Below are 109,829 nucleotides of genomic sequence, written 5' to 3' on the forward strand. Positions count from 1 at the left end.
TAATTTTTAAAATGATCACTACCATGGTTTATTGTGCGCTTAAAGGCATGGTCAAATTTCCGACATACACTGAAGGCAGCATAAGTCACACCCTAGACCATGCGCCGACTGGGCAAGTTACGTCACCTTCGCTAAAGTCTGATATGTTAATGTTTGTATTTTCCAGCATCCTCTGACTGAATATGATTTTACTATGTACTGCTGTTGTTTTATTTACTTGTCCTAAATGTCCTTAATATTCTCATTTTATGTTCATATTTGTTTTGCTAAGAATATTTCTGATCTACATGTTATTGTTTACCTGAATTTTTGTATATTTTGTCAATAACAACAATAATAAAAATGTTTGTAGTCTCCTACTATTATTATACTATAAGTCCATGAAATGAGTCCAAGACATTTAACATTTTCATCAGAAGTTTAATTCCATATGTACAACTAATCATATTAAAGCACTGCAATTCACATTTACCACAATGAGATATTACTCCTGTCCACTTGTTTATTAAAATCAAATAGTTAAGAATACCCCACTTCATTTACAGATACAGGATTAACCATATATCTGGCTTGGTCAATAAACCCACTATGGATATCTACAATCTGACCATTTAAAAAAAACCATTAATCTCATTTAGAGCACACAATCACCCGTTGGCATTAATTGCTTGATAGAGGGATATGTCAAACCAGTCAGTGTACAGCAGGTTGTAGATAATGATTAGTTCTGCAGAAACATTTTCTAATCATTTGAATCATCTTATCACACTCTCCACAGCTGGAGGAGCCAGAAGCGTCATGATGTTAAAGTTAGAAAAGAATCTGGAGATGTGGTCAGTTTAACAGAGGAGACACAAACAGGGAACCTTTGAACCGGTCCTGAATATAAAGCTAGAGTCTGACTGTGGCCCTACAACTCAGCCCTCTGTCTTTGACAATCACCTATATATTGTCTATTTCAGAACACTGATTTGTAAATAGCATGCTCCTCTTTGTAAACTGACCATCACCTGTAACATTTAAAGAAGCTTATCCAATTCATATTGATAGTGAACTATGAGCTCTGGAACAGTGTTTTTGTTGTGAGATACTCTAGGCAGTCACTTTTCTTTGATTTGTTATCAATGCTAGTGCAACAGGGCTGACATTTTCAGACCCTGTGACCAGCACTTGAAGTGCTAAATGTTTGATCTCTTCCAAGTATCGCAACTCATCATAAAAAAATAAGACACAGCTCTTAAAATCTGACCCTTTAAAAGATAGAGACAGTGAAGAGGAGGGGCATGTCAAATTGTATTTTGTCTACACAAAGCACATTAATGGATCAGTAACACAGTACACAGTAACAGATATAGTTTTGATGATAGCCATTTTAACCTCATCATCTGAAATAAGACATTCTAGGCCCACACAGAAAAGTGGAGTAAAGAAAGAAAGAAGAAAAAGAAAACAAAAACTGAAACATGTTGATGTTATGCAGATTTCCCCGGCAGTGCACTCTGATGGTTGGTTACACTCTCCACAGATGTGTAGTGCAACAGTTGCAGTGTCTGTTGAGGGGTTCCCCCGGTGGTTATGGTTACATCAAGGGCGAATTTTTCATGGGAATCATTATTCTAGATTCCACGTGCTGAATAAGAGGGACTGTGGGGTGGGGAAGAAACAAAGGTTTTAGAAACAGATTTCTGTGTCATGCAGTAATTGATTGTATGCACACGCACACAAAAAAATCCAAACAAGAAAAAACGGGTTACTGGGAGGGATCAGGTACAGATTTCCGACCGTGGTCAGAAAGCACAGGGGAGACACTTTGTTTCTCCGTCTACGCCTGCAGAGTCGGTACTCGCTCCGAAGCTATTCCCCATCACTCTCTCACTCACTCTACCACACGCTAGGTTGCATGACTTCAGATTTTTTAAATTCGATTCTTATGTGATGAAAGTCAAGTAGACGTTGGTCTATATCCTTGACGTTCTACTTCCAGGATTGCTCCAGTGCCGCAGGAAATTCCACCGGATGCATGTATTTTCGCTGATGTTCGTTTCCTTCTGCTTTCTTTGTGTTGGAATTTTAAACTGATTTATGAGGACTACTTTTTTAAGTCCTCTAAAAGGGAAAATTAAGACTTTACCACGACAAAAAAAAGGATAAAGTTCAAATTATGGGTAAATGTGGCTGCCAAAAAGCCTTGAGGGGGGTTTGGGGGGTTCTCCCCCCAAAAAAATGCAACGCACTCATCAATCACCTACTAATCAATCACCTACTCGTCAGTCACCTATGGAATAATGCAGGTTGCACCCACATAGATCGAAGTGCTGCCCCCAGATGGTGCGCTGGTCAAATTGCGGTTGAAAAAAATAAATAAAACGGATGACAAGTCGGACTCTGTCCCACATTTAAGACCTCGTTATCGTAAATTCCAGATTTCAAGACATTTTCAGACCTTAAAAATCAAATTCTTTTATTTAAGATGTTTCAAGACTTTTTAAGGACCCGCGGGGACCCTACAGTACCAGTAATTATGTCCGACGCTGCGTCGCACATCTCTGTGATAGTCAATCAAAACTTTGCTGTAAACAAACGCATACACACATGCCGGTTCTGCTATTCTCTCAAAGAGATACGCTAGAATGACAGACTCCAGCGCACAAGTATGAACCTCAGGCCTCTGCCTAGAGCCCCCGCAGAACCATAAATCCTGCATTAGTCGTAAAAATAAGGAAATAATGGTTGAAAACTGTCAAGCTGTGCTCTAAGACTCTTGGTGCTCCCCTTAATGACCCTCAGCACCAGTATGGCTCAACTTAAAAAGGCACAGACTACTGCTTTGGACCAGATACTTTTATCAGGGCAGAGGTTGTCTCCCCAAAGGTAGCACTAATAGATACAGATTATCCTTTGGTCCATCTGCTGTTTTCTTTTTAAACAAACTATAACCAGGGATGTCATGTCATTGCGTCTTCTTCTTTTTCTATGACTCGTGGTGGCAGTGTAGGAGATGAGGATCCTGTGCTGTGTTATGTATTTGTGTTGGACTACTGTTTGTAAAGCAAATTGCCCCTCTGGGATATTTAAGTTTTTTTTTTTTTTTTTTTTAAATGTTGAATGAATCATATTAAAATCCTAAGTTTAGTAAAGCCTGAAGACCACCTAAATGCCAAGATTGTGAAACGTTTTATTAATGTCAGCGAGAATAATGACCTGAAGTGCACAGTTTATCCTAACAATGTAAATGTGTCTGAAATATTTTGAATAAAAGGATGCATCACTATGTCTACTGAATTTCTCTTTTATTCAGCCTACTGAAATACTTTCCCTGTCCCCGTCTTCCTTTCCTTCCCTTTTAATGCATGCACATATGTTAATAGCCAATTAGAAACCTGGTTTATCTAATAGCCTACCCTGATTACATAAATCATGTTTCTCGTATACATGGTTTTCAAGAAATCAGATTTCTGCAAAACTGTCTAACTGTCACCAGGTCATTTAAATGCTCGGATATGAACAGAGCCTGTTAGGTAGGTAGAAAGTGAAGTAAAAAAAGTAGCACTGCCCAATATGGAATATGAAATGAATAACATAATATCAATAAAAATATATTTCGGATCATGTTCTATATCAACACATGGCATATACATGCAAGATTACATTTAAAAACAAAACATCATCCAATGAGTTGTCCGTGACATACAAACTCCAGTAATATATTTTGTTAGTTTGCTCAAAATCATTCATTTGGACAACAGAATTAAAAAAAAATAATAACATGTTATGATTGTATCATCATCATGATACGATTCCTCTAAAGGGAGGAGATATAAGACAGCAAACTTACCTGTGTAATAAACAACCTCATCCCAGCCTTCACGCTGCCAGGCTGCATTTCTGGTGTTTTCTCTGGACTGAAGATCTTTGTAAGCTGAAAGAGAGAAAAAAAAAAAGATATTGCTTGGTTTATCAGTATTATTGATTGGAGTTTAGAAAAGTGCGGAATTCTGAAACTGTAATAAAAAAAGTAGTAATACTGATCAATTTCATGACCTAAAACATATGTAATATACAGTATTTCCTGAATAGTAACACAGATACTTGGTGGAGAAAATGTCAATGGGACATCAAAGATGTGCCCAGGTAATATATTATAAACACATTTGTGCAGTTATTTGCAATACAGTGAAGCATCTATGAATGTATAATCCCTAATATGTAAACTTGGAACTTAAAACTTGGAAACATTGCTTACCCCATAAATGGTGAACCGTGTACAGACTTCCAATCTGTGAAAAAAAGCCTCCCACTGCCTCTTGGTTCTCCTGGCGAAACGCAATCGCACGCGCCCTGCAGAGCACCAAAGAGTTATGTTACATAAAAAAAAAAGACTAACAGCTTGTAGTTGCAGGGTTGTGTCGATTAAACCATCACCCCAAATGTGTAGGTTTTAAAGTTCAAATGAAACTGACATTTGCAAATATCCCAATAATTTCATTGAAATCAAAACATCAAATGTTGATGTTACAACGTCAGAAAAGTTTTAAAGCAGGTTTGGTTTTATTACAGTAACAGGCAAATTTCCCAGTCATCATAATCAATTTAAATCACATACATATATTAAATACAAGGGGAGAAATTGGTAAATTATGCTTGAGATTTACAAATTATGTCCGATATAACTTTCGTCATGCTTAGGATTCATTCTCAGCTCGTGTAGCCAAAAGATACCTGTGACCCATATTCATCTGCTACAATCTGTGAAACCAATGAAATAGTAGTGAGGAAATTTTAAATGGTACCTAATACTGGTAGCTCTACAATTACCGCAACATTGAGAGAAAGTTTAAGAGCTTATCAGGCTAAATATCAGAAGAAATCCAATTGTATGTATTCTACTACATGTAAAAAAAAAAAAAAAAAAAAGATTAAGAAAGTTATGCCTCACCAGTAATTTCCCCACTCGATCATCGTTCCTGGCTGAAATAAGAATGTGAAGAGTGGAATGGAAAATAAGTTGTCAGTTGTCATCACATCAAAAGTGAAAAACATATTTATGCATAATGGAAGGAAGCTGGTAAATTTTCTATGGAGTTACCCTGAGTTGGTATGATCGGAGCTCATAGATGTTGGGTCCTGGACGAGGGACAGGTTCATTCCAGAAACTGAACTCCAGCAGCAGCTGGTTCCTACGAGACAGCAACATCTTCCCCCTCTCTTTCCTGTAGTCTGTAAACTCCTACAACAACAAACAAACAAACAAACAAACAACAGAAGCGCATTACTCAGTTAATCACCTCTTCTTATGTCGAGGTATAATAATAGCTGTGGCAACATTGAAAAGAGATACAGAACACTTGGTGGTTGCACGAGACAAAATCTCTGTCATCTGTTTTGGGAGGATAGCATCCAGTACCAACACAACATTCCCCCCTTGTATTATCTAATTTGGTCAGTTTTGCTGGAATACATAAACTCTTCCATACGATCTTGAGTAATTTGAGTTACTATGTGTTAATTGCCTAAAATGTATGTGGGAATGTGCAATTGTTCAGGCTGTTTTAAAAAGCCTTAGATTGGGGCGACCTCTAGCTCACCCAGTAGAGTGTGCGCCCCATGTAGGTTGAGTCCTTGGCAAGGGCTGGGGTTCGAATCCGACCCGCAGCCCTTTGCTGCATGTCGTCCCTCCTCTCTCTCCCCTTTCCTGTCTTCAAGCTATCCTGTCGATTAAAGGCCATAAAAAGCCCCCCCCAAAAAAAAGCCTTAGATTAGCTCACTATTTACCTGACTAATTGGCCTTTGTTTAAATATGTAGTGCCAACTTTAATGAGTAACATCAATGTAGGCAAGACACCTGAATTTACAATTTACGATTATTGTACTTATTTTCATTCTGAACATGTTCTAAAAGTTGTTGTTTGGTTAAAACTTCGGAGAAACTGACTAAAATAAACTAACAACAAAACTCTAGAGCTATTGCACAAAACCAGGATAAGGGATTAAGCTGGGATATTCCAGTTATCCTGGATGAATTTAGCCTTGACTTGGTTGCTCAAAAGCAGAGGCACCTAAGTTACCATGGAGATTTATTCTGTGTAGCTAGCCTGGTCCTGACCAGGCTAAGAGCCAGGATTTATTAATCCTGGAGCCTTTTCTGTTCACTCAGCAGTGGTTTTACCTTATTTTTATTAATACTTGTATTAAAATACAACAGGTGCATGTTACTGTTTAGTTAAGCACTGTTATTTTTTTAAAGTTGTGACCATTATTTTTATAATTATTCATGTGACGTCATTGTTAGTGTTATATTGCTGTATGAAAGCTGTTCATATTGTTGTTAGACGTTTGGTCAATATATTATGGCAGTTGTTGAGATAATTCATGAAACAAGAGGGAGAGGACACCTCAATGGTTTTTGACCTTATATTTTGCTGGGGGGAAATAACTGATGAATACACTGTGTTACAGTCATGTTTAAAGTGTGCATTATATTTATCACTAAATTATCTTTATAGTTTCTAGATTTTAGAGTCCATTTTCTTCAGTGTCTTTCTTTTCAATGTCCATATATATATGCCTATGAGAAAGCAAAGCATATAATATGTAAAGAAGGGAACTCTGCCTCTGTGAAGAAAAAAAAAAAAAACAGTGAGAAAAAGCGTGGCAGATAACAGCGGACCGACTGAATGATATATCTAAAAATATACATTTACGAAATACTGCTCTTAAATGAAACCATTCAAGAAGTAAGGCTAATTATTTCCACAAAGGAACTGTTGTACACTTTGCCTGAAAAAAACAGTGGAGTTAATATGTTACTTAAGTAATTTATATTTTAGCCCATCGGAGAGAGAGGAATATGTATGCATCACATTCTAGCATTGGAGATTAGTGGTTGTAATTGATCTCCATGGTAAATTTCCTGCGTAAGATTAGGCTGTCTTCTGCTCAATTTTAAGGCAAAGAGTACAACTGCTCATTTGTGCAAATATTAAGCCCAACTCCTTGAATGGTTTCAATTAAGAGCAGTGGTCAGTTAATGTATATATTTAGGCTACTTACGCATTCAGAAGTCACAGTCTGTGATCGTCTGTCACGCTTTCTCTCGCCGTTTCATTATAGCGGCCGTGTTTCTTTTTTACAAATAATGTTTCACGTTGTCATAATTCCATATGAAGCTGCTGCTCACTCTGTGTAAAGAATACACAATGCGTATTCTCCATTTTAGCATCACTAAATCTGTGATCGACCTCGCGGTCTGTTAAAGAAAGCCATGAACCCGCATCTATCTGAATTACTTCAGCCTGGCTCGACCTAGTCGGTCCTCCTCAGCCTGGCTTGGCCTTCGTGAAACGCAGCAAGCCAGGATGCACAGATTAGACTAGGTCAAGCCTCGCTTTATCAGTTATCCTGGAGTGCAATACCCCCTAGGACTGGGTCCATTAACTGCACTTACCTTATTTACAGTATACAACTGCATTTCTGTAAATAAGTTTTAAAAATAATTGCACCAAATTTACAATCCGGTGAAATAGACCATAAAGATGGGGAAACATATGGGTAGAAAAAATGGTCTGTGGATCTAATTTGAGGGGTGCACTGCCAGAAACGGTGGTCTACAGGTCACCAACTGCCAGTAAACTCAACTAATCCGAGCACCCATTACCTTATTCTGCCTGAGTTTGTTCATGACTTCGGTGAGAGCCGGGTATCCTCCCCGATATCTCCACAGGTGAACTAGAATAGAAGGAGCAGAGGAGCCAAAAATAATGCAGCTCTCGGATATACCTTGATGTGTCTGTTCTTTGGGCAAGATATTCTTTTACATTAACAAATGTAGTTTAATTATTTATCTCTCTAGACCACCTGTGATCGAAGCTGGCATTATGAGAATGAGTGTATCATCTATGAATCTCTTGTAAATTTCCATGAGAAAACACAACAGGAAATCCTCTTACTACTACGATTACCTTTTAAATTATCTGGTAAAATGTGGGATTCTGACTGAAAAATGTTGTGTTTAAAACAAGAGGAAGAGGGGCTGCTATAATATATTCACATTTAGTAATTTTGTAGTAGTAGTTTCCATCATGTAGAAAAGCATTTACTCTGCTACTGCACATGAGATAGTATCAGCTAAACCTGATCAGTACCAAAACCCCCACCACAGTACAGGGTAATAATATACTGAATCCAGTGATCAAAATGAAAATTTTTTTTTACAAATGAATAAAGAAGTTAATTACGAGAACTGCTAATTTTACAGGACTAAACATGAAAAAAATGAGATGGTTATCTCTCAGAGAGTAAGGACACCGGGTTTCCTACAGTATGAAACAAAATCTCTCAGAGCATTGTACTGGATATCATTTTCCAGAGCACCTGTTGTCATCACGTTTCATTTATGCAGCCTTTAACATTATCTTTACTGAGGTTGCTATTACTTTAATATTACTGTGCTGTAACATTAGAGGTAGATTACAACTGACAAACGTCACCACAAGCACAAAACGGACAGCAGCCAGGAAAAGTACAATACAGTCATGGCTATAAATTTACTAAAATTCAAAAGCTGTCAAAGTTCTGGTTTGTGTCACTGGGGGAGAGAGACTCCAGTGTTCTTAGGAAATGTCTTCTTTTGAGTGAAACATGGAGAAGAAATAAGCACAGTTCTCACTTTATAGCACATCAGCAGCAGCAAACAGCAGCAAACTGAAAGAAGAACTATCCTTTGCAGGTCTACGAGATAATGAGATACATTTTCAAGGAAACTTATTTCTGACTAATTCCCATAAGTGTTTCAATGCAGGGTAACTTTAAAACTTCTTTTAATATAAAATTAATTTAATATTGGAAATGTTTATCAGTTTCCCTGAGCCCAAGGGTTCATCTCTAAACTGCTTGAGTTGTTCAGAAATATTTAATTGGCAATAATGCAGAAAGCAACAACAAATCCTCACATTTAAGAAGCTGGAAATGTGAAGCGGTTTTTGCTTAAAAATGTGTGATAGATTATTGTTGTCAATTTATTATCTGTTGATTAATTAATCAACTTATCATTTGAGCACTACTATCTTGTCTGTTTTCTTAAATTCACATTTTCGCTCTTGAAAAGGAGGCTTGTGTTTTATTTAGACTACCTGATTCAACAGGATATCAAATCAGTCAAATGCCATTCACAAGCATGTTTATCACTGGCACACGTGGAGCGTGATGTGTGCTCTTACCTGCCTGATCCTGCTCTCCGTACCATGTGTTCCAGGTGCCCACAAGCTCGCAAGAATATTCAGGGTCAGCGTGAATGGAAGGCAAAACAGCCGCACTAAGGATACACACACACACACACACACACACACACACACACACACACACACACACACACACACACACACACACACACACACACACACACACACACACAAATGTATTTAAAATCTCTGCTGTTTACCAGCGTCTTGACAAGGCATCTGAATGAAGTCAATTAAGGGACAGGGGCTTTTTACCAAAGTTCATTGTAAGCATCAAGGCACTCAGGCTTGACATTGTGAACTGCAAGGAAACAACAAAACATAAGTGGATAAAACACCAACTAATAGATTTCATAAGATTATTCTAGGAGAAATAATAATCCATCTTAAAACAATAAAAAAAATTGAAAAAAATGCAATCAGGACAATCTTTTTCAATGGACCACCAGAACATCCACAGCTAGTCACAAACAATACATACACTGTATTTTGTACAGATTGTTGTCTTCCTTCTTGGCAAGCAAATGAGAGTGAGCGTCCTTTCGGGGGTCAACCTTTCTAACAAACAGGGACTTGAACCAGCTGTCTTCACGGAAAGCTGAAAGGCTCCTGAGGTGAAACAAAACACAAACGTTTGATACAACCAGCACCTCTTCTGCTACACAATGAAGAAATAATTGACAACAACCAAAAACCATCTTGTGCAGCATATAATTGTGTTGCCTGTACTCTACTGTAATTCTACAAGTCTCTAAAGCACTTTATGTTTTTTAATGGTGATGGTTTTCGAGCTGTACCTGCACTGGTCAGAGTGCTTTCAGTTAGTCCTGTTCTCTGGAACAAACTGACCTAAGATCTAAGAAGCAAACCTAAAACATTACTTACTTTCTCAGGGTTATGATTAGTTACTATATATACACTGGCTGTGGTTTGTAAGATAGATCAACATATATAGTAATAATAGGTTTGTTAATGCTTTAGGTTTATGTTAAAAATCTTACATTTGGCAAAATATTGTTGAGGATTTTTAAACCTTTATAATGTCTTATCAATATCAGCCTAAAAAACAATCGGTCGGGCTATACTTGTATTACTGGTATGTATTTAATGTAAACCACACATGTTTACTTGTGATGAAATATGCAATGTAAATAAGACAGCCTTGCCTTGTGTCTCTTAACAATGTGGTATTTTATACAAGTCTAAGAGGGCTGCAGCAAAGTAATAAAATATTTTTAAACTATCCAGCTGATTCATTCCAATTCAGCTCCACCTCAAAGGCCAGTAACAGAGACATATATAAGCTGTAGGTTAAATACTGCACATAACCAGAGGAAAGTCTAGCTACATGGACTCCAGCAGCCTTCCCACATGAGTAGTATTTCGTTTTTTGATAATAAACTTACTTAAAAAGTGCCAACAAGCACGCCTTGTAATACTGCTGTTTATCAGAAAGCACTCCAGCTGACGCAAACAAAACTAACGTAAACGTTATTACTTTACACAGTGCATTCAAAGCGGTCAGATTTGAGCTAAATTCTTTATCATAGCAGCATTTCAGTTGTAAACATGTTCTAGACAGCTTGGTTTATGACACACACCTACGTACCGCAGCCAGAAACGGGGTTACTCACTAATCAAAACAAGTAGTGCTGTGCAGCAATTCATTGCATTATGACCTTGAAGTTTGGGACTGACAGTTGTGATTTTTGTGTTCTTATTTTTGCATATGGCAACTGTAACTATACGCACAAAATTATGAAGTACTCAACGATAAGTGCAAACACAAGTTGTTTCACAACTTTGTAATGCGGCAGGGTAATCATTAGCAAGTTTAGAGCTAGTGGGCTAGCTACGTTACATAGAGATCTAAACGTCGCCAACGTCCCTACGTTAGCACTAACTTTAGCGTTAGCTTAGCTACCTAGCCTACCGGACTTTGTCAAACTATACGGAAGCCCAACACATTAAGTAGCATTTATACATAAGCGATGACAAACAACATTTGCAAAAGTCTAACCTTACGACAACCGTGACCTTCCCGTTCGTCTGAAGCCCATTTTTCGTCTGTTTGAGGCCTTTGCCCACTCTTTGAAGGACTCTGGTCGCCATCTTTCCCTTGAAAGCTGCTACTAGTTGGAGGTTGTTTGACACGGCTGCAGCTGCAGTCCGGGCTGTCCCCGTGGAGCTAACGTTAGTTAGCTACATTAACGTAACCTCAAATTGACTTAATGTACCGGAATCACTTAACGTAACCAGGGGACCTGATGCTAGTGTAAACAGAGTAGTTTAAATTACATCAGTTGATTAAGCGTAGCCGTATCCATAATTTTGATTCCCGTCACTTAATTAACGTACCGACTTGCTAACTCTTGTTTTGATTCGTTTATCGAAGGTTTTAGGCTTTAAACCATTAAACCTGACTAAAACATAGCTCTGTTGTTGACTTCTATTTTCCTTCGACTCCAAAAATAACTTTTTGCGTTATAAATAACGTATTGCTATCTATAACTTGTGTTCTAAATATGACTTACACATGCCTCAAAATAAAAGCCTACCAACCAAACTGACCCAACGGCTGTTACATTTTAATCCATTGGCTATTTGTGTATCATTATACACACGTGCATTTCAATTAATGAATAACTATATCACTGGTTACATTTATGAAAGAGTATCCTGTGGTTACACAGTAAATTAGAGCAAACGTGCTAAATACATATTCATAATACTAATGCCAGGTAATGAATGCACAAATTACTGATATTGACTTAAAATATTTCTGCATATTTGGACTATAAATGGCAATATTTCATTTGATTGTAATGTCTTTCAACATAGATCATTGGTCTCTGACAGTAAACAGATATGAGCACCATGCATATGTTTGTGAATGACACCATGCTTCTTATTGTCATTTTATTGTTAATTCCTTGGAAATGTGTCTTAAATTCAAAACTACCTAGGCAGGTAGCAAAGAAAATGTATGTGACATTTACTGATATATATTGATGAATGGTTTATACATTTATATTTACATAAACACCCGAAACAGAAATGCAATTGCAGAGACACTTAGGCTAACACTACTGCATAAAAGAATGTAGTTTTCTATTATGAAGTGGGAGTTTGTGCTGGTGGGGAGTCAGCTCCAGTGGATGCGGCAGAGATGTTGAGTTCCTGCAGTTTTTCTGATAACTTTGTGTCCTCTCCCAGGCTGAGTGGAAGGTCAGTCAGAGGCTCTACAAACTCATTTCCTTCAACGCTCTTTCCCGTCAGTGGGTCGACAACCCTTCCGACTTTATACACTATGTCAGACAGTTCATGCTTCACATGTTTGGACCTGGCCTCAGTTAGAGCCTTGAGAAGGACGACATCTCCCACAGTGCACTGTTGCAAAGGATCATGGGCAAAGTAGGTTTTCCTCTTGTTGTAGTACTATGGGGAAGAAAAGACAACATTTGACTTATTTTAAAACACAGTCATTGTACAGCAATCAGTCATCGATCTAAAAGTGAGTAACATTTGGTTGTACACAATGAAGTTGATCATGTACTAAATGAGGCTACATTAAGTGGATTTTAATTACTTGCTATATTAGATTATTTATCAGAACTTTAACAACTGATTGGTGTGACTAATTATTATTTATCAAATTATGGCAAATGCAAATCCCAAATTACAATAGCTCAACAGCTAACTTAGTCAGACAGCAAGCCAAATAACCCAACACATTTAATTTATAAATATGCAAGAGAAAAATGTTTAAGTTTAAATTTTTCTAGTGTTAGTTGTGTTGGGTCTGAAAACTATGAGATGAGACACAGTAATAGTAGTAGTCTTATTAACAGTAATGGTAGCTGTAGCTGCCATGGTGGTAGTTGTGTGAAACTAAAAGCAGCTATAAATATCTCCTCTTACAACTAAACATAGTCATACCATTTCCCAATATTAAAGCGTAACTCTCGCCAAAATGCAACCTAGGGTCTTTTTGTGAATGTACCCGAGTCAAACTTTCATTTAAAAGCATATTTAGGACGGAAGCGCCACTTTTAAGATTTACCGTATTTTTGTTTTTCGGTCAAATGGCCTTTTGAATGGGAGTGCTAGGGGCACTTTTATGCTAGCCTCAAAATAGCTATTTTTAAAACAGTAAGAAGGCTCGACACAACATGAAACTTTGCTCGAAGTATCACGGGGGGGCTCTACACCTTAACAACACCGGTGCACAAGGGATATACTAAATCTGTGGCTACTTGTTTTGATATTGACTCGTTTTGACTGCCGAGGTGGTAGCGGCCGGAAACAACAAGACCTACGGTGAGTTGTTCAAAACCTTTCTTTTTAGTAAACTCTGGGTACACAAACAATGTTGTCAATGCTTTCGTTAAGGTGTAGAGCCCCTGGTGATACTTCCAGCAAAGTCTCATGTTGTGTCGAGACTTCGTACTGTTTTAAAAATAGCTATTTTGAGGCTAGCATAAAAGTGCCCCTAGCACTCCCATTCTAAAGGCCATTTGAACGAAAACCGAAAATACGGTAAATCTTAAAAGTGGCGCTTCCGTCCTAAATATGCTTTTAAACGAAAGTTTGACTCTATTTATTTTTGCAAAGTTCTTGCAAAGTTGCTTGCATTACAATAACATCTTGTTGGAAAACATACCTCAACTTCTCAAAATAAAGCACAGAAAAAAGGATTGTTTTGCATCGATCCTCATGTCATACTGGCACTACTATCATAAATCTGCCCAAACCTCCTGTGGACAATTTATGTGTTTTAAATGTAACAATAACAGGTAGACATGATGAGAAATAACCAGATTGACAATTTGTTTGGTATTCCCTTGTTTATAAAGTAGGCTGTACAACATCTATGCCACGAATCCTTCCTATATGCATCAACAGCAGTGAATCAACAGTTAAAAGGTTCACCTTGAGCAGGTAAGGGTCCAGCACCAGCCTTGTGACTCTCACTTTGGCAGTTTTGTACATCTTGGTCCCTATTACTCTGCCGATGATCCATTTGGCATGGACTGATGCATGTTTGACCGACATTATGGAAAGCTGTATTCAACCCTGTAGTACAGAAGACCCAAAAAAAGTCGACATTTGTTCAAAGTCATTATCTGACACATGATCAGCTAAATGTTCTACATAATAACTGGCCTCTATCACACGTTTATGTACTGTGTAAGTAACATTCATCCAGCTAGCATAGCTCCAGTTTGTGCCAACCACAGAACAACCTATACAATTTTAACTTTTGCGCTGACTGTTGCATCATCGGTATTCACGTCACTGTAAAACTGAGACTTTTAACGTTACATAACGTAAGTTATATTTCCGTTATGTCAAATTTAGATTGCAAGAGAATGACAAACGGGGTCTAACGTTACATAGGTAGCCTTGCTGCAGCTAACGTTAGCTTTAACTTCACAACCGCATTCATTCAAAAGCAGGAATCACAAACATCGACTTTATTTGACATTAATACAGATTTATACTTAAGTAAAGATGTAAACATCCAACTCACCGAAACTACTTGATAGGATATTTTTAGAAGGTCAAAAATGCTTCAGAGAGAATTCTTCCATGCTGCTCAGGTCGGCTTGTTTTGATGACGTAAACTACGGCTATTAAAGAGGGACAAAGCGCGCGGAGCTGATAGATTCTTGTTCTCGTAAATTATGGCATTTTAGACGCTAAATTTTCACATAACCCTGTCTCATGTAAAACCTGTAGAACTACTTTTGTGATCAAGTGTTGATTTTCATTTTTGCCTAATAAAGATTTCATTGAAAATGAAGGAACTCCAATGTCTGACAATCTCCTTTCTGTATTTATATATAATTGTTTACATTCTAGCAAAACATGCTTAACAGTTTCAGAAGTCCCATACTCACAAAGCCCATTTGGATGTTTTTTTGGGGGATTTTGCCTAATGTCTAAGGACTGATTCAGCCCATAGTGGCCGAGCCTCAGCCTACAGATTTCAATACCATACCTATGATATAAAGCCTACAGTATAGTTTAAATATTTTAAATATTTTTCATTTTCTTCTAGTGTTTATTGTACAGCGAGATGTTGTTGTGGAGATAGGTCTGGCAATGTGACCTTAGTTTATTGTTTATTGTTGTTGTGTCTGTACTGAATATATATTATGTTCTTTATTACCTGTACTGTTTTATAGTATACAGTTGATGGTTTGCATTCACATAGTTTATTCTTCCATAAAAAAAGAAGAGTGTCCGGAGCTGAACAATTCTCATGTAGAAAAATGTATACCATCAAGGGGTGTTTGACCCATGGAATTGAAGCTAGACAATATACTGAAAGTTAACCTATATATATATGTAAATATATTGGGTTGTGTGGTCGCTGTGAAAATGTTTTTGTCTCTCAGCAACTGAAGTTCCAGTTGTCTGTTTAATGAAACGTTCCTTTTGGCCACAAGATGGTAGTAACATCCCTTCCTAAACATAGAGGTTAAACCACTGAAAGAAGAAAAAATAGGAAACTTTAATGTTCCTAGTTAAGAAATTGGGTGGCAAAACTACAAGGTAAGCCTGAAGACAAAATAATCTAAATATGTATTAGCACAACAGGATGTGTGTAATGTATGTGTAATGTATTCTTACCATGTTGCAGCCTGTGTGATGATTCTGAGCTGCTGATGGTTCTCCTCAAACTACCTGATGACACAAAAGTTTAACTGATGTAACCAGGAGATGAGACATGAGGGGCTTTGAAAACATGTCATCCTAAAAGAGAAACAACAGAAAATCAAAACTCACAATGGCGCAAAAAAGTAAATACATGAGTAAAATAAGTTGGTAGTAGAAGCTGAACCTGTTATCTCAAGATCATGAGTCCATTTTCTCACTATCTCGAGATAACAATCTTGTTTTCTCAAGATAACATACAGGTATTTTGTTATCTTGAGATAATGATATATTGTTTTGTGATGTTATTATGCATAGATGCTGTGGGTTGACGGACACAGCATCTGATTTGATCTGGTAATATCAGATCCAGGAGATCCAATCATTTACCCATCAGGTATTTGCTCATAAACCAAAGTATTGGACAAATTGAAATTTTAATCTGATATTGTAGATGAAAAGTCTGGGGATCAGAAGGATTCATCATCTGGTGAACATTAATGTCTGTACAAAATTTCATGGCAATCCACCCAATACTCGTTGAGATATCTCAGTCTGGATTAAAGTGGTGGACCAACTGACATTGCCATCGCTATAGCCAAAAGCATCAGTAGAATCCCTGAAATACATTTTCCTGTGAGAATTTTCTCCTTGAATGAGGAAGACTGATTTGAATTAAATTATTACATTTTCTTGTTATCTTAATAAAAAAAATGTTCATAATGAGATAATTATCTTGGAAAAAGTACCTTTAGTTTTTTTATCCAATTATTATGAGAGAATAACTCTTGATTATTGGAGATAACACAATAGAGACAAAATCCGTATGGTGGAATATTGACAATCCTCTATTCATTCTTGTAGAGTTTTTTATATTGATTTCTTTATGCTAGACAGGGGCGATTCTAGGATCAAACCTATAGGGGGGCTCAGCCCCTAATGAGAATGTTACACGGATCCAGTGCCTTGCAAAAGTGTTAACCCCCCCCTCAGTAATTTCATTAGCCGATAATCGCTGAGCTAGCTACTGAACAACAACGTCAGCTAACGTTTTTTGACACTATTAACACAATGATGGAACTAAACCTGACACTTTATAAGTCACAGTAATAACGACCACTTTGACACAATGTTCTAACATTCAGCAATTTAAGTTGCTTACGTTTCAGTTTGGGTTCTAATCTGCGCATGAAAATGACCAACTTCTTCTCTGGGGACTATCAACGTTAAATTTTACAACCGTAATCCTGCTCTCCCTCTGACAGATTAGATAGAGACTCAGCCAAAGGCAGGAGTCTGGCACAACCACTTCCGATTGGCCAAAACTTGCTTGAGCCCCCCTAAAAAGGGTCTAAAATTGCCAATGATGCTAGATTTCTGTAAAAGAAGCACACAATTGCCAATACCCTATCCAGCCATTTGGCAATGACAGGAGCTCTTCTGGATCTTCACTAAAGCAGATATATGTGGCTGAAAGGGGGGAGAGTGTAGCATTGATGCACTCATACCACAGTGTTAACAGTCTTGTCCCTGAGTAGGAATTGGCTGTGGCTCAGAACCAACCACAGTCAGACCAATCTGGTTTTAATCAGAGCCATATTGTAGTAAAGCACAGGTCTGGGTCTCTGTTTCCCATTTAAGGCAGTGCAGCATTGGTATACCTCTGCCAGAATTACAGCATTAGCCAACTTTAGTCGCCTTCATGCAAGAACACTGAGACAATTCACATTATACCAACTGTTTTGATACTTGAAATACTCATGTTGTCTCACAAATAACATAAGGCTAAACTGATATTGGGCAGCGTTCCACAGAATAGATATGCTGCATACATTGGCTGCCACCATCATATAACATATACAGTATTCATAGCACTGAATAGAAAGTCAGCTTTATTGCACTCTAATGATGTACAAAAGCACAGAAACAGCTCCACTTTGAGGTCTACCTCTTATCAAACCTGTGGGTGAGTGCAAATCACATAGTATAAATGGCCATATTACAACATTTACCCTAAAATAATCCCATACCTTATTGCAAATGCAGCCAATGTGTTTATACATTAGAGTGCTGACATAGTCAGTTATCAGCTCTGAATCATGTGAAACCACGACTGCCCTGACATAAGACAGAGGCCTGATAGCACATAGACTGTGTGATTACACACACATGTTTTCTAGGATAACATAGTGACCTCTTAATCAGCAAGTTTTATATTTTCATGCTTGATTAACATGCTACAATAATGTTGGCCTACATCCCCTTGTGTAAATTATTAGTCTCCAGATATGATTTTTTTCAACAGATTAGACTGTTTAACTGGAGTGTTTGTGTATGAATTTGACCTAGTATATCACTGAATTAAAATCAGCCCTTAGGACCTGTGCATGGGGTCGTTTTAAAGCTGGGAAAGTTGAGCAATTGTATTGTTGAAATACTGGGAAGATTTGGTTAAGAAAGAATGTGTTGTTGTTTTCAGAGTTTAAAAAAGGTCACAATATCCCACAGACTGAAGATGGCACATTTTTTTCTTGAAATGATTCTCAAACAGCACTTCTACCCAGGCCGTGCACTACTCCTACCAAACTCTACTAATAAAGTGCTTTATAGATAGGTATGGTTAAGGTGAGGGCCATGGTTGGGATTAAGTTTATAATGTGTGCTTTGACCACTGAAGGCAAAAGTTTTAAGACCTGTACCAACTGGCATTAACTGAAGGTGGGGTAAAAAGCCTGTCACCATACCCTCCACCTGGCTGTATCCCACAGCCTCCCTGATCTCTCTCTGGGTCTTTTGCATATCTTTATAGTCTCAACACTCGAATCGCACAACTTGGTGTTGCACTCATTTTTACACATGAAAAGTGCAGAGTAGTAGAGTCGTTTACTGTCACACCTCTGCACACCTTGCAGAACTCCCTTTTCTGCAGTCGGAAAGTGGGCTTGACGAACTGACAAGCACTTTATTTGTTAAAGATAATGAGGCCTTTAGTATTGGCTTATTCTGGTGCTAAGGCGAGATTCGCATACAGCCTGAATGGTAGTTCTACCTGCAACTAAGGACAGAAAACCCTCAACATTCAGAAAAAAACCTGACTGTACAGTAGGTTAGGGTAATCAATCACACATGATTAACACTGAGAAGATCCTAAAATACATTAATATATATACTATCAATTATATAGATGTTATTATTGTTTATATGATATATATAGACATATCTAGATATTGCTGAGGTTGAATTGATACAATCAGATGATCTGGTTGATTTACCTTTCCACAAAGACTAATCAGTTGGCCTAATTTGCCTCATTATTTTGTGTTGGAGAAAGGATTGCTTTGAGACTCAATAATCTGAGTTATTTTGTAAAAAAATCACGGGCTACGTTTGGGATATAAGCAACCAGCTGGACTGAGGCCTCATCATCCTGAAAAATAAGCACAAAAACATGTTTAATAGATATGATAAAGTCTGGCTGATAATTATATTCACTCCAACCCCTTGTGCAGTCTGTGAACATGATAAGGTCAGTCAGTCTCTGCTTCATCCAGCACTGAAAGTGAGACAGCACGGTGATGGCAGAAATAAACGAGTAAGGGAGAGGCATGGCGGACAGGAAAATGCTTGGCAGCGCTAACATTCGTGGTCGATGTGAAAGGGCGGTGAGTCATGGAATGGCAGGCTAATGTGTTTGTTTTCACGGTGGATTGACAGTAGGGTTAATAAAAGTGTTCCCCTTTTGAGCTGCAGCCAAAATTTAAACTGAGTTTGTGATGATTAGACTGAGATGGTTATCCTCGAGGCCTGTCTGTCTGTGCAATTTCTCTCATCTTTTGTTCTCCTCATTGTTGTTACAGTTTAAGTGTTGGTTTAACCTCAGTTACTGATGACTTGTCTTTGAGACAACAAGCGGCGGCACGAGGCAGATTAGTCATGTTATCTGAACAGAGTTCACAAAGCCGCACAGCTAAAGCAACATGTTTGTTGAGCTTGTATAATTTTGTTTTGTGGTTCGGGTGTGATTATATTGTTCTGCACCCTTTAGGCTTTCTACGGAATGCAGTACATGGACTGCATTCAGTTATATGGCCTGAATGTATGACTTATTTTTCTCAAAAATTAGGTGTCAAAAGTAGGTGTTTTGCAAATTGCCTGTTGTGACATATTGATAAAACAACTATGGTAACAGGACTATGTAGTGAAAAGTGTAAATACAATAATCAAAACAGAGGCAGAGCATAAGATGTTAAAACACAAAATAAAGGGTCTGTCGCAAAACGTGTTGTCTTAAGCACTGAAGTGTACATTCATGCACCACCAGTAGACAAGTGTGTCCCACTTCTGAAAGACTCCAACATGCAATACTCAACTTTACTCGCACTTGATGCACACTTCCCCTTATACCACTACGAAGTGGTATACAGTGGTATACAAAGTGTCCATCACAATTCATTATGGTCTGCACCACACCAGTCTATTTGTTAATGGTGATGCACCCATAGACTTGGTTTATGTGAGACAATAATCAACAGAATGAAGAAATTGAAGTTTATAAGATCTGAGCTGGACTGAGCCATGTATCTGCATGAGCCACAAGAAGGACTCATTAAGCAAGTCCCAGTGAGCTCTGATAAATCTTTACACGCTTGCAGGCATAACGGACAGAGCACTGTTGGCAGTTACTGGAAAGTATGCACTTGATTACTCGCAAATACCTTGAGGGGTCTAATGTTGGAACAGACCCAAAATACTGTGGAGTGAGAATGGAAGCTAGACTATTTAAGCTGTTGATTGCACTGGGAATAAAAGACTTTAAAAAAAGTATTGGCGGTTGCCAAAGGAACCCTATAGCATCCTCCAGAGTTCTGAGGGAACTAAGAATGCTCATGACTTTTTCTGGCCACGCCAGGTACAGTATTGTAACAAGCTGAGTCACAGGCCTGAAGTCATGACAAACTATGATGTCAAGTGGAATATTAGCACACTCTCAATCAGAATTTTGTAAACTAAGACTGACTGACTCAGTCTAAAGCTGTTCAGTCTCCTAAGACGATGAAGCCGTTGTGTACATTCTTTTTAAAATATAATAATTTTCGACAGTTTTAACAAGTTGGCAGCCTAGCTCAACTCAAATTTCTTTATCTGGTCTTGTTGATTTTAATCTCGAGCAGACAGATTGTCAGAGTCCAGGCCCTACACTAACTCTTTGAAATGACTATTGGGGGTCACTGGGAACATATAGAAAAGTTAAATGTTACATGTATTTCCATCACTCACACAACTAAGCATGATATATATCCCCATAGTTACCTCCCCACATTCAGTACAGGCAGGTATTAAGTTGTATACCTAACAAGAGCAAAAATCTCCTCTCTCATCTGCTCATGTATTTAAGGATCCTTAACATATAAAGGTTTAACATGTATGGTGACTCCTACCTCAGCTAGTATTTGATTGAGTCAGAGGTGAGAGAGTTTTAACTGTCACTAAGCTCCTTGACAGTGTGACACAGTCACAACACATGACATTCTGTCTTTTCCTTGGCCTTCACACCACACTTCGGTCATACAGAGCATTACAAAGCGCAGTTGTAGTATATTCTCACTCTCCTGCCTCTATAAACATTTGTTGCCACGGCTAATGACAATATATAAAAGAATGTTTATGTCATATTTTGCATGCGAGTGAATGTGAGTTGAATGTGTCACCATGATCTGTTTATGCTGGTGTGCACAGGCCTCTGTTTGTGCGCTGACGGATTTGAAGCTATAACATCAACATGGAGCTCTGGGTCCTTAGGGAGATGGGGCATTAGTCATGTAGTATTTGCCAAAATAATCTCTAACTTTTCTGGATCAGATGCTGAGAAATGATTCATGCTCTCTGTCTTTCTCAATCTGTCTATTTTATTCTATATTCTCTCTATGAGAAAGGCACTGATAGAGCATGCATGTTTAATTTTCTAGAAACACTGTGACATCTCTGAATACTTGAACATGGAGTATAATATATACAGTGGATGTAGTGGGCATTTGAATGTACTTGTGTTGACTACCAGCACTGTGGATTTTTGTAAATTGACTGCATTTATAGAGCGCTTTTCTAGTCTTAGCAACCACTCAAAGCACTTTACACACTACAGGCACCTGTGTTAGTCTTCACTAGTTTGCTGTCCTCTATGAAATAAAGGGCAAAAACATTCATTTTTTAAATATTAAAGTTATGTAATTTTTGCTGTCTCAAGCCTTATGTTTGCCTCCTTTGCAAATATGTATTTGGGTAATGCAGGAAAAATAGTGTATGTAGAGCATGTACTATATATATATATATATGCCTACAGTTTGTTGCCAATGCTAACAATTTAGCGTTGAGTGGAAAGTGACACTGACGCAGCTGAGTTATGTCACCCTGCATGTAGCAGTCATGTTCAGTGCCATATGTTCTACCACAAACACACATTAAACATTAAAGTAGGTCATAGGTAACAATATGGTATCATTTTGAATAATATGCTGTAAATTAAACATCCAAGTCGGGAGGGATTCAGAGATATTCCCCGGGCAGTGACATCATCTCTTCCTGTCTCCACTACCAGCCCCCTGACCTTGTACAGTACATTGCTCCATTTAGAGGGAGTATTCACTTACAACACGTAAGTGAATACTCCCTCTAAATGGAGCGTCAAACATTCATAATGGGTTTGATGTAGGTGATATCTTTGTCAATACCTGTTGCAGAAACGGTGTCATACTTCCAAGGAGGGCAGAAGGTGTGAAGAAGGCATGTTATCGTAAATCCCTCTGCTATAAGATGTTGTGCCTGCAATGTGGTTCGTATTTAAAATTCATAACTCATGGTGGAACAATTTGGTTAGGTTTCTGGAGTCTAACTCCCCAGCAATCTAGGCTAAGTCTTTGCATAATACAAACAGTGTGATCTCACAAACATTGACAGACAAAATATAAGTAAAGGCAGGTGGAAAGAATAACATTTTGTCTTCCCATACAGGCAGTTAGGAACAAAATAACACTACAACCACATACATCTATCAACCTCTCTCTGATTCACTGTAACCTTGTCCTGTACCTTTCACAGAGGCTAAGTTTCAGTTGCACCTCATCAGTCCCAGGCCTTTATCAAATGCCCAAATGGAGGTGTAACTATGTGATAATTTCACCATATTCGCATCCTGGACAACTCAGGAAACGTAAATGTTATTAAATAAAAAGAAGGTTTAATGGTTTGATATTAGTATTTGTTGAAAAAAACAAACAATAAATGAGCAGAAGTTTAATTCAATCAATTGATTTTTGTCTTCCTGCTTGTTTTTTGCATTTCTGTTGTCTCCTTCTGTTTGATCATAAACTCTAGATAGCTCTCTTCTGATGTGGAAGAATCTAGCTACTGTCATTTTGCTCAATGTGTGCAACATGTCTCTGTTTGGAGTCAAAGTGGCATGCATTCTTAATAATTCAAGAAGCTGAGGAGTCTATAGGCTAAAGAGCAAGATGTTTTTTGCCACCTCCGTAGCTTGCTTATTGTAGCAAGGTTTCGCAAATTTTGTGGACAAGGATCCCAAACAGGCCAGTGTAGCCTAGGACAGATGCTAGCTGGAACAGTGAAAAAATGGTGGATAGTGATGCAATATTGGGCAAGAGTATGAAACAATGAAGTAATGAATCCATGGAGAATCATTTTTAATAGCTACTGTGTTCAGATGTTAAGTGTTGTTCCCAAGGTGCTTTAATTAATAAAATAAAAAATGATAAAGAGTTTGAGAAGTTTCTTTGGATGTTTTGGTAAATATGTTGCTGTAAATCTGGGCCTTTGGAATCCAGCTGTGAATCCAAACTGATCAAAGCTTCGTCCTCTGTGAAAAAGCAACATACAAACATTTCAGAGCCACTTTTAAGTCTACCAGGATTGGGTATTTGATATTCAAAAGAGTTTTCAGAAGGGTGTTCCTTTAAGAGTCACTGTGAATCCTAGCCACATCCATGTGAATCCTTATCATTACACCAACAAAGAGAAAACATGATTAAATTAAACAGTGATGGAGGTAGAATACCATGGACATTCCCCACAGTGCAGTGAGGTCATGGTTTTGGCTTGAGTCTGCTGGGACATCTACAGATAATAGAGCTCTATCTCTGAGCACATGATGAAAAGACAACTTCAAGTCTCTACTAGCTTTTCTGTTCTGCCAAAAAAAGAACACATGGAGCATAGAGGCAAAAAAGCAATGACTGCTACAGAAAAGTTCAAATGTAATGAAGTGTCAACAGCTTATAATCTTATTTAGCTGTGTAGAAATTTTCATCCTGTGTGGTTAAACATTATAAAATCTAGAGTGATCTACTGTCCAGGTTGAACTGAACTTTTGTGTTGATAATCATTAATAATGTTGTAAAGATTGCATAAATCTCTAGTTTAGTTTTGGCCAGTATTGCAAAATGTGATGTGAAAATCTGTCTCTGATTATGTCATATGAGGCAAATATTCACATGGTTTCGATTACTCTTATGAAGAAAAAAGTCAAATATTTTAAATATATACATTTATTTCATTTATTTATTTATGTTGTGTATATATAGATATAACACAACAAACACTGAAACTAGAGAATATTTTGCCTGTAAATAGTAATCGTATATATTTAACCTGGATATTTGAATAGTTTTTTTTCCCCCACCGATTTTAAATTGTGTGTTATATAAATATTAGGGCTGTCAATCGATTAAAACATTTAATCTAATTAATGACATACTCTGTGATTAATTAATCGAAATGAATCACATACATAATTAACGGTGCCTGAACCAATACTTTTTAAGAAAGTAAAAAAAAAAAAGAAGGGTACTAAACAACAGTCAGCGACATTAAAGAAGGCTTGTTTATTGCTAAGGCCATATGGTCAAAATGAAATGATTTAATAATAATGTAATAACTATAACAATAACGTATTTCACTAGTAAATTGCTGTTGAACGACAAAAACAACCACCAGATGGGAAAAGGACATTTAACAATAACTTTGAATGCACCACGAGGCTGTAGTTTACCAGTTTCATTGAACGCACCGTCTGTGTTGTTTTTCCGACAACGGCAGCTGCAGATTGTTACATCCCGGTGTTGAATCCTATACAGTAAAACATAGTCAAACTTTACACCGTTTAGCGTTAGCTGTCAGCATTGTAACCGTTTTTAATCCAGCTACTAGCTAGCAGTAGGCTAACGTTAGCTGCTGTCAAGTATAGTGTTAACTAGCGTCACGTGCAGCGGTGTTTGTGTTGCCTGTATCGTCTTCAGAGCATCAGAGAGAAGAGCAGACATATCAGTGGCACCAGATTTCGGTAGCCAACCCTATTCAGGAAGATTTGTATAAGTAAATGTTCCAATCAATGATCCATTCTTGAGTCCCTCCTTCATTTTACAGTCGAATGGTGGCTAGAACGGCTCCGGGTCAAACGTCAATATTGGAACGCCAATATGGAATGTGCGTTATTTTTTTTAACGCGTTATTTTTTCTCAGATTAATTAATCGAAATGAACGCGTTATTTTGACAGCCCTAATAAATATTCAAAGTAAATATTGACATCTTCCATTTTTGGTTTAGGACTCAAAAAAAGAGCCAAAGCCATAAGGCAAAATAAAATCTGTAATGTCCAGATTAAATCCAATAGCAGCTCAATATCATTATTTGCAGATGATATTATGTTGTACATCTCTGATCTTGAGGACTCTATTCCAAAAATTCTTAAGACCTTCAACGAATTTGGCTCAATCTCCGGCTATAAAATTAACTGGAACAAATCTAATCTTCTTTTATTGAACAACAAGCATGTGCCATCAGCCATTACTGTTACAATACCAACCCAAAGCAAAATTACATATTTGGGCATCACCATACACGCATCGCTACAGCGAGTTGTCCAGGACAACTATGAAACTATATTAAGTAGTGTTCAAAGGGATCTGGCCAATTGGTCTGTGCTGCCGGCATCACTATGGTCCAGGATTGCTGTTGTTAAAATGAACATAGTTCCTCATGTGAATTTCTTAAGTACAATGATCCCCTTACCCCCACCAATACATTTCTGGAAGAAACTTGATACCTTAATTCGGTAGTATATTTGAAATAATAAACAACCTAGGCTAAAATACTCTACCCTGCAACATACCACAAACACAGGAGGCTTGGCCCTCTCCAACCTTAAAGTGTATCACAGAGCCTTTCAGCTACGGGCCCTCAGAGTGTGGATGGACCCCTCATCTATAGTCCCATAGAGAGAAATAGAGCAAAACCTCAGTGGAAGTCTAAGACTGCAAGACCTTGCCTTTGCAGATGTGTGTCCAAAAAAGTGTATGCTAACCTATGGCCCTATTATCACCAACACATTGACCAACTTTAAACAGGTGGAGGAGCAACTACGCTACACCAATAAGTGGCATTTGAATACCTCAATATGGCACAATGCACACATGTCTGGTAACAAACCCTTTGCTTATAAGCAGTGGAGTGACAGAGGTATTTATACTTTAGACCAGCTATTCAATGAAAAAGGTATGTTGAGTTTTGAAGACCTGAGAGCTAGTTTTGAGGTCCCCAGGACATCCTTCTACTTTTATTTGCACTTAAGATCAGCCCTAAAATGTTATGGAGTGCCATGGGGAAACAGTCTTGAGGCGCACCCAGGCATTAAATGGTTTGTTGATTTTCCTGTGAGAGGATTAGTGTCCAAAATGTATGCTAAACTGATGCAAGTATCCATAGGAGAACTCCCAATAGTAAAGAAATGGGAACGAGAGCTGAGCCCTGAGGGGAACGCAATTAATTGGGAGACAGTTTGGGACAATATTTTCCACTTCAACATATGTCATAGGACATATTGGACTCCTCAGAAGAGATACGTCTCTAAAGTCATTCCCACTCCCTATTGTACTTTCTGTCAACCTGAACAAACTGGAACATTCCTGCATATGGTCTGGGAGTGTGAACAGGTGCATGAATTTTGGAATAAAACAACATCAATAATATCTGATGTGATAGGATGTAGGGCTGCAACAACAAATCGATAAAATTTGATTATTAAAAAAGTTGTCAACGAATTTCATTATCGATTCGTTGTGTCGCGCGAGATGCCACTCAGTCGCGGAGATAAAGGCAAGTTGAGTGCCGTGCGGAGCGGCACGGAGTGAAAGAAAAAAAAAAAAAAAAGAGCAGAGCGGGGGTAGAGGAAATACGGCGAGAGAAACGTGTTAATTGCAAGATAAGCAAAAGCGACATGGCATGGCACAGGCGCACCACGGTGATGATTCAGCACCTAAAACGTAAACATGTTGGAGTCCTTGATGAGGAGGAAGGAGTTCAACAGCAGGGTAAAGTCACTACAGAATCCTGCTTTTGTTCCGTTTTGAAGTGAGGAACGTAATGTCCCTCTTCTGGTGCTGGTGTGGTATTTACTCGTTATCCAGCTTGACAAGCATGACAAGCTAGCGTTAGCTCGTTAATAACAGTAGTAAAGCAGGACTAAAGACACGTTTTTATTCACTCGCCTTTTTTGGCCCATTCATTTTTCAATCTATTGTCATGTATATATTCTGTGCTTTGTCCCATATCAGTTATTGTTGACAAATATATGTGTGAGTGTTGTACTTTTTAATTTCATTTTAAAATTCTTTTATAGCACTTGGTCATCTTAAGCTGTGTTTAAATGTGGTCTACAAATGAACTTAACTTGCACTTACTACAATGATGGTAATAATTTAATAAGCTTCAAGTGAATGTGTGTGTGTGTGTGTGTGTGTGTGTGTTGTCTGTATCTGCTCTTTGGGTTACTTACCTTTACACAATATATTAACTAAAACAACAAGTATGTAAGTATGTATTGAGTTGATGTAAATTAATGCTTTTGTTTTTTTATCTGATTCATCGATTAATCGAAAAAATAATCGACAGATTAATCGATTATTAAAATAATCGTTAGTTGCAGCCCTAATAGGATGTTGAGTTCCTACTGACCTGATTGTTTTGTTACTTAATGATGACTCTAAATTACACCTGCTCAACTGCAACCAAGAAAATGATAGCTCAGTGCTGGCTCCCCCCTCACTCGCTTTGTATAAAACATTGGTTGGCGTATTTTCTGGACATAGTTATAATGGGAGCTCTCTACAGCAAAGATTAACCAACCCGGTCTCACGCCAGTTCGTGAAATAGTCACGTTATTTAGATTTATTGATTCGTGTACAGGTCACGATTTTCTCGATTATTTCGTGTACAGGTCACGATTTAGAACGTTATCATTTCACGAACTGCCATGACACTGGGCTGCTCTGGGGGATGCAACAATGGGGAAATTAAACACCACAACGGGGAAAATAAATGCCACACGCCGGCGACAACAACAGGACAGACCGCCACATGCGGCCACAACGGGGAAATTCAACGCCACACGCCGGCGACAACAACGGGACAGACCGCCACACGGGTACGCGATCCCCGGGCGCAGGGACACGATCCGCGGTCTCTGTGGCACGCAACAACGGGGACATGAAACGCCACAACAACGGGACAGTTGAGGTTAGGAAAAGAAGATACTGGGAAAGGAACCGTCACACACAGGACACGCCGAAAACAACAGGACGGTTGTGGTTAGGAAGAGAATAACGCGGAAAGGAACTGCAACACACTGGACGCGATCCCCGCTCTCCAGGGTGAAAGTCCTGTATTGTTGTTTGAGCCATCCACCACCCCGACCAACCTCCCTACGCAGATTTTCTGCTTTTCATACTACTCCCTACCGTTGTCGTGCTGTGATCACGAAATATGCTTCCCATTTAAAAGGTACAATATGTAACTTTTCTGCATTAAAATGTCTAAAAACGACCATACCTATGTTATATATTTTTTTGAGTTGTGTAGTTACACTATCCCAAATGTTTCCACCAAATGGCAAACCCAGAGAAATCTGTTATTTTATTTTCAGACACATCACGTTTCATTTAGTCGCCCGTCAGTGGCGTCATATAACCTTTCACCATCTAGTTACTCGTAACTTCCGTCAAAACACGGGCACCCAGATGCTACGTTCGAGAGTAATTGTAAATCATACAATGTCACAGAAAAAAATACTTGTAACACTGCTTTTTCTGCCAAAAGGCATAATTTTGTGATTAATTACATGCCACTTTGCTATATTGATACATATCAATATTAATCCATCTTAATGTTACTACAATGTATGTGCTGGTTGACAAGTAGCTAACATTAAGGCTAGCTAATTCGGGATGATAGCTGACAACACAGCCGGGACATGTAGCAATAGCTAGTTACCGTTAGACCCAGCCGGTGCCGTGTGCTTATGACGCTAACGGCAGTTTAATGAAGAGTCGGGAAACAGAGAATAGCAGACCCAGGCATCCTAGTCACAACATCGGCGATCCATAATGTTAGCTGGCTACGTCTCCATTAGCGTTACCGGTGTTTGTACCGTAAATCTCCTCCCTGCCGAATTTCTCCCCCCTTCGCGTTTAGCTGTCTTTACAGTTAGCTAGCTAAATTAACCCGACAAAAGGTGGGTTAAGCAACAAAACTAATAGTTAAGATTATAGAAAAGTAAACGGGGAGATCTGGCAGCTGTGAGATGTTCTCATGCTGCTGACAACAGCAATCGAACATCATCGCCGTCGCGGAGAGTACCCCTGCAATCCCTACCCACACCCGTCTCTCAGCCTCGTTGAGTAGCTAGCTAGCGTTACAAAAAACCACGTCCGCCCGGTAAAATCAAAAAGGTGACATTGGCATGTGAAATATACTGTAATAGTGTGGTTTTAGCTGCTGGCTAATGATTAGAAACCTGCTAACGTTAGCCACTAATGTTAGCTTGCTGGCTCACTAGCTAACTGGTCAGCTAGCTAGCTGCCAATACAGATTGAATCAAGAAAAACTTAATTATGTTGGGGAAACTGCAGCTATTTTATTAGCATGACATGAATAAACGTAACGTGAATAAACTTGAATCACAAATATCAGACTTAATGACCTCAGCCCCACAAGAACTATGCTACGTTTACACGTGGCTGGCTATTTTCATAAACGGACATTTCAACCTTTTCAAAAATAACATCGTGCACAGCTGTCAGTTTTCAGAAAAGTGTTCGTTTACACGTACCCGTGTATGCCGTCAAGAGCATACCAAACCTGTAGGTGCTAGTGTAAAGAGAAGCTCAAGCCCACGTTAGCCAATCAGAATCCCAAAAATAGCAACAACAGCCACAAATCACTTCCTCTCTCTTCTCTTCCTCGGCTGCTTAAACCTCCTTTTGTCTCAGTTTACATGCAAACGTGCAAACAAAGTTTTTCAAAATCTCCACTCTGGCCGGAGTTTTTAGAAAAAATCGTTTTCAGAGGCATATTCTCCATTTGCGTGTAAACAAAGGGCGCAAACGAAGGGAAATGAGAGGAGAGTGATTAGGCAAGGTGTGGTTTCTGTTTGCTTGTTTGTTTTGTTTTCCTTGAGACCGCAGAGAGTGGGGGGTGGGAGAGGGTCTTTGTTCTTGTTCAATTTGTGTTTCTTTGTTCTGTGAGCCATCTGACATTACCTGTCACACATTGTGGAATTTGTTTCTGTTGTTTGAAGGTGCTAATAAAAAATTGATCGCAAAAAAAACAACTTTGTAAGTACAGCTATTAGCTCAGTGTGTGTCTCCATATTTCAATACTGTGCATTGATATCTTAAGTAAGCCACTAATGCCAACTAATCCTATACCATCTTTTTTTTTTCTATCCATACTTTAGCCGGTTGTAAAGCAGAAATTAACATATTGCATTGTTTTGTATAAAAAGTAAACAAAACAAGACATTATGTCAAGTAATCTAAATTGACCTCCCATTAAAAAAACATACATAATACTACATTCAATTATTTTTTACAATAAGTCAAAAGCAACTTGTGTTTATAATAACTGCTGTTGGATCAGTGTTCATCATGTTTTCTCTTTTTCACAGCTTTTTTTAAGCATAGTTTTTAGTATTTAGATAAGGGCAGGCGGAATACCTGTCAGTATAAGATAATGCAGTTCAACAGCACCACGAACTACAGCCTCTAAAATGACCAGGAGGTTGAATCCACACTTCTCTAAAACTGAACATTATGACCTTCATGAAGATAAGATTTATTGCACGATTGTTTTTAGCTCAGTGCACCTAATAAAATGGCAACAGAGTGTATTTTTCCAGTATGTAGTAACAACATACTCAAAATAGGATTGTAGTTTAGTTTAATGAATGCAGTTGGGACACAGCTTAAGTCCTGGTCCAGTATGTTTGAACCGTGACTGTTGCTGTTTGTAAATGAGACTTTCTCTCCAAAATGTGAACAGATCATCAGAACTCATTTTTGAATTCATCCAACAGAGTCAAAAAACTACTCTGTGTTTCCTGGAAACCAAACGATAAAAGCAATAACAGCAAAGCATCTCCATGGCCACTGGTGCCCATCAGAATCACCCCAAAACAACTTCACTGAGTATATATGTAGATGTTCATCAAACTAAAGTTTCCTGCCAGTGAAGGCATTCACCATCTATGATTAATGGCACAGCCGACCAGACTGCTCAGATAGTCTATAAAAAGATTACATTTGTTTTATTTTCTCTCTTGCCTCTAAGAAACACCCATCAGCACTGCTCATAGTTTTAGCATTTAGGTCACAGTTTTACCTGCCAAAATGTCTCAACTCAATATTTATATCATGGCTGTCTGATTGTGCCTGATTCTATGTATGGTCAGGAGGAGAGGACGTCTTGCAGATATGCGCCACAAGCAGAGCTCATAAATTTAGCTGCCAAAGGCTTGAGTGGCAGCTCAGTCCAATTGTCTCATGTCTTTCCCTCCACATCTCTCTCGCTTTCCTTTTCTTTCTCTGCAGAGTGATTACATTCTCCTGTTGCATTTTGGATGGGATTCAAAGATCAGACAATTTACAGTCATAGTTGTGGCATGCGCTGGCAACACAAAACACAAAACACACACACACACACACCGCACAGCACAGAAATCTATGTGCAGAAGACAAGTGAGTTTCATGTTTGTGCTTTTCATGTAGTCCAAGACTCTTACTATCAGACTGGAAAGAGATAATTGTAATTGCTGCATTAAGTCATCTGACAAGCTAAGAATCTAGTCTGGTGAGCACAAATTCTACACAGTTTTGTAATGACATCATTAGTTGAATGACTGCCTTTGCTCATTTGTCTTCTGGGGAAAAGACGAAACTTTCTCAACTCGACAAATACAGCATAATCATCTCTCTTCATTCACGTCATGATCACTAGTTCACTCGATTCTTTCTCTAATATTTTTGAAGCCAATTTCGCTCTTTTTCAATCTTTCCTTTTAACATTGTTGGCAGATGCTTTAGAAAACCCAACATTTTGAAGACAACACATCCCTCTCTGCTCTGCATAGCCACAGTAAGGACTGTGATTACTGTGTTTGCAGTAGTGTAGTCATTGCACAGGTCAGTGGTGTTGTTCTCTCACACACACAAACACAGCACATCCTTTCTGTGTAACGCTATCTGGCTGTTACGCACACATGCTAATGGTGTGAGTAATGTTGTGAGGCCTGTAAGAGGGGCATCCCCCCAAAAGCAAAAGTCAGGGGTTGGAGCTGAGACCCTTAAAAACATTTCCATTTAAGTCACTCTTATTGTAATTTAGTTAGTCTATTAGGCCTTTATGTAAAGCTATACTTATCTATTTCACTACATTAACCAAATCTACTTATACTGCAGCAAAAATTGTGCAAACCCCTTCAAAAACACATTGTATATGGCCAGGGGAATACATTTGAAAGACATGATAACACATGTCAAACAAGCTGCATCAAAAAAGAGCAACAGTAGTCGGGAGCCAAGCTTTAAAAGGCTACTAAGGAAGATAAAGTACACCTTAACAGGACAGTAACTTAATGCCACAAAAATAATGACCACAATATGTTGTAAGCTTCACACAGCTGTTATGTATGGTGGGGTTCAAAATTAAATGAGGCACCGCTTTTGCTAACAGTGGGCTATAGCTTTTGAGATTTCCAACACACATATCAGCAGTCTAAGCAATCTAAATAAAAAGAGTTTACCATTCTGACACCAGCTGATCCTGTTGAACTTGCAGAAACCTTGGAGCAATGAAAAAGCTAGCTGGCCTGATGGTGTTTCTTTCAGCCCTTCTCCATCATCTACACAAGTTGACATTTGAATAAAACCAAAGAAAACCAGCAATATATTCAATATTCTATATTTAACTTTTCAGGCTAATGTACAGGAGCCAGTGAGGCTCATGGTGTCAACACTGTTCTTTTACAATGTTCCCATATTACAAGATGATAATGCCAATGCATGCTGTACAGTTAATTTCAAGATTAATTCCACACACATCAGGAATGAAGTCAAACAGCTTCAATTACTTATTTATTAAGTCCGACTTATTCATGTCGGTGTCATTTTGTGTGCTGCTCCTGTGCATAAATAAATGTAGTTAGTATATGTACGTATAACCAGGGATTAAATTAGGCCTATGTTCTTCTGTCATCAGGGGACGCTTATATAAGCAACAACAATGTATATATTTTTTCTCTGTCTTAATAATTCAAACGATGCAAGCTTTCTTCGTAGCTGTAGAGAACTTTGTTCTAAATGAGGTGATGTAGAACTTGTGAACATCAGAACTTTCAATGGGGTTCCTTTTTTCTGTCAATTGTTTTTCCTTAAAGCAACACCAAAGCACTTTTTCTCTTCGGCCCCCCTACAGGTTGGAAGTGGAATTATGTCTCATTTGAACTACAGATCCGCTACCTGATCTGGCAAACTTGCATAGTGCAGTTATTGTTATGATTGTGAGTTTCTGTTATGTTCTGTTTCTTGTTTTATTTTGTAGTCTCTTTTCTCCCTTGTCTTGTCTTGTTTTACTTCTTGTCTTGTGTTTTCCCACCTTTTTTGATTGTTCTCCCAGCCCTAATGTGTTTCACCTGTTCCCCAGCCTAGTGTCACCTGTTGCTTGTTTCCTCATTTACTCTGTGTATTTAGTCTCTGTGTTTTCCTTTGCGTGTGTGGGAGCATTACTTCTGTTCGGTGTTGAGAGTCGTGTCGTGTCGTGTCGTGTCGTGTCGTGTCGTGTCGTGTCGTGTCGTGTCGTGTCGTGTCGTGTCGTGTCGTGTCGTGTCGTGTCGTGTGCTGTCGTCGTGGCTAGTCTCTTGACACTCTTAGTTGTAAGTTTTTGTTCAATAAACTCCTTTTTACCTGCATTTGGGTCCAAGCTCTGTCTATCCCTCAGCAAATCGTAACAGAATGCTCCCACCAAGTATGGACCCAGCAGTTTTTGATTTTGAACCACATTTTCACCCCCTGGACTCTGATGGGGAATATATGATTAATTTCTTTCGTGGGTTGCATGAGAAGAACCCCATTTTTGCCAAGTACCTCATGGAGGTTCGCTGGCAGGTGATGGCCAGAGAGTTTGGCCTTCCATACTCCGAGCCTGTCAATCCGCTAGAGCCTGAGCCGACCAGTGTTCCTGAGCATGAGCTGACCAGTGTTCCAGAGCCTCAGCTTTCTAGTGTCGCCGAGCCCTCTAGTGTCCCTGAGCTTTCTAGTGTCCCCAAGCTTTCTAGTGTCCCCGAGCTTTCTAGTGTCCCCGAGCTTTCTAGTGTCCCCGAGCTTTCTAGTGTCCCCGAGCTATCTAGTGTCCCCGAGCTATCTAGTGTCCCCGAGCTATCTAGTGTCCCTGAGCCTTCTAATGTCCCCGAGCTTTCTAGTGTCCCCAAGCTTTCTAGTGTCCCCAGGCTGTCCTGTGTCCCCGAGCTATCCAGTGCCCCAGAGTCCCGGCTGGCTAGCAGCCCCCCAGAGTCTGAGCTGACGCGCAGCTTCCCAGAGTCCGAGCTGACACACAGCTTCCCAGAGGCTCGGCTGACGTCAAGCCGCCCAGAGTCTTCAATGACCGCTCTTCTAGAGTCTTCCAGTCGTCCAGAGTCTTCGATGACCGCTCTTCTAGAGTCTTCCAGTCGTCCAGAGTCTTCGATGACTGACCTCCCAGAGTCTACGTCGCCTGTCTTCAGCCTGGCTGACATGTCGCCTGCCCGGCCCTCAGAGGGGTTCAGCCTTTGCCACCGGCCTTCAGAAGGATTCTGCCTTTGCCGCCGGCCTCCTGAAGAATTCTGCCTTCGCCGCCGGCCCCCAGAAGGATTCTGCCTTCACCGCCGGCCTCCTGAAGAATTCTGCCTTCGCCGCCGGCCTTCATAAGGATTCTGCCTTCGCCGCCGGCCCCCAGAAGGATTCTGCCTTCACCGCTGGCCTCCGGAAGGATTCTGCCTTCGCCGCCGGCCTCCGGAAGGATTCTGCCTTTGCCGCCGGCCTCTGGAAGGATTCTCCCTTCGCCGCCGGCCCCCAGAAGGATTCTGCCTTCGCCGCAGAAAAAAAGTTTAATTACAACTAAATCTGGGTTTACAGTGTGTAGGTTTGTCACTCTGTTGTTAACATAAGTCAAGCAGTAGGTCATCATTCACTCTGGAATTGGTGAGAGCTCCAAGTGGGGTCTTCATCAGACTGGCCAGCGTCCATCTGTGTCCCTCTGCTAATCTATTCCTGCTGGGAACTCAGACACCATTTTTCATCTTGTCTTTTTCAGTTTGTCAAATGATAAATTTGATTTTAAAGTCTATGTGCACACATGTGCACCCATGGCAACCCAAAAACCTTTTTGCAAAAATAATGCACTGATATGTTATGAGCTTTAACAATCAACTGAAAATGTTAAACTTAACAGCAGTGATGTGTCAGTACTGTATAATGTATGCAGCAGTAACTAAACCTATTTACTCATGACAGAATAAAAGATCACTGTAAAGGTTAAGGACACAAATGTTACCCAAATTTATGTTTCATGACGTTATCCTTTTCTATGTCATTAATTAATCACACTCAACTCATGTAGAAGAAAGTGTGCATGGGGGCACACATATTCCCATAGCACATTTTTTAAAATAAGTGACGCATACATTCCTTTCGTGCGAAGACATTTCAGCTGCCTCCTGTCTGCCAAGATGGCAGGTAGGACGAAGCTTTGGTGGTCCTGCTTCATATTAGCTACATGACATTCATTTGTTATCAGTTAAGAGTTTGTTAAGAGTGTTAAGAAGTGTTTCTCACTTCAGTCACATTTAACTTGTTTGCTCAAGCCTCTTTCTTTAATATGTCCTTATCAAAAGTAAAGTCTTAATGTATCTTTCTCACAGTAGTTAAGGCAACAATAAAACAGGAATTGAAACAGGTTTCAGTGCCAACTAAAATGTGTCAGCTGTTGTGTATGAATGATGCATGTGCTGTATGTGAGTCATGTGTTCAATCTCGGCTCTTTGGATACAATATGGTGAGAGACGGTGCAACTGTGAAACGTCACGAGTGACGGAGCAACGGTCCCACGGGCCCTGCCACCTGTCCACTGCAGCGGTGGCATTTAGATGACATTAATCATGGTGATAAGAAGCTGACACTTGCAGGCCACTTGGTTAATGTACAAATCCAGAGTCGGCAGTTACAGTCATATGAAGATAAACAATCTGCAACACAGCAGTCAGTGTGAACATGTAGGATTTGGTCAAGTTACTGTTTAAAGTACATTAGTACTGTTTCAGGTATTGTTATGCAATCTCTGAGGTCTGGTTTAAACCAGTTACACACAGGCTTCTGGGTATTTACTGTACATGCTAATAACAAAGACCTGATATATTCAAGTGATTTCGCTTCTGATGGTGTGTTAGCTACATGCTGTTTTAAATTACGATGTGTAGCATCTCTTCTAGCGACAAACTGATCCGTATGCACTGTTTTATTTTAGTTATCACGAAATTGTGTTGTTATACAATCCACTATGCACCTGTATGTACTATATTATGCATTATGATTGGTTATTGATTGTTGACATATACAGTATGAGGTTCATGAGGTCTATGATTTGATGATTGTTGATCTTATAACCTCAATAAAGTAATAAAACAATGCTTGCTGAATATTACCCTAAATATTACCTAAATGCTTGAGGCTGAAGTTAAAATTAAAGATTGAAGAATATTTCTACTTTGTCTTCTCAATAAAAAAAAAGGTTATTGCAGTTTTAACTTGACTTTAGATAGTGTAACTGTTATCTGTACTATAATATAATTACATCCATTATCCCAGGTGTGTTTGTTATTAATTCTCTAAATGTTCTTGCATTGTTATCCCGAATTACCGGTTCTTGACTTTACTAGAAATGTGCGTGGATACGTGTTGCCTTAAACCGTCTAAGTTTTTACACAAGGTGAAACTTCACAGGTCAAGTTGTATTAACACAGAGCGGTAAGTTGATGCAGTAGACCAGTGGTTCCCAACCTGGGGTCCGGGGACCCCTCAGGGGGGCGGCAAAGATCACAGGGGGTGCGCAAGTCTTTATCTGGTTTGAGGTTGAGGTAAAAAAAAAAAAAATTTGCACGTTAAACAAATTATGATAATACACTACAATATATAATGTATACAAAAGTCGGTATAAAAACTATATATTTTTGTTCTCGCTTAAAATTGTAGGCAGGCTACTTAGTAGACCAAACCTCTGGGACCTCTTAACCTGGGACCCTTGCTGTCATCAGGTCAGCTGCTAGCTGCTATCATCCTCGTTTTTCCTGCCGCCACAGCATCACTATTTTATGAATGAAACATGGCGGAGAAACGTAAAAGTGCTGATAACTCCTCTGTATCAAAAAAAAAGTAATGCTCTATCTCGAGAGTTACCTCAACTTCGGTTTCGGAGGGGGGGCTCAGCTTTTCTTAGACATAAGTAGGGGGGGCGTCAAGGAAAAAAGGTTGGGAACCACTGCAGTAGACAAATCAAGTTTACATTAGTAGTCATTACTAAAAATCATTAGTGAACATAAAATGCTTTTTTCTGGAGTCATGTCTAAAATAAGCATGTTAAGTTAAAGCTTTAGTGCCTAACTTTTTTATATTAATGAACTAATTTGGAAATGGCTTGAATGTAACGGATTTACATTCAAGCCATTTCCAAATTAGTTGATACAAAGCTAATCAAGACTATCAGCTCCACACAACTCTCTCTCTGTATTTCTCAGTATGGCTATGTTCAGAAACTGCTGTCGTCCAGCGACTTTTGCGCACAGAAAATCGAGTGAAGATAATGAACTCTTCTGAAGAGTCCATGTTTTTTTAAATCCTCCGTGTCCTCCTTGGCTACTAGCAACTGCGTGGAGGACGAGTGGGGGTGGTGAGCGATCAAAGAAGGCTTGTATCATCTGGATGCGCCGTTATGTTGTCATTACTTAGAATTTTTCATGGGGGGAGACAGAAACTACACACTATAGCTTTAAACATGCAAAGAAACATGACAAATATAAAACGTTAGGCTACTTATCACTACTAAAACATGATTTGTTCGTATAATTATTTTTTTCCTTTATGACAGAATGATTTTAAGAATTGTGTATTCAATAAATGTTACCAAAAACCTGAGAAGACAACAATACACATAAATATAGTAATTTCCAAAGTATTGTATTGCGTGGAAAGTTACATTCGGGAGGCAGAGGTACTTGTTTCCAACCTGTGTATGTAACACTAACCACTTTCACTGCCCCCCCATGAGCCTTTGCATCTCTTCAGCAACAGTTCAAATGACCCCGCCCCTCCCATACAGAAACTTAACATCCTTAGTAATCTCTGCTTAATATGATCTGTGCACTGCATACTAAAGCTGATTATTACAAACAACTAATGTGATTGAGTAATGAATATGTTTTTTAACAAAAAAAAGAATAAGTAGTGATCGCTAAAAAGTTTAATTACAACTAAATCTGGGTTTACAGTGTGTAGGTTTGTCACTCTGTTGTTAACATAAGTCAAGCAGTAGGTCATCATTCACTCTGGAATTGGTGAGAGCTCCAAGTGGGGTCTTCATCAGACTGGCCAGCGTCCATCTGTGTCCCTCTGCTAATCTATTCCTGCTGGGAACTCAGACACCATTTTTCATCTTGTCTTTTTCATAAAGTGTACTCACACCTATAGTTTGTTTTCTTTCTTTCTCAAAACTGCATGGGAACCCTACTTGTTTTCTTTTTTTGCATAGAGTGAAAGTCCTCATTGTCCAAGTCGTTGTTGCAAACAAAACTGGATTTACATGTTCATTTTCTGGACTGCGTGTTTGTAACCTGTTATCTTGCAGCATGATGGACCTCTCTGACCTCTTCATGGTATTTTACCTTCCTTGGTGTTCATACCCTGTAAAAACATGTGGCAAAAAAGATTAATATGAGCATCATGAATCATTTTTACACTTCCAGAGTGAGTAATAACTGGCTATCAGATGTCGGAGTCGGCCTGTAAAATGGTGTGTTTGAGGGCAATTTCCTGTAGCTGGTACAATTATGTTCTCACTGCTCATGAGTTGCACCACAGTTCACTTGGAAAAGGACCATGTGCTATGTTTTCAGGTGGTGTGGATACAGATTGATTGGCATTTTGAGCACCTGACCAAATGAAGAGAGCCAAGGGAGAAACTAATATAATTTCAAACATGCATGGTGTGAACATGACCTTAGACACAGACTGTATGTTCATACAACACACACACACACACACACACACACGCACACACGCACGCACGCACACACACGCACACACACGCACACACACACACACACACACACACACACACACACACACACACACACACACATACACACACACACACACACACACATACACACACACACACACACACACACACACACACACACTGAACGCTGTCAGCACAGACCTAAACAAAACCATGGAACTACACTCGTCCTCATCGTCACATCACCAAACTCATCATCACCTCTTAGACTGTGACCAATCACAGAGCAATTGGAGAAAACTCCATAAGACACTTAATGGATATGAACTGCATCAGCGAGGTTGCATCTGGTTTTCAGAGTACACATTCATAAGTGTAAAACGCTATCTGATCAGGCAAGAAGATAGATGAGCCTGCTGTCTAATTGGCCCCCTCTGATGATGTCAGCAGGAGAATGAGATGATTTCTGTGTCCAAATTGCCTCCATCTGGTTTCCTCGGTCCTGATGTTGTGGTGATGACAGAGATGGACTCATCATCGGGGTCCTCTGCTGGGTGATCCTCTCTAAACAGGGAGCTGCTGAATGACCTCAGATTACATGTACATTTCAACCAGTTGAGACTTCATGCCTGCTTTATAGGCCTGACCCATGCATGGGTCTAGATGGATTACAGTCCTGGCACTGGCTGCATCTCTGATATATAAATGTCTGCCACCAAATGTGGTGAAACAAGGAAAAGGGCAGGAGGTGAAAAAGTGAAAGCTTAGAAAGAAAAGTAAAGCAATATGTGACAGGCTGTTTGTGTTGCGCATTTGAAGAGACTACAAATATGATTAAATGATTTTGATTAGACATAATTAAGGTGTCTCAACATTAAATTCAAAATATTTTCAAGAAGGAATAATGAAGTTCTAATTCAACTAACATATTAAAGGTTTGGTCCTTAGCCACCCTGCCTCTGTATCTGATGAATCTCATGAATTTGGACGTTTTATGCACTGAAGTCTTGCCGGAAAAAGAGGTTTTCTGCTACTTAAAATCTATATTTCCAAGCCTGGTAGGTAGAGGTAGGTAGATAAGATATATTTTATTAACATGTTATTCAACTTTACAGTTCAAGATGATACAATAGTCTTATGTAGGAAGGAAGTATAGCCATTATTAGGCAAAAGAGGCCATCTTAATATGCAATGATAAGTTTTCATGAGCTAAGACTTGGCTTATGATGACATAATATAATATGACATAATGTAGGCTACATTTTGGGATTGTTTTCTTTTGATGAACAAATTGGATTGGGGGGGTTGAAATATCAAAAACAGCTGGTAAACTACAAAACTTATTTTAAACATAATTTTGTACACATACGCAGCTATACTTTCTAGATTTTATAAACTTTACATTTTCGAGATTTTATTTCCAATAGCAATATTGGAAATAAAATCTCGAAAATCTTGTTGATCCCTTGTGAAACCAGGGCCCAGCTCTATATCGCATGAGAAGAACAAGGAGTCATGAAATGTACACACACACACACACACACACACACACACACACACACACACACACACACACACACACACACTCTTAAGCGAAAGAACTTGGTTGAAAATAAGAAACTATCTAAGTACCCTCTGGTTTATGCTTAGTTCACAGCCTCGCATGTGTGACTTTGACATTCCTGCACAATTGCTTTCTCAGCCTGGTTAGCTCAAGTATTCACAGACGACACTCAAGACACTGCTGCAGATCCACACACACCCACGCACACACCCTCCTCGCTGCACACTGATGGATGCTCCCCGCTGTGTGCTAGAGTTACTGCAGTGTATATGCAAGGTGCTGCTTTTAGTTGTTGTTTTAAACCTCCAGGGAGGAGAAGCCTCCCCCCTCCATGCTGAGGATTGTTATGAGTCATGGGAAGGGGCCTGCTAGTAACAGACGACATTGTACTGCATAAATCATCTAATGTCACACTGCAGCTGCATTTTGTGATATAAAATGTGTGTGATTATGTTATATTATGCATTTGTACACATACACAATTGGTATATTCTCCTTTGTCTGTGAGAATATGTGTAAAAAACAAGGAGAAAACACTTTTGGGGATTGTAAGTGTGAACCATGTTAACATGATGTAATTCTACCTCAATGACGTATTCACTAATAACTAATAACTGAGGCATGACTTTTTTATGTGTTTGCTGAGATTAATGTTATAGAATGAGATGCCCTGTAATGCTGAATAAGCATCCTGTTAACTATAACAAGATGAAACATTCTCTCTTCCCCATGCTGCTACAAATTTAAGTAGTTCTCTGTTGTGGGCGAGTGCTTTATTTCCAGCTAGAGAGCGATATTTAGGACGCATACCTCCACCAGTGCTATGCAACTGTTGAAATATGTCAAATACAGCATTTTTTCACATTTTAATTTTATACATATTTCACATAATGAATCTGGGACCATATGTGGCCCCTCAAAACTGCCTTAGTGTTGTCCTCCAACAATGTTTAGGAAAAACTGCAGGGCAGTTCTGCCTCAACTGGAGATGAGCTCTCCAGTGTCCAGCTGTTGCTTGTTTGTCCTGATTTTAATACTGTGCATGAATCCACTGGGAGAAGAGTTATTAGTTTGACATCTTTAAGTAGTTTGTCATGTCAGCAGTCCTTCATAAAGCATTCCAACACCGCCTCGTCACTCATATTGCAAGTGGTGAATCAGCTCACTCACTCTACACCTGTAGAGAGATCTGCATCAGCGCTGACAGGTGCAGAAAACCAAGTAATCATACAAAGACAGAATTATTGTATATTAGTAGTCTGGCTATCACCAGACCAAGCTCAATCTTTTAAGAATGAACATTAGTCTGGGGAGACTGCTCTATATTTTCTACTGCACAAGAGGCGTGCTCAACGGGCATAGTTTAAATGACTCTGTACGCAATTGGATAGTCCTTCAACCAATCAGACCAACGATCCGAGTGATGTAGCAGCGACAGCGGCATCAACGGTTTGCTGCGCTTTGGTGGCCGCTATGTTGAATGTAAACAAGAAGCTGCTTGGTCACTTCTCTATCGTCATCGTGTTAAACCTGCCAATAGTTCACCAGGTGGATAAGCCAGTTTGTGATTGGTCCCCGCAAAATTGTAACGGAAGCAGGATAGATAAACGTACAGGTTTCCAGCCTGAGCTGCAGGGCGAAATCAAATTGCTGGCAGATCGGGCTGGGTTTACCCAGTCTAGTATATTAGGGCAAATTAATGTTCATTCAAATCCAGACTGAGTGTATATCAATCTGTAACAATGATCTGTGCAGCAGCTCGCTATACACCCATACATTTATTTAAGTTGACTTTAATAGGCTCCAAATGTAGGCTAGTGTTTATTATGCATGCTACAGGACACACTATTCTAGCATGTAACATTAGCAAATAGGTTACAGGAGTATTCATTTTGCACCATAAACCAAACAAGACAGTATATAAATATATATAATATAAATACAGTCACAATGACTGTGTAAGAGGTTATGAAGTGAAGTGTTATGAAGTATGAGTGGCTGTTCAGCAAGATCTAAGGACAGATGGGATTGGATCGCTTAGGGCAGATCCAGGGTCAGTTCTCTGTAATACAATATTGACATAGTTAATAAATGATGAGTAATCAGGCTGGTTTCAAATCAGCTCCAGACAAAAAACATTAGACGAAACAATGTCTTGTCTAAATTGTCGTAGATTTAGGGCTTATGAGAATTATTGATTGTACCTTACAATGGTCTAAATTATTGTATACAATAATTATGGTACACCTAGAAACACTGACCTGCATTGCTTACCAAGTCTTTGACTGGTGATGCAACACTATGGCCAATTTGGCCACCTGTTCATGCACCTGACTACATCCAACAGTGCTGCGAAAGATGAATAATTTCCATGGTAACCATCGGTGTGTTTATGGATGGGGAATGGGGCCTGTGGACTTGTCATTAGATTTGCAGATGTAATTCTTTGGCAGATCAGTAGTGAAAGTCGATCCTACCCAGACCTTTAGCCTGATATTCACCAGCACTCCAACCATTTTATCAAGACAAACAAGTGCACGTCTGAGTGTGCATGTCTGTCTGTTTTCTCTGAGTCACGCCTTTTCTGTCTCCCTCTCTTTCTCCTTCTCTGCCTTTACAACTCTTGTCCTCTCTACCGCTTGCTTTCTCTCCCTCGGTCACCCAGAGGGGTAAATTACTAGTCTGTCAGGAGGGGGTGAGCAGTCCTCCAGTACACACACGCCCATATATAGGCAGCAGACGTTAGGTAAACGCTAGGTAGACATTAGGTAAACTCAAAACAGGCACTACTCAGTCAGCTACTTTATTTTTAACACCGATATGTTTCTCTAAGCTGGTAAAGATGAGGGCATGTAGCACTGCAGGTTGTGTGGATGTAAGTAGACAGCAGGTGGATGAGAGAGACTGTGTCTGTGTGTGTTTGTAGTGATGACTGTGAAAAGTGTATGAATCACCCTATTTACACACATTACCACACTGATGGCCATATTCAGAATAACACCTTAACTTTGTTTAGAGAATTGTTGGCAACAGAACCTGCATTTCTGTGCCCAATTTTTGTTGAGTGGTATTTTTTGCTGGCCAAATGCAGACAACATGATGTCATGTCTACATGTTTCTACTGTAACTAAAGTACAATAGAATTTGAAAGGAAGAATAATAATACTAATCCATCTAAACATTCTTTCCAGACTTTGTACCAAAGTAAAACCAGAGAAAGCAGAAATCCTTTGTAGAAGAAGCAGGAATCAATTCTTCCACTTCAGATGTATGTGCGTATTCTCACTTTTCTTAAATGGAGAAATGTTGCTGTTTTATTCTTACCATGCCATCACTATTGCTGTGCCCTACATGTATAACTCAATGCATGAAATCTAGGCAAAGAACGTTGTATGCCTAATGTTCATTCACTTTTTCTGTTTTTAACAGCTATTCCAATTCAGAGTCCAGAATCAAAACAGGAGGTTATGTATTGGAAGCTGAAATATTTTTTGCTTTGTCACTGTTTCCAACATTGTGCTGTATTATGTAAAAGGCTGTTAAGGCTTTGTTTTGGTCATTACTCTGTTTTTTTGTTGACATGTTTGACTGAGGATATGAACCGCCGTCTGTTAGAAAGTCAGAAAATGTTTTCAAGACAGCAAATTTTCTAATCCTCGTAAAATTGTAACTCAGGGTCGGGGGACGCACAAGCGTATCCCAGCATGCATTTGTAAGGATGTAGGATGATGCACAGGACTAATAAACTCCAAGGGGGTAAGCATCTGTCATCAACCTGTAGCTCCTATGGCGCCATTTTGATGCTAACAAGCCATCACCCGCCGTTAGCATTCCATTGACTGCCATTCATTTTGACGTCACTTTGACAGCGAATAACTTTACATCTGAAGCGTTTAAAGACTTTATTTGTCCATTGTTTATTTCTAATGAAACACGACAATGTATAAAAGGCTCCATTACCTTGTACCTCACGTTATGGCTCCGTAGTAGACGTTTTTGTAAAAATAGGCTAACGATTGTGTCATAACCACAGGACTTTCTGTCGCATAGTAGAGGAATCACCGTACAGTACAGGAGAAGCTCGCAGGCAGTTTCAACTCACATTAGCTGTTTAAGTTTAATTACTAATGTTAACTAGCATTTTAGTTAGCAATAATTAGCCTGTGCCTATGTTATCTCCTTACATATACCTATGCTCTCCGTCTCTGCAAGATTGGGAATGATTGAGATTTCTCTTGGCACAGCTACCAGAAGACTTACAACTTTCAGACAGGTTGTTCACGTCACATTTACGTCGTCTCTCTCAGTTGGAGGCTGCGCAGTAACGCTCAGCGCTCACCGGAAAAGTGCTTCTAATATCCTTTACTGGTCTCTGTCCAGAACAACGGGATCTGTTGGTCCATTATATATAATGTCTATGATGAACTCACATTTACAGTTTCCTTTCACCAGACTTGTATGCTTCTAGATTTCGGGCACATTAATGTTGGAACAGCGTGCAAATGTTTGTTAATGTTTCTCTCTATGTTTACATGTGCAGGTGTGAGTGTCATTATGTCAGCATGGAGGATAAAACTGTAGTGGAAAGTTGTACTCAGAGTGAATAAACAGGTCTGATTTCCTCATTGTACAAACTAACTGCATGCAACCTGGTTTCTCTGACTACTTCCACTTTTAGTCACTGACTGAGAGTCAACTTTTACTCTCCGCTATCAGATTTGAGATTTCACTTACCTTGCAAGGAGTCTAGACTTCACACCTGTATGACAACAGGACTAACAAGTGTATATAGCTCTAAGCATATAGTTTTCATTCCCCCCTCATTCTTCTTACTCCAGTAATATTTCACTGCATAACTATGTGGTTCCATCAAAGCTGAACACAAAGCATACCAGGTCTGAAAACAGCAATAAAACTTCACTTTAAGACCAATTATGGGTGCTCAGGTAGCACTGCCTCTCTCCTTCTTTCTCTCCAACACACACACACACACACACACACACACACACACACACACACACACACACACAGAGAAATACAAATATACAGTACACTCTAATTGAGCCGTTTTGGACAGCAACCAAAGGTTTCTACATGATCACATCTCAGAAACATTTGCAGACTGGTGTAACTTACATCAGGTCTCCACTGCTGGTTCAGTTAGTCACTTGTGATAAACTATGTATCATTTCATGCCCATGGCTGAGGCAGCAGTCACTGGGCAAGCCAACTGCATTGCAAGTGGGCTTGATAATGAGATCACCTCTAGCCCAGAAGTCCTGTTTGGTTTACCCAGGTGGCCATGTGCCATGGGGACAAAGGGCGACAGATGAACAGGATTTATATAAAGAATTGATACTCAATTGTGAAGCTACATTCCTCTGCCAAAGGATGAGAAAATCACTATCTGTAACAGCTTCTCCCAAACTCAGTCTCTCAGTGTTTAGGTGACATTAGCTCACTTACTTCATCTGTTTCCAGGCCCATTATCTCCAGAGGAAGAATATGTTTTAGCATCTTGCCAGAATCAGACATCAACCCTCAGGAGCTGGGAGAGGACTAGCCAGCCCAAACATAGAGGAAAATCCCACCACCGATCAAAAAACAAACACTTATTGTTTCCAGGTATGCTGATGGTGTGACTCTATGGCAGCGGGGACTCTGCTGGACAAAAGGTGGAGAGCAAAAAGCACAAGGCTTTGGGGATAAAAGTCCTTTTTGTCCAGAGGTGATATCTCTGATAACATCTTTTAAGATGATGCAACTCTGTCACATTAACATAACCACCACCTGTGTTAGTCCTTAGGAAGATCCTGACACTGTAATGCTAAGAGGAAGGTAGATTACATTATTTTTGCTTTCCCTGTTTGCCTGCCCATTCTTTTTCTGCTCCTCATAGTTCTTTCTTCCTTTTCCTGTCTCTCGTATAATTTCTTGTGCTTCTTCAGCGTTTTCTCTCCTGCAGGAAGATGCTACGATCTGACTTCAAGGTCACAGGGATTCACTTGTTTAAGGTATTGTTTCATTTGACCAGTCTATAAAGAGCAGGTTTGGCACACCTACCAACCCACACACATATACACAGCATGCACGCATGCATGCACACACATTTCAGACAAAAGGCTACAACTATAATGTGTCTCCATACTGTACATCATCCATATTATAGTTGCATTTCAGTCTCACCATATTGATGTTATTATTCTACATTCAATTATTACTACCACACACAAAGACGAAGTTGGCTGTTCACATATGAAACATTAAAATTAGTTATTCGGAGAAGGTCTGGGAGATGAGTAGAAGGATAAACTGTCGGTATGTATTGTAGTTCATTTCAGGGTTCATTTCATTTGAAATGTTACCACATAAATATGCTATATGAAACAATATACAGTAGAAGTACTATAATTTTGTAACCTTTTTCACTCTGCTATTATTTTGTATATGCATTAAGGGAAGATGGTTTGTAAAATAGTGGTAATAATGTTTGGCATCACACAGAAATGAATTTAATTTAAACTAAACCGTGCCTGGGAGCATTTATGTAAGCAATGCACACATGTTTTAAAGCTACATTTCATAAATGGACACTAACAATTCTTGATCTATGCCTTACAGTAATGAGTCAGTCAGTGTTTCTCCTTCACTTGACAAACATGACACTGTTTTGAAATCCATAGGGAACTTCTGGCACAGTTCCTTTTTTAGGTGTCTGGAGGGAGTGAAAAGTTGGGACCCCCAATTTTTTACAATTCAGACTATTTTACCTCTAATACATGTGTTTTCTCTCTCTCTCTCTCTCTCTCTCTCTCTCTCTCTCTCTCTCTCTCTCTCTCTCTCTCTCTCTCTCAGACCCCCACCCACCCTTCATACTTTTTGGCAGTAAAGAACACAAGAAATGCAGCACAAACAGTCATTGGAGAGTTAAAACAACCCATTTGGTTTAATGAGGTGAGTGTTTTCTCTCCCTTTCCCCTTCTCTCCTTGTATATCTTTCTCTGTGTGTCTCTTAGCCAATTACACAGTGTCCTGGCTTGTATCCTGTCCCCCTTTTTCTGCTCTCATTTTCCCTCCTTCTTTGTTAAGGCCTTGTTGAGCCCTGATAAAAACCTGGACCTTGGGAGAGGAGAGGGACATTTGGGAGCGAGATGGCGAGAGGGATGGTGGCTATGTACCTACATGGCGTCTTTCTCCTGGCTCTGTGGAAGCCCTCACTGCAAGGAGGTAGGTTCCCTTTACTGCATGTGTGCGGTGCTCAGCAGTGCAGCACCTGTAAATCAGGTGTCATGTAACGTTTGTGTAGCAGTGTTTGCAGAAGGGGGATGCATGAACTCTGATCCTGTTTTCTTTAATGGTAGTTGTGCATTTTCTATGAGATTTGTGGTTTAAGAGATTTTGTGATTTTGTTATCTAGGATTCTAGTTGAAATTGGCTGCTGGAGATTATTGATGACAGATTTCTTTCCTAGAATGCACACGGCATAGATTTACAAACATCTACAAAAGAGTTAAGGAGAGACACCCCAGGCAAAACCATAATTTTTCAATTTTTAGTTTTTGGGCGATTTTACTTCCATAGCATGTCTTCTTTCTTTGACAGTGGGAAAAGAAAATATCCAAAATACACATTTAGGTGTTTATTTTACTACACATTGTGTATTTGCACCTGCAAATTTCTCCTAAATTCAGCAAAAGTTAGCATTAGATAATGCCTCATTTTTTCTTTGAGTCAGAAATCTCCACTTCAGTAGCACTTACATACACCAAACTTTTCAGTGTCACTCCTATCTATATTATATTACATATTATATATTTGTCTTAATGTAAGTAATCAACTGGGTAAGTTCCATGGTAATATTTATTAGTTAATGTTTTTTTTCCTATTCACCTGCAGTGTCTCCCCTTAAACCTATTTCAGTGTGGTTTGAAGATAAGTGACAATATGTTTTGCTGTATAATAAGTGGTTATCACTGACATCATCATTATCACTCCTGCAGTCAGTTTACATCTTGTCCTGTGTGAATGGATCTGTAATCTCTGAACCAAAGTTTAAACTCATCTCCAGTCTTGCTGTCAGATTAAGAATCTGATTGTGAAGAATACTTGACTGAGCTTGTGTTGGACAAACATTATCTTTGTGTAGATCTGTATCAAAAAGTTTTCAAGAGTACTGCCAACTCCTCTCAGAGTGGAGTGTCTTTTTCTTAGTAATAAACAAAACTTTTTTGCTTTGTTGAATTATTTTAAAACCTTGTTGCCGTAATTTTCCACACACAAAAAGATGTACAGATAGCTACATAGTTTTAGTCATTTGTCTGGATGAACTTAGAAAGCACTGTAGTATGTAAACCTGTTAAATAAGAACAACAATCTTGGACAAACCACAGTATAATAACATTGCTTGTTCTGACTTCACAAAGCTCAGGTATATTTATCATCTCAGCTCTTCCTCCTCTATAGGTGTGAGGTCAGGACAACAAGGATTTATATAGCATCTTATTACAATATTTAACTATAGTTAAATATTTTAATAAGGTGCTGCACCTTTATTAAGGTGTTGCACGTTTTATGAGGGGCTGCACCTGCATTTAATGGACCTTATTAAAAGCTTACACGATAACTGTGTGCTCCAGACCTCATCCTTCCAGATCCTGTCTCACTGTCTTGCCTGTTTAAGCTTTGAGTTGGCTGATGCAAGGTGGGGATGAGTATTTGTACTCAAGTCTCTATTTTTTTGAACAGTCAGCTTGAATCATAATTAAACTGAAAACCTCTCAGCATAGCATATTGATGAACTGAATTGCTCAAACTGTTGGAAACAACAGACTGTGTGTTGTATTATATAGATAATTAAGATTCATTTTAGATGTAAAGTGCCTTTATTAGACAGGAGGCAGTATAGAGTGGGATGACATGAGCAAAGGTCTGCGGCTGGACTCAAACAGGGAAGGTTGCGACTTTTTCTTTAGTTTTCATAATATATTCACTTGCTCATTTTAAATTTATTTTGAAATCAACAAAGTGCACCTGTAGGTTAAAATCTACAGCCACGCTAGCGGCTCTCTGAGGTTGTAATGCTTAATGTAAAGAAGACCAAACTGTTTGACAGATAAACCAAATCATTGGACAAATTTAGATTTTGACCTGATAGTGGCGCTAGATAAAAAAAGTCAGGGGAACATTAAAGTTAACTAAAATAATAAATGCACCAAATTCCATGGTAATTCATGCCACAATTCCTCCCTGGGAACCATGAATGTACCAAAATTAGTGCCGATCCATCTAGTAGATGTTGAGATATTTCACTAAATAGATGAAGTTTTGACCTGCTGATGGCGCTATAAGAAAAATCAGGGAATTACCAAAATCAGTACAGTCCTCTCGGGATCACTTATTATTTCCTGGCAAATCATCCAATAGAGTCGATTTGTTTTAGTCCAATAGACAGACTGACATTGTCGTCTCTGGAGCCACAGCGCCAGAGCAGCTAAAAACAATAATACAGTATGATATCATGGGCAGAGTGATAAAATGATACATTACTAATTCAATTATGAGATATTAATGTCACCATAGACAAACAGTGAACCCTGGACAATCACTATATACTAAAACAAAAAAAAGTTTCAAAATAAAAATAAATATATTTTGATGATAGATGATATTTAAATTATGTATTGCATTTTATTTGAATTGACTGCCTAGCCCAACTGCTGTTTTCTTTTAATGACACAGCTCTGGTGAATATGAGTGTATAGTTTTACCTGTCCAATGTTTCATTTTAATAAAGATTCCTCCCAAAACAACAAAAGCTTTTGGTTGAGGAGGTTTCTGTTCTGCTGAATGACTGAACACTTAAGTTATTTACTCTGTGTTGTTAATGTGCTGTACATGGCATTACTGTGAGATCAGTAACTCACATTCTTTAGGATTCCCTACAGACCTCTTCTTTTCACATTTGGACTGTGGGATCTTAAAAAAACCTTTCCTTTTATAGTTGTTTGCTCGCTGGGTTTCTATTTTTGGCTATCATGATTTGTGGAACGAAACATATGTGCTTGGTGCTATGGTTGATCATCGCTAACACACCCACACATACTTGTTCTCTGTGTTTATGTGGCATCTGATCGTATTTGTTAAAAGGAGAATTCCGGCCAATTTTTACCTGAATCTTGATCGCTAGATGTCACCGAGTACTGTCGATAGGAAAAAAAACGACCAAAATCGGTGCTAGCAAACTGGAGTTGCTGCAGCTATGGCCAGAGCTCCCAGTTAGCTAAAATGCCAGTAGTGGGGGCATGTTCTAAAGAGTGGCTTTGTGCATCTTAACAGACACAAAATGCAATTAAAATTTCTGTGCAACATTAACAGGGCCCCATGTGACAACAAGATGCGTTTTCAACTCAGACATTGTGAAGAAACCGTTTAAATTCAAAGTTTGTACTGTCACTTACCTCTTTTTCCATCACATTTTTCTTCAGCTGGCCTTGTTGTGTTGTGTCTTCCTGTGTTTTTTTTCCTATCGACAGTACTCTGTGACATCTAGCGATATAAAAATCGGCCGGAATTCTCCTTTAAATGTAATCCTTGTTGACTAGACAAATGAAATGGGTTTTATTAAGTACTGGCAAAGAGGAGCAAATTATGCCTCATTAGACCAGAATGATGACTCAAACATTCCACAAAAGTCATCTGTTATCTAAACAACGGAAACACTGTTTTCCATTAAACTGTTGAGTGTGTACAGCTAAATCCATTATAAAATCATACTCATCTGTCATCTGCTGTGACTCCAAACTGGTTCTGTGTATCAGGTGTATATATACCTGCTGGTGGAGCAGCAGGAGGCACTGGAGCCGGCATAGGAGCTGGTGCAGGATCTGGAACTGGATTCGGACCAGGTGGGACTGGAACTGGATTTGGACCTGGAGGAGCTGGGACTGGATTTGGACCTGGAGGAGCTGGGACTGGATTTGGACCTGGAGGAGCTGGGACTGGATTTGGACCTGGAGGAGCTGGGACTGGATTTGGCCCTGGAGGAGCTGGGACTGGTTTTCAGCCTGGTGGAGGTGCTGGTCTAGGAGGCTTTGGACCAGGAACAGGTGGATGCCACTTGTGTTTTCTGTTAAAGTTTTAGAAATACTGATTATGACTTCAGTGTGAAGTTAGGAAAGTGAGGACTGACATGTTTAACTGTTCAAGAGAACACACTGATTTATATCACCACATCAGCTTTCAGATGCAGTTGTGGTCATGAAAAATAATATTTGGTTTGTCTTCATATACATGCGTTTTGCGTGTTTTCAACTCACAATGTTCCAATGACTGTATTCCTCAGGGGGCTACGGTGGTCATGGACCAGGAGGAGTTGGACCGGGAGGAGTTGGACCGGGAGGAGTTGGAACAGGAGGAGTTGGACCAGGAGGTTTCAGGCCCAGCACGTTCGGCCCAGGCAGTGGTGGACTGGGAGTCGTACCTGGAGGTGTTGGGGCCGGTAAGACAAATATGGCTGGTTGAAATCTTGATTATCTGTAGAGCAAAGTCTAGCAAGATTTCTATTGTGCTACTATTGATTTAATTGTTATGATTGCTTTCTTCTTACAGGTGGAAAGCCTCCAAAAACAGGTAAGACTTTCAGGGCCGCCTGTTGTTTAAGATTGTGTTTTGTAGAATCCCCAAGAAAAAAATTCTAGTATTTAATAAGGACATAAAGAGGCTTTTGAAAGACAGTAAAGCTCAAATGTCATGAACTATATGCATAGGAAATGTCAAATCATTTATATGAGGTGTATAGGAACAAACCTACAGACCATGGTGGCTCTAACCTCTGCAAAAGTATATCTGATTCTTATTTGTCTCTAGGAGGCGGCTACGGAGGTCGTGGAGGAGTGGCTGGAGCAGGACAGGGAGCTGGCGGTGTAGGAGGAGGACTGGGACAGGGTGGAGTCGGGCCAGGTGGTTTTGGACCAGGTGGTGTCGGTCCTGGAGGCTATGGAGCTGGGCCTGGAGGAGTTGGTCCTGGTGGTGTTGGACAGGGTGGCCAAGGCACAGGCATGGAGTTTTGTTTTTTGCCTCCTAAATATATTTATGATACATGTTAGATCTTCCATTACTTGAAGGATTGAGTAGTAAGGTTTTGTCTTTGTTGTGCACAGGAGCTGGTGGAAAATACAAAATAAAACACCCCCTCATTAAGCACACAAACAGTTATTGAGCACATCATTTACAATGGGACAGCTATGTAAACATGTCAAAGTGGGATAATAAATAACTGCTAGTATTGCTGCACACTTGTACCAGTTAAGCTACAGTGTGCATAGCCAGTATGATCATTGCGCTGTGGAGATAGGTCTGGCAACTAGTCTGATCACTAAGAGCGAGGTGAAAAATGACAAATCCCACCAGATAAATGCTGGTAAGAAGAGTCATGAACTCAACAGCCTTTGAAGATACTGTATTTATAAAATCTTGTTTAAAAAACTAGTAAGCTTATAACCAACAAACAGATTGCCTGCTACTATGTGTTTACTTGCATTGTGTAACATTCACAATAAGAGGAAGTTGTCTGCTCTGCACACATGGATCAGTGGTCTGCCCCTGTACTGTATATATTATATATTGTTCCACTGTTCAATTTAATGCAGCAGGATACAGATTGCATACATGTACCATTATTTCATTTCCTCATTACCTCAAGGTGATAAGCCATTGTTGAGGGGCCACCCACCCTCACACACACACACACACACACACACACACACACACACACACACACACACACACACACACACACACACACACACAGTGATAAAGGCTAATACATTAGGAATGGCAGGTCCCTGATAAAGGGCGGAAGTCATCACGTCAGTCAGAAAGACTGATTTTCTTTGGAATTTCAGGCCTCTCTGTTTTTCATGTGTAGGATGAGGAATGTTGGTGATAATATCCAAATGATCCTTAGAGGTTAAGCCTTGGTTTTGTGGAACCTTTTGAATTCCACCCATTATGCCGGTGGGTAGAAAATGGGTCAGTGTAAGCACAGGAAACAGACTCATATGTCACACTTTCCAGTTTACCAAAAGTCTGGCCGTCTCAGCAGAACACATTTTTTCAGCTACGCTACACAATAATGCCCACAAAGTGTGTTTGTGTTGCCCTGCTCCACCCTAAAGAATAAGACGCAAACATCCTAGTTCACCTGAACAAGCAATGCGAGGGATGCATTTTTAAACACTGTGTTGTAATTTCAAGCAAAAATCCACAAAACCAATTAAAGCCAAAACTGTGCAAACTGTTACATGAACAAAGTCACCTAGAGCTGCTTATAATTAAGACGACACTTCAGGAAAACAAAAAGAAACAAATGGATTGATTCAGTCAAATGCCACCAAGTAAGACTAACTATCATGTGTACAAGCTCTCTTTTAAGGAATTTAACTTCTTTTAGGGAGTGAGATAATTTAATTTATAATTTGATGTGGCAACTGTTGAGAAAGTAAGAGTCATCATGGTCTCCCAGGGGTTTTTCTCAGTCATCTCCCCACACAGGCTTCAGTTCCCTCTCTGCAGCCTGGTAACTTTTACTGACCCATCTACAGCCAAACACTAAAGTCAAATATGCACACTTCAAACTAATGTTCAAAACCTTTCCAGAGAACAAGTTAACCCTTGTGAGGTTTCTCTCGGGCAGCCATCATACATGTATAACATTACTAAAGGGTGGAGTCGCACAGGGACACACTGAATTCATTAATGTATGATGTAGTGTATTGTAGTCACTAGAGCAAGTATAGGAAGTACTAAGTACTGTTTCTCTTTTATCTGCTAATTAGGCCTTGGGGCAGGAGGTTTGGGTGGAGGAGTGCTTGGAGCGGGAGGCCTTGGGACTGTCAGAGGTCAGGGAGATGGAGGGCTGGGAGCTGGAACAGGCTACGTACCTGGAGGTCAGTGGTTTCCATTTCTCTACATCTGTATCTTTACATGACACCCAATAATAGGTTTAAATGCATTGGCCTGTTTCTATTTCTTCTTATTAACAAGTGCACGGATAAATAAATGCATTAATAAAGTGAGTTCATCGCCAGGTGTTTATGCAATCATACAACCATGAGAATTATTGAACAACATGAATAAACAGAGCTGGCTTATACTCGTGTATCTTCTACACAACCTGCTGGCAAAAAGAGTCACAAATAAACAAATCACAGAGCTGCTCTGTTGAAGCACCCAATAATATGACTGAAAAATGATTCTCTCCTCCTTAACTGGTCACACACCTTACATTTGTATATATTGCTTACCTTGAAGAATATATTTGCATTAAACAAACCACTGTCCTGACCCAGGTGGCTATGGAGGCGGTTATGGTCCAGGTGCTGGTCAATACCCAGGAACTGGTGGAACTGGTCCCAAACCTCCTAAAACAGGTATTTGCAGCTTACTAATAAACATTAAGCAGTTTTAATCACTGAAATATGACAGAATTTTGTTTATTTTTTACCTTAGGAACAGGTTATGGGCCTGGTGGAGTAGGATTTGGACCTGGTGGAGTAGGATTTGGACCTGGTGGAGCAGGAGTAGGGCCTGGTGGTGCAGGATTTGGGCCTGGTGGTGCGGGAGTAGGGCCTGGTGGTGCTGGGGTTGGGCCTGGTGGTGCGGGATTTGGGCCTGGTGGAGCAGGAGTAGGGCCTAGTGGTGCAGGATTTGGGCCTGGTGGTGCGGGATTTGGGCCTGGTGGTGTGGGAGTAGGGCCTGGTGGTGCGGGAGTAGGGCCTGGTGGTGTGGGATTTGGGCCTGGTGGTGTGGGATTTGGGCCTGGTGGTGTGGGAGTAGGGCCTGGTGGTGTGGGAGTAGGGCCTGGTGGTGCGGGAGTAGGGCCTGGTGGTGTGGGATTTGGGCTTGGTGGTGCGGGATTTGGGCCTGGTGGTGCTGGAGTAGGGCCTGGTGGTGCTGGAGTAGGGCCTGGTGGTGTGGGAGTAGGGCCTGGTGGTGTGGGATTTGGGCCTGGTGGTGCTGGATTTGTACCTGGTGGTGCAGGGGTTGGACCCGGAGGAGTCGGTCCTGGTGGAGCTGCTGTGCCAGGAGGAGGTATTTAATATAAATTACATTTTGCTATACTGTATACAGCAATGTATACATACATGAATTCTACAATTCTACAAAAAAGCATTAAAGATTAAATGTATTTCAGTACTGTAAGGTGAAGCACATACATTAACTATATAAAACAATGAGATATTATATTATATATATATATATATATATATATATATATATATATATATATATGTATTTCTGTGGAAAAACTTATTTCATTCTTTAGTGTCCTGTAAATTGTTTTGCGCTGTTTTGCTATTTCAGTCTAAAAGTTATATTTTGCCAACTAAAGGGACTTTTTACTTCATTGCTGTTTCAGTTCCAATGCTGCCACAGACTGGCACGACTGGGGGAGGACCTGGAGGAAAGAGCGGTGGTAAAGCATCAAAACAAGTTCCAGGTAAAAGAAGACACTCCCTTTGTTACTCAAGGATGTGCTACATCAGTTCACTTAATAGTTTATGATCAATCAGAAACACTGATTTTTTTGGGCAACATTCTACATTTGTGTATGCTGTCACACAGGAGTTGGGGTGCCTGGACTCTATCAAGGTGGATATGTACCAGGCCAAGGTATGTTGCAACACAAGAAACATATAACACATATTAAACAATACAATAATACATCATTCAGTGTTTTTGCAGAAAAAGTTGTAACACTTGTGTGATTTTCTTCTCATCTTCCCTGGCTAGGTTTTGGAGGCCGTGGTGTTCTCCCTGGAGTGGCCACAGGATCTGGACTTGGGCCACAGACTGGTGTGTTAATGCACTCTATGTCAATGAATCTTGGCGCAACACATCTTGGCACACATGCCTACAAACAAAAACTATTGCCTTATTCCTCGCAGGGGCCGGGGTGCTCGGCCAGGGGGGTGCTGGACCAGGGGGAGCCGGCAGTAAGTGTCATAAAGTCCTAAACTGACAAACTGCATCATATTACAAGCAGATTTTACAAGCAGATTTTCTATGCATTACTTGCAACTATTTTAAAAGATGAATTGATGAAACAATAATAAATATTATCCCAGGTTGCAATTGAGTATTTTACAGGATGAGCATCTCTGTAGTGTATTTCTCACCTTAGATGGTCGGGGACAGCAGTTGCCTGGGGTTTTTCGTGGTTACCCTCTCGTATCACCAAAATCAGGTATATAGGAACCAGCAATGCAGTAAACTCTGCAGCTGCATGTAGAGTTACACAATGTCAATGATAAATTTAAAAGCAGAAACACAGAAAATCATTCATTCTTTCAATTACAGGGGCAGGCAAATCGAAGAATCCAGCCAAAGCTGCAGCTAAATACGGTAAAGACACATAAGCTGAGGTGTCAACCTTGTGTGAATGTGTTGCAAATGTGTTGCAAAATTAAGCATTATGTAATTTTTAAGTACTCTGTATTGACATTTTTTGTAAACTCACCTGTTTGTTTTCTCAATCAGGTGGAGCTGCAGCTGGAGGAGGTGCACTTGGTCAAGTAGGTACTTTGGGGGTTGGGGCTGGAACACTCCCAGGAGGAGGAGTGGGAGTCATACCCGGATTAGGAGGTGGAGTTGGAACAGGAGGTGGACCTGGAGCTGTACCTGGATTTGGAGGTGGAGTTGGAACAGGAAGTGGACCTGGAGCTGTACCTGGATTTGGAGGTGGAGTTGGAACAGGAAGTGGACCTGGAGCTGTACCTGGATTTGGAGGTGGAACAGGCAGCGGGCCTGGAGTAGCCAGCAGCATACCTGGTTTAGGTAAATCTTGAGAAGTGCAACTTTTTCAGGTATTTTAAGGGAGGTGCAGGACACATCAATCAAATAATTTTTCATATAACGTAATTTACCATTCCTGAAATGTTTTAAACAAATATGTCAACAATGAATAACCTTTTACATTTGCACAGGTCATTTAATGTTTTAGTAACACTTTACTTTGACATTTCTTTGTACCATAGGTTATGGTGCTGGCTCAGCCAAAGCACGCAAATATGGTGAGCCATTTTTGCAAAATAGCAAAATAACATGATAATTATGTAGTGTGTGTATTTAACAACCTCTGTAGCTGAGACACACTAAAAATGCCTTTAATCTCTCCAGGTCTACTGGGCGGTGGAGGCACTGGTGCTGCTGGAGGCCTTGGACGAGGAGGACCAGTAGCTGGAGTTGGTCTCGGCACAGGAGGGGGGCCAGGTGGGCCAAGTGTTGGCTATGGTTTCGGTCCAGGCGGTGCAGGCACTGGTGCAGCAGGAGTTGGACTAGGCACGGGAGTGGGACCTGGCTCTGGGGTTGGTTTTGGTCTAGGTGGTGCCAGCACCGGGTCAGGTGGTCTTGGTTTTGGTCCTGGTGGTGCTGGCACTGGCCCTGGAGGAGCTGGTTATGGGCCAGGTAGAACTGGGTACGGTCCAGGTGCAACTGGAACTGGATTAGGAGGAGCAGGAACAGGACCTGGAGGTAATTATGAATCAGTAGATTTGGTGTTTTTGGAAAATGTAGCCTATAATTATGCAATAGTTATAGCTTAACACTATAAGCAGTAATCCCTTAAGATATAGTATGCAGTAATTCGACAGCATATATTGCATTAGCAAAGACAAATAGATAATTAAAGCTGCAAGCACCAATGAAAGGGCCCTCGCCACTCCCAGCACGTCGGGTGTTCAGGCGGATAGCCTGTTGCCTGTAACACTTCCTCTGTCCACTATGTGGCGCTAGTGAACACACACTAATTATACGTTGTGTTGCTGTATATTATGTGTAGACCGCACCATTAAAATTTCATGTTAATTGGATTTGTCAATTTGTCACATAAGGCTGACTTGCTGTTGCCAGCAGGTGGCGCAATGATCATAACTCAATATGGGCGTGTGATGTCTCCAGGTCTGGACTCTTAACATGCCTGCAAAGTTTCAGGCAGATTAGACAATGTAAAGGGAAGTTACAAAAGCTTCCTGCGTTATAGCAAAACGTACAAAATGGCTGCCACACCATGCCCACGTTGTTCTATGAAAACACAAAAGCTCATGAAAGTCTTGACATGGTGCTGACCCAATTTGAGAAGGATCTGTTGAATCTCTAGAAGGAATTTAAAAAAGTCCTGTACCTGTAAAGGGCCTAAAATGGCGTGTTGTCACATGACCTATGACATCATTGTTCGAGCTATCAAAAATTCCTTCGCAATTTAAGGTCACATCTGTCAGAGGATTATACCAACAAAAATTCGGAAAATTGGATAACCCCCTAGGAGGAGTTTGACAAAATGTGCGTAAAATACGTGAAAAATGCATTAAATGAAAAATGGCTGACCTCCGGTTGGGCGGGGCTAATGAGAGTAAATTGGAAATATGTCCGAAATGATGAGAGCAATGTGTCTACCAAATTTCGTGAATATCGGAGCTGCTATGTTTAAATTTGGGTCTTTAATGCATTAGGGGGCGCTATGGAACTCGCTTAACACTCATGAACCAAATCCCTGGACAGTCTCTCAATGCTCACAAGTTTTGATGTGTGCGCCAAATTTTGTGAGTTTTCGAGTATATTAGGGCGTCAAAAATGCGGTCAAAAGTTAAAACTAATTAGGGGACACTATAGAGCCACCATGCCACGCCCAAGCCTAAATGCAATATTGGATCAAAGTATTTACTATTTGAACATGGCTGCAAAATTTTGAGAATTCTCGTGCATCCTAAAGTACTTGTTGTAAATGAATGCACAAAAACCAAGATGGCTAACTTCCTGTCGGGCGAAAACATTTAAAAAAATGTATACTGTATGTTCCTCAAGATGAGAACATTGTTCCTATCAAATTTCGTGAAGAACAAATAACTTTATCCAAACCATGGCATGCGTTGGGGGGCGCTATGGAGCCTGCTGGCCACGCCCAAGCTCAATCACTACAGAACTTTTAAATTTTTGCCAGGTCTGACGCGTTATTATGGATCCCACGTAACTTCTAAGCAAGTCCCGCCCTACGAAGCAGCCTGATTGGTTGGGGTGAGGCATTGACCTCGAGTGGTTAAGGTTAGGATAGCCGATTGGTCAAGGGATAGGACCTGAACAAATCGGGTTACATTACCTTACGTAAGCATGGACACCTGGCCAGTCGTAGCGTGTAAATGCTGTTGAAGTGCGGGCCTTGCCTCGAAGTTGCATGGGTTCCATAATAAAGCAGGTGTGACTATTTTGATGAGTTTTCGAGCGCAGCAGAAAAATAACAATCCTTACAAAAACAATAGGTTCCTCGCACTTTCAGCACTTTGCCCTTCGTGCTCGGGCCTAATTACTATATTTGTGTTTCAGGGTATGATGCCAGTGCCAAAGCTCGTAAATATGGTAAGAATAGTTATATAATTGAATATATTTGCATGCTATTATTATTATATTGCATTTAACAAAGAATATCAGTACAAATAAAGCATGACTGTTCTGCTCACAGGCATGTTAAGTGGAGCACTTGGAGGTCAAGGGACAAGCACTGGAGGATTCAGGCCTGGTGGTGCTGGTACAGGCTATGGACCTGGAGGTGCTGGTACAGGCTACGGACCTGGAGGAGTTGGACCTGGTGGTGCTGGTACTGGCTATGGACCCGGTGGTGCTGGGACAGGCTATGGACCAGGTGGAGGAGTTGGGCCTGGTGGTGCTGGTACTGGCTATGGACCCAGTGGTGCTGGTACGGGCTACGGACCTGGTAGTGCTGGTACAGGCTATGGACCAGGTGGAGGAGTTGGGCCTGGTGGTGCTGGTACTGGCTATGGACCCGGTGGTGCTGGTACAGGCTATGGACCAGGTGGAGGAGTTGGGCCTGGTGGTGCTGGTACTGGCTATGGACCCGGTGGTGCTGGTACGGGCTACGGACCTGGTAGTGCTGGTACAGGCTATGGACCAGGTGGAGGAGTTGGGCCTGGTGGTGCTGGTACTGGCTATGGACCTGGTGGTGCTGGTACAGGCTATGGACCAGGTGGAGGAGTTGGGCCTGGTGGTGCTGGTACTGGCTATGGACCCGGTGGTGCTGGTACAGGCTATGGACCAGGTGGAGGAGTTGGGCCTGGTGGTGCTGGCTATGGACCCGGTGGTGCTGGTACAGGCTATGGACCTGGAGGTAGGATGAAAGATTCGGATGAAAGATAAAATATGGAGGCTTGTCTGAATTGAGATGGATCCCCTGGCTAATATAACACTCTTAAAATATCTTGATGTGTCTGCATTTTGTAGGTTATGCTGGTGCCAAAGCCCGCAAATATGGTAAGAAACAACCGTATTTAATAAAAAAAAATTGAATGTGTATCAACAGACAACATTATAATTAAATACATTGATACATACTGTAATAATATCCAATTGGGCTTATACATCTAAACAAAATGCAGCAATTATCAGTGTTATTAATTATACCTACTCCTTCCAGCTATAACATATCAAAAAGTCTGCCACGAAAACAGCCTGTTGTTTGTCAACAGAGTGTAAAGTGCTATCAGGTTAGTCTATAATATCTAATAAAATGCTGCTCTCTGCAGGTCTGCTTGGAGGTACCCTGGGTACAGGAGGACTTGGTGGTGGAGCTGGGCCTAGTTCTGGGCTCGGAGTAGGAGGAGGGGTCCCCGGGAGAGGTGTTGGACTAACAACTGGTGGTGGACCTGGAGCAGGACAGGGGACTGGTGGAATACCTGGTTCTGGTATCGGAACGGGAGGTGGGCCGAGTGGCTTTGGACCAGGCAGTGCTGGAGGTATGAAGAGAAGAACAACATTCTCACAGTTCCTCATAAACAGTATGAAACAAACAAGAAACACAAAGATTATTAAACATATGACGCAAATGCAACTACTCACTTACAGAAACTAATTAGTTTCATTCTGCACTTGCCTTTTTCTGTTCCTTTCGTAGTTGCCTATCTTTGATTCATGTGGTGATAGTTAATATAAAAATATTGATTAGTGGAGTTTTAACACCAGCATACTGCATCTATAACAGCATTTGAGCCTTGTCACAATTACAGGACTGACAGAACAGTGCTGAATGTGTGCACATCAAAATATTCCTGAACCCACACATCTTTATGAACTCCTTTTTTGGTGTGCACGTCCTTTGATTCTCTTGGGGATCTAAGTCTCTCAAACATAAAGTGATTTCTACATTAATTTTGGAATAATAACATCATATGGTCAGTGTTTATAAGAAAAATTGCAGTATGCAGTGGCCAATGCCAAAAGATAGATGCCAAAATTTGATAGATTAGGTCAACGCAAAGATTTTAATCTAATCTTATTACAAGACACTTCTGTGGCAGTTTAATTGTCTAGAAAGTTGAAATCAAACACATAAAAATCTGTTATGAGAGATGATACCATTAAAAAAAAATTATTAGCAATGACAACTCAACATTTTATACTTTCATTCAAGAAAAAAAAGTAGTTTTTTTCCCTAAAACATTTTAAGACTGAATATATATAGAAAGTCTCTATAAGAGCTACCAAACTGCACATTTCCTCCTCCCTAGGGCTTCCCGGTGGAGGAACATTGGGAGGAACAGGATATGGACCTGGTGGATATGGACCTGGAGTTGGACCTGTGCCTGGGACAGGTTATGGACCAGGTGGAGGCTATGGTGCAGGACCAGGGGCTGGATATGGAACAGGTTCAGGGGCAATTTTAATTGTATCCAAGATAAATCTTGCCTAACTCAAATTAAGCAAAGTCCTAACTTGCCTTTTTTTTACAGGATATGGAGCTGGATCAAAACCTGCTAAATACGGTATCAAAATGTCCCTTTTTTGTTTCTTAAAAACACAATGATGGAGGTTTCATCCCAATTCCAGTAAAAGCTCAATTATTTTCTAAATGATCCTGGTGTAGGTCAAGGTGGAATGGGTGCTGGTGGTGTCCTTGGAGGTGGAGCAGGAGGAGGTGGTGAGTTACAAATTCTTCTTCTTTCTGTTTGCTGATTTCTTTTTTCTCCAATTATACACTCTTGGCGGAGTTTCTTATGCTCCATTTATTATCTTGTGTAGGTAGGTTTTATAGGTTATGTACAAGGAGGCTTTGGGGCTGGCATTGGAGGTCTAGGTTGGTTTTTAGTAGAGTGTCTGTGAAATAGCGTGGTGTTCTAAATAAAAAAAATAACAAAAGATCTGAATCACGTTTAAGTTTGAACTATTCCTTTATTGACCTCTATTGGTGGTTAGTGGGAATTGCAGGTGCCTTGCACTACTCATGGCCTGTAACTGAAACAAGTTAGATAGTAATATAATATTGGAATGACAATAATACTTAGATATTAGTGTTTTATTACAGTAGACTAGAGGAGCTGGAAATATGAGTAGATAGGTGGGAAGGCAGGGGTGGTTTCAAAGTTAACATCTCATATCCCATCATTATAATGAAGTATGGTAAAATAATAAAACTGTCATATTTACGGTTGTGTACTGTTGTACATGTTTTCGTCTTAAACTTTGACCCTCTCACTGTGTGTTTTCACTTCATCAAAGTTAATTGGAACACTTTGGTTGCCTAGAAATGTCTGTTAATTGCAATTGTTATGTTGGTTGATCACACTAGCTTGGCTGCAGTTGAAGGGTGACAATGTTTGTGCAAGGTTACATATTTTAGCTTTAATTCCAAAAAGCAATTTTTTTATTTGGAAAGTGAAATTCAGAATCGTCAGAAATCTCAGTCAAGAAAAGTGATTTTGTGACTAGCTCTAGTCAGTAATTCTAATGCCACCTTTAATTGCTTATTTTATCTGTACAAATCTTTTTTTTAAACAATGTGTTTTATAAGTTTTTATATAGCAGTCAATACATGTCATTTGTTGTGATCCTCAGGCACAGCTGGATCTAAAGCTGCTAAGTATGGTAAGGTGTACTTTGACAATACTCTGTGTCAAGTAGAACATTATTTGTATTTTATATAATTGTTTGAATTGAGGAATATAGCTGTTCATAAGAACCTCTTTTGAATTAATCAGATTATCTCTTTCCTAAACTGTAGGGCAACCTGGTGGAGTTGTACCTGGGGCAGGAACAGGGACCGGCACTGCGGGATCTGGTACAGGGACCGGCACTGGTGTTTCAGTAAATGGCACCAGCACAAGCAGCAGTGCAGGGACAATTGGGCCCAGTGGTAAGCTTCTGTTGGATTAAGAATACACATTTTAGTTGCAATGAATTATTAATAATTAATCAGATAATCCATATGCCTGCTTGAACAGGAGGAGGACTTGGAGCCACAGGAGGCACACCAGCTCCAGCATCAGAAGGTACCTGGACAGTGGACAGACACTTTAGTCACATATTACCACAATACATTTACTCACAGGGTTTCCAGTACGTTAGTACGTTTTAATATAAAATGTGTCTAACAAGGATGAAAAAGACAGTGATGGAGGTGACCTTCCAAATTAGAGGAATAAAAAAGAGAAAACTGGCTAACTAAAAATATTTTAGCCGTTTTCTTTGTCTATTTTCAAATCTCAGTCCTTATTCCAGGTGATGCTGGTACTGGCAGTGTGATAGAGGGGTCTGGAAGTTCTGGAGGAGAAGGTGTGTTTAAACTTGTCTTTTTTTACCATGAAATCAGGCACAGAATTTGTGGATATAGACAACAAATCACAAACACGAAAATTCAGGTCCAAGGATGTAATAATCTGATGGTTATAAAAGATGGCCCTTAGACTCCAAGGCAAAAAAAGGTATCCACATGTGTGTGTATTAAAACAGGAGGTACTGGTGTAGCTGGCAGACCAGTGGGTGAAGGAGGTGACAGAGATGGCTTGGGTGGAACAGGAATCCCCATCATTGGAGCAAAACCAGGTATTTTAATCATATATACTACAAATTCAAAACACATATTAATAGAAGTTAAGGTGTTAATTTGTTCTGCTACTAACTCATTAAGTAGTATAAATGAAATTGGGTTATGTTGGAAGAAATGTTGCTGTCTTAAATCTCTGTTAGTTTGTTGTTGTCTTAGCTGGGTTGTCTTCCAACTTTTATGTTCTTCTTTAATCATTTTTATAAAACAGGACTCAATGGGACAGAAGTTCCAGGTCAGTGTTTATTTCAATGCTTCTGCATGTCTGTCTGCAAGCGTTGCAAGTTCTGCATCCATTTCTGTCAGAGTGCATCTGTTAGTCAGACGGACATCCCAAAAACCATGATGTGGATTTCAATTAAATCCAGTGGTAACCAAAGGAACACTGTTTCTTAGATTTTGTCGTGGACAGTGCCATCATGTGGCCATTTATAAAGCGCTTTAAGTTTTCACTCATGCAGTAACTCCTTAACTTTGAGGTGTACGTGTAGAAGAAAACACTTTTTCTCCCAGGATCCAGGAATATTCAAAAATTTTATAAAACCTTGCCTACACAGATTGTGCATTTTGGATCATTGCTAGATACTTTTATACATTGAGACTGTTTTACATTTCTAACATGGGTACATATAATTTAAATATTAGAAAACTTAAAAACATATTTGTACTAATATTACAAAGTATTTGCACTGTGTGATCACAGACCCTTTAAAGTTTCAACTCAGACACCACTGGTGCAATTTTTTCTCAAACTTGAAGGGACAAACATATTTAGTGTTCTTAAAAACATTAAATTTTCTGTATATTTACAAGTCAAAATTGAAAGGCTATAACATCCACACTAATTGGCCCAATACTGCATGTAACATCTACAAAGGACCAACATATGTACTTGTTTCCTTTATATTACAAATTAACACGACTGAACATTTTGTTTTCATATCCTACAGGTCCCACAGGAGCCGCCCCTGGTAAGTTGGCATAAAGTATACCAAACACTGAGATGTTACTTGTGAGAGGTTAATGGAGCTTATTATACAGTAAAGGACTCTGGATTTTGAAATAGCATCATCGTAATGTAAACATAAAATCTGCCTAATATCATTGGCATATCACGCTATCACAAATGCTTTTGATTTTGAAGCAGATCACAATATGTCTCCACTTGAATGCTTTCACAGCTATCACTGGTTTACCTGTACCCGAGAGTGAGTGTTTTTCTCGTACTTCCTATCACAAAACTGGCACCACAGAATACTGCATGGCAGACTGACGCTAGCTAATGGCTGAAGCTGGCTACTAACATTTACCTTTGAGAATGTATTGCAAAAATGTTTCTGATTAATAGGTGCCCAAGATAATCTATATTTCTGTCATTACAGTTGGGGGCAGGACTGTACAACCAAGTGGTACGTAAACCTCCATTAACTGTTTGGTTAATAGGTCTACATATTGTTTTCAAGGCTGTGTGGCTCACATACTTCTATATGATATGTTAGTGATGCCTGCACTTCCTGTAGTGTTCAATGACTTAGAGATTGTCACTCTGGTATCTCTCTTGTTTTTCTCACTCTTTCTAAAATTCAGGAGGTACAGGACTTCCTTCTGGAGGTGAGATTTCCCACAAGACATAAGAGCTCACGCCTTCCAACTCTGAGTCCTGCTTGTGCTTCTGAGATTTTGAATTGCTTCTTCCGTTTCTACATCTTGTCGGCAGAGATCTTGTAGCTGAAATCAGGGAATATATTCTCTGATGTTTCTTGAATTTCCCTGTATAATTTTGCAGGTTCTGGTGGTGATATCTCAATAGGGACACTGCCTGGAGCCAAACCTCTCAGACCCCCAGGTAAATAAAAACACCAGTTTCAGTATAACTTACTTATCTTATTACCAAACAGCCTTTTACCAAAGGTACAAGACAAAGCAACTACTGTATGACCTTCAACAAGGGGTAATCATAAGCCAAACAGCCACCTATCAAAATCTATTATACATTCACCAGGCCTGTTATTGTTTTTGTGTGGACTTTGTGGGATCAAAATAATGAATAAAGAATACTCGCCAGGCTTCTTCTCTGTAATGGTGGTTAAGATGTGGCTGAGGTTACTGACTTTGTTCTTAGTTTCAGTTGTAATTATATGCTGAAATACAGGTACGGTGTCCTTCTGTGCTCTGTCTGCAGGTGTCCCCAGAGGTGACACGCCAGGTGAAGGAGATGGAGAGGGAGGTCCTGATGGAGAGAGAGGGGTTACAGGAGGCACAGGTGGAGGAGTAGGAGGGAGTTCTACCAGTGCAGGAGCAGCAGGAGGAGTTTCAGGTGGTGTAACAGGAGATGGGAGAGGAGACAGTCCTGCTACTGGAACTGGAGTTAGACCAGGAGGTGCAGCTGGTGGAGTTGGAGGAACACCAAAACCACCCAAAGGTTCCATTTTTGCCATCTGAATGTACACTCCATTATGACTGTATTACATCTAATGCCATCCAAAATCTACCACTGTGTATCAAACTTCCAATCTAGCCACTAGGACTGGCTAGATAGTGACAACTAAAACTAAATATTCATGCTGAAGAAAAAAATCTATTAAATTTGTTTATTTTTTAAATGTAGTATACGGACCTGATGGGACTATAGCAGGAGGTGTAAGTGGTGGACCTGGTGGAGTTGGTGGGGTGGCAGGAGGAGGTCCAGGAGGAGTTGGAGGAGGTCCTGGAGGAGCAGGTTTGGTACCTGGGACTGGTGGGCCTGGTGGAGTAGGAACAGGAGTCCTTAAACCTGGAAAAAGTGAGCCACTACCGTGTTTTCTTCTCTGAAATGTCATGGATGTAATTCATCCCAAACCTAAATGCCTATATTACAATTATGTTTATACATTATCCATCATACTGTAGGCTATGGTGCTGGTGGTGCTGGAGTTTTACCAGGTGGAGGTATGCTAACTAACACTATCCTTACCATCTGATTTACAGCAAATGACAAACATACCTGAAATAAAGTCTGAAATATCTCTTTTTATCTCTCTCAGGCATACGTTACCCGACTGGAGCTGGAGTAGGACAGGGAGCAGGAAAATCCGGCAAAGGTTTTATAAAATGTTTTCTCCTCTCTTTATAAAAGGACTTGATCAATGAAAGAAGCTTAATGATACATTTTATGTTTTTACCTTTCTATCAGTATATGGGGCACTTGGAGCAGGAGGCTGGGGTGGAGTTGGGCCTGGCAGTTATGGAGCTGGTCCTGGTGGCTATGGTACTGGTCCAGGAGGTTATGGTGCAGGACCGGGAGGTTATGGGGCTGGTGGTTACGGACCTGGTGGCACTGGACCAGGTGGATATGGGCCCAGCACTGGACCAGGTGGTGTTGGCACAGGACCAGGCAGCCATGGACCTGGTGGAGCAGGGGTTATTCCTGGTGTTTATACTGCTGGAGGTCAAAGACTGGGGACAAGAAAGCCACCCAAGTCAGGTATAATTACCATGTATTATAACACTCACAACATTTAATAACGTATTATGTTTTAAGATGGATTCAGGCTGTTAACTCCTTCTGACAGGCTATGGATCATCCTCACTGGGTGGAGCAGGCTATGGGCAAGGTGAGAAACGTCTTTATTCTAACACTTTAACACCTTTAAAATGTACAAATAATAGGGGTTTAACAATACATCAATCTGGATCGATATTTGGATTAAATCCTCAACAATACAATATTATCGATACAAGGTAAAAATATCGATACATATCGTCATCTTTAGGATGCGCCGTTATTTTGAAATTCCCACTTTATATTTAGTTTTATTTATAAAAAAGAGTAGTTTGTTTTTCATTTAAATGTCTGCAAGAGCTCAGTAATGAAATTGACCAATCATATTTTAGTTGTTTTTTTGTAAATATATATAAATGTAACCGATTGTGTTAAACGGGCTTATGTATCATCTCTTATCGGTCGCAGGCTGAAATTGTATCGTGGCAGACTTTGTGAAAGAATTAATATAATATCGTATCGCAATAATTTCTACAGGAACAGGTGGTTTCGGACCAGGTGGTGCTGGCACAGGAACGGGTGGCTTCGGACCAGGTGGTGCTGGCACAGGAACGGGTGGCTTCGGACCAGGTGGTGCTGGCACAGGAACGGGAGGCTTCGGACCAGGTGGTGCTGGAACAGGAACGGGTGGCTTCGGACCAGGTGGTGCTGGCACAGGAACGGGAGGCTTCGGACCAGGTGGTGCTGGCACAGGAACGGGAGGCTTCGGACCAGGTGGTGCTGGCACAGGAACGGGAGGCTTCGGACCAGGTGGTGCTGGAACAGGAACGGGTGGCTTCGGACCAGGGGGTGCTGGCACAGGAACGGGAGGCTTTGGACCAGGTGGTGCTGGAACAGGAACGGGTGGCTTCGGACCAGGTGGTGCTGGCACAGGAACGGGTGGCTTCGGACCAGGTGGTGCTGGCACAGGAACGGGTGGCTTCGGACCAGGTGGTGCTGGCACAGGAACGGGTGGCTTCGGACCAGGGGGCCAAAGATTAGGAAAAAGAAAACCTGCTAAATCTGGTAAGTAATGGTCAAGTTAAACTATAAGGCAGGTGATATACAAATATTCATTGTAATGATGGAGACACCTATTTGTTATTGTTTCATAAGTTTGACCATTCTAATCCTTTTTTTCAGGTTATGGAGGAGCTGGGGATGGATCAGGTGAGGTTCAGGTTAGGATTGGGGATGGTAAATATATTTTTATACAAATATAGTTGTGCTAATGTGTTTAGATGTTTCCCAGCAGGACGATTAGGTGGAGGTACAAGAGCTGGTCCTGGTGGAGTTGGAGCTGGGCCTGGCGGCTTTGGCCCAGGAGGTGCTGGAACTGGCGGCTTTGGCCCAGGAGGTGCTGGAACTGGCGGCTTTGGCCCAGGAGGTGCTGGAACTGGCGGCTTTGGCCCAGGAGGTGCTGGAACTGCTGGCTTTGGACCAGGAGGTGCTGGGCCTGGCGGTTTTGGCCCAGGAGGTGCTGGAACTGGCGGCTTTGGCCCAGGAGGTGCAGGAACTGGACCAGGGGGGTTTAGACCTGGTGGTGTGGGTGGATATGGACCTGGTGGCCAAGCACTTGGGAATAGGAAGCCTCCTAAATCGGGTTACGGCTCGTCGTTGGGTGGAACTGGCTATGGACCAGGTAAAATTCTCAATTGATGCAAATAAATATTTCATTAAAGGTTCTGATAATTACTGATGCATGTTCTTATTGTCACAGAATATTAGGGGTGTGTGTGTGTGTGGGGGGGGGGGATCGAAAATCATATGCATCATGATTTTATTTTTGACGATTTTTAAAATTGATTCTTTTCCCTAGAATCAATATTTTTATTTATTTTTTTTACCAATGATTCACCTAAATATTTCTGTTTATACGGGATATGGGACAAAAGCATATCGTCCAAGCCCTAATATTTACCATACTGAACAAAGAAATAAAACAATTATGACATTTCCATATTATATTGTATGAACAAATGTATCTTCAAATGTAAGTCTTATCCGCATGATAAAACTGATGTTTGTTTCATGTTAATTTATCTTTTGCTTTGTTTTCCTATTCACTCTGTGCTAATTCAATACTTTACTCTGATACATATCCATTATGTTATCTGCCATTCATGTATAGTCTATCTAATTTACTTCAACCCCACCCGTGTTCATCAGGTGGTGGAGTAGAAGGACTTCCTGGTGCAGGAACAGGAGGTATTATTGGAAGCTTAGGTAAGTTTCTTGTTTATAATGGAAAATAGTGAGTACCAAATGAGTAACTTTAGGAGTGGCAGAGCACAAACTGTACAAGCACAACTTCATACTCTTCTCTAATGTGCCTGGTGTTGTCTTTGTAAAATATTTCAAAGTGTGATACAAGTCTGTCAAACAAAAAACTAAACTAGTAAAGCTTTCTCTCTACTCACTTGCCTTTCCAGGTAGTGCAGCAGGAGGAACAGGAGGGTCCTGGGGTCCTGCAGGAACAAGTCAGGGAGTAGGAGGAGGTGCAGGCGGCTTACCAGGTTGGTTTTAAGTGAAGCACTGATACAACACAGAACAATAATATACGATTATGAACATTTGCGTTTTTACATTTTGAGATTTGAAAACAAAAGCATTCAATGAAACCACAGTGAATACCTTGCCTGCCTCTGGGAGACCAGTCTATCCAGAGAAGTGCATTGTGTAAGTGATGCAGACTGTAATGTGTCCACTGTTCCAGCAGGGGGTGTTGGCCCTGGCTATGGTGGGGTGGCTGGTGGAAGCTATCCAGGTAGGACAGAAGCTCTTTGTCACACTTAAACTTGCTCTCAGCATATTCTTTGTAAAGACTTAAAACCATAAACAGTAAATATTGTGAAACCTAGTAGATAACCAAAACAAACAGTTGTTTATGCATACAACAAAGTAACAACAGAAAATGCTTTTATCCAGAATGTCCGGCCTTGCATAGTGAATATTTGTTTTGGCATATTTTCATTTAAGTCATTGCTGAGATAACAAATGAGACCATTGTAAAGATTATCAATTGTTCATTATGACTCTGTCTTTCCTGTTATTGTTCTCTAGGATACACAGGGGCCGGGCAAAAATGTAAGAAAACTCACTGTATCCTCTGGGATAAGCATGCTCTAATTAGCTTCAGTCTCTTAACACACATATGTCCAGCACTAACACATAGATATACACACTGACACATAATGATCTAGATTAAGACAATTACACATTCTTTCCTTGTTTCATAAAGTATCTTTTTGATGTTAGTTTGGAGGCTTTTTTTTAACACAAATGAGTGAAAACATCTACATTTCTGATGTCTTGTACTTTTATTGTTAACAAAATAAAATAAAATAAAATAAGATGTTCATTTTGAAAATGTCTGCAGAATAACTTTACTTTTATGTTCTTTAGCCAAGGCACAGAAGGCAGCCAAATATGCAGCCATGCAGGCCTTTCTGGGAGCTGGGGGCTACAGAGGTAAAAATCATACACATTGTAATGTTTTACAGTTAGATCTATACTAGTCTCGCTATGCCAGACCCTCCTCCAAAGCGCGCTGATGGAGGGTCTGGCTACTCCACACAGCATTCGGGAATGGGAGGAAAACGTGCTCTGGTTTAATGGTATTTCTTCAAACCAATCCGAATTGTCATGGGCGGCGCTAAACTCCGCACAGAGCCGCTGCAAAATAGTAGTGCGAGAGAAAACTCAGTTTGGACAAATAGTCTAGCTAGCTGTCTCAATGTACCCTGCAGAGATCTGAGGAGCAGTCAACAATAGTCCTCATAAATCCACCAAATTTAAAATTCCAACACAAAGAAAGCAGAAGAAAATGGAAAATACATGCATCCGGCGGAATTTCCCGCGGCACCGGAGTAATCCCGGAAGTGGAACGTTAACGATATAGACTAGATCTATACAGATACACAAAACATTGTACTGGAATTTTTGTGAGTGAACTAAAAATGTCATGTTATCATTCAAACTCATTCCAGGACACATCATCCTGAGTTCTTAGACTTTAAGTGTAACTGAGCTTGTTTAAAGAAATGTTACATGATGAAAACGTTTCATACATTGTTTCCTCTGACACTTACCACAATGAAATGCACTTCAGTAATCATCCCTATACACTTTGACAAACAAAGCCTTTTGGAGCAGCATCTAGTAGAATGCACACCCTTTTCTCTTAAAAAAAAATCTGGTTCAGGTTTTCTGAGAATTTGGCATGTTTAAGAATTGCCACATAGTTAACACCCACAATTACAGTTAGTTCCTTTTACAGACAGTAGTAAATAAAAACTGACCCTTCTAACTGAGACACTGGGATGCACTTCTGACTGTAATGCTTGTTAGTATGAAGTGTGACTACATGTTTTTCAGTGTTGTTTTTACCTAAACAGTATGTATATTGTATGCCAAGTGAAGAATAATTTTCTCTGTTCTGCTACTTAGGCGCTGGCTGTCAGGGTAAATACTGTGGCCGAAGGAGGAAGTGAGAGACCAAAAGACAGGAAGTGACCTCATAAACACAACAGTGGTGCTATTGCATGATCCCAGATTGTAAATGTCTCACCTGCCGTAGAAGCTAAAGCTTCAACGCATTCCACAATTAAGTTACAATTTTCATTATCCTAGATTTTATACAAGGGTCTCTTTCAAAAAGAGCATTGGTTCTCAGCATGTTTGGGTTGTGATTCCTTAAAACAATGCAATGCCTCTGTTGCAGGCTGCTGTGCAGAGTGGTAAGATTTGTCCTTGTGTTGTTTTCTGGATAATTCAGCGATTTGACTTTGAAACAATTTTAAATGTCTTTATGGGGATCCATTTCTTTTAACAGCAATTTATTCCCCTATGAATCACATTGTGACTCTCTTAGGATCCCAACTACCAGGCTGAGAACCACTGAAATAAAAGATCAAGATGTCTTCTGAAATTCTGAGGCCAAGTTGTACTATAATACAGTTTTTGTTTATTGTTGTTGAACATCATTTGTGTTCCTTTGCAAGTATCACCATGAATCCTCTGGGTGAAGACTGATACCAAGGACACCCTCAGGGCAGCTCCTTCAGACCTGTCTGCATGCTGACACAATGTTGTTGTATTTTTCTCTCAATTCAAGGCCAAGGCCATACTTTTATCCAGTTAGACTGGATTGTGTTGGTTTTGTTTGTGTAATGTGTTAATTCACTGTTTTTAGCTTTTACATCAAAGTGCAAACACTTGGATAATCTGTACAGACAAAGAAACGGCTGCTATTTTGGGGGGAACTGTGAACAAAAGGGACTAAGTGGATTTTTTTGTAGTGTTGTGTTTTGACTGGTCATTATCTGATCCCTGAAAAGCAGTCCGTGTTCATTTGAACTGTGCTCAGGCCTCAGCAGTATCAACACCTGTGGAGGCTGAAGGTCCTCAGCTGTTAACACTCGTGAGATTCTTCCACTCCATGCACAACATTAAAGGCAACGTTTTATAGATACACACAGAACACTGATTGGTATTAGTGTAAACTTTTGGTTAACGTGCATATTTTTTCATTATTAGAAGGATTAATTTGTTATATTATCATGTGGCTTAGATGTGGCTTTTACATTTGCTGTTGAGGTAAGCAATTAAACTAAATGTGAGGTAATATGATGAGAATATGTGATAATGCATTTAAATGGCATCTGAGGAGAATTGATTACTGTGTTTTTATTTTTTGGAGTACCTCTTTTAACACTGTTGGAAAATTGTTCACGTTTGCTAGTCTTTTTAAATTATGCTGACAAAAAGCAGAACAAGCTGAGTGCTTTATCTATTTAGTCTCATTTTACGAATTCAATATTAAATATTTGAGTTATTTTGTGTGTATTTTAACAGTTTTTAAACATGTGTCCTACTATGGTTTATATAAGTGCTTTGTTTTCTGCATTGTGCTAAATCACAATGTAGTCTGTGATGTCATTTGGATAAAAAGTGTAATTGAATCTCATCTTGCATTTGAGCTTGTGTCTCTATCATGAAGAAAAGAAGAAAACCTATGAAGAAAATGATGCACTTTTGTACACGTTCAGACAATGCTCTTTGAAATAAAGAAATTACCAACAACAGTTGTTTCAGGCTGTTATTTTAAAGCAGCTAGACTAGACAATGTTGCACATGCACAAAATGTGAAACAGTCTGAAGGGTTTTTGGAACAAGGTAAAAAAAGGAAGCTGCACAGAGGCAGTTGTTGGTTTTAACATGTTAATGTGCTGTGGTAGTGTGATAACCAAAATTTAGGCTAAAAAGGGAAACAACAAACTATGGCCTGAGCAGATTATAAAAGTTAGAGCAGCAGTCAAGTGTTGTCTTCATGCTGACTCATATCGAGACTCAGTACATAGTACACATTACAGCTTATAATACTGTAAAGTTTACAACTATACGCATTACAGTCTGTAGTCTACAGCAGAGGTACAAGCAATGAGTGATTAATAAATCCTATGAGCAATGAGTGTAGAATAACCAGGGATGGAGACTAAACCAAAGACGAAATTTAACAGAACTGATCCTCACTGTTACAGTAACACACAAGGTGTCACAGCAGACACACCTCTGCGCACACACACACACACACACACACACACACACACACACGCACGCACACACACACACACACACACACACACACACACACACACACACACACACACACACACCTGTTTCTGTCTTTTAAGTTTGAAAGACCTGCCCTGTTCAATGAAAAAGAGTGTCTGCGAACATGGCACTTCATTAGTATGGATTACAGTCTCAAGATATAAACGTGGCTGGACTAATTATAGAAAATGTACTACTGGAACCAAATAAACTGCAGCAGAGCTGCACTCATCTGAAGGTATATAAACTTTATACTGAATAGTAGCAATGTTTTTTCATCTATTACTTCTCTAATTTAACTGAATTCCCCCTCTTTGTTTGTTGTGCGTGATGAATAGAGTGCTTTACTGTTGGATCCTGACAGTGCAGTAATTGGAGCATTCATAATGAGATTATGTCTGCGCTGATGGGAACAGAGCTCATTTTAAAACACCCAGACTCACTGACCTTCTCACACCCCTCACACCCCACTTATCTTCACTCATATAAACACCCATGTAGCTCCAAACTCTGTGGACTCTGCAGAGGAGCGTAACAGTATCTTGCAGAGGTCTACATACTGGAGGTAACAGGAGAGGGACGGTGGAGCAGAACTCGGCAGCCAGGGAGACTGGCTGGTGTCAGCAGGGAAGAGTTTTTTTCTCACACAGCTACTCTGCACATTAGAAAGGGAACTCATATGCAAAGGAAGCCTCTGAGCGCATGAAGAGAGAGAGAGAGAGAGCGAGAGAGAGAGAGAGAGAGATTTTCTCACACAGCTACTCTGCACATTAGAAAGGGAACTCATATGCAAAGGAAGTCTCTGAGCGCATGAAGAGAGAGAGAGAGAGAGAGAGAGAGAGAGAGAGAGAGAGAGAGAGAGAGAGAGTAAAAACAAAAAAACAGACAACGCCTTCTGCCGGTCACAGCTGAATACATGGAGGATCTACTCATGAACAGATGCAACTAAAACACTCCTTTCTTAACTGGATGGATTGTTTCTGAGTGACAGTTGTCTATCGGTGAACTAACAGGACAGAATGTCACGACGGGACCAGAGGTTTCGGAGAGGAATGAAAGGACGGTAAGAGCAGCTGTCATTAATTTGTACAATGTGTATTGTGCAAGGGGGAGAAAGAAGAGAAAGAGTATGAAAGAGTGAGGGAAAGTGAGAGAAAGAGAATCTAAGCAAATTGTAGCTCAACTTCTGCGATGCTTCCTCAAACACAACTCTGCTGTGACAAACAGACACACGAGTAACCTGTGCTTTTGATATTCTGTCTACCTTAACATTAACTATAAGTATGTGTATGAGTAGTTTATAATACCATAACAATAACAGGCAAAGTTATTGCCTTGCCAGTTATCCAAGCAGATTACAGTACAATCCATAACTAAACTGTTTTTGTTCGTTTGGGGATCTGTTTGTTCTACCCCATCAACAACTACTCTTCCTCAGGTCTATATTAAAAGATGCATACATCATACTGCATACATAACACCTTTGATACAATATCCCTGTACCACCAAACTCAATACAATTAGATCAAAAACAAATGTTTTCTTTTAAGAAGTACTGTTTTTTAAAGGAAGTCCAGCAGTGCGACACAGACAGAACAGGAAGGAAACCATGGCAGGAGAATACGTCATCAGATTCTTCCGATTTGTCCCGGGCCCTGGGTCGAGAAAGGGCCCTCTAACCTTTAAATAATCTGCTGGAGCAGCTTTGGAGATCATCTTGGTCTGGGCATGAGCAAGACACACGTCTGCCATGATTTGACCTACGCTCCTGTCTTGACATCATAATATGTTTGTTTTATGTACACCAGGTGCTCCTGGTATGTCCACTTTTAGTGACACGGGAACAGCTCTTAGAATAGAGAGGAGATTTTATGAGTGGCTAAAGATAAGAGTAAGATGCAGCACAAGCCAGATGAGGGAGATACTTTCAGGTGGAGAAGGAGAGAAATGTGTGGGTTGCAGTAGGAAATAGGATAAATGTCCAAGTTTTCTCACAACCAGATGTTTAGCTGGAATTGCAGATGTGATGCTGGGAGGTTTCACATCCGTTGCCAGCAGCACAATAACAAAGACAGAAGGTCAAAAAATAAACCTGCAGCTGTCTGATGGTTTTATTACTTAATTATTTCCTCTAAATAAATGAGAAGCAGGTCCTTTCAGTGTACTTCCCAGTGCACTGTATCCCCAGCCAACATAGTATCTGTTAGGACTAAATACTCCTGTGAGTAACTGGTATTACTTTACTCAAGTACTAATGAATTTGATCTAAAGTGAACCTTAAGTTCAATATCACAGCTATGGTATCTATCAGGTTATAATCATAGATGACCATGCTGCCACTCTCTATTAACAAACAAGATAAAAAAAAAAGTGATCCTATTCCAGGTTCATTTAAGTATTTACATGTTCTACCAGGGAAATATGTTTTACATTACCAACAAAGGCAACAATGGTTTCATTGGAATGAAGAGAGGAAAGAGAACAACTGGGTGTAGTTGTCACACGTGTGACACTAAAGTGGCCTCTGGCAAGCACAATACAAAACTACAGCAATTACTGATTAGACACTACCAAAGTCAGTAGTAGAAGTAAGATCATGCTTATTGCCACTTTAAGTTGTGTAACAAGATTTCAGAAAAGCTTTTAATAAAATAAAATAATATAATTGATCACAGTGAAATGCTGTCACTGAGTATCTCTTACTTTGAAGGAAACTCCCCACAACTGTATTCTCAATAAGGCAAGCTTTTCTTTCTCCATAGTAAGAACAGCATGGCATTTACAGTTGAGGTTGGGAGAGAGGAAACTGTCCAGGAAGTCACCTCCCACTCCGGCTGTAGTGTTAAAGAGATAAGGAAGCAGGTTTTTGTTGTGCATAGGTATTATTCGTCATTCAGTTTAAGCCAGGATGCCACTGAAAAGTTTCTGTTTGCAAATTTTAAGGGACTGAAAGTACATGCTGCACTGCATTTAAGGAATAAAACTGTTAAAATGTTTTCACTTTGTGTAGCTCTGTTTTGCAATCTTTAAATGGGAAACACATGACCAACCAGTGACCCTAGATGAGTAGCCCTTTCGTAAGAAGCTATATCAGTTTGGCATCTGGCTGAATGTGCTCTCTGTCATGGTGACATCAGCAATTCAACATCTATGCACCATTTCAACAACATCCTTGACCTGCAGTGAAGATTACTGTATTTTCTTCCAGGCGTGTGCTGGACAAACATCAGCAGATTGATGACTCAACCTCAACTTTGTGACTAATACAATTATAACAATGTCATTCAACACAAGCAGGGTCAAATAAGTCAAAAGAGGAAAGGAGATGGGTATCAGTGACATAGAAAACCATTGCGTGTTAAACAAAAGAAGCTACACTGAAGACGATAACTTATGGTCCGACTGAAGCGGAAGTGTTGTACCTGATCCTAGCGTGTGACGATCTCACAGGTCGACTTTCCTCGCAAGTCTCATGTGTTCCATCACAGATGAGGCTCACGTTACTTTGCTGGAATACACCTCTGAAGTATCTATCATCTTACATCTCTGAATCTCCATTTTCCTTTGTTTTGCCATACTACTCTCTCTCTCTCTTTCCCTGATTCCCACTTTTCTCTAGGTGTTGTGAATGTGGCTGCATCCTGTCTCACTGGTACTATGAAAGAGAGGGACAGCTCTACTGTAAGAAGCACTACTGGGCCCGTTATGGAGAACACTGCCACGGCTGCAAAGAGACCATCGCAACAGGACTGATTATGGTAACATGATAATCCCTGAAAATAAGAATCTGTATAACCTTGATTTATACCTAAAATGCTCCAAACAATCGACAGAATGACATAAAACAACATAAACCATATGTAAGGTCTCCCCCAGCAATCATCAAAAAATGATAAAATGTAAACACTTGAAGCAAATGTTCCTCGTCACACACACACACACACACACACACACACACACACACACACACACACACACACACACACACACACACCACACACACGTCATATTATTATTGTTAGGCTCACAGTCTCTGTTGTGTATATCAATGTGTAAATATCAAATATGTACGTTACGTATGTTTCACAGACACAAGTAAAAAAACATCTTGTAAAAAAGCCCCTTGCCCTGATATTTTTTTTTAGCACACTGTCTCCCTGTATTGACAGGTTGCTGGAGAGCAGAAGTACCACCCTGAATGCTTCACTTGTATGAGCTGTGAAATGTTCATTGGAGATGGAGACACCTACACGCTAATCGAACGCACAAAACTATACTGGTAAGTTTGAAGCCAAAAGGAAAGAAATTAAGCTAAGTTTTTAGCTTAATTTGCTGCATGTGGAAAGCTAACAAATTTGTAAGCTGAAACTCTGCTGTTTTTTTATGATATTCTGATTAATGATCTTTATTCTATCTTTTCATTTGTCTATTTTGCAGTGGCCACTGTTTCTGTCAGGGTGAAATATCAGCTGTGAGGTCAGCTTCTCCACTCACAAAGAGTCCCCACATGGTGGCGCTGGTGTCTCTCCCTCCCCATGCAGGTGGCCAACGAGGCCTGACTGTAGCCACTGACTTCAGCCAAGAAAAAGGCCCACTTGTCACCGTGACAAGGTGAGTCTAAATCTAAGACATAACCAAATGTGAATTTTGCAATTTAGTTAGAGCTAAACTCCAACTTAACCCAAAAGCTGATCCAACAACCTCGGCTGATTTTTTTTTGTCTTAACCCACCTTTCCTGCACCCATTCACTCACTGTCTTTCTCCTCCAGGTTAGACTCCGCTGCCCTCAGTCCTGACCTGCTGTCCTCTATCCACACTGGAGACCGAGTACTGGAGGTCAACGGCATCCCTGTCCACAACATTTCCCCAGAAGAGGTAGGCCTCATACCACCCACTAATAACAAGCAAGACAAAAAATGAATATGTCACCCAGGGTCAACACCATCTCCTTTCCTAGATAAACTTTGTGATCCAGGACACAAACAGACCATTGCAGCTGACAATTGAACACAACCCGCAGACTCCTGATGACCTCCTTCGCTCAAACAATCCCCAGGACGACATCAGCTGTCCTGACCCTTGTGTCCGCAACAAACTTTCTTCAACCCACAAACTCCAGAGTCTGGAGGAAGAGCCAAGTCCAGGGGAGGACACAGATGAACCAATCAGGTTGAGCCTCTCACCGCCTCAGCACCAAGGAATCACGGGAATGCGATCCAGACAAATCCTGTAAGTGCTGACTCTCGGCTTACTTTGATTCATCACTCCCCTCTTTCTCTCTGTTTGAGTCTTTCTTTTCTTTCTCAGGCGCAGCTGTAGTATAGACAAGTGTCCTCTGTCCTCCGGAGCGCTGTCGCTTTTAAGGAGAGACATGGTTCGCTCAGAGTCTCTTCGTGTGGACCCTGGAGTTCGGACCCATCGCATCTTCAGACCTTCAGACCTTATCCATGGAGAAGTGCTTGGCAAGGGCTTCTATGGACAGGCTGTCAAGGTACCGCAGTCACTTTTTTCCATTCATTTGTCCCTTATATGGGTGACTTTTTCAAAACATTTTAAACAACTGTACACCTACTTGACAGTTCTTTGTAAGATTGATTTTGAACCTCTTGCTGTCAAGGTAACGCATCAAGAGACAGGGGAGGTGATGGTGATGAAAGAGTTGATACGTTTTGACGAAGAGACACAGAAGACGTTCTTAAAGGAAGTAAGTTCTCACACAGCACACTCATATTTACCAACCCAGCTGGTGGTCACTTTATTTAGGTGACTACCAAAGGGCTAACAAGTTAACAAGTTAAGGAAGATTGGCGCTCTCCACCAAGTCCACTTTAGGTTTTAAGTTGGGAAGAAATGTTTAACAAGAAGAGTTCCCTAGCACAGTTTTAAACCCATTTTACATCATCAAGATAGTTTCGAGGTCACTATCATACCTATGAGCTTATTTCATGTTGCTATAATGACATTGTTTAACCACATTTCTTTTCAATTTGTACAGGTGAAGGTGATGCGCTGTCTGGACCATCCCAATGTCCTAAAGTTCATTGGACTGTTTTATAAAGACAAACGAATAAACTTTGTCTCTGAATACATCCAGGGAGGAACTCTCCGAGAGACCATCATAAAAATGGTAAGTTATTTTTTTTTTTTTCTGTTTATCTCTAAGGACTGTTAGTGTACACAGATACACTATGTTGGTCATAATGTTGTTGTTGTTGTTGTTGTTGTTGTTGTTGTTGTAGGACAATGACTTTCCCTGGAGATTAAGAGTGAGTTATGCCAAAGACATTGCAGCTGGAATGGTGAGTCTTTCAAGGTTAATATCCAAAATCATTCTATAATCTAGTACAAACTTTCCCTTATGTATATTAAATATCTCCTTCTAAGGCCTATCTACACTCCATGAATGTCATCCACCGAGATCTAAACTCACACAACTGCCTGGTCAGAGAGGTAAACAAGTGGTTCCATCACACACATCACACTAGGGTTAGCTTTAGATCTGAGCTTTATCTGATCTGTTTAACTACGACAAGTGTACAAAACAGGTAGTTATCTTGCAATAAATCAGTTATGTAACCTGAAAAAAACGGATTCATAGTTTTTGTAGTTGTTTATTTTCTAAATATTAAACCTATATGTAACAAAGTAAATAAGTAATAAAATGTAAAAAAAAAAAAATTATATTGTGTAAGTCTTTATAAACAAGATGATCTTCCAGCTATAGCCAGCCTCTTTATTTCAATGTTTTTAAATTATAAAACTAAAAAACATCAATCTCTTCTAACTGTATAGTTTTAACTTAATGTTAACATTTCCTTCTTACATACATGATTGACTTTAAGGCTGCCAAAGAAGCTAGTAGAACAGCTAAGGTTTATGGGAAATGTGATCTGTATTTTGAGAAACACAAATGCTACACACTTCTGCTACTCTTTTAAACAAAAACAGACCAACATAACCAATATAAACATTCTTAACATTTCTCTCTCTCTCTCGCTCTCCTTGTTTAGAACCAGTCTGTGGTGGTGGCAGATTTTGGACTAGCCAGGCTGGTGACGGAGGACAGACATCAGAGCACAACATCCTCTCTGGAAAGGCCTGCGAAGGGGACACTGCCAGAGCTCCGCAGGCCTGACCGGAGGAAGCGCTACACCGTGGTAGGAAACCCCTACTGGATGGCTCCTGAAATGATCCATGGTGAGTGCAGAAGGTTCCAGGTTCAGTTATAGAAGGGGATTGCCAATCTCTGAATCAAAGACCCCCAAGGCACCTAAACCCAAGTTGACAGAGTGTGTATCTCTATGAGCCCATAACTGAGGTCTGTAGTGGAGATAAATAGATATACAACTGGCATTGGCACAATATTTATGATTATGAGTAAAGGACTTTGGGAGTCATGTGAGACCTCACAGCGGAGGTGTGAAGATTCATATTAGATTAATACTTGCATTTGCACAATAAATGTTGCTATCATTTTTAATTGTGAGTGAATGACAGTTTGCTGATACTGCTTTCCTCAACTATGCTGGTGACACGTATATGAATACTCTACGTGAGGTGTCTAAACAGTATTGACTAACCTCAACTTGGCTCTTGACACCATAAATGCACTCGGTTAAAATATGCAAAAAATGGGGAAACTGTGTGGGAGACCTGATATTACTCCAAGGTAATAATAGCAGGTCTAATATGAATACACTGAACACAGGATCTCTACATTTCCATCATGGGTCAGTATGAGACAGTAAAGATGTGGTTCACATTTTCCAATCTTTCCTCTGCACCTCTTAGGGAAAAGCTATGATGAACGGGTGGACATATTTTCCTTTGGTATCATGATATGTGAGGTAAGAACTTCTGGGGCAGAAATATTCCTAAAAATATGAAGTGGTCGGAACTCCTGTGTTAAAATGTTGTGTAAATGTCAAAGAAACAAACCTCCTAAAATATGTATCTATCTCTGTCACTCTTAAGATAATAGGTAGAGTGAATGCTGACCCTGACTACCTTCCCCGGTCGAATGACTTTGGGCTAAATGTAGCCGGTTTCCTGCAGCAGTACCACCCTCCACAGTGCCCCTCGGCCTTCTTGCCGCTGGGTGTCCTCTGCTGTGAAACGGACGCTGATAAACGGTATGACTGCACAAATCTAACACAACTGCAGACCTAATTTCCTATAAAGCAAAGTATTAGCTAGATGTTAAAAAATCGAGACAAGTACCTCTGTTTAAAATTTTGTTTTGAAACACAATTTAATCATTCATTACATTTTAGTTCTGTTCCAGTCAACAGAACAACCATAGGCCGCCACTAGTGTCACTGCTACTTAAAATGTAAAAAATAGGCACTTCATTAGAGGGATAGTGCTTTGGTACTATAATGTTGTAAAGGAAATTGCTAAACAACATATGAGCCACTGATATGAGCCAACATACAGTACAAAAACATTGTATTCTATTAGCAATGCATAACACAAACAAACTAAACTAATACAGTGCAGAATAGCCTATTAAATGTAATCAAGGCACTACTGCAGTAGAGCATGTAAGGTCCTCCAACCTCTCATCACCACAACTATTTGTCTTTCAGTCCTTCCTTTTTAAAGTTGGGGGAGTGGCTGGAGAACCTGCTGATGCACCTGGACATCAGTCTGCCTCTGCTCTCAGAGTTAGAGCAGCTCCGCAGAGCCTTCTGGCAGAATCACAACCACCAAAACCACTCTCACTACCAGGACGAGACCCTTGATTCTCACAATCAACAAACCCACAATTCATCACAGAGCCCCGACCCCAAGCAACATTTGGAAAATGCAAATAACTACATAAAGCCTAATGACCTCACTCAGAGCCAAAACCAGTATAGCACACCTGACAGCCATTCAGACGGAGAGCAACACACACATGACAGTACTGAGCATGGCCATTCCTGTTCAAGCAGAGAATGTAAGGACCACTCACAAGACAAGAGCCAGACGTTTTGCAGGTCTACGAGCACAGACTCAGGCGAGAATGGGTCCGAAACCTACGAACGCAATAACCTCTCAGGACAACCAAAAGCCCAGGACGAGCCCTCACAACCGCTCCAGGTCAACAACTCACTGCTAGGCCCTTCTAACAGGCCCAGAAGGACATGCAGAGCGCTGTGGGACATATCTACAGAGGACAGCTGTTTTCTCTGACTGCTTCATCTGATGGCCAAGACAGAGTACATCTACAAAGCACAGTTTCAAAGGATAAAACACTTTAAAAAAGACCTTTGTGTGTTTTTAAAACAACTGGGAGAAAAGAGAAAGATTCATATAGCTGTATGTGGAGGACTAATGCATGAAGATTAAGATAAGATAAGAAATTAGATTAATATGGGATATGTTACATGAAAAGCAGTAAAGAAAAGTATGTTACTTGATGACAACTGCCTAGCAAATTACATTTGCTTCATATTGTTCTCTGAACCAGTATTTATGTGGTTTCGACAAGAGCCCGGCCAATACTGGATTTAGTTGATACCCATATTGACATTTTAGAGTTCAATATTAATCCAATAGCAGTCTATATAAAGGATATATTGGCTGGTATTTATTTATTAGCATAAGTAGATAACAGAAACAAACATTTTGATAAGGATTCCTTAAATTCCACAGATTGTCAGTGCACTCTGGTGGACAGACTAGGTAATTGCGACATTGTTTCTTAAATCAAACATGTTTGGTATTTCTGTGTTACAATTTCTCTTTACTCATCAGTCGACATCTGTTGAATGGTGACATTAGTATATTTGTGGTAAGCAAAAATTTGCCGGCCAATAGTTTTTGGTTGGGCTCCAGTGTCCACTTTGTCCATAAGCTGTGAAACACGTGGCACTTTATACTTTAAGCTACACTTCATGGGTCAATTATTTATCACAATGCCTTGTGTATTTTCTGTTGAAATGTTTCAATACGGTGGCCGACAGTGGCAAACGCCCTGCAGCTTAAGAAAACACACGCAAATAGACAACACACAAGCAAATTAAGAAAACAACTTCATTAATTTGACAACATTATATGTGCAGCATTCAGCAAACGCACTGCAAATACCACAACACAACCAAATACATAAACGCGCTGCAAATAAAAAACGATGCAAAAAGAAAAGCACGCAAACCCCGAAAAAAGAAGCGATGCAAAAAGAAAAACAACTTCATTAATTTGACAACACATGCGCAGCATTCAGCAAACGCACTGCAAATACCACAACCAAATACATAAACGCGCTGCAAAGACACACAACACAACCAAATAGATAAACGCGCTGCAAATATGAAACGATGCAAGAGAGAGGAGAGAGAGAGAGAGAGAGAGAGAGAGAGAGAGAGAGAGAGAGAGAGAGAGAGAGAGAGAGAGAGAGACTGTAAATATTAAGTCTATGTTTGAGATATGTTTTCTCTCGTTTGGTGGGTGTGTCTCGGCTCAGGTCAGCTGATACTCAATCAGCAGAGACGTCTGTAAACTCGTGGTGATAAAACATTTAAAACTGCATCAGCGTTTAACGTTGACGTTTGTTTAAGTCACATGAGAGGGTTTAATTTCGAAGTCCGAAATTACTGAGTATAGGCCTCCTCAAGTGTAATATTGTGATTATACAACAACGGTTACCAACAAAATAAGTGATTAATCTGTATTCATATTGTGGAGCAATTCGCTCTTTAAATACAAAAAACAGACAGGATTTCTAGTCCCTCCCTGTTTAGTAAACCAGCCAATTTACCGTGGGATTTATCAAACTGAATAAATCCCACCTGCACATATAAACACAAAACTGCTTTGCTAACTCCATCGTGTTGTAAGTAAGACATCTGCTGAAAAAGTTATTGTATTCATTAGCATAATTGCCGTACTGTTTAGTTCACAAACATCCAAAACACCCAAGTACAAAGACACAGCGGACCAGACGCGAGCTTTTATTTTGAAAAGCCGAAGCTCGGGGACAGCACCAGCCGGGAAGGCATGAGACGGGAGCATAGACTGTATATTAATAATATATTATGTTATTATTAATAATAATATTAATAATAATAATAATAATAATAATAATAATAATAATAATAATAATATGAATTTAATATCGGTTAATAACGGTCGAAAATCAAGCTGTTCCACTAGTTGCTCTAGAGGCCTGGAGAACTTCCGTTGTTTCCTTTAATTTGTCACCGATCTGTAAAGGTAGTTTACAGCTGTATAGCCCGCTAGGGAACCAGGAAGATAGCTGCAGCCCGCTGTAGCTAATGGGGGATCCTAATAAACTAAGCTTAACTAAACCACTAGTTGAATCATAAATAATGTAATATAATAATATTTTTGCAGGGATTTATATTTGTGTATGGCACTTGTATTCATGGTGACCCTTTGGCACTAATTGTTTTGTTGTAGGTTGTAGCCTACAACAAAATGCAGTTGTCTCATTATGTTACACAAGAAAAACCAAACAATAGTGCATTCCACGTGAATTAAAAAAATAATAATAATAATTGTATCCACATCTGAACCGTCCACTTTGTTATGAGCTACCGTGTAATGTCATTATGTGTATGTTTGATAGTCAGCAAACAAGTGGCAGTGGAAAATTGGTTAAGCTAAAGAGTGGTGAACATTAAACGATTACAATGGATTATTATATAACGTTATGTATTTTTTGTAAAAAGGCTCATTGTTTTACTTTCATCAGCACTTACCGTGCTTATCCCCGTCCGAAACTTCAAGAAGCCACGCAAAGGTTAGGTTTTTCAAATGTTAACGCTAGAGGCACAAACTAACTTAATCGGTTAGCATAAAAGTTAATCTTGAAAAATGCAGTGATAGCAGTAGCGTAAACTATTAATAATAATAGTGGTACCTGCTGTTGTTATGGTCCTGCACTGAAGTCATATTACCAGGCTTTTTTTTAATCTTTATTTAGGCTACACAAAAAAACTTACCAAGGTATTACCATTCAAATAGTAACATTGCGATGTAATCGCTCGAGACAATTAAAAACAATACTCTCCTAGCCTACTTTAGCGTAGGCTAAAACCCATAAAACCACGTCAGAGCGGCAGGCTCAGTCTCTGAGCCTGCCGCACACACACACACACACACACACACACACACACACACACACACACACACACACACACACACACACACACACACACACACACACACTAGATGCCTCATCATCACATTGTAGCCTAGTTTATCCCTTTTTTGCGTCTGAACTGCAGACAGTTTGAGGAGCCGGTATAGCATTATGGAGCACATGTCGTCTCCGGTCAGGTTCCGCAGCAGTAACAGAGGTATGTCTAACACTGAACACATGCATTTAAACACAACTAGGTTGATATCACCAATTTCTTGAATATTCTTGCAGGAATTTATATTTGTGTATGGCACTTGTATTCTTGCATTCTTTGTGGGCTTTTGGCACTTTTTTCAAGGTTCAAGGTTCATTATTTTCATGGTACACATAGGGTTGCGAGATGCAGTTGTAGTCCTGTTATGCTAAAAAAGTAAAAACACAAAACAAAAACAGTAGTCCATTCCTGTAGTACATTCTTTTAATTTGCTTTAGGAGGATGCTGTTAGACCTCTGTTAGTATAGACATGCACATGAAGGTGGTATAAACTACGAGAGAAAATGTTGTTATAAACCATTCACTGTTCTGTTCTGTTCTACTAGTTTACAGTCTGTGCATTTTGTTTTACGTTTTGTTTATTGATAGCAGGAGGGTATAGTAAAGCTACTTATTTTTTTATACATTTGGGACCAATAGCCATGTTCTCATTATCCAGCTTATTCAACAAGTCTATGCATTTGTATTGTCTTTTTTTACTAAGTATACATTTTTTCTCATTTATATATGCTATCCTCTGCTGAAAAAAGCGGAAACTTTCCCAGAAAAAGAGGTAGGACACGTTTGTAGAATAGTCTTTAATAATAGTGTTTATAGCTTGTGTTTGTGTGTGTGTGTGTGTGTGTGTGTGTGTGTGTGTGTGTGTGTGTGTGTGTGTGTGTGTTTAATAGTTAAATCTCCAACCCCCCAGCCTGTCAGAGCATAAGAAGCTGGGTTAAGCCTGCTACAAAGCTTTGTGGGTAATGAGAGCTGACAGGCAGAGGGATGCCAGACAAATCCTGATCAGGCCAGCAGCACTGTGTTCCGTGTTGTTCTCTCCGCTGTCTTCAGACCAAGTCAACAGGACAATGTGAAATGTGTCTTCTGTAAAGCAGGTGGTGGTATTATTATTATAGTGACACGTCAACTATCTATATTTGATCAATTATAATATACATGCATAGATTAAATAATATAATATTTCTGAGGGGAAAAGGACTCAAAATCAAAGTGGAATTGCCAAAATGTTGACTTTTTAGTGTCCTGCATGGAATAAAAATCCTAACTGTAATGATTGTAACTGGTCATAAAAGAAGAGACCATGTCTAATAGTTTTTGGTGATTACTGGTTTAATTAACTGCAGATTTAAGGTTTCCGTACACTTTTTAGCTATCGGTCTCTCCTTTAGATTGGACTCGAGACTAAAAGTAATCAACTTTTTATTGCACCATTATTTTTCCAAGCAAATCAGTAAATAGGAAAGAAAGAACACTTTCTTTTAAGTTTTGATTTAAAGTGAGTTATATTTTCGAGTCTTTCGATTGTCCATATAAACCCATGATGTGTACCTCTGCTGCCTCCTGTCGCAGTTTTCCAGTCTGTCCATTGAGGACCAGGAGGTCACTCAATTTCCTTACGCCATGAGGGATATACATCCCGTCTCTCAGCCTGGCCAACAGCCCCAGGCACCAGTTCACCGTGAGGCAGAGGATACTGGGACAGCAACCAACGGGGCACTCCCCAGCCTCCCCGGGACTCCCTGTCTGCCTCGTCCCATCGCCTGCCACCATGCTGGCTCTCCGACAGTCCCAAATAGACCAAGTCGTGTGGGACCAGACACAGAGTTTCAACCCCTGCCGCTGAGGAGGCAGCTCGTCTCTCAGGTGTCCATGGATTGTCTACTCAGCCCGGCCTCACGTCCACACAGCCCCTGGGGACGCTTTGACCCCTATTCTCCAGAGGTATGTTTCTGTATGCCAGAGCCTGTGTCAGAAGAAGCCCCTAGATACAAAATGTCTGTTTTATACATTTCCCAATAGTTGTGCACAATGTTGAACTCATACTGTATGTTCTAACATCCACATTTTTTTCTTCACGTCTTAGTACATAATATCTAAATCCTTAACCCTGCTGACAAGTATCCTTGGAACTGTTTCATGCTGTTTCAGCAGCTGTTTCATGTACAAACAAAAGCAAAATACAGAGTTAGTTAATACCGAGGTCAGACATTACCTTTCACGGTCAAAGCAGAGGTGCATGTCGACGTGGTTAACAGGTGTTAGACGTATCTGTTCTGCCCCCAAAGTGCACCTCTGCTGAGGTATAAAGATGAGAGCGTCTATTGTTTCCTTGCTCCTCCGCTCATCCTTCTTCTGATGCTACTGGGTTCAAAGCCCCATGATGCTTTGCAGCACACCTCATAGACTTGTGAAGCATTAGATGCAGATCATAATGAGGGTCAGATTGTGATGAGTCCAGGTCAGGCCACAACAGTGATGGCTGTTACTATGACTACCATGTGTTACCATAACTGTAACGTAATTGCATCAGTACTCCCTCTTACAACAACACAATGAGTACACCTAAAACCCTCACTTATAAACAATATGCAGTTACATACATGTTTTGTTGGTGTTTTCTTTCTGCAGGATCAGGACAAGGAGTATGTGGGTTTTGCCACATTGCCCAACCAGGTTCATAGAAAGACAGTGAAGAAAGGTTTCACATTTACGATTATGGTAGCAGGTAAGTCCTCCTATATGTCTGGTAACAGGGATACTTTTAAAGGCTGCAGGTTTTTTTTTTTTTTTTTTTTTAAACACAACAAATCACAAAACCATATACAACATCTAGAACGTTTCAGCTGATAACATCAGAGTGGATGTCAATTAACTGACACAATGCTAAGAAATGCCTTCGTCAGTGCAGATTACAGACACACCAGCTTTGAATTCTACATTTGTCAACCATGATTAAAAAATGAACTGATTAGTCGGAGTATGATGTTGTGTCATTGTGTGTGAGGAAGCACTTTCTCTTTGGCAATTATTAGTGAAATATCACATCCAACATAGTCAGATCATGCTACTTCAAGAGTCAGGGTTGTCTCTTTCTCTGTAGGGGTGTCTGGCCTTGGTAAATCCACACTAATCAACACTTTGTTCCTCACGGACCTCTACAAAGACAGGAAGGTTCCCAATGCGCAAGGTGAGATTAGTTCTATTATTTACTTATATGTGGCCCATGTAAATGAAGTAGGAAAGTAGGTTTAACTAGACTATGCAATTGAATGGTCTATGTAGAAAAAATGACATTATTAGCTTTCATTTTTCTTGTTCAAATTTTTTTTTAATTAGTTTTTGACCCTGAGGTTTGTGTGTTCTTGTACATGTTTGTACATGCTGTTAACTTGTTGCCTGTGTACATTTAGTTACTTTGCACTTGTATGTGTCTGCAGAACAGATCAATCAAACAGTCAACATCGTCAAACACACAATTAGCATTGAAGAGAAAGGAATCAAATTGAGGCTCACCATCATAGACACACCAGGCTTTGGAGACGCCGTCGATAACACAGAAAGGTGAGGTCATCAGCATGCACCTGCAGCGTGTTTTGATGGCGCTGCTGCTCTATTGGGCATGGTTGAAAGTTAAGACAGGCTGCAAGGCCATGAATCAGACTTCAACTCATGGCACCACAAGCACACAGAATACTCTTTTATTTTGAAGTAGCTCACTTTGTAAACTCAGTTATCTGCCAGGGTTGTTGTTTTACTCACAGAGATTGTATGTTTGCATCAGCTGGAAGCCAATAGAAGACTACATCGACCAGCAGTTTGAACAGTACTTCAGAGATGAAAGCGGTCTGAACAGAAGGAACATCCAGGACAACAGAGTCCACTGCTGCCTCTACTTTATCTCTCCATTTGGCCATGGGTACTGTACTCACAACATATTTTACTTTGTCTTTTTTTTTGGCCATGTTCCTGTATGTGTGCATTTACACACACTCACATGTGTGTTTTTCTCCCATCAGTCTTCGACCTCTGGATGTGGCGTGTATGAAGGCCTTGCAAGAGAAAGTCAACATAGTTCCTGTCGTGGCCAAAGCTGACAGCCTGACACAAGCAGAGGTCTACAGAAAGAAGATGAAGGTATGAGATCGTAAACACACACATTCTTCAGGGAGAGTTCAGGTATTGAGGAGAAGTTGTATTTTTATTTCTGTGTTTCTCTCAAACATTAGTGTTCTAATGTGTTCATGTACTCTAGATCAGAGAGGAGATCAAGCAGTATGGGATCAACATCTACCAGTTTCCTGAGTGTGATTCAGATGAGGACGAAGACTTTAAAAACCAGGACCAGATACTCAAGGTTCGTCGGTTGACTTTCTCATGGTTGAAATGTGCCGTCTCATCCACGTTAAGACTGACAGTTTATTGTTTTTGATTCTCTCTGCAGGACAGCATCCCGTTTGCAGTTATTGGGAGTAATGTTCAGGTGGAGAGTGAAGGCCACAAGTTCAGGGGTCGTGTCTATCCCTGGGGTTTAGTAGAAGGTATTAAACACAAACACACACTCACTAGTTATAAGTTATAAATTTCTCCAGATTTATTTGCAATTTCACCTTTCTTTTAGTTAGCTTTCACAGTGGCTTTGGACATTTTTTACTTGGGTGGTATTTTGGGTGGCACCTTGATTTTGTATCAATTGTATACATTACTTTTGTTCTATTTGATAACAAAGAACAGCCAGTCTGATCCAGTAACACTTTGTCGTTGCATGGTCAGTGGAGAACCCGGCTCACTCTGACTTCCTGCTACTGAGGAACATGCTGATGAGGACGCACATGCAGGATCTGAAGGACGTGACGGGGGAGACGCATTATGAGAATTACAGAGCCCAGTGCATACAAAATATGACGCGCATGGTGGTGCAGAAGAGGAAACGCAGGTCATTGATTGGTTGATGTGTCACTAACATTCTCTCTGTAGTAGCTTATTTGTCATTGCCATAAGTTTAACACTTCAAGTCTTGATTTTTATTTACAGTGTCACATACACTCACACACTTACATTGTTGCTTCTAGGAGGAGAGGGATTTGTTTTCATGACATTTTTAATACAATATAGGCTCTTAAAAATAAAAAGGAACAATAAAGCGTGAATTATACTGGCCATTCCCAACCTGGCGCGCGACATCATGACGTCAAAATAACGTAGTTCTTGCCGGCGCGCCCGGATTTATAGCGCGTGAGCCGAGGTCGCGCACCACTCTTTTTTTTTTCAGTGGCGCGCGACAAAGCGGAAACAGGAAGCATGAACGAGCTCCTGGGCAACCGGATGCCAGGACTCTCAGAGTGACTGCAAGTCTCTTTTGTAAACTTACTGGGTTAAGATGAGTTATTTTATGGTGAATGAAAGGCTTGATCCGACCAAGTAGGTCATCGAATCAAATCGAAGCATTGACGTCAATGCTGCTGCCAGTTCTGCCGTTGTTTACTTTTTTCTTCTTCTTCTAGTCCGTAGAAAGAGCAAAGTCGGTAGCCTTTCCTCATTAGCGCCACCTCTGTTCAGGAGAAGACAGCAACTAGTGTCGCTACCACCAGCGCGGGTATAAATAGTTACGGCGATTCCATGACGTCACATTTGCGCGCGCCAGCTGGGCTGCTGCCAGTATAATTATATATATATATATATATATATATATATATATATATATATATATATATATATATATATATATATATATATATATATATATATATATATAAAGGGGCGACCCAGTAGAGTGTGGGCCCCATGTAGGTTGAGTCCTTGCCAGCGGCCAGGGTTCAAATCCAACCCGCGACTCTTTGCTGCATGTCATCCCTCCTCTCTCTCTCCCCTTTTCTGTCTTCAAGCTATCCTATCAATTAAAGGCCATAAAAAAGCCCAAAAATAATCTTTATAAAAAAAAAAAAGAACAATAATTCCATGCAGCACATGTGCACACTGATATTTTCTGTGACGAGATAGATGCTCACGGAGGTTGTTTTCTTCTTTGTGTGTATGTGGGTGTGAGTATGGGTTTTAGTTTGCGTGAGAAGCATCTAGAGCAGAGCGAGGCAGATTTTCCTCTGCCGCTGGCTGCTGGCGACACTGAGACCGAAAGACTCATCTTTGAGAAAGACGAAGAGGTACGTTTCTCTTACCGGCTCATTCTTCTTTCACTCGGTTACAGAGGTTATCACCACTCACTTCATTTATTCTCCTCTGTAGCTAAGGAGGATGCAGGAGGTGCTGGAGAGGGTTCACGAGCACATGCAGCACAGCCAGAGAGGTGGTTTCTGATTCTCCCATAATTCCCTGGAAGAGGAGTAAATACAAGGAGCGCCCAGGAAGACAGAGGATGCCCCCTTTATTATGAATGACAAGCAAAAAGAGATGGAACTTGTATGAAAAGGAAAGTAGCAACATTGAGGCCCTTGTCTGATTGCTGTTCCCCAGGACAACTCGTGAGAGCGAGGCTGGAATCATGGTTCTCCGACGATACACATACCCGTTTCTGTGGGTCTACGCAGAAAATGGTGTTGAGGATAATTCCAAGTTGCCCAGGCTTGAAATGGGGCAATCACTCCAAAATTTAACAATGCAGACCCGAGAGTCAAGCGAGCCGATTGGCTGATCCAACTCCTGTCAGAAGGCTGATTGGAACAGCAAAAGAAAGAAACAAATGAACTTTACACTCAAACTCTGTACAAGTATAAAAGACGCAGCCACGCAAACTCCCGCGTCTGCTTACGTGCAGCCAAGAGATGCATGTACCAGCCTTAAGCCGTCACAGATGAGGTGTTGTGTTCAAGAGCACTTCAGCAGGTCACACTGGCTCATTACTTCATCCGAAGCCAGAGTTACTCTGCTTCTACAATTAACTACTTTTATTCCATTAGTTTTATTAATGAGTTTCAGAACAGCTCATTGATTAGGAACCTTGATAAGGATGTAACGCTGTCATCTAGGGATCATTGTAGTGATGTTAAAGTTGGGTTTACATTTTTAAACTACATTTTTCATGTCTTATTACTTGTGAGTCAACTGTGTTTTTATTTTTATGTATTTTTAATCTTTAATTTTGCTGTTTCGTAAGGACAATATAGTGAAAAATATCAATAAAAAAGCTTTCTAACCACAGTTTATATGCAGTCTGTTTCTCTACACAAGACCAATAAATACAGGAGTAAGATGTGTTGTAAATGTAATAAGATTTATTAAGAATCTTTATTATTTCATCAGCATAATTCTTCATCATTAATATGTTTTATCTATTATCATCATTGTTATCTTAAACAGTGGACAGTTAGATCTAAAAGGCAGCCCAAAGTGTACAGGCGATATATAACTTAAAACTTTCTCCATAGGGAAAACTTGTTTTTATATTCATATATAATATCAATGTAGCATGAGGTCCAAGATCCTGCCCACGTTATACAGTATTGTACATGGTCCCAAAAATAAACAGAAAAACAAAAGAAACTAAATGGCAATCTACATGCAAAACAAAACCAAAAAGAAACGAGCATTTCAAATTTTAAGATACATACACTCATATGCCAAAACGTGCATACGATCACAAATTTACTAAACTTTCATTCGTACATACAAATATTACAAAACTCAAATTGAATATTAGACATTATGTTATCAAGAAAAGAGCAACATTTTTCTTTTTTTACTTTTTCCACTCCATGTCTCAGTCCAACACACAAAATGGAAAACTTAAAAACATTTAAAAACAAAAAAAAACCAATCATGACAGTATATCTTTGTCTCTTCCATTTGCTCAATGTGTTCGTGTTTTGCCAGAGTTGTCACAGTGTTCAGCAAAACTGAGTATAGGCACACACGATAGCACCCAAACAGGCTCATACCATAAATCACCTCTGTGTAAAAAAAAAATTACTTGCTTGACACACACACACACACACACACACACACACACACACACACACACACACACAGATTAACTATAGTACAGAATATAAAACATATTGAATACAGTCACATATACAGACATAACATACAGAAACAGCAGAAGAGGCGAGGAGCAGATCCACGCAACATTGACTACATACACATACACTGATGGAAGATTTCATGGTATGACATGTATAGGCTGGCAAGAAGGCTGTGAAGCCATAAATGTTTTAAATGTGTGCACATAAACATACATAGACATACACACAAACGATACACACAAAGAATAGTGGGTGTCAACACATTTTCCAATTTGAAACTGATTTTCTGGACTGGAGCAGAGGGTTTGGCATGGTGTTCGATATGGTGTGTTTTTGGAAAAAGGTCATGTCACTGCCAAATTATTCTTCACAAAATTGCAATAAAATGTAAACTGATTTTAGGCCTAAACAATACTTTCTCCAGTCTTCTTAATATTTTGTGCTATATCCAAACTTTTCAAAACCTTTAATTGAGACAAATGTATCTCTCCTAGTTTGACAAAAAATAATCTTAACTCAAGGTCCACTTACTAGCTTTTCTTGAGCTTTCATCCACATCTCACAATCTTTTCGGCAGTTAAGAGTTTCTCACGTGACCAAAGTCACACACTGTATGTAATATGAGGCAGCAGAAAAAGTAAGTCAGGAGTGTTTCTTGAGTTAAGATTTTTTGTTTTAAGGGTCAAAAGTGAACTTGTACACTCAACATGTCTCTTGCCGTTTTTAAAAGCCTGTGCAGGAGGTTTGTGTCGTGCCCAAGTGCTGTGTGTGTGTGTGTGTGTGTGTGTGAGAGTAACATCAGTATGAGGTCTGGGATGAGGCAGCAGAGGGAGCTGTTGCATCAGAGTGAAGAGGATGAAAACCTGTCACTAAATGTTTTGAGAGCAGTTGTATGGGATCTTTTCTGTCTTTGACATTAAAATTCACCACCCAAATATCAGGCATTTGCGATAATGTAGATTTGTGTTCAGCATGATGTCCAAACAGTCCATAACTGGCCTTGATTGGTTTGAAAACATGACATTTAATTCTGGCCAAGTCGTTCACTGTGGGGCAGTTAATCACATCACAAGTGGAGTGCACCACCTTTATACATTTAACTGACTGCATGAATTACTTTTTCAACATTTTCTAATCCTAACTTGGTTTTCCAATGGTACTTTTAAGTCTTTTCTTTCTGACTGCTTATCTCAAACTTGTTGCTCGACCTTTAAATCTGTAGTTTGGTGAACTTCCTACAAGGAAATACAATCTCCAGTAACCAACAGGCAAAGGTCAAGTTGTCTCTGGACTTCTCCACAAAGCCAGTAAAAACAGATGCGTCTGTATGTTGAGCAAACCTCGCCCTCCGAAAAGAAAGCCATAAGGGGTAGTGGATAAAGTAACTCTTGAATGGGACACTTGTGACACCAAAGACAATGAGGTTGTTTGTTTTTCCCTTCTTTTTGTCTTGCAGATTGGATCTGGTTTTATTATTGCACTGTTCATTATTTTTCTTAAACTATTTGCAAGGTGTTTGGTGCCAAGTGCAGTGGTGAGGAACCTTCATTTGGAGGAAGATGGAGAGGGCTTAACGGTAACTTCATGGAGCAAGATCGGAGGCAAAAGCGAAGGATTTTGTTTTTTTTAGAGGCAATATAAATTAGTAACTTTCATGTCTGGGAACTACTGGTCCTGATGTCAAAAAGTAAAGAACTGCATCAGAAATTAAGAAGACGATGCAATGTGGTCTACTTCCCACTTGATCACACCTGTCTGTAATTCATTCGGATCAGTGAGTTCCCGAGCTCCCTCCTCCTGCTCTCAAACACATCAGTGACAATATTCCACCAATATGTCCCATATGACATCATGATATAAATATAAATACGGGCACATACTATATTGCCTTGGCAACAGTCTAACGACAAACAACTCTCTCTCTTGCGTTTTCCCTCAATGAGTGAATGAATAGTTAAGGTAAATCCTTGATGCCTGAGTGTGAACTGAGCTTATTATGTTAGTGCTTTTGGTTGTAAAGGAAGGGGAGTAGGAAGGAAAAAAAGGAGAGAAGAAGGCAAGGAAGGAAGGAAGGTAAAACAGAGTTCCTGTCTTTGCAGCGCAGACAAACGTCACAGTCTTATTTTCACAAACAATGGCCTGATCCACGGACTCTGCTTTAATGTCATTGTTCACAAACTAACAGAGCTGTGACCGAAATATCTCTGGAGATATTCATCACAAGTTGTCCAAAAAAGTTGATTTTGTCTGTCAGATATTCTCTGCTATTGATTATTGATAGGAGTGTGAAAACTCATCCAGGAGGTTCTGAATCTTTCTCTCCTTCAACTAACTTCCATCAGTCCCACCCTTTTTTTATTCTTTCAGGCAAGTTTGAGTGTGCTGACAGGAAAGGTTGGGACTGTAACCATGGTGACAGGGTTGAGGACGGCAGCCTGTCCAACCAGCTGGGGGTGGGGGGCCAGCACTGCTGTCGGTTTCCCTAGCGACGAGCTCCCCTGGCTGATCACGGCTGCGCTGGTCACCTGGGCTCCATTAGTGTTAACTTGAGGATTAGCCTGGACGTGCGGTAGGGTGTGATGGGTGAAGGTGTGAGTGATGTGGCCCACCATGGTGGACTGGGAGACAGACACTCCCTGGGGGTAGAGAGTCGGGAGGTGGGATGGCAGGGGACCTCCCAGGTGAGCCACCGGATGAACAGTGATGTGTCCGATCGGCTGGGCAGCTATCGACTGGTGAGTGGCGGCAGCGGGTGCTGCTGCGATTGGCTGAGGGATGGAGGAGATGGGGCCAGGTGACGGGGCGATGTGCATTAGGTGCTTGTGATTTGCTGGCAGGCCGTGATTGACAGCCTGGATGACTGAAGGGTGGGAGACGGCGGCATGAGCGATGACGGTGGGCTGGACCTGCATTGCCGGGGGCTGAATGGGATGGGCGGGCAGCAGACCTGGGGCCGGAGCAGGCGCGATGGCTTGATGGGTAGCAGAGGATGAGGGTGTGGTCAGGACTCCAGAAAGAGGCAGGGTGGCATGCTGGATTGACAGGTGAGAGGTGAGGAGCGGCTGGGCTTGTAAGATGGGGGGTGTTGGTTTGGGAAGGGACGTGGGAGCAGGAGGAGCGGGGAAATCCTCATCAATGTCCTGCTCAAAGTTGTCCTCTCCTTCTGTAGACCAGAGAGGAAACTGTTAGTCATCATGATACGATCCAAGAAACAGTGCCATGTGTATGAACTCTGTGTGCGCGCGCTAAGGGTGACCCCGAACAGTTGAATATTTGATGCTTCGATCGAAGGAGCCTGATTCGACTGCCAATCTCACAGTCGAATCTTCGCAGCAGCGTTACGAAATGAGGATCGTGCCATTTTGGCTACATGGGAGTGCTCAATGTCAGATTTTACATAGAACTACCTGTTTTCTCCCAATAAGTTAATATAAAGCCTATTATGATATACATATCAACATATAATGCTGTAAATAAAAATGTGAAAAGAAAGAAACTTTTAAAACATAAATCTTTTTAATGTGCGTGAATAAATCCAACCGCACCATGACAGATTTCAGTTTCACTTTCCATGATCCGTGACCGACGGAGGAGCATATTTGCGGCAGGGATTTAAATCTTTAACTGAAAATGTCTGGGAAAAGAAAATCTAAAGTGTGGGTGCACTTAAAAATAGTAAAAGATGATCCCAAAAAAAGTAAGATGCCGTAACTGTGTCTCTCACATAACAGCTTAACGCTGAGAAAAGAGCTGAAAATGTGCTTGTTAACATTAATAGAGACCGCGGCAGCAGGACAACAGCCTTTTGCTCTGTGTGCTCCGCTTCTAGTCACCGGGGGCCAGCTGCTGACTGCTTGACACGCGAGCGTGCACTCCAAACCACTTTCAATTACTCTTTAACACCCTTGCACCACTTTTTAATGTCAAGCCCCCCCACCACACCCACACACGTTTATGTAAATATAATGTCCACTGAGACACAGTCAAGAAGTAAACTGAAATTCACACTATCGAACCAAGACTTACTCTCCCATGCCTACCCTTCCACTAAAAAAGCTGCTATTACACTTCTTGTGATTAGTTCTGTAGAAGAGTATCTGGTATGCATGTATTGCTGTGAGTTGTTGCATCTCATCCCTGTACCTGAGGCGGTGGAGGTGGAGGCCTGGTCGTCCTCCGGCTGCATAGTTTGTCGGAGGACTCTGTCGATCTCGATAACATCCATGCACTGGCTGAGCTCGTTCTTCAGCTCGGTCAGCCGCTGCTGCGTGGCGATTTTCTCTCTGGCCAAACGCTCCATCTCGTGCTCATACTCCTTCTCCTTACGCTTCAGAGTCTTCCAGGGGAGACAAAGACATCAGAATAGATCACTAGTACATCAAAAAACACTGAAAAATACTTCTAATACACAATCATGGTATAAGGATTTGTGAATGTGTATGGTACGTGGTTGACAAATGTACTGGATCAATTATCAAATAAATGTCTGTATTAAGCTGAGGTCCAATCTGCATAAACAAATAAAAGGCCAGAAAAAAAAATGTGGAGAAGAATATATGTAAAAATAGCTCACATTATCATGCAAGTTCTGCATGATTTTGATTTCCACAGCATTATTTTCATCAGTACAACAGTCATTCAATAGTCAACCTCGGTCGCTCGGAACAATAAATACTGTCCTCATTTAGGTAAGTAGTTCTGATCAATAATGCTTTGTTGTTGTTTGTTACTTCTGTGTTTATCTGCTATTAAAGAGGTTTGCAGAAGTTTTCAATAAAAGCTTTTTGAGGGAAGAAGAGGAATACCTTCTGAAATACTGGGCATGTGTTAATATGAAACTGATGGAGGAAGTGTTTAAATATTATTGTGAGTTTGCATTAATAGTTAACTCCAGCAACAGCAAATTAACACGGAAACCGGGGCAGATCATAAAACAGGGGAAACGGAAATAAAATATACTTTTAAAAACAGCGGAAAACAGAAACAAAGAACTTGTTCTGTCTGAGCCATTATCACCACTAGAATATGTACAGGTTATGGAGCAGCTGGAATTGGTTTTAAATCATTAACATAACTGGCATTGCAACAGAAAGGGAAAATTAAGACCAACTTTCTTTCTCTGTGCAGTCTTGGCCACTCCCACATTTCTCCCTGCTTGCACAATCCTGAAACACAATGTTCCCCATGCTCGCTCAGTTTCATACACCAACAGGAAAGCACACATGTAAATTCAAGCATGTTCACATTGCTTTTGTTGGTGTCATCTACTTAAGCTCCTCCCGTTTCCTGGATATCATGCTTGTTTTTTGAGACAACAGGGTCAGTGTGGGAGTAAACGTCCTGCCATTTCCACCAATCGTTCATTCATTCAGTTCATCATCATCCCAACAATTCTGATGTCAATGACTGCAGCCTAAACATTACAGTCACACTGAATGAAAGTATTCATTCTGAGCACAGCATTGTCATGTGTGTTTGTAGATTTACAAATGAAACAAGGAAGACAAAACACAGCAGGAGACACAAAAAGAAAAAAAAACTAAACTGAAAGATTTAGATAGAGCTGTTCCAGCCTCACCATGCCGTCTCTTTGACCTAGTTTCTGTGTGGGTCAGCTGACGCATGAACACCAAACAGCATGACAGGCTAAGGACATTTTACAGATTACTAGGGAGGAGTGAGGGAAAGGGGAGAGAGAAGGGCGGTACAAAAGGAAAATGGGTTGAGAGGTGGGAAAGAAAGGGGCTAAGGGATTATGCTGGTAAACCAGAAACAAAAACCAGTCAAATGCTGTAAGTTGTTGCTGTTGGCAGCTGGTTCTGTCATTACATTACTGGAAACTAAATATCCAGCGGACTTGTTGAATAGTCGGAATAATTTCTGAAAAAAAAGACCTAGTAGAAAACAGTTTCCTTTCCTATTGGGGCAACCAAAAAAGGGAAGATAAGGATGGAAATACGAGAGAGAGAGGACATAAAATGAGAGCATGGGGACACATGATCCAACTACAGGACACTCACTTCAGTGAGCAAAGCTGTTTACTCTCTGCAGGCATGTGACTGCCTCACACGCAGGCCAGCTCCCATCAAAATTTACAGCCCTTTTTGCAACAGCTACCAGTCCAGACCTGGTAAACTTTGTCATTTTATAACAGCTCAACATCTCTTATCCAACCCCTCCCCCTCTATGTGCTTCCACACATGCAGCCTTTTTCCCATTTCCCTTTTAGAGGTCATGAAGAGACAGTGGATTTGGAAATGAATGACAGCAAATCTGATCAAGACCGTGTAATGTTTCTGTTCAATTCTGTCTTTACTAGAAACGTTATTCCAGCTGCTTCATATCTGTTATTTCATATTGTCTGCTGCATGTGCACAATCACTGAATATACTCCCTCTTAAATACTTCCAAGACAAAGCATCACACTACTGACACACATACGGTCACACAGACGACAGATATTCTTTGAAACAGACATTTCCTAGCTCAAGTTGGCCACAGAGGAACTACGAATGCTTGTGCATCCGTGAACATCACTACAAGGTCTTCAAACCCAGACACCATTAGGCCTGCACCAAATCACCAAGGAAACAGCTGTCACCCATAGCAGTTTCCTTGGCAACCTCATCTGTGAGGATTTGGCTGCTTGAGCAGCAGTTTATAAAAAACACAAGGAGCTATCTAATTGGGTGAAGCATGGAGGTAATTACACATAAGGGGCGATGTGACTGGACGGTTGCCGGTCGTGTGCTTCAGCTCACTCCCAACCCCAAACCCCTCCTCCTCTACACTTCCATCCCACACCCCCTCTCCTTCTACTCCTGCATCCATCGCTCCCTCGACACCCTTGCCCCCTCCTCTTCCGCTTCATCTATGCCTCCTTTATCCTTCCTCTTTCAAGACGCCCTCTCTAAGAAAAAAGGTGACAAAAAGACCAATATAACCAGAATTAGATAGGTTTAGCCATTACGACACACACACACACACACACACACACACACACACACACACACACACACACACACACACACACACACACACTACAGTGCCCTGGCCACCTGTCAGCTGTTGCTATGGTTACCAATAGGACAGCAGAGAGACACAGGACGAGATGGACAGAGATGAAGAGAAGAGGTGGAGAAAGACGGGGGTTAAAAGACAAAGAAAATATTAAACAGCTGTTGCAAATCTGCACCTATTCAACTGTTATAACCATGGAAACACTGTGTTAGCTGGTACCTATCACTGTCTCTCAGCAGGCGAGAGGTGCAGAGCAGCTCGGAGTGGGTGAGCTCTGGTGACGTCACCAGGCTTGCACTAGCCATGTGCTCAGATCTCACATGGCTCAGGGAGAGAGACTGAGGTTTACAGGCTTACATGAGAAGAGGCACCGAGAGAGATGGTGGGGGGGGGAGAGAGGGGTGAGTCACTCTTCTACAATAGACCGAATCACCATGACGTCGCACTAACACAAAATTTTGGGTAGACAAATGACAGTTGATTTTAATTGTGAAATATAGCAAACTTATTGATTTTTGTTGTCATTTTCAGCCGTAACTGTAACATTTAAAGATATATAGTTAAACACAATGGTCCGACCTTTCTGACATTTCTGTTCTGCTTTTTTTCTGTACAGTGTTTCTTTGATAGCGTCTTTGATAATCCAAATCTAGCATTACGAACAGCAACATCTCACCGCCGGTCGGACTAACTGCTAGTTTTGGTGGTGTCATTTTCTTTAGTCTGTGGCCCAACAGTTAAATTAGGTCTCCAACCTAAGTTTAGTGAAAGAGTTGAAATATAAAACAATCAAACATGCATTTTAGATGAATGAGATGAGAGTATATGCAGTTGTTCCTCGTCCCTGTTAGCTTAACCCTGTGAATTGTATGAACAGGACGCAGGGGTTTTCTACCCGGAAACATTGTGATTGGGTCTATAAAACCTACTGAATATATTATAGTTTAGAGAAGGTGGAGAAATATACAGAGCAGTGGTTAGACACAGGTCTATTCAGGTATAATTTCTAAACAGTGGAGCTGTGTTAGGTTGCCTTGGTAAATTGGAAAATAATGTAATATTATTGTTATAGACTTTCAGTAGAAGCATATTATGTTGATATAAATTGTGTTAATATTTTACAAAGGTCTGCTGTCTAAATTAAAGAGTCCAGGTTAATTTTACTTTACCACAAGAACAAAAAGCAATCTCAGTTTAGGTTTTCCGTGTCTATAAAAAACAGAAAATAGTAAAAAATGCCTTTGATAAATTCCCAGAACCCAAAGGAGCATCTTCAAATTTCAAATATTCAATATATACTGTAATACATAATATATAATAGAGAGAAGTAGTACATCTTTACTTTAGAGTAGCTGTCGCAGAATATTTGACATTTATGCTCAGTTATCAAATTTGTTGTTAATTTACTTTCTGTCGATCGACTAATTGATTAATTCACTGACTGTTTCAGCGCTAGCAGCTACCACCATTATATATACTATTTTTGGCATTTGTTTTTGTGGCTTACGAATAGAGTGACCAGTCCTCTTTCAAAACACTGAACTTAAAGTAAGCTGTGCTGTATAGATTTCCTCACCATCATCATCTCATATCAAAGATTGCCTCAAATCAGTTTTTCTCCCTGAACGCTGGTCCAAGATCTTGCAGCCAGTCTAGTTTTGAACAAGTTCTTCCATCTCACAGCCTAATTTGGTTCTTTTCCACTGACTCCCCATTGCATATTCCACTGAACTCAAAATCATGAAGCTTCTACTCCAAAAAAAGGAAGCACCGTATCTAGCTCCGGGCTGCAATTCACTTCTGCCACAGTGCAGAAATCTTCCCTCATCTACTTTAGTACAAAAAAAAACCTCAGCTCTTCGGGCTGCACGGTTCCTTCCCCCACACCACCCTCAGCAATGCAATGTTACTTCTCTACACAACTACAAATACTTCCCCAGAAAAATGTTACTCCATCATTTAGTTATTTAATTGATGAGACACATGACTCCAGTTACATAACACTTCCACTGGATAAGAATCTCACCGAAAAGCTTAAAATGCAAACTAATGTTCTCAAGAAAAGTAAACTCTGTGTTGTAAAAAAATAAAATAAAAATCATGACATTGTATAGACACATAGGATAAAACATAGGATATATTCACCACTTTCTTATAGGCTGATTCACCAATATTTGGTGGATGCCATATCATAGTGAAAGGGACTAACCAACACAAAAGGGCTAAATGGCTAACAAACAGGCATTGTATATCAATTCCACTGGACCAAAGCATGTGCTGTTCCCAGAGCTGAACCAATCAACTCAATACCGGAGAAAGATGAAAACAAGAAGATTAAAAAATAGTGAGTACCCAAAATACTGTGTCGGGCCGCACAAGTATGTTAAGACTTATAGCTGAGAAAATGTATTTAAACTCTACCTGTATGTAACGCAAAGCGCTGCGGAGAACACTGAGGTTGGAGGTTTTCTTCTCGTCAACATTTGGAACGTTCTTCTTCAGTGTCTCAAAACACTCTTTGAGGTGCGCTCGCCTGAAGGGCCAAGAGTCAGAAACGAGAAAGGGTCACACTTTTGATATGGGTTGTCATTAGCTTACTGTCTTGGGAGAATATTCACCATTTATTAGTAAGTCGATCATTTGCTTGAGAGGTTAACCAAGTTGTGGTCATTTAAAGAGACCTCATGACTCCAATTTTGCATGCTTAAGAAGGATTTAATGATTTTGTAAAGGTTGATGAAATGCCATGACCTCTGGCCTGATGAAACTCTTTCAGGAAAAATGTCATAAACACTAAAAAAAAACTTTGTGTGTGGTGGTCATGCTAAAAAAGACAGGGCTGCTTTCTTTATTTATATTGACACCAACAAAAATAAATTAGAAGTTTATTATGACTAACCTGTTCTTCTCCAGTTTATTATGCACCTCTCTGGTCCCCGCTCTGGAAACAAAATAAATGATCAAATACAACCAGAAACTCATCTACACTTTATATCAACTTTAACACACACACACACACACACACACACACACACACACACACACACACAGACCCACCCTCCTGGCCTCCTCTTCCCTTCCATCGCCCTCAGGTCCTCCATCGTTACTCCATTAGGCCGCAGCTGAGATGAAGGTGGAGCTTGATGGTGAACAAGTGCATGTTGAGAGCCATTAGTGCTGATGGAGGTTGAGTACTGAATCTGAACCTGAGGCTGTGATTGGGTGGGCTTTGCACTAATCAGCTCCGGACTACTTTCTAACTTGATCTGGGAGGCGCACAGCAGGTGAGGAGAGGCTGGCTGCTGCTGCTGCTGCGGAGGGGAGGAAGCGTTCTTGGCTTGTGGTGAGCCATTGAGCGACGTTGCTGCCGCAGCAATCTGCGTTGTAAGCGGAAGGGGCGGTACAGAGGGTGTCGCAGTGACAACTGGAACCATTGGGATGACAGCAATGGGGACTTGAGGAGGTGGGAGAGAAGGGGGTGGAGGGGCAAGAGGATGATGCAGCTGTTGACGGTGAGTGTCATCGCCCCAAGTGACATGGTTGGCTCTGATTGGTTGAGACAACGAGGTCACAAGTTCCACGCGCCTCGACTCCGCCTCTCTGTTGATGAGCTCCTTCTCTCTGCGCTGCTCCTCCTCTGTAGGCAGATAAAGAAGACGAGTAATGGAAAAATAATGGATACCAACAAAAAAGTTAGGAGGATAAGAGTGGATGTTAGAGGAGACAAAGTAGAGAGTGGATTGTACATTAAACACTGAGACAACCTGCCCTTGGTTCATATTTAAGAAAAACTATTTGTAGTGGTTAAATCTGCCTTTCATGCCCTGCCATACAGTATGTGACAACACTGATGCAGAGACACACACACGTCAGTACTGAATGTAGAGAATACTCCACATGCAGTTTGGAAATCAATAATAACTTGTAATTTATCAACCAACATCCAACAAATGATGAATAATCTTAGCTGTTTCATTGTTGTGCTGCAGATCACTTTGTCAAAGTGGATGCCACTTTGTTTGTCTAGTGAACATCTCAACACTACGTGCACACACACGCACACACAAAGAATGATGTAATCAGGGAGTGAGATCGTGGAGAGGGGGAAATAATCATAGAAATCATGTCTGCATCCGTTTCCTGACTGGAGAGAACCCCCCTCTGTCTGCGCTGTGACTGGACCGTTCCAGCGATGAGCCTGATGGGTTCAGGCCGTCTGACCAACAGCAGAGGACTGTTGTCAACAAGCCACTGCTGGGTCAACTAGAGTTGGCACCATGATAACGTATAAATAAATTGTTGAATTTGCAAACAAAAAGCCAAAAAATGAATTCAAAGAATCAGATAGTAGGACGGGAATGTTACCGAGCTGCGCTCATGTTGAATATGCAGATGCGCACACACACACACACAACGATATGAGTGAGGAGTTATTGCACACTGTAACAGGCAGACTCAAAGCAATGTGGAAAGCCCTCCATTACCATGGAAACAGCAACATTAGAAACAGAAGATCCCAGGGATTCCTCAAACCTGCTCACCAACACACACCTCAGCCATCCACCATTATAAAAAGAAAATGAAGTAACACTTTCATTTTTTCTTCACATGAAATTGCAAACCCCTGATACTGCACAGTTAAATATGTAAAACAAAACTAATTCTCTGCACTACTGGAATCGTTTTATCTTTTTAATTTGTGGGATTTGACAACAATCCAGAGTCTAATAATAGTGCTACCACGGAGTAACAATGTTATTCCTTGATTATACATGTGTTCACATCTCTTCTAACACCTGCTGAGCAGTGGCAGACTGACAACTCCCTCCTTTGTGAGCATTACACTTGGTTTCAAGTAGGACCCCCTGCATGGGATATTATCATGGTATCTCAAACGGAAACGATTAGTGGATTAACTCGACAAAAACATAATTTGCAATGATTTTGTTTACGACGATTAGTTTATTGAAAATGCCAGTCATTCTGTGGTTTCAGAGGATTTGTGTGGACTGTTGTTAAAAAAAAAACAAGCCATTTGACGACTCATTATGGGTTCTGATAAACATACTTCACTATTTTCTGCCATTTTACAGAAAAACAATATCATTGAATTGAGAAAATAATAATTAGTTGCAGCCATAACTGTATCATTCCAGCTATTTATTTTATCCAGTTTCTGAAACAGAAACTAAAATAGATATTAAAGTTTCACCTTTACAATTATGAACAGTTTGGTTTCCACTCATGTGTAACAGACGAACATTGTTCATTGCTTTAGATTTTGTGCCATATGGTGATATACATCCATTTTGGAAATGTGTGATATAATAACTATATTGCTCAGCCCTAGTTTAACAGATGCACTGGTGTTATTTATGAGCAAAATGCAGTAGAAAAACATATTCTTTAATAGTTTTGTTACTTTGTTTGCTAATATATCAAAAAAGGTAAATTCCACACAGGGGCCAAACAGCAGAAGTAAAAAAACAATGTCCAACATACAGACATAAGACAGAAGTTGCTATCAGCTGAGAATATTCTGACATATTGGTTAGTGTATCCCAAATTGTTCTTGTAGCTTTTGTAGTACAATCCATGCACACACCATGCTCCAAATTTCAAGTACACGCAAACGTAAAATGACATAACTTCTGCATTAAGAGAGGCTACTGGGGGTAAGCAGGGAGATTGCCCTACTTACACCCCTCTCTCTCTGACCCGCCACTGTCAGTAGACTGAATGGGAAGGGCGGGGACGAGGAGTGCGTGTGTGTGTGTGTGTGTGTGCGCGTAGGTGTGTATCCAGGACGGGGTGCATGTGCACGTGGTCGTAGTGGGCGGATCCTAGCACGCGGTAGGGTAAGTATGCTGGGGGAGGGGGTTGATTTGTCTGACACGTCATCAGAGGGGAACACAAAAATCAGCCCCCTGTCTCCCTTTTACCAAGTCACAGATCATTATGTCGATTGACAACTCATCGGTTTCAAATACATATGAGAAACACAAACAAATACTATATATGGTCGCGCGCAGATATACAAAAATCGATAGGGTGAGCGCGTGAGGGCCCGCCCCAGTGTCTCATAAGATAGCTGAACAACGTCAGGGTATTATGTAAAGAGCAGCCTTTGCTCGCCACCGCCCTGCCGGTGCTCGACGGACAAAAAACTGGGGCAAATCGATTCGAAAGGGGTTCTTTGATACCAGATATGTTAAACTCTTCATTGATTTCAATCACTAATTGCAATCTCTAATTTTAACAGATTTAAAATGTGGTTGTATGTAAGGTGTATATCCTGTAATAAACTGCACAATGTACAGTTACTTCACAACAATTCAACACATAAATCAAACACGGTTACTGACAGAAACTCTTCTGCTATGCCTCTCACACACATGTACAGTGAGTCACAAACGTTACAATGTTGAAACTGTCACACACGCGCACACATACACACACAGCGAGCGCGCAAGTAGTTCGGAAAACAACTTTGACCGTTTCCGCATTAAGGGAAAACAAATGTGCAACAATTAACGACTCGGGAATCGCTGATAGTTTGAGGTGACTTCAGCCTCTTTTTTGGGCATGAACCGGGGCGATAAACAAAAACTACAAACGTTTCCGTTCACGTTATAGGCGGGTCAGTTGAAAATGCAAGCTCTGTCATAGTAACGGGATACAGTCTTTCAAAAGGCAGTTTAGGATGTAGCACACACAGTATTTTGGTGTTGTACGTTCAGCGCGATGCACCAGTCTGCTGTTGAACTCACCACGTGTGATCTGTTGTTGCTGGGCTTGCCATTCCAAATATCTGGCCGCCTCCAAAAGTGTATCGATGCTCATTGCGCGTAAACCCTCACGGCAAGCGACCCGGTGGCCCGGGACGGAAGAAGGAAAAAGGCCGAGGGGGTAGGTAGTGTCCCGATAGGAAGCGCCGTGTGCACGGTTCACACTCGCAGCCCCGAGCTTATTGTCGCCTGTGCTTCTCCTGAAAGCAGACGGTAAATTTTCAATCCGGCCAAACAGAAAGTAGATCCTCGCATATGTAAAAAAAAAAAAAAAAAAATAGGATTGCAACAAGATGGCGATGCGAGCACGGGAATACACACAACAAGGCGAGTCGTGTTCTCGTTAAAGCCCGCCCCTCCCGGATTCCTGCCCCGCCCTGTTACTACGGCCTGCGACAAAACCCGGCGAACGCATCACTCACTATTACTCCGCGCTGTCGTTAGCCGTTAACCGATAGCCCTCATAAATAACAACTTAGACGTTACAATAATCACAACCTCTGTTTAAAACCTCCTGGAGCAAAACGGGCTCACAATGTACTCGCGTATCCCTGTGAGAATCGAGAAAGAGAAGTCCCGTTATTGTTACCGGTCTTCCATGTTTTCGTCCCCGCCGCTGGCCCGCAGCGCATGAAGAACAATCAGGCGACAGCGAGCCAATCAGCGCTCAGAACAACAAGGCATGGTGCTGGTCCACATGGGCACCCGCCCGGCCTGCGCGCCTCATTTGCATGGCGAGAGCGTGACTGGCCAC

The 109,829-nt window shown here is 40.5% G+C and overlaps 8 protein-coding genes and 1 long non-coding RNA gene across 14 annotated transcripts; 5 read left to right on the forward strand and 4 right to left on the reverse strand.

The window, feature by feature from the left end:
- Positions 1-399: 399 nt before the first annotated feature.
- LOC116037136 (protein NipSnap homolog 2-like) lies at positions 400-11,689 on the reverse strand. 2 transcript variants are annotated; one of them, XM_031280946.2, is made up of 10 exons: positions 11,257-11,668; positions 9,718-9,845; positions 9,492-9,537; positions 9,216-9,310; positions 7,655-7,725; positions 5,087-5,227; positions 4,937-4,968; positions 4,244-4,338; positions 3,836-3,919; positions 400-1,644 (listed from the first exon to the last, which is right to left on the reverse strand). In XM_031280946.2, the coding sequence occupies exons 1-10, from the start codon at positions 11,346-11,348 to the stop codon at positions 1,580-1,582; spliced, it is 849 nt and encodes a 282-aa protein (XP_031136806.1). In that variant the 5' UTR covers positions 11,349-11,668; the 3' UTR covers positions 400-1,579. The 2 variants fall into 2 exon arrangements, with proteins under 2 accessions (XP_031136806.1, XP_031136807.1); XM_031280947.2 differs by lacking the exons at positions 7,655-7,725; positions 9,492-9,537 and having other exon boundaries at positions 11,257-11,689.
- Positions 11,690-12,029: 340 nt separating this feature from the next.
- mrps17 (mitochondrial ribosomal protein S17) lies at positions 12,030-14,898 on the reverse strand. The gene is made up of 3 exons (XM_031280949.2): positions 14,770-14,898; positions 14,169-14,312; positions 12,030-12,674 (listed from the first exon to the last, which is right to left on the reverse strand). The coding sequence occupies exons 2-3, from the start codon at positions 14,289-14,291 to the stop codon at positions 12,351-12,353; spliced, it is 447 nt and encodes a 148-aa protein (XP_031136809.1). The 5' UTR covers positions 14,292-14,312; positions 14,770-14,898; the 3' UTR covers positions 12,030-12,350.
- Positions 14,899-48,000: 33,102 nt separating this feature from the next.
- On the forward strand, positions 48,001-52,265 carry LOC118493006 (glycine-rich cell wall structural protein-like). The gene is made up of 2 exons (XM_035991008.1): positions 48,001-48,352; positions 51,943-52,265. Exons 1-2 carry the CDS (start codon positions 48,277-48,279, stop codon positions 52,263-52,265), a joined length of 399 nt encoding a protein of 132 aa, XP_035846901.1. The 5' UTR covers positions 48,001-48,276.
- A 236-nt stretch (positions 52,266-52,501) lies between these two features.
- Positions 52,502-53,175, forward strand: LOC118496615. Its single transcript, XR_004899221.1, has 3 exons — positions 52,502-52,622; positions 52,733-52,753; positions 52,991-53,175. It is a non-coding gene; the product is annotated as an uncharacterized LOC118496615 (long non-coding RNA).
- A 975-nt stretch (positions 53,176-54,150) lies between these two features.
- On the forward strand, positions 54,151-74,615 carry LOC116036972 (fibroin heavy chain-like). Its single transcript, XM_035991009.1, has 26 exons — positions 54,151-54,154; positions 54,961-55,071; positions 55,474-55,554; positions 55,634-56,215; positions 56,544-56,624; positions 56,750-56,797; positions 56,918-56,980; positions 57,073-57,120; positions 57,309-57,371; positions 57,485-57,529; positions 57,665-57,961; positions 58,162-58,197; positions 58,304-58,657; positions 60,503-60,535; positions 60,639-60,818; positions 68,362-68,472; positions 68,561-68,602; positions 69,028-69,555; positions 69,673-69,699; positions 69,785-70,171; positions 70,699-70,755; positions 70,962-71,045; positions 71,246-71,296; positions 71,593-71,616; positions 71,935-72,000; positions 72,979-74,615. The coding sequence occupies exons 1-26, from the start codon at positions 54,151-54,153 to the stop codon at positions 73,020-73,022; spliced, it is 3,447 nt and encodes a 1,148-aa protein (XP_035846902.1). The 3' UTR covers positions 73,023-74,615.
- LOC118496614 (salivary glue protein Sgs-4-like) lies at positions 55,067-57,704 on the reverse strand. 3 transcript variants are annotated; one of them, XM_036009024.1, is made up of 4 exons: positions 57,645-57,704; positions 57,304-57,406; positions 56,528-56,582; positions 55,067-56,200 (listed from the first exon to the last, which is right to left on the reverse strand). In XM_036009024.1, exons 3-4 carry the CDS (start codon positions 56,530-56,532, stop codon positions 55,630-55,632), a joined length of 576 nt encoding a protein of 191 aa, XP_035864917.1. In that variant the 5' UTR covers positions 56,533-56,582; positions 57,304-57,406; positions 57,645-57,704; the 3' UTR covers positions 55,067-55,629. The 3 variants fall into 3 exon arrangements, with proteins under 3 accessions (XP_035864917.1, XP_035864916.1, XP_035864919.1); XM_036009023.1 differs by having other exon boundaries at positions 57,304-57,698; XM_036009026.1 differs by lacking the exons at positions 57,304-57,406; positions 57,645-57,704 and having other exon boundaries at positions 56,528-57,208.
- Positions 74,616-75,923: 1,308 nt separating the features above from the next.
- On the forward strand, positions 75,924-84,428 carry LOC116037072 (LIM domain kinase 1-like). The gene is made up of 15 exons (XM_031280834.2): positions 75,924-76,207; positions 78,764-78,902; positions 79,314-79,423; positions 79,582-79,755; positions 79,915-80,020; positions 80,103-80,374; positions 80,453-80,636; positions 80,763-80,849; positions 81,141-81,272; positions 81,385-81,444; positions 81,530-81,595; positions 82,156-82,342; positions 82,937-82,992; positions 83,120-83,277; positions 83,734-84,428. Exons 1-15 carry the CDS (start codon positions 76,164-76,166, stop codon positions 84,320-84,322), a joined length of 2,364 nt encoding a protein of 787 aa, XP_031136694.1. The 5' UTR covers positions 75,924-76,163; the 3' UTR covers positions 84,323-84,428.
- A 2,885-nt stretch (positions 84,429-87,313) lies between these two features.
- On the forward strand, positions 87,314-94,438 carry sept4a (septin 4a). 2 transcript variants are annotated; one of them, XM_031280670.2, is made up of 13 exons: positions 87,314-87,453; positions 88,041-88,063; positions 88,861-89,232; positions 89,920-90,016; positions 90,392-90,478; positions 90,729-90,852; positions 91,073-91,207; positions 91,308-91,425; positions 91,544-91,645; positions 91,733-91,829; positions 92,062-92,224; positions 93,347-93,449; positions 93,532-94,438. In XM_031280670.2, exons 1-13 carry the CDS (start codon positions 87,408-87,410, stop codon positions 93,601-93,603), a joined length of 1,539 nt encoding a protein of 512 aa, XP_031136530.1. In that variant the 5' UTR covers positions 87,314-87,407; the 3' UTR covers positions 93,604-94,438. The 2 variants fall into 2 exon arrangements, with proteins under 2 accessions (XP_031136530.1, XP_031136531.1); XM_031280671.2 differs by lacking the exon at positions 88,041-88,063 and having other exon boundaries at positions 87,320-87,453.
- A 2,266-nt stretch (positions 94,439-96,704) lies between these two features.
- Positions 96,705-109,416, reverse strand: mntb (MAX network transcriptional repressor b). Of its 2 annotated transcripts, none has more exons than XM_031280668.2 (6): positions 109,058-109,416; positions 105,345-105,924; positions 105,187-105,228; positions 104,709-104,829; positions 99,411-99,603; positions 96,705-98,430 (listed from the first exon to the last, which is right to left on the reverse strand). In XM_031280668.2, the coding sequence occupies exons 1-6, from the start codon at positions 109,128-109,130 to the stop codon at positions 97,631-97,633; spliced, it is 1,809 nt and encodes a 602-aa protein (XP_031136528.1). In that variant the 5' UTR covers positions 109,131-109,416; the 3' UTR covers positions 96,705-97,630. The 2 variants fall into 2 exon arrangements, with proteins under 2 accessions (XP_031136528.1, XP_031136529.1); XM_031280669.2 differs by having other exon boundaries at positions 104,709-104,820; positions 109,058-109,415.
- Positions 109,417-109,829: the final 413 nt, after the last annotated feature.

This window comes from Sander lucioperca, chromosome 13 (assembly GCF_008315115.2).
Source record: "Sander lucioperca isolate FBNREF2018 chromosome 13, SLUC_FBN_1.2, whole genome shotgun sequence".
In the NCBI taxonomy this organism is placed as follows: Eukaryota; Metazoa; Chordata; class Actinopteri; order Perciformes; family Percidae; genus Sander; species Sander lucioperca.

What these genes read in the sequence shown, in the direction of transcription:
- LOC116037136 (XM_031280946.2), bottom strand. Translation starts at nt 11,348, where the DNA reads ATGGCGACCAGAGTCCTTCAAAGAGTGGGCAAAGGCCTCAAACAGACG. An exon ending in ATCGAGTGGGGAAATTACTG is followed by an intron (nt 4,339 to 4,936) that starts GTGAGGCATAAC and finishes GGTGCTCTGCAG; the next exon opens with GGCGCGTGCGATTGCGTTTC. An exon ending in CACGGTTCACCATTTATGGG is followed by an intron (nt 3,920 to 4,243) that starts GTAAGCAATGTT and finishes TCTCTCTTTCAG; the next exon opens with CTTACAAAGATCTTCAGTCC.
- LOC118493006 (XM_035991008.1), top strand. Translation starts at nt 48,277, where the DNA reads ATGGCGAGAGGGATGGTGGCTATGTACCTACATGGCGTCTTTCTCCTG. An exon ending in GAAGCCCTCACTGCAAGGAG is followed by an intron (nt 48,353 to 51,942) that starts GTAGGTTCCCTT and finishes TCTGTGTATCAG; the next exon opens with GTGTATATATACCTGCTGGT.
- sept4a (XM_031280670.2), top strand. Translation starts at nt 87,408, where the DNA reads ATGGAGCACATGTCGTCTCCGGTCAGGTTCCGCAGCAGTAACAGAG. An exon ending in TCTACAGAAAGAAGATGAAG is followed by an intron (nt 91,426 to 91,543) that starts GTATGAGATCGT and finishes CATGTACTCTAG; the next exon opens with ATCAGAGAGGAGATCAAGCA. An exon ending in TCCCTGGGGTTTAGTAGAAG is followed by an intron (nt 91,830 to 92,061) that starts GTATTAAACACA and finishes TTGCATGGTCAG; the next exon opens with TGGAGAACCCGGCTCACTCT.
- mrps17 (XM_031280949.2), bottom strand. Translation starts at nt 14,291, where the DNA reads ATGTCGGTCAAACATGCATCAGTCCATGCCAAATGGATCATCGGCAGA. An exon ending in TGGACCCTTACCTGCTCAAG is followed by an intron (nt 12,675 to 14,168) that starts GTGAACCTTTTA and finishes TCTTCCCCATAG; the next exon opens with TACTACAACAAGAGGAAAAC.
- LOC116036972 (XM_035991009.1), top strand. An exon ending in TCCCAAACCTCCTAAAACAG is followed by an intron (nt 55,555 to 55,633) that starts GTATTTGCAGCT and finishes TTTTTACCTTAG; the next exon opens with GAACAGGTTATGGGCCTGGT. An exon ending in AGGTGCAGGCGGCTTACCAG is followed by an intron (nt 71,046 to 71,245) that starts GTTGGTTTTAAG and finishes CCACTGTTCCAG; the next exon opens with CAGGGGGTGTTGGCCCTGGC.
- LOC116037072 (XM_031280834.2), top strand. Translation starts at nt 76,164, where the DNA reads ATGTCACGACGGGACCAGAGGTTTCGGAGAGGAATGAAAGGACG. An exon ending in TCTATGGACAGGCTGTCAAG is followed by an intron (nt 80,637 to 80,762) that starts GTACCGCAGTCA and finishes CTTGCTGTCAAG; the next exon opens with GTAACGCATCAAGAGACAGG. An exon ending in ACAACTGCCTGGTCAGAGAG is followed by an intron (nt 81,596 to 82,155) that starts GTAAACAAGTGG and finishes CTCCTTGTTTAG; the next exon opens with AACCAGTCTGTGGTGGTGGC.
- mntb (XM_031280668.2), bottom strand. Translation starts at nt 109,130, where the DNA reads ATGAGCATCGATACACTTTTGGAGGCGGCCAGATATTTGGAATGGCAA. An exon ending in GCAACAACAGATCACACGTG is followed by an intron (nt 105,925 to 109,057) that starts GTGAGTTCAACA and finishes ATCTGCCTACAG; the next exon opens with AGGAGGAGCAGCGCAGAGAG. An exon ending in GCGCTTTGCGTTACATACAG is followed by an intron (nt 99,604 to 104,708) that starts GTAGAGTTTAAA and finishes CTCCCCTGGAAG; the next exon opens with ACTCTGAAGCGTAAGGAGAA.